We start from the raw sequence: 144,179 nt of genomic DNA, 5'->3' as shown, positions 1-144,179 counted from the left end.
GACTGATATAATGTATATGCGTATATATGAATTGACGTCATCAACATCGTCCAGGGCATAAGATCCACTTGCTTCCCCCTAGCTGCGGGGGCCCCTGCCGTTACATTAAATTTAAGAACGCCCTCCTTTTTCTCAAACTGATCTCTTTCCATGTTAGAAATATAGTACGTTTTGCAGGAAACAGATGGCGACAAATTACATTCTCAGCTTACCGTTATAAGTTACAACTAGGGTTAACAGATTCGACGGTGAGAAAGGACGAGAAAGGACGATGCTTGCGTGTAAGACGCCTTATTATGGGCCGTTTATGGGCATCTTTTTATCAGCCACCTCGTTGGGCATTTTGTCTGTTGTGGCGTGGTATTTGTATTTGTATTCATGTATATAGGGGTTCTACCTGAGTGTGCACCCTTGATGCATAGGCGGAGATAGACTTGGAAGTCTGGGGGGCATGGTCATTTTTTTTGGGGGGGGGGCACGATGATGATGATGTCAATTCATATATGCATTTATACATTAGATCAGTCAACTTCACCTTTGACGTTGGGGGGGGGGGCAATGCCCCCCACGCTCCCCCGTATCTCCACCCATGCCTTGATGACGTCATTTTTTCCAATATTCAAAACAGATGGTGCCCCTTTTCTTCCAAAAAAAGGAAACCCATCTCACGATAATAATTTTTTCCAATAAAAAAAGAACCACTATATATGTGTTACGGAAATTTGATAAATCCTGTTATTATGCATAGTCGCCAACCATTTTTGTAAGTTTGATAAATTTTGTTTTTCACATTTTCCGGTGATGTGTTATCCCCAGTTCGTATTAGTAACAATATGATAAATCGTCAATGAAATATTTAAATTTGCCGGTAATTTTGCTGAAATTTCAGTCTAGGATGATGGATTCGATCAGTGATGTTGCTTATGTCTAAAAATGTTGATAAATTATGAAAGCTAACATTACATAATGCTGATAATAATTAGGGCTGTCCGATTAATCGATTAATCGGGTCGGTTAATCGATCAATTGTTAATCGCAGTTAAAAATTTCAGTTGAAATAATCGACTCCATCAACTCGATTAAAATCTGTTTAAAAATTTGAAATTTAACTTGATTTGTTCAACGAAACCGATTGAATGTCTTAAATTATGTGCCTACATGTAGTATTTTGGATAAGTGACCATATATATAAGAGAATTTGAATCAATATTTTTATCACATTTTTTGGCATGGTGAAATGCAATTTGATTCAACGAAAGCTGGTGACTTCAGTTTCAAATTGAGTTCGAAGACTAAAATTTATTGTCTCCAATATGAACAGTAGTTTTTTCTATTCTTGGCAGCTTGAGCTCCTATCCTCACATGTACCATTTAGGCGGGGGGTATCTATGTTGGTGAAACAAACAACAGTATAATCGAAAGTAGTTTCGAAATCAGTGATTGATCTAAAATAACCGATTTTAAAAAAAAAACCAAAATCCAAGGGCAGAAGCTCCAGAATTTGACAAAATTTGTTAAGCATTTTAAATTGCTTCAAGTGAGTAGTTAGTTAATTTCTTATTTTACGTATTCCTACATTTGTTTACATCTGGTGAAGAAAATGAATAATACATATTTTTATAACATCAATTAATATTATATAGTTACGACAAAAAGTTCGATTAATCTATTAAAATATTATGATTAATCAGTTAAAAATTTTAATCGATTCCCAGCGCAAATAATAATATATACGGTTTTTTATTCTCATAACACTTAATTTCATTTATTGTATTTTAACGTGTATAAGGAACCCTTTTGCTAAAAATTGGGTCCCAAAAATAGAAGGGGTTCCTTATACACGTTAAAATACGGTAATTAAGTTTTTATGGGAAAATATGTGTGGTGTACCCATCACGTACGGAAGAAACTGATAAGTGGTTGAATTTAAGCGACATTTTTGCATGATTTCTTCCATATTTATCATACTGCATACTTACCAACTTCAATCGGGAATTACGCATAATTACCGGTAAAAGGGACGAATGTAGAAAAATGTATCAAACTTACCGAAACGATTGGTGGTTATGCATAATTTTTGCGCTTATTTAATGTTATCGTTAGGACTGGTCCGATTAATCGGGGTCTGTTAATCAATCATTTGTTAATCGTAGTTAAAAGTTTTAGTTAAATTAATCGACTCGATCAATGCGATTGAAGTTCAATTAAAATTTGAGTAAAAAGTTAGTAATTTGACTTGATTTATTTAACGAAACCGATTATAAATATCTTAAATCATTGTACCAATATATAACATTTTCGGTAAGTAGTCATATTTGAATCAATATTTTTTATATAATTTTCCGGCATTGGGAGATACAGGTCAATTAAACAAAAAATTGTGATTATTCCAGTTTCAAATTGAGTTTGATGGGAGTTTTAAAAGGCAAAACCAAAATTTATTGTCTCCACTATGAACAGTAGGTGTTCGTATTCTTGGAAGTATCAGTTCCTCTCCTCACAAGCACCATATGGGAGGAGTTTGAAGAAAAACAAGTAACAGTATGATTAAAAGTAGTTTCGAAACCACAGCGACTAACCTAAAACAATCGATAAAAAATCACAAGATCCAAATGAAGAGAAATTCCAAGTTTTAACAAAATATGTTCAGCATACGAGTGTTAAATTGCTTCAAGTGGCGGCCTTAATTTTATACTATACTTGTTTACATCTAGCGAATAGGTGCATCAAATGAATAAGTTACATTTTTATAGCATCAATTAATATTATATAGTTACGAAAAATATTCGATTAAACTTCGATTAATTGGTCGGATAATCGATTAGAAATTTTTGATTAACCAGTTAAAAATTTTAATCGATTCCCAGCCTTAGTTATCGTTTATATATATATACGGGGTGATTATAAAAAAACTATCCCGACATATGGGCCCCTAACTATCATACCATTCACAGAAACTGAATGAAATTTTGGCATAAGGTATTTTGATGTATGCGCTCAAGAATGATATGGAAAACAACAGTGTCACTCTAACAGTTACGGTTACAGTGAGAAAATTTCGAAAATATCAAATGGCAACACCAAGTTTTTAGTATGCGATCTCCATACTGAAAAACACTAAATAGCGTTGGAATGGCACCTGTAGCACGAAAATCCCCGGAGCTAGGCAAGGAAAAAGTAAAAAGGACTTTGCCGTGCACCAGAGCATTAATGTTCGTTTCATTCGTCACACCGTTTCTTCGGATGAGATCCCAGCCTGATTAGTCCTCCACAAGGTCATGTGGAAAATTTGTGAAACACAATAAAATGCTTTATTTTATGCTGCTTCTCTGTCCTTATTGGTTGTCCTCACTTTTAGCCTATCTACCGCCGGTGATTTTCATGCTACAGTTGCCGTTCGAACGCTATTTAGGGTTTTTCACAATGGAGATCACATTCCAATACAAAATACTTGGTGTTGCCATTTGATATTTTCGAAATTTTCTCACTGTAACCGTAACTGTTAGAGTGAGACTGTTGTTTTCCATATCATTCTTGAGCGCATACCTCAAAATACCTTATGCCAAAATTTCATTCAGTTTCTGTGAATGGTATGATAGTTAGGGGCCCATATGTCGGGATAGTTTTTTTATAATCACCCTGTATATATAATTTTTTTTTCCTTCAAAATTTCAGACCAGACCGAAAAAGGAGTAGGATCATGACTAGGCTGACCATATTTCCTCGAAAGAAATACTCGAAATTGGGATTCCAAATTCGGGACATGGCCAATTATCACCAAAAATGACGCCAAATATTAGAGAAATTACGTAAAAATCAAAATGGCGGGAAATAAAGCATTACTGCAAATTGTAGTGGATTTAAATGAATTCCACGAAATAAAACGTTCACCAAGACAAATGTGAGAAATTAATATTCTTATTTATAATTGTAATTATCATAATATAATTTATGAGTGGGAAAATAATTTCATTCTTTGACTTCAATAAAGAATAAAAATTCAAGTAAAGTAAACTTCGTGTAAAAAACGGGAAAAACCGGGACACTTTCTCTAAAAAGTCGGGACGGCCAAAAAAGCTGTTTTTCCGACTGTCTTTTTCATCTTATCTTGCGGAACGCTGGGCCATGGTTAGAATAGCATCTGCCCTGCTTGGAAGCAACTTAGATTCGACAGCAAATTTCGAAGACCTGAAAAGGGGGACAAAAGGACGAATTTTCTAAAACGTCGGAGGACGCTTGAAATGACATCAAAAAGGAGGACGGATGGTTACCGCAGTTACAACTGAACAGCGCATCTCTATTCAAGTCCAATTTCAACACAATAATTTGGCAGCTTGTCATGAAACGAGTTCAACAATAAAAATTCCATTAAATTTTTCAGAATAAAGCATACACATGGCAAAACAACCTATTTTAATATCTGATGAGTAGATGAGTGAAAAAACACAGTATTTCTGCTGCTGCCGCCATCTATTTATAAATAAAATAACTAAAGAATCGAATTTATTTTGTTTCATTTATATCAGTGTTTCTCAACCCATGGTCCGCAACGATGGTATAGCTGGTCCGCAAGCAGACTTGATGAAATTGATTCTTATAAAACTTGATAAAAATTCATTTTAGTTTTTTCCCATATGGGTTCAAATAAAAATTATGCCTTCATATACTTGAGTTTAACATCACACATGGTGACCAGACATCTCGTATTTGCCGGGACAATTCCGGTTTTTGCTGTTTTTCTGGCTGTCCTGACTTTTTTGCAAAAATGTCCCGGTTTTTCACGTATTTTCAACGAAGCAAACTTGACTTTTATTCTTCAAATCAACTATCAAAATTATGTAGTTATTACGCTGACCATATTTGTTCATGAAAAATACGGTAAATTGGGGTTCGAAATACAGAAAAATACGGGACAATGCCAATTATCACTAAAAATTCTTCCAAAAGTAAGCAAAGTTGCTAACTTGCTGGGAAATCCCAAAGTCGCTATTCGCAGTAAATGAAGCACCACTTCAAATCACAATGAATTAAAAAAAAACGACAAATATGTGAGATGAATATTCGTATTTGTAGTCGTAATTATCGTAATGTAATTTCTGAGTTGACAAGGTAATTTTAATCGTTGACTTGAAGAATAAAAGTGAAGTTGGCTTCGTTGAAAATACGCGAAAACCGGGGTATTTTTGCAAAAAAGTCGGAACAGCCAGAAAAAGAGAAAACCGGGGTTGTCTCGAAAAATACAGGATGTATGGTCACCCTACTAATTATCTTTCCAACTTGAATCAAGCTTGAGTCGGGACCAAAAAAAAAAAAGAGTCCCTGGTTATTTGTGGATTTGGCCTGTTTGGATTTGAACAAGCGGGATCGACTTGAAAGTCGGGGGCACGATGATTGCTGGGGACATGATGATGTCAATTCATATAATACGCAAATACATAAGATCAGTAGGTTTCATCTTGTCATAACCACACTCTCTCTCTCTCTCTCTCTCCCCCCATAGCGATACCACAAACCACACGCTTATACACAGATACATCACGAAAGCAACGTGTTTGAGTTTTTTCCCTCGCCATGCGATATGATGCATTTTTCATAGGGTGACCATACGGGTGTCCCGTATTTCCCGGGACAGTCCCGGTATTTCCTGTTTTTTTGGCCGTCCCGACTTTTTGGCAAAAGTGTCTCGGTTTTTCTCGTATTTTACACGAAGTTTACTTGAATTTTTATTCTTTATTGTAAAAATTCAAAGATTGAAATTATAAATGAAAATATTAATCTCCCACATTTGTCTTGGTGAACGATTTTTTTCGTGGAATTCATTTTTATCCATTGCAATTTGCAGTAACGCTTCATTTCCTGCCATTGTGATTTTACCGTAATTTCAACAATATTTGGCAACTTTGTATGGTTTTGGCGTCATTTTTGACGATAATTGGCAATGTCTCGTATTTTACAGTATTTGGAATACTAATTTCCCTTATTTCTCTCGAGTAAATATGGGCAGTCTAATATTTCTTGTACTGAGACACGTAATTGCCCAACATCAACACATCACCGGAGACATACAAGCCAATCAGCTCCCTTGTTGGTTGTCAGCCGATGATACTCAACCAATCAGGAGAGTTTAAAATCGATGTAGAGAGTACTGACCACGTTTTTCGAGAGAGAGTGGTCTGGGTTCATGGAGTAGCTTAGATTGGTCAAGGTAAACCTTCGATTTAGCAAAAATGGGTGAGTGACTGTAGTTATGTTTGTTGTGAGTGCCGGTTAAAGTATTAATAATTATGTTTGTTCAGTTATAACTAGTGCCTTAATCGAAGTAGTATGATTGATGTAACATGGTTATTTAGAAAACAAAATAAACCCAACGTAACGTTGTGAAAATATTGTGTGTGTATTATGACTTTGGCAAACAACATTTGATTGAATATCAAGTAATGGCACCTTCGAAGATGGGGCTGTTACCATGGCCCCCACATCCTGGAGCGGGGCCCCTAGGCTGGGATCTTTCGCGGACCCTCCGGTCAGACTTTTCACGGGCCCCTTCTATAGTTAATTTATAGCGTGAAAAAGCAAAAAATGATGAGAACTGTCCCGGATCCCAGGGCTAGAGCCCTGTCAGCCGCCCCTTTGTGGGGGCCATAGCTATGTTACATATGGCTATGGGGGAGAGGGAGAGTGCGATTATGACAACCTTTGAAGCTGGGGGGGGGGGCATTGCTCCCCTGTATCTCCGCCCATGACAACAACTCATCTTGGAAACCCCTGTGACCCACGTTTGGCTTCGACCCATAGGTTAAGAACCCCTAATTTAAAGTTTTTCCACGCATATTTACACTCTTTAAAGAAACCAATTGTTTTACTGAGTGCTAGACTTGGGTAGGTGCGATGGCACCGGGCCGTAAAAGAGTGGATTTTATTGCATTGGCTACGTATACATGGGCGGAGATACGGGGTGGGGCATTACCCCCTTCAGCGTCAAAGGTGGAGTCGACTGATCTAATGTATATATATGAATTGACATCATCATCGTGTCCCCCAGCAATAATGACCTTGCCTTTCCCCCCCCCCCAGACTTCCAAGTCAATCTCCGCCTATGTACGTATAATATTTTACGATAACGGATTTAAAAAGCCAGAACTTGAAATTTTATTGACGAAAAATATGTCGATTTGTTAACAGACACATATATGGTAGTGAATCCGCGGCCCCACATCCTTGAAGGGAGCCTTCTTTTTTGACAGGACCCCAGACTAAGATTTATAGCTTATTGTCTTTCAAAAAAATTTATAGTTTTAATTATTTTAAAAAAATAAGACCTATACCTAAGGTTCCCATAGCCCTGTCAGCCTTTCCTAATGGGGGGGGGGGCATAGTCTTAACATCACCATGAGCCCTGCGAAAAAGAATTACTTTAGACAGTTCAGATAAGGCTCCTTATCGACCTACACTATCTAGTATGCCCATGCTTTAAGACGGCCCTGCTTTCTGGAAACTCCTTGGAAAGGTTTTTTCGACTGATCAGAATTCCAAAACTTTTGTCACCCCCCCCCCCCCAATAAATTTAATAGAGCAAAAATGAGTTAATCTCTATTAACTAACTATGGGCCTAACCCCATACCACATGATCTCTCGTAATATTGAAGAGGGCCGCAAAACTATTTTCGTACCGGGCCGCTAAGTCCGGCCCTGGTTTTACTTACCCTCCATCAAAAAAGTGCTCCCCTTCCAAAAAAATACCATATTCATGTTAGATTCGTCTCTATTTTTGGTTGAAAAACAATTGTTGTTCTTTGTTGGTATATAGAGCAGTGTGTCCCAAAGGGAGCGAAGCACCGGTCCTGGGCGGGTGGGGGGGGGGGGTAGAAACTACGGAGATAACATGAGACTCTATGGGTTATCTTGAGATAGGGGTTGATGAGAAAAAAATTTCTGAAGGCGATGGAAAAAAAATTTGTGAAACTGGTACACACAGAGCAGTGGTTCTCAACCCTGCGATCCTGAGATATTCTAAGGGGGCCACGTTTGAAAATTAGGTGATAGGGGAGTCACGGAAGGTAGTTAGAGGGGCCACACAAAGATGAGAAAAAAAACGGCTGTGAAGCAATAAAGTGTTCAAGTGAAATATGGTGAGAAAAAAATGTGACTGCTTTCAGAATCCAATAGAGAGTCACATAGAACCTGAACCATCCCAATACATGGGCCCATCTGGGTATGATCCGGAGGTATAATAGAATGCCTATACGATGAGGTCTGATAATCTGGTATGGTACTATGATCTTTTTCACGCAAGTAGGCAAATATATTAACTGTTACTACCTGCTAAGTATGGAGGGTCCCAGAGCACCACTTTGTCCTAGGACTTCTGATGTTGAGACCGTCCTGCATATACTTCCCCCCCCCCAGCCCACCAGAAAGAACCTCACTGAACTCTAGCCCAGGGTGGATACGGGCCGAGGGTGATGTGTCTAGAGGGGCGATACATTGTGTAGGTTCGTTGGTTGGATAGTCCCGTATTTTTACGAAACAAAATAACTTTACACATTTAAATTCTTGGTAAGGACCGCTTCTGGTTCAGGGATCCGATCAACCTTATTTGTAAAATTTTTTTCGTTTTAACTAGTTTTGACTAAATTCAATCAATAAGTAAAAACGATCTCGTTCATGCATGAAGGGGGGGGGGCACGAGAAGAAAATATGGTTCAAAGGGGGCCATGGGCTGAAAAAGGTCAAGAACCACTGGTATAGAGGCTCCATTTCTTGTGAAAATAAGTGAAACTGCCAAGAGTACGCGTGCATGTGTCTTCATTTCTAAGTTTCGGAATCCGGCAACCCTAGGTCGCTGTACCGCAGCTGTTCCCATTTAGAGGTGCCCTGACCCCCAGGAATCCACGGCTTTTTTACTTGAGATCCACTACCTTTTTACAGAGGTTCCACGATCCAATTATAAAATTATAAAAAAAACCGCTCCAGGTAAAAAATAAGTCAAGAAACAAGCTCAGGCTGCTCAATTCGGACAGAGAGCTACGTGTAAAAAATTGCCAAAAAATATATCAGAAGCCAATTTTAAAAAACTTATAACAGAAATTTATTTAGTTGTCAAAACTCAAAGATATTGCTTGGCTGGTGCATGGAGATCCATGGCAGACACCGAGATTTCCGGGGATCCAGAAATTTCGCCTGCTCTCACCATATGGGTGACCAAGTGAGTGAGTGACAGTATGAGTGACCGAGTGAGTGAGTGAGTGACAGTATGAGTGATCAAGTGATTGGGTGAGTGACAGTATGAGTGACCAAGTGATTGGGTGAGTGACCGTATGAGTGATTATATACATGGGTGAGTGGTCGTATGAGTGAGTGACTGTATAAGTGATCAAGTGATTGTGCGATCGACTGAATGAGGGACAGTATGAATGAACAAGTGAATGCGAATGACTGTATGAGTGAGTGTGACCGTGTGAGAAAGTGAAGGTTCGTGACTGTATGGTTGAATGAATAACACCACATGAATGATTACGTGAGTGACCGTATGAGGAGGGATTTTTACTGACTGTATGGTTGAGTGAATGACCACATGAAAGATCTAGAGGCTGATTAGTATGAGTGACTCACTTGGCCACTCATACAGTCACTCATCCACGCACTTGGTAACATAACTGGTCACTTGGTCACTCACAGTGGTGTATTTACAGGGGTGCTTAGCGGGCTATAACCCAGGGTGGCAAATTCGAAGGGGCTGCAAATTGTTAATAATGAGTGGCTAAGAGAATTAGTACATAATGACAGAAGGACGGCAAAGTTTTATTTCCATGGATCCGCCGCTGCCCAGAAAGCGAGAGACTAGGTCAATGAGTGACCTAGAGAGTTTGAAAACATGTGAGTAAGCAAAAGAGTGTGAATGGCCAAAACTGTGTACAAGCATGTGAATGGCCGAAAGAGTGACCCAGAGAATGTGTGAACATGAGAGTGACTCAGAAAGTGTGTCAGCATGGGAGTGGCTGAAAGAGTATGCAAGCATATGAGTGACAGAAAGAGTATGAAAGCATGTATTGGCGTTCGTAAAGGGGGATTTTCATTCCCCAGAAGAAAATTTTTTTTGAAACCCCCTCTCTCGAGAAAATTCTGCATAAACCTATGAAAGCATGTGAGTGACCAAAAGAAAGACTTAGAGACACGGACATATTCATAGGCGTGGGGGGCTAAGCGATCCATAGCACAGAGTGGCGAATTCGAGGAATGCGTGATCAAGGAAATTAAACTAGAATGAGTGACCTTTTCGCAAAAACCAGATGGCGAAGACAACTAAAATAGAACCGCTACATGTTACGGAAATTTGATAGACCCGGTGTTATTATGCATAATCACCGCCTATTATTCATAGATGCTCTGAAGGGCGGCAAAATTCAGGTAACCTACGGGCAATAAAACAGTAAATACACCTCTGGTCACTCACCCACTTATATGGTCACGCATACAGTCATGGCAGGCGAAATGTCCGGGCCAAAATTTCCAGGGCCGAAATGTGCTGGGAACGAAAGGACTCTTATCACATGCTTATCTAACAGCACAGGGTACAGAGTCCATCGTGGGACATGTTCCGAATTTTCCTATAAGTAATAGACCTCTCGTCCCAAACATTGCAGTTATACATCCACGAGCCAAGCATGTGGAGACACGGACTACTCCGCAGAAGCCTCGGACTCCGCAGCCGGCACCCAGTACATCGGACTGGCCGGGGGTATTGGCGTGGCAGACGGATTCTAACAACATACCGGATGAGAACTCGCAGGTTACTATACCGGTGACGCAGGATACCTTCTACCACAACCATAGGCGGAGATAGACTTGGAAGTCTGGGGGGTATGGTCATTATTGCTGGGGGGGGGGGGGCAAGATGATGATTATGTCAATTCATATATACATATATACATTAGATCAGCCGACTCCACCTTTGACATTGGGGTGGGGGGGGGCGTATCTCCGCCCATGACCACAACTCGCTATCGCCATGGTCGTCGGATTAGAGCACGACCTGCTGTATCCAGGAACTGGCTACAGATACCTATGCGCAGGTATGTGACTTTAAAATCAATACAGTCATACACAAGGACTTTTGGAATGCAGAATCTCAGACAGAATCTCCTTGCAAACTACTTACATATTATGAAAAAGTGGCACAGTGGCTACCTACGGACAAGGGACTTCTACAATCTCTCTCTCTCACATCTGGGACCAGTACCGGGCTAAAAGACTTGTAGCCTGGACTGCCTACTTAAAAAATGCTAACTATGATGTATACCGCTACATTGTCGACGACAAACAGCTGTTGGTTCAAGATACTTCTCTCCAAACCGTATACAGACACTCCAATCCTGTAATGTACGTACTCTGGGATAAGGACGGTGTAGTACCGAAAGCTACAGTACAGTTCAACGAAGAAGAGGGACTCTTCTCCAGATGGCAACTCAACACTAAAACCATTCAAGTATCATCACCGTATACTGAAATCGCATTGGATCAATGACTCCAGGGGCGTCGGAAGTGTTTCGAATCTGTGGGTGCCCGTCTTGAGATTCATGTAGAAAAAATTGGATTTTTGAATCAATTCTGTGGGTGCTCGGATTCGTTCTACAAACTTCCGTGGGTGCTCGAGCACCCACAGCACCCCCGGCTCCGACACCACTGAATGACTCTCTCACAGATCTGAAGACTGGCAGCAAGCGAATCGACGATATCATAGGCACACCTGAACACTTACTTATTCCAAACGGACAAACTGAAATATTAGAGACTGATCCTGCTAAAAACGTTAAAGCAACATACATGGCGTACCCTAGGTGGTTCTTCCTACCGGACATGATATCCCCAGTCTTCCCAATCACCGATAATGACTCTAAAAAAACTAAATATACTGTGCACACAAACATATTATCATGTATCTTTCAATATTGAATTTTATTCTAAAAATGGCTTGTTTCTCTCTGATTATAAATGTACTCTCTTGCTTTCTTGAATAAAAAAATTTGCATAGTACAATGAACTCTCACATGACTCACTAATTTCATTACTGTGAAATTACATTTTTATCTCTTTCAGCAGAAGAAGACATAGCTGCTTTCCGAAGATACACTGATGCTTTGTGGAGAGAGAGAGCTTTCCATTTGGTGAGTTGTGAGGCTTCTCTGCAATACGTTCGCTTTGATGCTTTCGTTCCCTAATGTCGGGGGGCAAAGTTTCCGTAAACCGGTTTCCGGGGATCCATGACTAAAAGTATTTGGGTACTTCTGCTTTACAGCATTAAGTTTTGTGGCGCCATCTTTAGTAGAGATAAAATTAAGATGGCTAAAGCATGCGTCCTCATTTTCGAGTTTTCGAATCCGGTAGCATTAGTTACCAAATTATATTTGTTCCTTCATTTAGTAACAACTCATGTACCTCTGTCAATGACAGATGGCGCCACTAACTTGGAGAAAGCTAATCACAACAAAACTGCTATTACTATAGAATCAGTGCCGTCTTGATGCATGGGCCCACCCGGGCACAGCCCGGGGTCTCTTTTTTTTTTAAGAGTGAATTTTCTAAAACGCAGGAGGACGCTTGAAATGACACCAAAAAGGAGAACGATTTTGGTAAGCCTACCCACCACCACAATAAATTTTTCCCAACTAAAACAGAACCACTATATGTGTTACGGAAATTTGATAAATCCAGTTGTTATGCATAATAGCCGGCGATTATGCATATTCGCCAACCATTTTTGCAAGTTTAGTAAATTTTATTTTTCACATTTACCGGTGATTATGTGTAATCCCCAGCTCGTATTGGTAAATATGATAAATAGTCAATAAATTATTAAAATTTACCAGAAATTTTGCTCAAATTTCAGTCTAGGATGATGAATTCCATCAGTGATGTAGCTTATGTTTAAAAATGCTGATAAATGTGAAGAAAGCTAACTTTACAATGCTGATAACAATTTATACGTTTTTTATTCTCATAACACTTATTTTCATTTAATTTAGTTTTTATGACAAAATACGCACCCATATAGTGCACCCATCATCATGCCCCTCCCCCACAAGGGTGGGACTGGTACGGCTCCAGCCCTGTGGCCCCGGAGCAATTTTAATCAATTTTTTTTTTCTTACTACAAATTCACTTTGAAGGGGCAAGTGAAAAGTTCGTTTTAGGGGCCGTGTCAGACCGCCTAGGGGCCCTGCTACAGGATGCGGGAGCCATGCCCCTCACGTACGGAAGAAACTGATAAATGATTGAATTTAAGTGGTATTTCCGCATGATTTTTTCCATACATAAAATCATACTTCATACTCACCAACTTCAATCGGAAATTATGCATGATTACCGGTAAAAGTGACAAATGTAGAAAAATGTATCAAACTTACCGAAACGATTGGTGGCTATGTATAATAACCGGTTAATATGCATGATTACTGATTTATTGCATTTTCCATAATGTACATTGTCTATAACTACTTGACTTACCACATCCTTATTGTATCTCTTATATCTAAGAGGTCATTCAAGTATTACGTCAGCATCGATGGGGGAGGGGGGTTCCGATTTGTTGAATTTTGATGACAAGGGGAGGGGATTTAGATGACGCTTACGTCATCAACCACCCTTTGTGAAGATATGAAATATTATTAATGGCATCTTATTCGGTGCGCCAAAAACGGAAAAAAAACCTTTGGATAGTTATTGGGCACCTGAACTAACATTCTCCCTATTGATAAGTACCCTACAGAGTCACTTTAGTGATCTCTAAATGTTTCACGGATCCTTCAAGTGCTCTGAAAATGTGCCCCGGGCCACTTAAATGCTCTGGAATTGTACCACGGATCATTTAAGCGATTTGTAAATGTGCCGCTTAGTTCATTTGTACAAAATTAGGTTTGGGGGGAGGGCAGCCACATCACATAACCTTCAGGTCCACATGTGGTCTGCGGGTCAAGGTTTACCATATATGGCTTAAAGGGTGGGTCGCAATGAATTTCTTAAAGAGAAATTTTCTTACCCTTCAAATAGCATTGAAATTAACTGAAATTGATTATAATAACATATAAGGTATTTTCTTTCGAAATTTAAATTTTTTTTTAAATTTTTTTTCATCAAAAAAAATTTTTTTTTTGGTCTGGGGGGGTTGGGAAGGTGCACGAGCCCCACCCCCATGCCCCCCTCCCGCGTACGTTTCTGATCCCACCAATATGCGTTAGGAGGTAGGGGGCAGTGCTGACGAAATTTTGTTAACAAGGGGGGATCAAAAATCAAAAATGGCTAAAAATTTGCTGACGTAATACTTGAACGGCCCCAAACCTGCCTGTAGGAGCGACGTATAAACACTCATGCCAATGAAGAGATGCAGTGGATCCCGCTTATAAAGTTAGTTTAGCTGGTTTATCAAAAAAACGTCATGAAAAAACGTTGTAAGCGGTAAAACGGTTTCAACGGGAAATCTTAATGATAATTTGTTAGGGTTGGGACCACGAAAATAAGTCGTACTAAACGGGAAAACTTTGTAAGTGGGAACATTATAAGCGGGATCGACTGTATATGTTTCGGAATGAAAAAAAGAAAAGAAAATGATTCCCGAAACCTCTGAAAAGAAAGACAGAAGGACGAATTTTTTCTAAAACGTAGGAGGACGCTTGAAATGACACCAAAAAGGAGGACGGATGGTAACTCTAGCTATTACACTACTATTTTTGGTATTTTTCGGAGGGAGATTGCTCTTAAATCGCGAGTAAGTACGTCCTTGGGTTTCCTCAAAGAGTGTAAATATATGTAGGGAAAAAATCGAAGTAAACACATGTGCAGGGTCAGACTTGGTCATTCTGCGGCCCGGTGCGAGAACCGTTTTGCGGCCCTATTTAATATTTGTACTCACGCCTCTTTTCCCCGCCAACGAGAGATATGATTGGTAGTAAGTAGAGATTTACTCATTTTTGCTCTACACACATTCACCGAAAATAAATTTATGAGGCCTCATTAAAAGACTCGGAATTTGGGTCCGTCAAAGAACCAGGATGCAGGGCCGTCTTAACGCATGAGCACAGGCCGACTAGAAGATTCAGGTGGATAGAGAGCATCCCATTAAAAATATTGGGGAGACGGACGGTAGGCATTTTGGTGGTTTGACGGTCCTGCCTCAGAGCCCTATCAGTCTGGGCTGGCAAGGCTCAGGGGCAGGGTCGTCTCAAGGACATTATGGACCCCATGTAAAAAGATTTTTTTACGCCCCTACTTGGTTAAAAATGCCTGCCTGTAAATTCATTTTTAATCTCGAAAATTTTAACCAGACTGAATTTTTGCGAATTCTCTCTGCTCTTGAGGCCCCGGACGTGCCTGGGTGGGCATATTCGTTAAGAGGACACTGCTCTGGAGGCCTTAGATATTGGCCTTATTTTTTTCTAATATTTAAAACTCTAAATTTTCTTGAAAATCAATAAGGAGTCAGCTAAATGTCTGGGGCAGAGCCGTAACTAGATAGGGGGCAGGGGCAACTGCCCCGGAAAGCAAAATTAATGGGGTGGTAGTTTTAGGTGGGAACAAAGAACACGATTACAAAATTATCGAATTTTAAACTGTGGGGGGCGGCAAAATCGTAGTTACGGCCCTGGTCCGGGGTCCTGTAAAAACTCAAGGCCCCATTCAAATATGATGTGGACGAAGGGGTGGCACGGATTCACTGTGATAGGCTCACGTGTGTCTGTTATAGTAAATCGACATCTAGATCGACAGAACTTCAATTTCTTTCTTTTTTAAGCAGTTATAGCTTTAAAAGTTCAGTTTTTTTACAGCCCGTAATATTTTTCAGCCCGGTACAGTCGACCCTTTGCACATGCCTAAGTCCAGCCCTGTAATTAGGGCAGGGCTCTTTACCCATGGGTCGTGACCAGGGTCAGTTAGGGCCGGACTCAGGTAGGTACGAAATGTGCGATCGCACCGGGCCGCAAAATATTATGGGCCGTAAAACTGTATTTTACTGCATTGACTACGTACATTTTACGATAACTGCTTCAAAAAGCCAGAACTTGGAAATTCTATTGATCTATTGATGAAAAATATGCCGACTTATTAACGGACACATGATAGTGAATCCATGGCCCCACATCTTTGAACGGAGCCTTGATTTTCAACAGGATCCCCAGACCAAGATTTATAGTTGACTTCTCATATTGATTTTCAAGAAAATTTATAAATTTTGAATATTTAAAACAATATATGACCGATACCTAAGGTCTCCAGAGCCCATGCCAGCCTTTCCAAATAAAGAGGAAGGGGGTGCATGGTCTTAACAGCGCCATGAGCCCTGTGGAAAAGAGTTTATCTGAGCTCGTCACTCCATTAGACTTCAAGTGTCAGTCACACCCCGACCCGATTCAAAATCTTACTTCAATGTATTAGACATTATTCTGTTTTGCACCGTAGCCGGTCAATTTGTCGCAATCAACTTGTCGCGCTCAACTCGTCGCGCATCAATTTGTCGCAGTGCCAATTCGTCGCGGTACAAATTCGTCGCAGAGCCAATTCGTCGCGATACAAATTCGTCGCGGTACAAATTCGTCGCGATACAAATTCGTCGCGGTACAAATTCGTCGCAGAGCCAATTCGTCGCGGTACAAATTCGTCGCGGTACAAATTCGTCGCGATACAAATTCGTCGCGGTACAAATTCGTCGCAGAGCCAATTCGTCGCGGTACAAATTCGTCGCAGAGCCAATTCGTCGCGGTACAAATTCGTCGCAGTGACAATTTGTCGTGTAACCAATTCGTCGGGACGTCAATTTATCGCAGAGTCAACTCGTCACGCGATCTGTATGTAGGTTTTTTTGTCTCATACGTGAAAAAATAAACATGAAGAAAAGTTTTTTTCCATCAAGAAATGCACACAGTTTACTAAATTTTTTTTTTTGTCATTTCGAAAAAAATCATCGAAATTACATCGAAATTAAAATTACAATTGATATTAATGTTTTATTATTTAATTATTGTAAATGTTAAAAAAATCATTTTTTCTATGATAAAATTTTAAAATTCTGTAAAAAAATGTCGGTGTTTATGATATTCCCCAAATTACAGTACAGCGGAGGCTGTCTTTAAGTGTAAACTTGTATCTGTCCCATGTGGAATCGAGACTCCCACCAACATTAACCACTACAGTATCTCCACAAGAACCTGAAATAATTAATAATTTAATTTAATTAATATTTCATTTTCACCGGATAAGCCACACTTGTCGCTTTCTCTCGAGATTTGCATTACTCGTAGCGAGGGGAGTTGGGGCGCACACCGAGATGATAAATTGCGATCACATACATTTTCAAAATTTAATTTGCACCGGATAAGTTGCTCAAGTTAAAAACTCAAAAAATCCAACCAATAAAGTTCATAGGTTACATTCGAGCAAATGCAACCGATAATCTTATTGGTTGAATTTTTCAAGTTTTATAAAAGGACTTTTAGAACACTTTCATAGTGTAATGCTAGCCTTAGATATATTGTCGGTAAAAAATTCCTCAAAGATGTATTCCCTACATGGCAGATACATATTCAATAGTGAATTAGGGCCATTCAAGTATTACGTGAGCAGATTTTCAGCCATTTTTGACCCCCTCCCCCTTGTCAGCAAAAATCAGCAAAACACTGACCCCCATCCCCTCCCCCGTCAGCAAAATTTCACCAGAAGCTTAGAATATTTCATATCTTCAAAAAGGGGTGGTTGATGACGTAAGCGACCTTCAACCCCCCCCCCCCCCCCGCCATCAAAAGTCAACAAATCCGAAACTCCCTCCCCGATCCTGACGTAATACTTGAATGACCCCTTAGGCAAATTGTGCTTTGGGATGGGCATTGATCCTAATTTATCATCTTGGTGTGTTCCCGCAACACCCCTCGCTGCGAGAAATGGAGATCCCGCCAGAAAGCGGGAGTGCGGCTTATACGGTGAAAATTTAATTTTGAAAATTTATTTTATCGTAATTTATCATCTTGGTGTGTTCGCCCAACGCCACTCGCTGTGAGAAATGGAGATCCCGCCAGAAAGCGGGAGTGCGGCTTATACGGTGAAAATTTAATTTTGAAAATTTATTTTATCGTAATTTATCATCTTGGTGTGTTCGCCCAACGCCACTCGCTGCGAGAAATGGAGATCCCGCCAGAAAGCGGGAGTGCGGCTTATACGGTGAAAATTTAATTTTGAAAATTTATTTTATCGTAATTTATCATCTTGGTGTGTTCGCCCAACGCCACTCGCTGTGAGAAATGGAGATCCCGCCAGAAAGCGGGAGTGCGGCTTATACGGTGAAAATTTAATTTTGAAAATTTATTTTATCGTAATTTATCATCTTGGTGTGTTCGCCCAACGCCACTCGCTGTGAGAAATGGAGTTCCCGCCAGAAAGCGGGAGTGCGGCTTATACGGTGAAAATTTAATTTTGAAAATTTATTTTATCGTAATTTATCATCTTGGTGTGTTCGCCCAACGCCCCTCGCTGCGAGAAATGGAGATCCCGCCAGAAAGCGGGAGTGCGGCTTATACGGTGAAAATTTAATTTTGAAAATTTATTTGATCGGCGTACTGACTCTGCGACAAATTTGTACCGCGACGAACTGATTCTGCGACAAATTCGTACCGCGACGAACTGATTCTGCGACAAATTTGTACCGCGACGAACTGACTCTGCGACAAATTTGTACCGCGACGAAATGAGTCTGCGACAAATTTTCACCGCGACGAACTGACTCTGCGACAAATTTGTACCGCGACGAACTGACTCTGCGACAAATTTGTACCGCGACGAGTTTGTAGCACGACGAATTGACGCTGCGACAAATTGATTGCGACGAATTGTACGACCTAAACTATCCAGTATGCCCATGCATTAAGGCGACCCTGCTTTTTTGGTCCTATAACGCCCCCCCCCCCCATCACATTATCTCTCTTAATATTGAAGAGGGCCGCACAAAACTGTTCTCGCACTGGGCCGCTAAATGACCCACGTCCGGCCCTGCCTAATTAAATGTAACTATGAATAAGTCTCATATTGAGGGATATACTGCTGCCATCTACTTTTCGTTTTGCTGATATAAAAGACGTTTTAAATAAATACATTCTTTTAGAAGCAATTTTCTTTGCGAACTGATTAGGTGTTGTTTTAGGCTGGGATTACACTATAAAAGTTTGATAGAATTTCTTTTATAAAATTTCAAAAATGCAACCAATAAGCGTTTCGGTTACATTTGAGCAAACGTAACCGAGAAGCTTATTGGTTGAATTTTTCAAGTTTTATCCAAGAGCTTTTACAAAACTTTTATAGTGTAATGCCGGCCTTAGGCTACTTTACAGCGTGACGTCTTAACGAATAGACCCACCCGGGCATGGCCGGGGTGCCTCAAGTGCAGGGGGTCTCATTAAAATCAGATCTGGCTAAAATTTCTGAGCGTTAGTTAACATGTCACACAGATAGGGGGCTTCAGAAAAATCACTTCGGCCGGGTGGCCCCGAATGCATATAAGACCGCTCTTCCTCACATGCGTATTGGAAATCATATCTCGTAGGTTGTCGTTATTATTCTACTGAAATGCATAATTATCTCTCTTGGATTATCTTGAATAATAATTCAATTATTTATAAGGCAGGGATTACACTATAAAAGTTTTAGAAAAGTTGTTGCATAAAACTTGAAAAATGCAACCAATAAGCGTATCGGTTATATTCGAGCAAATACTATCAATGAGATTATTGGTTGTTTTGCAAAAGATCTTTTATCAAACTTTTATAGTGTAATCCCGGCCGTAGGTGGAGATAGACTTGAAAGTCGGAGGGGGGGGGGGGAGCACGATGATGTCAGTTCATGTATACCCATAAACTATACCCATAAATCAGTCGTCTCCGCCTTTGACACTGGGGGAAAGGGAGCCTACGCCGCATCTTCGCTCACTATCCCGAGCCTAAAGCATGGCCCCCACAAGAGTGGAACCGACATGGGCCCAGGACGATTGTCATAATGTTTTGTGTTTTTTCACACGATAAATTAACTATAGAGGGCCCGTGAAAAGTCTGGCCTTGGGGCCGCCAAAGATCCCATCCTATGGACCTCTGCTTCATTATGTAAAAGCCATGCATGTAAGACAGGCATAGGCGTACGCAGATTTTTCTCGAGGGGGGTTTTCAGATTTTTTTTCCTTCTGGGGGGGTTTACGTTTTTTCCTGTAAAATAACACTATAATCTTGGCTCAAGGGGAGGGGTTAGAACCCCAACACCCCCCCCCCTCCTCTTGCGTACGCCAATGAGCCAATGAAGATAGGATATTGTGACTGAGACCCCAGGCTTTCCGGGGACTCTTTTATCGCTTTCAGACACGAGCATTCATTTTTTGGAATTTTCAAAATGTTTTTGTGCATTTTTGATACTTAAAAAATGCATAAAAAACGTTAATGTCACCAAACCTTTATTTTTTTCTTTTTCAAATTTTCAATTCATTTATTTATTTTTCTGAGAAGAAATATAATTCACTTCGTTCCAATTTTTTCAGCCAAGAAGGTGCAGGGTACGTATATATTCATCTTCACATACAATTTTTTTCCAGATTTTTATTGCTACATTTTATGTAATATATCACATTTTCTAAGAGGCACTTTCTCCTGGAAGCCATCTTAAAAACCCCTTAAACTACTGCAGTCTGATGGAAGAGCTCCCAAAGTTCACCATATTTCTCTAACTCGAAACTTACACAATCTTTCAAAAGTCAGGGCTTTACTCCCTGAGGGCAAAAGAAAAAACTTTTACAGTGACAAAAAGCAACCCACACATTTGTAACACCAAGGTCTGAAAGGGTTATAATACATCAATATAGCGTGGAAAATTAATTACTGTAATACAGTATTAATAAGATACATTCCGGGACAGCAGACTTGACCCCCCATCCCTATCGAGACCCCGCTTATATAAGGTTTATTCAAGAAACCATAACACTTAAAACATAAACGGGAAAATGTTTATAATGTTTTTATAATAGTTTTTTTCAACATAGCTAAATAGATGGCAGCACTTCCGTAGAACTCGGTGTTCGTCTCTACACTCCAACATGGGGACTATTTGCTGAAGTTAAGAGAGCTAATGCCTTTACTTCAGCTCCTCACGCCACAGTGCGTGAAATAAGGAAGGCAGGGTTGTGTAGATGTTAGCATCGTGGCCCCCACAAGGACGGAGATGACAGGGCTGTAGCCCTGAGGCCCGGGACAATTCTCATCATTTTTTGCTTTTTCACGCTATAAATTAACTGTAGAAGGACCCGTGAAAAATCTGACAGGGGGCCAGTAGAAGATCCCAGACTGGGGGGGGGGGTGCTCCAGGATGTGGGGGGCCATAGTTAGCATGCTTGCCCGGTATGCAAGAAGGCCTGGGTTCGAGTCACGGCAGAGGCCAGGTGATTTTTCTTTCCGAATTCACTTCGGCATAATATCCACAGAAAATATCTGTTTCTTTGAATCTCGATGAGTATTATTGAAATTTGGGACCACGAAAATAAGTCGTACCAAGCGGGAGATGTTCTAAGTCTGAACGTTATAAGCGGGATCCACTGTATTCCGGAAAATTCATGCGAAAGATAACAGGTGAAAATTCGCGCACTAAATACTCTCGATATGATCGGAACAGTAACACTTGCAACATCTCATTGTACAATGTGTTTAATGTTTGGTAAACACGTCACACTGAGAACAGCAAGTAAAATATATTTCCAATTGTATTTATGTTTACAATTTGCGATCCCGTGATCTCGACTATTTAAAAATGTTTTACGTAAACTCACACATCAGATTTTAAAGTAAAACAGAATTCAAGCCCAAGATGATGTTCACAGATGTCCAAGAGAGTCTTATGAACAATGTTCTATTAATTTGCTTTGTTTTAATTAAAAGAAGTCATGCTGTAAAAGTCCGTTATAGCGACAATTCACAATCACCAGGAAAATCGTCGTTATAACGGACTTTTCATTAAAAGCGAATATCCATTTTTTTTTTTTTTTTGCTCTGTCAAATTGTAGAAAAGGGTTATAAAATTCTAGAAAATTGCTGCCTTATCTGCATCAAAACGTCTTTAGATCATTTCGCTCTAATATTGACGAGTGAACAGAAGTCTAGTCATGAAATTGATTTTTGGTGTCACAGCTGTTGATTATCTGAGACATTTTTGCATAGAATTTCGAATTATCAACCCTATTAAGTTAATCGACTGAACACTTAAAATTTTCAATTATTATATCACTGCTTATACAGTGAAGCTATGACAGTATGGTCTCGTCAACATTTTTCCGCTAATTATTTCGAAACGACTTTAAACTGTGAGAGTTTTCTCTTAGTCACAAAGATCGGCATAGAGACAAAGGTCAAATAAAATCATCACATATCCTAATGGCCAAAAATAGAAAAGGTAGTTTAAAAAAACTTTTCTGTATCCATTATTTGTCAGAAGTGTCGATCATGTGTCATTATAAGAGTCATCATATTTAATTCAACAAAAGAGAGAAGGAAAAACTGGTATTGTTGAGAATTTTTTGTCGTTATAGCGAATGCCTCTTGATTTTCAACTCGCTGTAACCGAATACTTTTTGTATCTTTAACATTAGCTATTTGACAATCACTCGAAAATCATCCGTTGTACCAAAATTCTCGTTATAAGACGTACTTGTTATCCACTTCACTCCAGAGATACACATATGTGGATCTCATTTTTAACGGTTTTATAAATGGGTATTAATGATTCTTTTTTCAAGATAAGACCCGATGTACACATGTATGCGTACCTAACTCCAATGGTCCTAGTAAAGATTTCGACACTAATGCATGAATGGACTGTGCGGTAAGGAAATATGGTGTACTTGGCATTACGAATATTTCGTACATTTAAGGCCTAACTGAGTGGCCTAACCGAAACATAAAGGACACGGAACAGTTTTCTGCCAAAAGCTCTTGGTTTAATTCTCAAATTGAATTACAACAATAGATATCGCAATAATTTTATTTTTGCGAGAATAAAAACTGACACACAGTATATTGAGGCTACTTGAAACCAAGTATTGCTTACCTTGAAGTTAGCTTCACGCCAAGCTCCATGTAACTGCAGGAAAACAAATTCTAGTTTTCCGTTGTTTTCAAACTTTTTATAAGTACCTAACCTTGAAAATTAGAGCTTTTTATGTGAAAATTTTAATTTCATAACTGTTAAAAGTTTAAAATACATGAAACTGATATTATAACATTACATAGCTTTATGAAATTTTCAATTTTTTATTTTCCGGTGTATATAAGACACATTTTTCTTTGAAAACTTATCTGAAAAAAATACAGGTTTCTTCTTTTACGATAGTACCAAGTATTTGAGTAAGTATCTAAAATATGTGCTAAGAAGGAGATTGCGCTTCACGGGCAGCAAATACTGTAATTCATTGAATAGGCGTGTATGAAGAATGGGGGTTGTAAGGAAGGAAAACTGTTTTTCCCCCCAGTGTCTGTTTGTATCAGATGCCTGATGCACACGAAAGGGATCTCGCACACTGCATAGAGACCAATCCATAATTGGAAATTGCTAAGATGCTATATGCAGGTCATAAGTTCAGGGTGTCCGGTTTGAATTTTTCTATTTCCGAACAGTTAATACTTAAAGAATGAGAAAAATATATAAATAGAAAACAACACCCATAAACTTGAATATAATCAGTACACTTCGACATGTGCTGCAGAGCAGCAGCACATGTCGAAGTTGCCTGGACGATACCTAATCTATAGTCGAGTTCTAGCCATGTTCTCTGCAGTATTTCCGGAGTGACTCTCTCAGTAGCAATAACATCTGTCATTCTAACATGAAGATCCTGCTGTATGTCATGGATCTTCCTGCTGAAGTCTTTAGCGTATCTCAGAATAAGGCCGGTCGTCCACTGGACGCGACAACACGCGGCAAGATAAGCGAGTGACAACAGCCGTTCACTGAAAGTGACCTTTACACGCTGCTCAGTTCACGACTGCACTCCGTGCATACGAGTGTGTGTTCGATAATTATCTTGAGTAAACGTTGGAAAACTAGAATTTTTGAGAAATTGATCCAGATCCAGATGATGTGTATTTATCAAGTCCGTACTTAATGAGACATCTAACACAAACTCGGAGAAGACGTTCGTGATGGGAAAAGGAGAAAGATACGGCAAGTCGCTTAAGATCCCGAATTTTTTGAATCTGCCGGTGGTTTGCTGCTGTCACCGCTCAGTGGAAGACGTTTCCCCACTTTTTAAGACAACTGCGTGCGACTTGTTCATCGCTTCAAGTCGCTGCTAGTGGACGACAAGCCTAACAAATCTAGTAGAGTGATATTTAGTCATCTGGGTGGCTAGACTACGGTTCTATTACATCCGTGCCCCAGTCTTGCTCGGTGGCCCATCTTGCTCGGAGATAGTATTAGAGTGTAAATTATGCATTTGAGGTGCTGAATATAGTTGCACTAGATCCAGATAAATGTTTGCTGTCACAGATGTCATCTCCCGCTCCGCTCAGCTCACCCTTTTGGGTAAAGGGCAGTAAATCACTTCTAGTGGTAGGCCTGAGCTGTTGTCGGTCTAATGAATGAATGTCACAGATGTCTGTGTTATCACCACAAAAAATTAACAATTAAAAAATAAATGAACAAAAATTGGTCCAATGACCATATAACATGAAAGCGCACACCACACATTCATTTTGTGACTCTTTTTTTTACTTCAAAAACTGCATGGGAATTTTCTGAACCCAAAATTTGGAAATTAACATTGTTGGAAGCATGAAATGTTGGTTCATCTGAAAAAATAATCCCGGAGAGGAATTCAAGTTTACAGCTGATGAGAGCTACACCTTCACAGAGCTATTTGCGCCTTTACCAGTGATGACACCATTTTTCTCCATGTTTGCTCGAAAGTAAATACTGCAACGTACATAATGACGCTTTCAAAAAATTTGTTGTTAAACTCTCAAAAAGCTGGATAGCCAAGTTTTTTTATTATCGTGACCCTACGTGACATTAATGATTTTTAATCAGTTTGAAATTATGGACAACGACAATATCCGGATACCCTGCATTACGTATAGGCTTACTCATGCTGCAACCTTGACTGGAGTAGTGGATATTCGAAATCGGACATTTTACGTCTATTATTCGCGGTTGCGAAAAATGTTTTGCTTTGTTACATAGTTTTATCATAACATCATAAAAATTAGTGAGGAAAATTAGTCAGGATATAACCCTGACCCATGGGCTGAAATACGGGGGGAGGGGGGGCAGCGTCAAAGGTGGAGTCGCCTGATCTAATGCATATGCGTATATATGAATTGACATCATCATCATCGTGTCCCCCCAGCGATAATGACCGAGCCCCCCCCCCAGACTTCCAAGTCTATCTCCGCCTATGTCCTGACCCAGCCAGAGAAGGCCATTTAGAGTCTGATATAAGAAAGAAAAAACGATTGTAGAGCAAATCACCTTTTACGATGATGTCTTCGTCAAAACCAATGACCATTTAAGCCACGATAATGGACAACAAAATCAACTAGACTGCAACTAATGAGGCTTAAAAGGAGTTTTTATCAATCTTAAGTATAACCATAACTCTTATGTGATCGTTCTTTTTAATTGTGGCAACACATATGATATAAAAATGAAAATATGATCAATATTTCGATTCTTCCCCCCCCCTCAAAAATATATCTAGGGAATAACACAAATTTTGTCAGAGCTTAAGGTAGTCGTGAGGTGTTGACAAATTTCTTATCCTTTAACATCATGAATCCTATGAAATTCCTGAGTATCTCTGTCATTCGGAGACTAGCCTCAAGTTATCTAGATCAGTGGTTCCCAAACTTTTTGAAGTGTGACCACCTTTTAACTAGAATTTTATCGGCGACTCCCCTACATGGGGTGACCATATGTTCCGATTCCGGGTCTTGATTTTTTGTTAATAAATGTGCATTAATTCCTGTAATCAATGGTGGATGAAATCAAACTATTTTTCAATATTTAGTTAGCAGAACTGTTTTATTATGAGATTTCAAACTGCCCACGTGTTTATTAGCTTTGAATCCTGCGGTCGGTGTCATCAAATACAGCCGCAAGCTAGGACAGAATGTGTGTCTTGCACATAATAATGGTGCAGAGCGAGTAACTTGATAACCAAAAATTCATGGTCACCATTACCAAGCAGGGGCCAGTGCGAAAATATTCTTGCGTTCCTCCATAAGAGGAATAATTTTTGTTTTGATGTTTATATATTATTTTGAATATTCATAACATTTTCATGGTTGTTGAACCATGCCACCCTTGCGTCATCATACAAAACTATTTTGAGAGTCCCAATATTTTCAATAAGTTCACTTTATCAAAAAAACTTCATAAACAACACACTAGCTCAATTGTTATTAGCATTATTAATTAAATACCCTGTACATATTTGATTGATATTCAGGTAAAATTTGACAAAATTGCATTTTATGATACATGTGGTAAGTAGCTGTTCAGCTCCGTTGAGGCATTTTTTACGTTGCGAAAAATAAAAATAAATTTTTCAGACATTTTCATTTTTCAGAATCTATCGCCCCTTCCCCCAGCAGGTCATGACCCGCACTTTGGGAACCACTGATCTAGACCAAAAGTTTCCAACGTTTTAGCTAGGGGATTTCAACTTTTCTTGAGTCGCGAGCACGACCTAGGATTATCATCAAACGAAGAGCACCCTTACGGTAACATTGACATACCTATGCTTGAAATCTGTATGTTTGCGATTCTTGAATGCAATTTTTACAGGGTGCCAAATTGAAGCATTGATCAAGTGCACGCAAGCACGAAATCGTTATGAGCATTGAACACTCTTAGTGCTTCAGTGAGAACAATGGTGCTTTTGAGCAACAAGTTGAAGATGGCCGGTTTAAGAGCACATGGAACCCTCTTCATGGTAACTACACTGTTCCAGGGAACCGAAACAAATAAGAATATTCAAACAATATCGATATTTTTATTGCGCCTCCAAAGAAAAACTTTACACCTTTTGAAGCTGCGGAACCCCGGAAAAGCTGTCGTGGAACTCTAGTTGGAAACCTATGATTTACTTTCAAGGAACATTCTCAACATGAAGCATACAGGGTGAATCCGACCTATTCTGCCAAACAAAAGGGGTATGATATACGAGTCCAAGTGGATCATGAAACAACCTATCAACCTTGTCCTATCTCGAACCGTTTTCCAGTTATGGTGGATAATCGATTATGGAAAAAAATGCGTGAAGTCTGAAAAAAAAAACCAGATTTGTGATGTGTCTGAGAGACCTATACTCAAACTGAGCACATATTAGGAAAGCGAAGAAAAAATCCTATAAGGTCACACCAATTTAATTGAAACATCTGGTTTTAATGGCGAGGTACAAGTGCTGAAATATTGGCAACGTTCAAAATCCAATTGTCGCCAAAATTTTTAATTGCCAATTCCGCAAACACCCTTCTAGCTAAAACCGGTCGAATTTGCCAAAAACTTGTCCATTCTACCAGCTTTCGAAAAAGCTTAGAATAAACCAAACTGGTCATTTAGTTCAGGAGGAATTCAGTCGTTTGTTAGCAATACATCACTGAAATCTACGTTCGTCGAAATAATTTTATTAGGTTTTGGCGAAAATGCAATTTTTCACTTCACCGATCTCTCAGCGCTTGTAGCTCGCCATTAAATACGGATATCCTGTAGAATAGAGGTAGTGTCACTTTATAGGATTTTTTGTGCAAAATCAAATTGTCACCAGAATATCTGTAACCGCCAATTGCGAATTTTCGTCGAATATCTACTTCTACTAACGCAGATTTCAGTGATGTATTGCAAACAAAAGACTAAATTTCTCCTAAACTAGATCACCGATATAGTTTATTGTAGGCTCTTTTTGTAAAATTTCACCGATTGTAGCTAGAAGGGTGTTTGCATAATTGGCGATTAAACATTTTGGCGACAATTCGATTTTGAACTCTTTGCCAATCTTTCAGCACTTGCAGTTTAACCATTAAAACCAGATATTCTAATGAAATCCATGTCACCTTATAGCATTTTATTTGTTCTTTCCAAATGTGTGATTAGTTTGCGTTTAGATCTTCCAAAAACTTTACAAATTCTTCTTTTTTTTTCAGACTTGACGCATTTTTTTTCCATAATCGATTATCCACCATAACTCGAAAATGGTTTGAGATAGGATTTGAGTTGGTGGGGTGTCTCATAATCCACTTGGGCTCGTCTATCAATCCCTTTCGTTTGGCAGAATAGGTCGAATTCATCCCGTATATAGAAGGATGAAAAGACTCGTTTTGCTGACGCATCTGAATTCATTTAGCAGTAGAAACGTTATTCTCAACTCTTTAATGAATTGGAAGAAAAATTCAACAGCAAATACGATGTTAATTGTGAGGACATTTGGTGACATAATAATATATATAATATATATATAATAATATAATAAACATAAATAAATGTTTATTTTGAGTGATACGATTTCACAGACATGGCATTCTACAGCTCCTCTTACCGTTGTTGTGTCACGGAATTGTAAATTCTTGAGAATTCTCGTTAAGGCCATTAAGACATTTACAATAAATGAAAAAAAGGGCAAACGATTCCGCGCTACACATGACAAAATGTCGTTCTAATGACAATTTCTGTTCGTTAGAGCATGAAGTCTGCCTCTTAGCTTCCATTTTCGTTGTCCTAAGCCTTGACCGATTCGTAGACTTTTGCCTATTTAAGAATCTGTGACTTCGGCACATATCCGACTTGTCCGAAAAACCGTTCACGCGATTCACACTCATACATAAACACACTTAAGAAACGAACTTGGTTGTACTTCCTAGATTATCTCAACTAGTAATTTTTTAACCGTTCGTTCGCATCACTTCATAACGTCATGCTTTCGAAGAGACTAACTTTCTGAAAACTTGAACAAAGCACCTTTCTTTCTGTTAAATCTTATTTGCTTTCTAAAAATAGCTAAGATATTATAAGTTAAAGAGTTGACCGCTTATATATTATACTTATTTCCATCTGCTGCAGAAGCAAAATTATACAATTGAGCTTCGATTTCGATGTGTGTTTACGATGACATATTTGTCAAAGTCCTCTTCATGTGTTTTATGCCTTCATACTGCATTATGTTGATCATTCTTGGTTGCACCATGGTCATTATTTACACACGAGGGCTAATTAGACCAGGACGTACAATTAATTGCGGATTACGAACGGCCTTTTTTTACATACCGAGAGTTTGGTGCGCTAACCCCTCGGTGTGGTAGAGATCTTTTTCTGCGGTAATGTCGCCGTTTCTGTTGTACCCCCGCGTCAGGAAAGTTTCTGACAAGGACGAACCGGGTATCGAAGTCGCGACACCGCTAAACATCCTTTGGTAATTTATGCGTGTGTCATATCGATCTGGGCTATCGTGCGCTGATGCATTAGTGGAGTAAATATATGTAGAGTTTTTGAGCACTTAATTATAAATATGCAACCGTGCCTATTACTAAAGTTGAGACGATTCTGAAAAGTTTCGATGATTGTAGGAATAGGTGCTGCTAGTGCTATTGAGACCAGAGAAATAAAGCAAAATGTGGTCTTTTAATGTTAATTGAAGTTGAATAATATCGATATTTTTTTTAGAGAGAGTTAGGCTCTTAGGCCGAGATTACACCATAAAAGTTTGATAAAAGACCTTTTACAGAACTTGAAAAAAAAACCAACCAATAAGCCTATTGGTTGATGCACTTATTGGTCGAATTTTTCAAGTTTTATAAAAGATCTTTTATCAAACTTTTATAGCTTAAACCCGGCTTTACAGTATTTTGTTGTCGCATCAGAATTGTTTCCCGTGTATCCGTAAGTAGGTACTTGGATACATAGTATCCACTTCAAATCAACAGACTAGATCTTATTCTGAATACCCACGGACACTCATATCTAAAGTCACTCGTTACAGGACTAGTGGGCTATGGTTATGGGATCCATAGACTTATGTTAAGAGTTATACTATTAAAGCATCGAGTAAATGGATGCCATTCTCCTCCCTACATCCTCGAGTAGGTTCTTAGGCTGAGATCTTTGGCAGGCCCACGGCGCAAGATTTTTCATGGGTTCCTCTAAATTTGTTCAGTATAAAAAACAAATAATAATAAGGGGCTTGAACACTGTCATCCCCCATGTGGTGCCCATCACTACCAAAGCTAGACATTTTCTCTACAGGACAAAAAATTCAATTCAAATCTGGAGTTCAAGAAACTGAGCGTTAACTATTGCAGATGACATATTTATATATATATTTCTGCGTATTTATTTTATTTCCTCCAGGAACTGCGTATTACTGTAGGAGCAGTCAATATGGTGCATTCTTCGTATAAGACAGTACACTAGGCCTATAATGCGGATTTTATATATATATATATTCAGTGAACAAAATTAAGTAAGTGGTTGTGGACTTGGACAGGATGAAAACTTGAATTTCAAGTTTTTTAACCAATTTGAGTCCAGCTACATGCTGCATCGCTTGCCGTAGAGCACCAGTGTGAACCCTGCCAAAGAGAGCTCTGTGGGATATGAATCAAAGTCATCAACGCAATTTTCTGTGTGGGTATTGATATTAACAACTGCCAATACGAAATGTTTTTTGAAGTAAGACTTCAAATTTTAAACTTTTCCTTGCAATCGGATAATACAGAGGATCCTGCTTGTAACGTTTCTTAAAAAACCATAATGTGAAAATGGTGTAAGTGGAAAATGATTTAAACAGGAAATGTCGATGAGTATTAGTAAGAGTTAGGACTACGAAAATGAGCCGTACTAATTGAGAAACCGCTCTAAGAGGGAACGTTGTAAGCGGGATACACTGTATTCGCGAACAGCGAAATACATTCAAAACGCAACTATATAAAGCCATCCCATTAACCTATTTACTAGTGAAGTTTTGAAACATACTAATAAACGCACATTTAAAATTTGCCTAATGTATGGTTAGTCACTCCATTATGCAAACAATATTTCTAGGGCAGGGAAGTGATTAAAATTTTTAACCGGGTAATCAAAATGTTTTAATCGATTATAGACTGATTAATCGAATATTTTATGTAACTAAAAATATTAAATATTGATGCTGTGAAAAAATATATTTTATTCATTTTCTCTTTCTCACGCAGCTATTTGCTAGATGCAAACAAATACAGGGTGGGCAAAAAGTCAGTAGAAACTTTAAAAATAAATAAAAACCGGAAAAATAACCGAAATAAAAAACGGTTTGCAGGGTTAGCATCGCTAGGTCACGGGAATTTTTTTAAGACAGGAAAAAAAACTTAAAAAAACAGACGATAATTGGCGCTGGTACGAGCGACTTCGGTGGAAATATGCAAATGAGACGGTTATAAGAACTTGCGCGCTCCTAATCCACAATCAGTTCACCGTTGTAAACCGCGTATGTGGACCTGCTGCACTCTGCCGTTGCTGGATTTGTGACTCGCCTCGCCTGCAATGTGTTATCACTGCCCTGTGGTGGTGGTCATGTGGAATACATACTGCCGTAATAAACGATTTGGAGGCATTCTGTTCGTTATTTGCATATCTTTTCTTTGACTTGTGTACGTTAGGACCACCTATCGGCTGTTTTTTTTTAGTTTTTTTCTGTCTTAAAAAAATTCCTGTACCCCCGCGATGCTAACCTTGCAAATCGTTTTTTATTTCGGCTATTTTTCCGGTTTTTATGAATTTTTAAAGTTTTTACGGAATTTTTGCCCACCCTGTATATGTGAATACCTTAAAAAATTAAGGCTCCCCGCTTGAAGCACTTTAATATGCTGAATATATTTATCAAATCCCCGAATTTCTTCTCTTAGATGTTGATGCTTTTTTTAAAAAAATCTTGTAATTTAGATTAGTCACTGATTTCGAAACTATTTTCGACATTTTACTATGTTTATATATTACTGTATATACAGGGTGTCCACTCTTTTTGTTATTCCCCTAATTATATTATTATCCTATTATTCTAAAACTCTTAGTCTTAGAGGTAACTTCCGATAAAAATAATCTTTAAATGCCACATATCCTTTTAGAAGCCATAAGATTTTTGAAAAGGTTACGGAATTTTTCATTTTAAAATACTGTCGCTGGGTCCGGCAAGTTATAGGCCTCTATTTAGTAAAACAAAATTCATGAGGTAAAATATAAAACCAAAAAAATTGATTCATTTTCGACTAAGATAGACCAAGTTATGAATCATTGAATTTTCTGACTTCTAGGAATTGCTTTTCTTATTCTTTCTTCATCAGAAAATGAATCACTTCGGTTACGCTGCAAAGCGAAGTATAAAAATTTATATCCATTATCGAATATAATTTTCTTGAGATTTCAATCAATGGCATAACATCAGTTGATAGGATAGGCCTACTTCTTATGAATATTCTGTCGCCCTCACTCAAACGCATCTCAATGATTCCGGCACATAATATCCGATTAAGCGAGGAATCTGATTATGCGGGGAACAATTCGACTGTAGTTTCATACCGTAGTATAGATTTTATATTGAAAAAATATATTGTATATACAATTATCATATTATCCGAACAGAATTAAATATCAAATTTCAAGTTTAAAATATTCATAATAACATACCGATATCAGCGCCAAAGGCCGCTAAAATATATAGTGTGATCAAAATAGGACGAAATGAATTCAAAGCCAATTAGCCTAATGCTGAGAGAAAAAATCAACAAAAAAGAAAAATTTAAGATTGAAATTACAAGTATAATTATCATATTATGTTTTTTTATATTTTCGGAGTTTTCGAAATCTTGGCAATTTTCTCTGTTTTTTGCCTACTCATAGGCATAGGTTGATTGATTGATGCATTTTTGGCTTTTCAGCACAAACCCATTGCAAAAGAAATTAGTCGACACCGTCGAAATTAGATTTTCTCTTTCGTTTTCTGATCAAGAGCTTCCATATCTTCCTCAATTTCATCCACATTTTTTGTAATGCCTGATACCCGAGCTTGAGAAATTCCATGCACTTTGGGGATTTTAGTTTGAGTTTTTTCTTTTTATTTTATTATCATTATTGTATTAAAAACTTTCAATATGTGTGTATAGTTTTCATAAACGGAAATTCCTTTTTTTTCTTGTAATTTTTTCTAATTTTAAAACATTGCCATAAAGTCATGGCGTTTGTGCAAATTCTTTTTTCATTTGAAAGTTAGCACCCTATATGGGCTAAATAAAAAACAAAATAAAATAATTAAATGTACTGAAGATAACTGACATTACAGGGTACCAATTCTGGATTTTTCATACATTTTAAATGTTCACATATTTTATTTAATTTCTGAATACTTCATTCAATAAAAAATATTATGTACATAGTGGTTGTTATGTATTTACAGTTGTGTGAATTCTCCAATATTCGATTAAGCTGGGAAAAGTTTTAGAAATTATCACATTAAGGGGGAAATTTTATCGAATATTAATTTGAAACACTTATTTTATTCGGAAGTTAAACTACTTCTAAGACCAACGGTATAGGAACCAGCAGTTGGATAACGGTAAGAGTTGACCACTGTATAGGAGTACAGTAGCCTATAGAATATTCTGTATACAGCGGATCCCGCTGATATTATTTTCCAAAAAACCGTTATGGAAAATGTTGTAAGTGGGTAAACGGGTAATCTTGATGAGTGTTAGTCAGTGCCGTCTTAACGCATTGGCCCACCTGGACCCGGCCCGGGGGCTTCAAGCGAAGAGGGGACTCACAAAAATGAGAACCGATTGAAATTTTCTCGAGAATTTGCCATGCAGGGGTTCGGAAAAATCATTTGGCCTGGGGACCCACGATGCTCTTAAGACGGCCCTAGTGTTAGTAAAAGTTGGGAGAGACCTCGAAAAAAGAAGTCGTACTAAGCAGGAAAATGTTCCAAAAGGTAACGTTGCAAGCAGAATCTACCGTAGTAGACCTATATAAAAATAATGAAAATAAGCATACGCATATGTTCAATGTTTATGATTATAAGATGTAATATATAGCCATGTGCCACATTTCTTAGTTATGCGTGTCCGGACGAGGGGTAAGTAGACCCTATATATTTGATAAAAGATCAAATGGCATACGCTGGGGCGATATTGTGTCTAAGGACATATTAACCTCTAAAGCAATAGCTATTTCGAAAGAGAAAAAAAAAAGATTTTCTCTCAGATTTTCAGTAGGCCTAATCAAGACCTTAACTGTACAACTCTTACTGATGAATGGGCTAGATGTTTCAATTATAAAATGAGAAATAACTATTTACTTTAAGAGCACTATTATTTTATCAGTTTGTCAGTTTGAAATTGAACATTATCTTAAAACGATCAGAATTCGAGGAATCACATTTTTCCGACAAAACAAATGTATGAAACAGAAGAGAAGAGCACCATTACTTCCGTACCCCACCTAATATTTCAGCTGACGTTGAACTTCACGTACAAAAGAAAAAAAGAAAGAAAAGAAAATGCAGTTTATCAGAAGAGAAACTCGGAAAAAAAATAGCCTACTAGTTGCAGCAATATGTCCGGCATCAACACCACCAAAAATATTCTACGAGTATCGTTCGGCCGTGACTTGCTTTAAGAATACACCTTGAGCTTCAAGGCGAATTCCTTGGTTCTCAAAAGAAAACAAAAAAGTGCCCGAAGTAAGAAGGAGACACCAAGTATGGACCACTTCATCAAAAATGACCACAAAACGCTTCGGTTTCGTTGTCTTGATGAAATGAAAGAAAAAAAAAAGAGGATTAGTGTCAGAGCGTAGCATTGACCTAAAACGCGCGTTCAAATTCAGATTAGCTAAGCTGTTCCTCAAGATTAGTCACGCATGCGTGGACGAAATCAGCAAAGCGGTAATACCGTTTGCGAATTTTGAAAACTGACACCCACTGAATAAGAATAGAAAGGTGAATACGATGAGGTAATATCTTAGAATGGGATTTAGTTCTTTAGAGGAAGTTAAGGCTTTGTAAAGATGTTTTTTTTCTTTCTCTTTCCCTCGTAAGGTTTTTCATGCTTTTGGAACACGATAATAGTATGATTTAAGAAGGGTGTTTTGAGTATATTAAACAGTTGACTTTGTTGTGTCTATACTTGAGCGACTTTATCTTGAAACACGAAACACACAACGAACATATAATGTTGCAAAACTCATGCAAACACGAAAAACCGTTATAGAAAGAACTACGGTTTGTAAAATCATTTTTCGGCTTGTTTAAAAAATAATAAATATAAAAAGGATAGAAAATTTTGTTGCGTCCAAGATTCATACAAATAAAGAAGATACAATGTAAGAATTAAAGTTTGTTGTTCTGAAGAAATATTTTTTACTTCGAAAATATAATATTTTTTTACTTTTTTATGAATCGTAATAACGCCCACAGTAGCTTCTTATATTATATCACTAAGTTTCTGAATTGATTTTAATTGTAAAATGGATTGAAAAAAAATATCTTTTAGTTGAATCAATGCAATGGTATAGTTTGGTTTCTTTAAATTTCGTGCATTTGAAATTGAAATTTTGTAACTTATCGACACAATTTCTAGAACTAATTTTCTTAGAAATTAGATAAGATATTAGGTTTCTAAGCTTAAGAAGTCAATATGTATTGAAGCTATTTCTATGCAAAATTTTCATCAATTAAAAAAAAAACAATGGGAGAGCAGTGGTTCTCAAAGTATGCGTTGTAGTTCCCTGGCATCATTAACCTTTGTTAGGAGCGTCGCGAGGAATTGGTGTATTGATGTGTGCCCGTTCAGTGCTTTGAAAGGATTTTTGCCCATACTATTCTGGGGAGCCGCGTATAAAAGATGAAAATGCCAAGGGAGCCGGGGATGGAAAATTTTTGAGGAACGCTGGGTTAGGAGGTAGCAAATGACATATTTGAGAAATGTGGAATGTGGGACAAGGAAAATTCCCGTGTGATTTTCCAATCCAATATTATATAATATATTTTCACCTGAACATGCTTTAAATATGTTCTGAATCGAGACATAAGCCCCAATCTCGGTCATCTCAAGAAGGGCCGTAACTAGGATTTTTGCCGCCCCACAACTTTAAAATTCGGTAATTTTGTAACGGTGTTCTTTGTTCGCACCTAAAACTGCCGCCCGGGCTGTTGCCCCCCTCCCCACCCCCTCTAGTTCCGGCCCTGACCTCAACTCACGAGATCTTGTAAGTTACCCGGATTCATATTAATGTCGCATTTCGTTATCTTTAAAATGCGAAAAATAACCGATATCTAATCAAGAATATCCTCACTTTCTTAAAACACAAACCACGAGCAAATAAAGAATTACTCGCGTTTATAGAGAGTTTCATTCTCTTGGGTTTCTTTCTCTCCCTCCTTCCGTAAGATTTCTCAGAAACACGTGCGCCAAGCTTCCCAAGAAAAGAAACAAACATAAACCGAGCCGTCGATCAAAACTAGTTGCCGCCTATTTTTTTTGTAAAACGGGCACCGATAGGGTGGCGCTCACGAAAGAAAACCGAAATCTCCGCCCACAGAGTAGCGTTTCACCCAATGAGACACCCGCGTGCTGGCAGTTCCTTCGAAACCGCCCGGATCATCAGCTGACGAGCGCGAATCTTTAGTAATAGGCGCGTCAGTGCCAGAAGGGCAACCGATCTGCGAGCACAACTGCTACCTTTTCTGTTGCTTGATTTTTTTTCCTTCAGTTTATGTTTGTTGCCGGATCTTCATGTAATCTTCAAAGAGTGGCTTTAAAATCTACCTCATGCTCGGATACTCATCGACAACATGAAACAAATCAAGCCTCGAAGTTTCCGCTTCCGACGCCGGTACATCTCTCCTCTATCATCAGTGGAGGAGTGACTTTTTGGGGAACTCTCGATCATCATGTTCTGAGACCAATTGTGTCGCACTGTGAATACTCATATACCTCATTAACTGTTCCTAAAGATATTTTAGAGAGAGAAAAAATAAAGAAGGATAAAATCTAAGGATATATAAACCCAGGAAAAATAACGGAAACCAAAGAATTACATTAATAACGTGCCTTAAACGTGCAGATCTGCAGGCAAAAGAGAAAAGAAAAAGTCATGACTCTGAGCTCTCTGAAGTGGATGTGTATATCAAGTGTATTAACGGAGAAAGAATTAAAATAATCGAGGATATTACGTGGTCAAGTAAATGTTTTTGAGCTCGACAAAAAAAGGAGAAAGAAAAAAAAGGGACAATTTGTCGCGCCTGTTATTATCTGAAGTCCAAAGTTTTCATGTGAAACGTGAAAAAAAAGGTGAGAGAGATAAAATTGTTTACCGAAGAACTCCACTACGCGTCCCAACTTCACCGTACTCTTTCTTTTCTTCTCAGAGGGAAGAACTCAACTGCTGCATCCAGGAGGTTCAAGGAAGAAAAAAAAAAGTTGCGGAAAAAAGAGTACCATAGCGTTCCGGCCCGTAATCTTGTAAGGGGGGAAAGTCAGGGCTCAGCAGGAGGATCTTAGGGACCCCCCCATTCATTTCACTCACCCCTCGACGTCTTGCGCCTCTTATGATCCCAAAGAGGAGGAGGGTTAAGCACCAGAACCGTTAAGTAAAGCGCCCTGGTCTGTATTCATTTCAGACTTGTGGTTCCGAACCTCAACAGCACCCTTCGCTGGCGAAGAATATCTTGGATGTTATATGTGAGTGAGTTCACGAGCGGATCTTCAAAGAGAGAACCCATTCGATTTTTATAACAACACTCAAACAAGTGCCAACAAGAACTGCTCAATTTCTGCGGTGATAGGAAAGAAAAAAAAAAATAACAATTTCATCGATAGCTTAAAAGGAACTGCGGGGCAGACGGTTAAAGAAAACACCTGGTACCAGCAACGATTCATCAACGCGGAAAGATTACAAGACTAAAAGACTTTGCCTCGGGGCTATATAATATACGCCGGCAAGAGAATCGAATTCTGGAGCCCAACCAGCTATGTCGTGTCCAGTGAAGGGACTCTGAAGTCGGACTTGATTCTGATCCGGAACAGCGAGGACACTGTTCAATTTGGTGTGACACACAGCAGGTGTTTCCTATTCTTTTTTGTTCTTTTTTGCCTATACCCAGAATGCTTTGGTAGCCGCCATAGTTTGATAGTTTTACTTCGCTCAATTATTATGTATTCATGTACCGTGCACGTTTTGGACTAACCAAAAACTCGATGAAATGTCTAGCAGAAGAAAACAAGAAAAACCTCAGCCGAGGAAGAACCTAGTCAAAGGTAAGAGTCCTTTAAAGTTCTCTCTCATATCTCTATTGCAGCGTTTCTCAACCTTTCTAAACCCAAGGACCACTAAATTTTCTGAAATAATTCGATGGACCATTAATTCACATTACTATTTTGTGGGCCTTCGACATGGCCCCACACGGGTGGGGCTGACAGGACTGAAACCCCGGGGCTCTTATATTCTAATTCTTATCTTCTTTTTTTTTTTGTTTTTCACACTGTGAGTTCACTATTGGGGGGGCAATGAAAAATCTGATCAGAGACCCGCCAAAAATTGTAGTCTAGGAGCCCTGCTGCAGTATAGGGGAAATAGCTTTCAAAGTAGGATGAGTGACGGGAACCAGGGCTGTTTTAAGAGCATCATGGGCCCCCGGGCCAAGTGATTTTTCTGAGGCCCTACTTTTCAAATTTACGTGTTCACTCGAAAATTTCAACCAGATCTCATTTTTGTGAAGCTCCCTCTTCTCTTAAGACTCTCAGGCCGTGTCCGGGTGGACCCATGCGGACGGCACTGATGGGAACCCGAGTGTATCTGGTTCTTCAAGCTCAGTTAAAAGGGTTTTTTTTTTTTAATCGAACCTACAGTGGGTAAACATCATCCAATTGAATAATTTTCATTCAGTTTCAATAAATTTTCAAGTCTGCTTGCGCGGACCATCTGTCCCATCTCCACGGACCAATTCTTGTCCGCGGACCATAGGTTGAGAAACGCTGATCTATTGCATGACAAATTTTCTCTGAAGGCCCTAAAAGCAACCGGCTCTTGGTCAATCGGACTCCGAGCTAATACTATACTTATTAAGACTTCAAAGAATGGCCTTTGTGTGTGTTTAACCAGTGAGTGTTTATGCTAATGAATCTCGCGGCATTGATCAGCGAGAACCATCATCCATTCTTGCAGGTGCCAGCATCGATTTCGCAAAGCAGTTAAAAATCAATTTTAATGTTTCAGTCAAAAAAATGGACGTTCGAAATACCGAAGAAGCCATTATACACGAGCCACGTGGATTAAATAAGCCGTTGTATAATTTACAAAATAAATTCCGAAACTGAAAAGAAACAACGAAATATATTGGATTGACGGTGGCTGAAATCTTCAATAATTACAATGAAGGATTATGATATTGATAGAGAGAAAAATTGAAAATATATATACAAGACCGGACTCTTGAGCAGGTGCAAAGAATACAGCCGAACCAGGTCGCCAAATGAAAAAAAAATGTTGACAACGTGATCATTTTTACCGTGGCTGCTTCAAAAAAGCTACATTGATTTCCTAGTGAATTTATTACGGGAATATATTTTTAGTTCGATTATCGGGCCTTTAGATTGGAATCTGTTCATTAGTGAGGGTCATGCATATAGATTAGTGTTTGTCAACCACCGGGCCGCAGCCCGATACCCAGAGCCATCTTAAGGGAATCATGGGCCCACGGGCAAAATTATTTTCATTGTCCTTACCTGGCTAGAAATGCCTATTTACATGCTTTTACTCTTATGAAATAGTACTAGATCTCGTTTTCACGCCCCCCCCCCAGCTCTCAAGACCCCCGGGTGGGCCCATGCGTTAAGACGGCACTGACGGTACCGGCCCTGACATCAGTTAAACCGGGCCGTGAGTGATCTCACTGTCTAATTTTTCTCCATTTGTTGCTCATTTGTCGTATGCATGCATGACTAGGCCTTCCGATCACTAAAAAGAAATCAACCGGGCCGCGGGCTTCCAACAGTTGAGAACCACTGATATAGATATTGCGAAGGGCCGCAAAATGTATAAGCTCGGTCTAGAACGTATAGAAAATATAGAAAGTTTTTACGAGTAAGTATGGCGTTAAAAAAATAAAATTTATGGCCTTAACCTTTTTTTTGGGAACATCGGTCTTATTAATCAGAAACAAATATTTTTTGTTCATGAAAGCACTTGATTTTTTTTCCTAAAGGTGTGAGATTCCAAAATTAATTTACAAAACAAAAATTTTGTTCATTTCAACACATGCAATACCATGAATTTATTTTTTTTCAAGTCATCTATTTTTAAGGATGAATAAAATTCAATATTTTTGTTTTTAATGTTAATGTTCTTTCTACGGACATAGCCAAATTCAGAAAACATGGAAAGAAAATTTTTTTTCCATGGATTTTTTGATTGATACAGTATATCTAAACCAAGGTGTTTCTCAAAGTGTTCTTCGCGGCTCCTAGCGGCGTCACCAACCTTTGTCAGGGGCGTCGCCGCAAACTAGAGATATTGATTCGTATGCCTATTTATGCTTTGAAGTGGTTCTTTTATAAGGTAAAATATCGAATCAAACTATTCTGGGGAGCCGCAGACGAACCATGAATTGGGCAAGGGAGCCGCGGATGACAAAAGTTCGAGATCCACTGGTCTAAACTGAAGGATCAGAAGGGGAAATGAAAGAATAAAATTATAAAAATCCATATAAATCTGAGAATGCGACCGTTAAAAGGTTAAAAATACCTGTCCGTCAGACCCGTAACTAGGCTGGGTCAACCGGGGCACCCCCAAAAAAAAACATTTATTTTGCACAAAAATTATAACCCTTTCAAGGGGCTCCAAGAAAAAGTCTGCCCTTGGCCCCGAGAGGACACTCCACGGCCCGGCTGTCCATCCTTCGAATAATAGCATAACAAAAGCATTTCGGAACTTCGATTTCATCGTAAAATCATGCGTGCATCATTTATATATGCATAATTGAATCTAATTATGAATATGCAATATTTTTATTATACAAACTAATTAAAAAAATATAGATTTCATTAAAATATAAATGGTAATATCTTTGTTTTACCGAATAAATTACGCAAGAGGAAATCAATGGATATCTCCAATTTGTCGTCTGCAAGTTCATCCTATTATTACCTGATAATCGCTCAATTATCGTCTGACAAGTTAGTTAATAATTAAGTTATGCAATGCATTTTTTCCTCTGTGTGGGAGTTTTATCACATACGTTACCCATAATTCCACGCGAGTACCCATCCGTGACGTGTTTTGCGTCATCAATTACGTCATCACGTAGAGAGAGAAGAGAATCTCTCTCTCACCCACCTCTCCTACAACTATTAATGTGCTTATAATGGAAGAAAATTACGAGATGATAATACACAGTATTGGGTCGTCCCGAATTTTTCGGCGCGTTTTTCTTGTGTAAGTTTTTTGAAGCGAGTATAAAAAAAAAAGGTTCAAGACTTTTTCTCTCTATTTTTCGGGCGTTTCGAAAATTCCGCCCTTGTAGAATTTAGCTGGTGCGGAGGCACAAAAAAAAAAGTTTTTCATGTGGCTTTTGTGAATGATGTGATTTGTGTGATCGGTATGTTGTATGTGATAAAATATCACAGCCCCTAGCTTTTGGAATCCGTCTTAGGTCATTGAAGAAAAATTGGGCTTGAAAAAAAATCGCCTCTTTTTTCGCTGCGTTTCATAAGCATCCATCCAACACATGAAAGATTTCTCCGACTAATTTCACAAATAATGTTTAGAATTTTTGCTGAATTTCGAGTGGTTAGTTTCTGGTATCAACAGGTCATCCGATCCGATCCTCCTCTTCTAGACCAGCGTTCCTTTACCGGGGTTCCTCTAGACATCACTAAGGGTTACGCGAGAAATGATCGTGGAAAGCTGTGCAAATAAAAATAAGTCAATCATAGTAAATGAATAGCAGTACAAATGCAGTAGTTATAATGATGATGTAGATTACATCAGTAGTCACCAATCGGTAATCTGTCCGTGAGAAAATTTAGCTGGTTCGAGGAGAAATTTTGACATTACGGTATTTGTAATTTTTATGTTTTAAGCACTCTTTCATTGTATCTTGATTCTTTTTCGTGTCACCAACACAGGATAGACCAGGGGTTCTTGGCCTTTTGTGTTCCACCAACCCTTTAAAACTAATAAAACTAAGCCCAGGGATCCCCCTTTGCCAGTAAGATGAAGGCCGCGGACACCATTACAGAATAATATTCAGCATATAATGTAAAAACGATAAGTTAAATGTTTTGTCATCCGAGCTCACTGACCTCTTTAAAACCTCTCTGGGACCCGTGATTAAGAATCACTGGGAAAGACGAAAACATCAATCACATTGAATTTCATAATGGAGCTTTTATGTTCATTATTTTACCGGTATTTTTTAATCGCGTTTGTATTTCGTGGACGTTAGTGAATTGGAAGTTAGTGGTCCTAGAACATGGACATTGTTTGAAGAATTCCTTAGAATATATGCGTATTGTGTGTGCATCAAAGAGGATCTTCACCTAAAATATGAAAATTATTTCAATCGTTCTAAACGCAAAAAGTTTAGAAACGCTGTTCCAAACTGTTATAATGAAAATAACACCAAGTGCCTAAAAATTCAACTTTTGATCATCCATAGCAAACAGGCATATAAATATTCAATATACACACACCATTCGCAACCGAAACTAGTCTGGCCATATCAATGGACATTCAACTTCCCCGTATTCCCAAGAAATATTCAACATGCTAAAAAGACACAACAACAGCTGAAGCACATTTGATTATAAACGAGAACTCTCGTCTGTGAACTCTCGGGACGGCTCGATAATTCAACACAAAAAACGCAAGACATATCGAAAAACCGACCATTCAAGAAGAATTAGATACTCGAGTCTATTTTATCTACTTGTAATATGTCACGTAAGAGGTTAAAAAAAAATTTTTTTTTTTTTTTTTTCGATTTTCGTTTCGTTTTATTTCCCAGGATCAAGAGAATAATTATTCCCTTCTCATTTCTCAAAGGAGAGAAGATCCTTTCCTTAGTGTTAAAAGGCGGTTTCTTAAAAAAAAGAAAGAAAGAAAGGAAGAAAAGAAGAGAAATCAGGAGGATATGCGTAATCTTTTCAGCGCCATACCGTCATGGCCGGGCCTCCTGTTCTCGTAATCGAACCCGCGGTCTCTCGCACCCCAACACGACACACACTCTCCTTCTCATCAGCAGGAAACGTCTAAGAAAAAAAATAAAAACTTCTTTCCCCTCAAAAAAAAAAAAAAAAAGTCTCATACGCGTAAAAAAATAGCCGTGTCTACTTGGACCAGTTTGGAGGAACCAGTGCCAGCTGTGTCCGGCAACCCCAAAAAAGACCCCAAAAAGCCAGATGGCCAAAGACCCTGCTGTTGCTTCTGCAGCTACTACTAGGGGCCCCCTATCTTCAAAAAAAGGACGACGACGGGATCAAAAAAGTAAAAAAAAAAAAAAAAAAAACATGAAGGGAGAGCAAAAAGCAGGCCTCCTCCTCTCTCTTGTGGGAAAAAAGCAGGCACTAGACTCTTCGCAGAAAGATCCCAAGAAGTAGGAGAGGTTCAGGGGGGTCATTTAGAGGTCATGGGAGAAAACGGACCGGGCAAGAGGAAGGGGGGTTGCCCCCGTTTGAAACGCGGGTCGAGTCTGGGTTTTTCGGGGTCTGTTACTAGAATACAAAAAAAAAAAATGAAAAAAATGCCATTTTTTGGCGAGGGATTTGTCACTGCGGGTATGCAGTTGTTGTCGTTTTTTTTCTTTTTACCTTTGGCCTCGCACCCCCCTCTGTATAGTTTCGCCCTTACATTAGTTTGGTATTATGTAATGGAAGTGACCCTCCCTCCTTGGGAACGGGAATCACTCTTTGCCGTCGAGAGGGACCCACGAGTTGGGAAAAAAGACTATTTTTATCTTGTGGTTGGATATAATGTGTGGTCTGTCTCTCTTTCTCTCTTTTGATGCCCTCGTTCGTCGAGAGTGTTGTTCAACCTTTAGGAGAGTGTGGGCCACTTCATTCATTCTAAAAAATGTCGCCGGTCACTTAATTAAGTGAACTGTTAATGTTACGCGGAGCACTTGAGATATCTGAAACTGTGCCGTGGGTCGCTTTAGTGGCCTTTGAATGTGCCGCCACTGGTTACTTTAGTGGCTTTTGAATGTGCCACGGGCTGTTGAGTGATCTATAAATGCGCCACGGGTCATTTAAGGGATCTGCGAATGTGCCACGGGACACCTAAGTGACCTGGAACTATGCTGCGAGTGATTTAGGTGATTTGGAAATGTGCCGCAGGCCAGGGCGGTCTTAAGAACATCATGGGCCACCGGACTAAGTGATTTTTCTGCGGCCCTTACCTGGCAAATTCTCGAAAATTTCAACCGGTTCTAGTTTTTGTGAGTCTCCCTTCTCCTAAGGCCCCCGGGCTCATGCGTTAAGACGGCACTGCGGCAGGTCACTCGAATGATTTAGGAATATATCGCGAGCCGCAAGAGTGATGTGGAACTGCACCGGGGATCGGTTAAGTGATCTGGAAATGTACTGCTGAATTTTCATTTTTACAAAATTAGGTTTGAGATCGTTGCCGCATCAGATCAGTGTCGTCTCAATGCCCGGTGGCCTCACAAAAATGAGATCTGGTTGAAATTTTCGAGAATTTGCCTGGTAAATGGCCCGAGAAAAATCACTTGGCCCGGGGGGGGGGGGGGGATCATGATGCTCTTAAAACCGCCCTACATCAGAACACTCTCCGGGCCACATTTGGCCCGCGGGCCATCGGTTGAGCATGTAGTCTTTACGTGTTCATTTTCGTTATGGCCGAAAGATTTATTGTCGCGCTGACACAATGCGTTCGTTGATGGTTGGTTGTTGGAGTAAAATTATGTTTGGGTAATTAATATCGCCGTCCGTGTTTGATCCGGATGGACAATTAGAGTTGATAAGTCGTGGCCTATCCTTTCTAATGAAAGGGAAAGCATTAAATGTGAGAAAAAAATTCAGTCGCGGTGATGACGGAAAGTGAAGTTAGGAAAAAAAATAAAGCTCGTAAATTTTTTTTTTTTTTTATCCCAAGTGAGAAAAGATGGGAAAAGTTTTGTTTTTGGCGCCTTTGGCGAATATTTATGTTTTGACTACTGAAGCGAGTCGATGCCGATCTTTGTTTTGTTGATAGTAACTTTTTTTTTTTTTTCCGGCTCTTCATTGAGAGTGATGAGAAGACAAGAACTCAGAAATTCGCCCATGTTATATAATTTTTTTTTTTCGATCTTTATCTGACTGGACAAGGATAGTTAAAAACAAATACAGGGTGTCCGAATCGAATGGTTCTTAATTTCAAACAGCGATTAAGAATCATTAACGTCACGTAAGGATGAAGATATAAGAAAAATTTGGCGCTGCCGAACTCTGCGAGTTAAAGGACAAATTTTCTGCAAGCGTCATCACCGAGGCCCGGATGTTGTTGTCCTAAAAAGATCTCGGAAAATGCCAGCAAAATAATAAAACAAAGTAAAACCCGGTTATGTTCGAATTGCGAAAGAAAAAGTTTTGACAGCATCAAAATCATATTATATATACATTTTTTTACCCGCTCTCTCGCGTTTAGATTTCAATAAAAATGAGAATTTTTCTAATAAACGAGTCATAATTCACGAATTGGTTAGGAACACTGGCGTTATGGGGCTGACAGGGCTCTGGGTTGGGGGCCTCGGATGATTCTTATAATTTTTTTTTTTCCAAAGGCCCGTGAAGAATCTGGCCTGGTGGCCCTGTTGCTAGATGTTGGTACCGTGGCAGTACTGGGGGAAATAGGGTTTTTTTGCAGTAAAACACGAAAAATTAAACCCCCCACCTCGAGAAAATCCTGCATATGCCTATGGCTAAGAAGACGGGGAAAAAAAAGTATATTTTATTTCATTTTCAAAGAAACTCAGGCATATTTTTGCATAAGTGCTCAATGCAATCAGTATTCATATATTTTTTTCAATCTTTTCCATCGTGAAAAAATTTAAAAAGTAAAAAAAAAATATCGTAAAAATGTCAAAAAATGCCGTATCAGTGAAAAAAAAAAATCAGAAAAATGTAAATGTCATTATAATATCTGGGCCCTGGTCGTTCATTTCCACTTACGGCCAGAGATTCTTGAGCTTATTTTTTTTTCTTCAATTCGAGCACAGCAACTCGAGTCTGTCGCCATGGGCAATTTATTACCTAGTGAATTGTGCCGGAAGTGTAAGTGTGTGTACCCAACAGTCTGATTGCGTATCTAGTGTTGTGTATGATTTTTCAGTGCTGCCATATATATTTCAGCAGTGAAGTGTAATGTCGGAATACTTGTACTATTTGTAGGACTGTTGCTCTCTGTGGCGAGACTTTTTAAAGGGGAGATCGGCTCGCATTTGCGCCTCGAAGTTGGGAACCACAGTAAACCAACTTCAGCCGACCACCACTGTGGCTACAGTAGGGCTCGAACACGGGTCCTCGCGATGCGAGTCCGTCACTATGACCACTCGACCACCACTAGGGATTCTTGAGCTGTGAGTCACGACCCAAACTTGATTCGCTAGGACTTCCAAGATGGGTCGTACAAATCCACTTACAGCCATGGGTTCTTGACCTATGGGTTACGTCCCAAACTTTATCCGTAGGGGCTTCCGAGATGGATTTTTAAAATTTACTTGTAGTTAGGGATTCTCTTAAGCTATGTGTGTGTGTGTGTGTGTGGTGTGTGGTCACACACACACGACCAAATCTTGGGTAGCAGGGGTTTCCTAGAGATTTCGTACAAATCCACTTACAGCCAGGGCTTGTTATGGGTCACGACCCAAGCTTGATTCGCAGGGACTTCCTAGATCAGCCGTACAGACCCACTTACAGTCCTGTGACAAACTCAACTATTGCGTCACTGGTTTCACTAATTTCGAAAAACAAGCAGTTCCATGGGTTGTGAAGCTGATCTTGTTACTGATTTTGGGTCGCGACTGGAAAAGGTTGAGAATCCCCTTTGTATATATTCCAATTGTCATTTTTCTGGATTATCAATCAATAGAGGAAGCGTTCTTCCGGAATGTTAACGCTTGCTATGGAAGGACTGGGAAAAAATTATATAACTTTTTTTTCGTTTAACAAAAATGAAATTTTATGACTTATCATTATATCCGAGAGTTTTATGTGGGATACTTCTTGCGAGGGTTTTCTATTCGGTATTGAATGGCCCAAAAAACCGGGGGGGGGGGAGAAGGAAAAGAAAGAATGGGTGAATATATAAAAAAACGTTTTGAACCATCGTGGGTCTCTTGATGCTTCTTCCCACTCAAGGCCACATTTAAAGGCCCCCCATCCCTTAATATGTGCCTCTTGCATTGGAAAACCTCTGAGAGTTTTCTTTTTTAGATGGTAAAAAAGTATCCAAGCCCTGTACCAGCTGGAGAAGATGAATCACCATCGGACGGAACGGGGACGGGGCAAGGCTGCGGGTACACACACAAGGATCGGACAGTTGCTGGTTTTTTTTTCTTTTTTTAATATTATTATTATTTCTTTGCTTACCCCCATCTGTTTTTTTTCTGCATGTCGATCCTTTTTGAGTTGCGGCCTACCCGCTCTGACGTAACTGAAGAGAGCTGCCGGAGTTATAGCCACCGTATATGTATGTAATGTTAGTTGCTCTTGTGTTCTTGGAAGAAGAAAGAGTGGTTGGTCTCTTAGCCTTGAACTCCGGGTGAAGGGGAAAAGGAAGCTCTGGTCCGTAGCTGATGTTGCCGACAGCAGCTCTTGCCTCCTTGTTTCTCTTTTTCTTGCCCACCCTGCGGACAGTTAGTTAGTTGCACGTGAACCACATTGCTTTGGCTAACTTTGGCCTCGCTGCCGTCTAGTCGTCGTCGTTGCTCATCTACAAATAATCACTCCATTATCAAATTGACCAGCATCTCAATTTACGTTTCTAACCGCGCAAGAAAACCCTTCAATAAGAAATATTCTTGTTATGTACAGTTGTAGAATCTAAAATTGTACCCACCGATGAAATATCGTGAGAGCAAGTATTTATGTACATAATAGTGATCTCTCACTTATGCGTCGGTGCAAGGGATCAAGAAAAAAAGACGCATAAGTGAGAAAGGCGTATAAAAGTAAATAACATTATTATGCTATATCTTTGACCGGGAGTGTAGAAAATCGTCTTATAACTGAGAGAAACGTGAGAAACCGGGATTACGCTATAAAATTTTGATAAAAGGTCTTTTACAAAACTTGAAAAAACAACCAATAACCCTGTTGGTTACCTTCGAGCGAATGCAACCAATGCTCTTATTATTTGCATTTTTCAAGTTTTATATAAGAACTTTCATAAAACTTTTATAGTGTAATACCGGCCTAAATAAGAGGGTGTATAAGTGACAGATCACTGTATATATGTAGAAACATACTTGGCTTCAATGAGAAATGATGTCCCTACATTTCAATGCATTTGCCCACGTGTCACTCTTAACCTGATGAAGCAATCTGGTGTCTTTGCTGTTTATGACAGCCATCTTCAACCTGTTGCTCGCGAGCACGATCATGCTCCCTGAAGCACCAAGAGAGCTCAATGCTCATTCCCGATTTCGTGCTCACGAGCACTTGACCAAAGCTTGAATTATATGCCCCCCTGTAAAAATTGCATTCAATAAGTACGATTATGCAGATTTGAGGCATACGTATGTAAACATTATCGTAACGTTGCTCTCTGATGATAAGTATGTGCAGTGATCGCTTCTCGAGAAAGGTTGAAGACCCCTTTTTTACGATGACGGTAATGTTCATCTTCAGCTCTTCCAGTGTGAGGATTATTTTGTATACAGTCTGCATGTTCTCGCAAAAAGTCGTTCGGACAGATAAGATTTGAAAATGTTAGTAGCCACAGCCCCGAAGATGATTCTGTTTTCAAAAAATTCCTTCAGCGTTACCATTGTAAAATTCGCGGTCACACTGTTCGTCCTCTTCCAGTAAGACTATGGCTGCCTGACAATATCTTGTTTGTGTATCTACAATTGTGTCACAAACAGAGGACCGATTATTTGTCACCTGGACATTGTACAATAGATGATTTCTTCCGCAGGATGCAGAAGCGACTTTTTTTCTATTTTCAAGAACAAATACAAAAATACACTTATATTTACACAAGACAAGAACAAAAACGCGTAGACAAAATGGAACACATGTATCACCTTATTAGGCCCCAAGGGACATGACGTCTCTTGACAAAAAGATGTGAGGGTTTTTAATAGTTCTGTGTTCGGAAATTTTAGCTATACAGATGTATTCATTAAGGTGAAACCATGCTTCATTTATGAAAACACATGATATAAAATACATACGTACAGCTGTCGGTTTATCATTACAAACAAAAAATATGACTTCAGTTAGATATTCGTGAATGGGGGGAGTTTATCAAATTTTTAACTGAACGAATTCACACGAATACTTTCGTCGGAATATGGTATACGTTTCTGTAGCTTATTGAAGTCCCAACAATCATTTACGTGGGTTTTGAACAAAAGCAACACGAAGAGTTTCCCACTAGTGGAGTCATAGTTATGTATCTTGTGTGTGTGTGTTCACACAGAACGCCAACGAAGGCAAAACATCATTCTACTAAATAAAAAATCTGTTGTTTCAAATTATATTTTTGCAATCAGTTGAACACGTCCAAAGAAACACGAATCTGGTTCTAAATGAATGAAAAAAATAAGTTCTATTGATTTTTTTTTAAATTAGTTTGTTAAGGGTAAAAACATTTTTATATAAAATGTGAGAGCATCATCTTCCCTTGGATTGATGGTAAATGTGCGAATGATGGCCAGGGCAATTTCACGATTTCATGTTCGTTTATTAAGAGTGACGGCAGCCTGTTGATGTGTGTATACGAAATGATTGATTATATTCAGTGTAAGTACTGGTTTCAACTTCATACATGATTTATTACCGTAACCTTTTTTTTTTTCCTAGATATAACTTGGTCACGCTTGCTTTCTCCGGTCCATCTTCCGAATTACACTATTGAGAAAGATAAAAAAAAAAATAGAGGAACCGTAAACCTTTTTTTATAGTGCGATCGGCGCCAAATCTGGCAAATTGACCGCTGTTTGCAATAATAATATTAAAAAGAAGAACTTCCTAACCCCCATTGGCCCTTGCTCTTGCAGGGTCACGTTACTGAGGAGAAAAGAAATAGTAGTGAATAAATTGAAAATAAAAAAAGAGAAAGGATGGGCAAAAAATATGTCCGCTGTGGTTTATTAAAGAGGGAGGGAGAGGGATGGGTGGTGATGGCCAGCAGGTCAGGTCCAGCCTGTCAGATCCCCACCACACCACTCGTTTCAAGCAGGACAATTGTTGTTCGGCGTTTCTTTTTTTTCTTTCTCCGTTAATGCCTTCTTTTGGATTCTCGTCCGTCTCAGCCAAACTTCGTCATCATGAGTTTCTCGACAGTAGGTTTGAATAGAGGCGATTGCAGCAACACAATCACGTGACCGGTTGGTTATTATAAAGATATGTTGTGGTCACCGGTCGGAGGCGGCTATTTCGCAGAAAAGCGGATTCGCAGTAACTATTCTTGGTAATGATGTCACGGGCTGCTTAATAAAATAGTTTTTTTTTTATTTATTTCTCACGTCTTTTAATTTTTTCCCCTTGCCGTCAAGGTGACAAGTTCGATGGATTTTCGCAATATTTATGTTTCGTATAAACGTAAATTTGCATGTAAAATTACTTGGTTTAAAATCACATTTTTCCGATGAGAATTCACTGCCGTCGCAAGAGCTTGTGAATTCGAAACCTTCGTTTCTTCTCGTTGATTGTTTCCTCCTCTCTCACAGTTTTTCAGGAACCCTTTCAAACTGTATTCACAAGAGTGTGAAAATGTATAGGCGTTTTTCTTTTTCGCCAGAAGAATAAATCGCGTACGCCACTGGGTGCGTGCGAGTGTCCATTAAGTCGTAAAAGCAGGTTGGCAAACCTACTTCACAGCTTACATCTCAATTTCAGAGCCGGACTCTGCCCTTTATGACAATGGAGATCATTCGACGAAAGCGAGATAAGGCGGACTCGCATGTCGATGTGCGTTTTCGTTTGTTGGGCGGTCATCGCGCGTGTACCGGCATCTATGCCTAAACCAGGAGGCACCAGGTGTGCGCGTGACGATAAACGAGATTACAAAACGTGTAGGTGTGGGTGAGGATTTCATCCAAGAGTAATCTTCCGTTTAGAATCAACATACTAAAACAGCGAGACAGAGAGAGAGAGAAAGTCTAAGAGCAGGGGTTTTTTTTTGTTGTTCTTGTTTTATAATATATATATATATATATTTTCTTACTAACACTTCCCAGGTAGACTATAATTTTTAATTTAATTTGAAGATACAATGGCGTTAGAGCCGATGGTGCTAAGCAGCAATGACGTGTGAAAAACAAATTTGCTAAGGTGTTTTGCCCAGCTTGGGGACGATCACCTCCCTGCCAATTGATTCCGAAATAAAATATACTAGTACATAAACACTGAAACACTGAGCCTCTACGGGTCTAAAACGCTTTCCGAAGACCCAACTGTTAACGAATAACATGAGTGACGTGTAGCAATATATATAGTATTCAAATTTCCTAGTAAATTCGTAATTATATTCAAATAGGTGATGACTTAGTCCACGTGTACCGTATTCGGTTTATGAATGAAAGAGTTGAGCTCAACTCCATTCTCCATTATAACGGTGTTGTTGAAAGTAACGTTATCTTTCACTGACAGGATAGACTACCATTCATTTAATTTCTCAACGCATATTACTGCTAGTACCACCACACTTTACGGAAGGGACAGGCATGAGCGAATCCTAATTTATTTTATCCATTTATTTATTTTTTATCATAGGTAAAGCAGTGAGTGAGCTTTAGCATGAGATTTGTTTTTTATTTTTTTGGCTTCCGTCGTTCACCAAGCAGGTTTTCAAGCAGCAAGAAGCGAGTCGTTCTTTGTCTGTCTACGCAGTCGTTCAGCCGTAAAACAGTTTCCAAGTAAATGTACCGGAATTAAAAAAATCACCCAAACAACGACCTTGGCTTACATTTCCGAATTGCCGTTTAGCATTCGAACTCCATTCAAGAGGTGTGTTGGACACAGTCAGAGGGTCAAGGTTTGAGCTAGCCTATCGTTTTGCATTCAGTATGAAGTTTTCTTTTCTTCTCTCATTAATCACGGTAATGTACGTCCCGCTTAGTTTTGTGACTTAATTTGTCAGTTGACTTTTTCTCCACTCAAAATTTTGGGTGAAATGCAAATGTCATTTCATTAGCACATAAGTCGATCACGCTTATAATATTCCCACTTATAACGTTTTCCCACTTGGTAAAACTCACTTCCACTGGTCTCTAAGTAATTCTCATTAAGATTTCCCGTTTAGGGCGTTTTCCCGCTTACAACGGTTTTTCATAACGGTTTACTATACATACATACATATTAATACAACGTGATTTACCGAAGCAAAAAATCATATTATTCTCAATTCATTCGCAAAAAAACTTTCACCAGAGCTTCATAAAAAAAACTTTCAACAGAGCTTCATAAAAAAAACTTTCAACAGAGCTTTTTAAACAAAAACTTTTTTTCACCAGAGCTTCAAAAACAACTTTTAGTAACTAGAAAATAACTTTTAGACTAGTAAAATTTTAAAATAAATTATAATATATACTGCATACGTATATAAAGTAGAACCTTGTTTATACTACGTTCTCAAGAGGCCGCGTCAAAACTTCCTATAAATTCGCAACTCACATAATTGAGACTCCTTTGAAAAAATTCTCTCCCCCGCCCCCAACAGCCATATAAAATAACCTTGAAAATGTTCAAATATATTCAATGCGTTTGATTGCATCTTGCGTTTTTACTGTGTACAGCGTATATGCTCAACCTGTTGCCCTTGGAGTCATCTAATGTGGCCGCAATCTCAAACCTAATTTTGTAAAAATAAACTAGGCGGCACATTTCCAGATCACGTAAGTGGCCCACAGCGCAGTCACAGATCACAGTGTCCCGCGGCTCATTTTCAGATCACTTAGGGCCGTATTCACCGACATGGTTTAAACTGTAGTCACAATCTTTGGATAAGAGATCAACATAGATTGGTTAAAAACCTGAATTTAACCAATCCGTTTCGTTCTCTTATCAAAAAATTGTGACTATAGTTTAAACCATGTCGGTGAATACCGCCCTAAAGGTGACTCGCGGTATAGATCACTTGAGTGACCCGCGGACTATTTAAAAATCACCACGGCACAGCTCCACAGCTCTAAAGGGATTCGTGACACATTTAAACATCATTTAGCGATCCGCGGCACATTCCCAGCACATTTACAAATCACTTAAGCGATCCGCCGCGCTGTTTCAGATCCCTTAAGTAAGTGGCCTGCGACACATTTCACGTGTGTGAAGTGGCCCGCACTCTCCTAAAGGTGGAACACCCTTGGTCTGCAGAAATTTGCACGCATTTGATGGATATAAATGGCATTTTTTAAAAAGATTTTGAGTTCGAGTCGAAGTGAAATCGTCGAATAATTGAGGTTTTACTTCGAATAAATGAATTATTTTAACATCAAAATGTATAAGAACCAATTGCGACCGAAGCCAAACGTCGTATTAATGTGGAAGTCGTATAACTGAGCGACGTATAAACGAGATTCCACTGTATCATGAACGTTTTTATAAAGCAGTTACAAATAGCAGCCATGTATTATGATTGCTAAAATATAGTGATATGAATATATTTCATTTCATGAATTTATTTAATAGTTTCTCGCAGAAATTTTGAAAATTTCAAGCGAAATGTTGTTGGTAATATGGTGTTTTGACCTTTGGGTGAGCATTAGCGCTTCTGAAATGCGTGCGCCCCGACAGAGTGGCGCATTCTGTTCATAGATAATGAGTCTTTTCATTGCACACCCTCCTTCCAACCAACGGTAATGCGAACACAGAATGCGGAATAAAAGAAAGTCGTTCTCATTCGTGCAACCGAGGGTGGCGGGGAATGGACGAATAACAAATGTTTCCGTTGGTGACGTCTTCCGTCTCAGTCGCCTCAGCGGTCAATTATTAAACACGCAGTTTGATATTTCAGCTGCTGCAGGTGCAGTTGACCACAGCTATGTAAAGCGCGATTCCACATTTTGGGTATCCTACCTACCTTGCTCGCGTTTCTAGCTCTGTGTGTCTCCCTCTTTCTCTTTCTGAGTACATACGTTTATGTTATAGTTGCAAAGCTGACTGACTGTCCGCATGGATGCTTCTGGGATGAGGAAAATGTCGTTTCATGCAGAAAATGCTCATTTATCAGCTCTGTGCAATCATTAGTATGACATATTATGAATCTCTACGTTATAACTCCTCTTCCTGCCTGCATTAAATTGAAAAGCAAATTTTCAGGGATAAGGCTAGAAGCTAGATCAGAGGTCTTCAACCTTTTTCCAGTCGCGAGCACTGGCTGTACCCATCATCAAAAGAAGAGCACCCTTACGGCAAGTTTAACATAGAAATGCATCAAATGATGATGATTTCAATCCTTGAATACAATGCCTCCAAGGTGTTTAATTGGAACGTTGATCAAGTGCTGTCCGAAATCGGGCATGAGCATCGAGCACTCTAGGTACTTCAGGGAGCACCGTGGTGCTCGCGAGTAACGGGTTGAAGATGCTTAAGCTAGATGAACGTTTCTAAGTTTCATCACTATCATTTCAATTTTTCCTTAAACACCCCACATTTTTAATCTTCCTCGTAAAACAAAAATTCTTAATTTCATTAACATTCTATTAATTTTTACCGTAACTATTTCTGGAAGCATGTTTGGGAATATTAAATCTTGGAATTTTTTTTTCCCAGCATTTGAATATCAAATGATAATTTGATTGAAATGTCGTTAATATTTTTGAGAAAATTTACCGGCCAATTTACCAATTAAAAGTTTGATAAAATCCCTCTTATAAAACTTAAAAATCCAACCAATAAAGCTCATAGGTTACATTCGACCAAATGCAACCGGTGATCTTATATATTGGTTGAATTTTTCGAGTTTTATCAAAGAGGTTTTACAAAACTTTTATAGTGTATAATCCCGGCCTTATATATCTTTTCAACAGAGAACTAAAAAAAAAAGAAAATGTATCGACATGTGTGTGGTGAGAGTTCTTTGATGTAAGCTTCTAAAACCACGGATATCGATACTTTTTTATATACTCAAAAATCGGGAACCGAAATTTTATACTCCATAATAACAATTAGTTATAAAATTTTGAGTTGTGGAAATTATATTAATACGCTTTCCAAAAAAAATTTTACTTTCAACCCCAGAGATATCAATTTTTTTTACGTTTTCAATAAGCTTAGAATTTCAAATACCTTGAGGCAACCTCGCCACCACTAGAAATTGCGGTGACGTGCAGAGTGGGAATCACGGCTCTATTAATTTGTTTCTATATTTTCCAACCAAACAATAAATTGGTACGCAGTTTGGAAATTATTGCTTTGTGCCACAAAAAGAGAGCCACACAATTTCGTGTTTTTTTCTTTTCAGCTTTTTTGTTCTCGTGAATAACATCTATTTCAAGGCCTCCACATTTGTGCGAGCCTTAGAAAAGGATTTTGGTGGGCCCCCTTTATACTCTAATGCAGTAATTTTTTAGGAAATTTATTTAGGAAGTTTTGTCCCCGTTTGCCCTGAGCCTTGTCAGAATCCCCTTTTGTGGATGCAATGATGGTATTCAAGTTATTCAACGGCATAGTTAGTTTTGAGAGAAATTATAATCATTTCAGTGTAAAACTTTTTGTTTTTATATCAAAATTTGTAAAAATTAAAAGCCAAGTTTTAGTTGGCTACTCGTTTCTCAGAATTAGTAACAAGTTTGATTTCATGAATGCAATGGATGTTTAAAAGTCTCGTAATTCGTGAATAAGAGATCAAGTTGAGTGTCACCTCATTTTGCCATCATGCATGGTACTAACATTACCGGAATAATTCCCGTTACAGAGAATCCGTTCTCTGGGAAGCCAGCTGGACAAAATTCTGCTTGAAGACACTCAGGTATCGGGGTCGCAGAGCGTCGGTTTCATCCTTGTTTTCTTTTTTTCTCTCTCTCTTGCGCATAGTTTTTTTTTTTTTTTTTGTTTTCATCTTGGGCGCAGTAATGTGTGTGTGTGTTGCCCGCACCTTCTACGGCCAACTGATATCAGGTTGGGCATGGCGCCAACGGATCTTTAGTGTATCGCTCCTGAGGTCTGTTCACACATGACGTCAAGTAGTGTTCATGATGTCGCAATGTCTTCTCCTGCTTGCTCTGTAGAAATCGTGTGGCTGGGCTTTTTTACTCGGTTAAAAAAAATCCGCAAAACGACGATTTTCGGGATACTTATTATATTCTCAATTCTTGGTAAAAAAAACTTGATTTTGTTCGGAATGTAGCATTATCGAAATCCTCTACCATGTCATTAGGCAGTTGACCGAGCATCGAAATATTAGTTCACCTCTCATTAGAGCGTGAGGTTTGCGCAAAACGTCACTTTGATTCTTCTCGAATCGTTTTTTTTGGTTTAGTATTCGGCAAAAAAATATAATTTCAAACTTGAAGATTCTTAATTACCTGTTCAAAAATTACTTGAAAGCATGCCGTTTTCAAATTGAAATAACAAATGCTAAAATACGAGAGAATTCGAGTTTTCACCACTCTCTTCTAATTCAACTTTGACATTTTTCGCTGTTAGAACCTTTACAGATGTCACATTTCGTTCATGAGGCTATGGAATATTCTCTCACCAGTTATAAATGCGTTCACAGACAATATAGAAAACTTCGGTAATAGATATTTATATCCGGAGAAGATAGCTGAGAGAATCGAATCAGGAGTTTACAAGAAACCGGGGCTGTTGAGAAGTTGCCAAATATTGTATCACTGGAAATTGCATGAACAGCTGAGAATTCTATTTCATAAGTTTTCATAATCAGGGGACGTAGCGAGTAAAATTTTATCCCATAAGATTAATATTAAATACAAAATTATCAGAAACTCGTTTAATTTCCGTTCTCTTCAAAGCAGTAGTGGCTAGTTCTAATGAAATACAAGTAGAGTATTGGGATAATTATTGTGTTTCAAAAACAGAACACAGCCGAATAAATTTCCGGATCTGATAGAAAGGGAATCCATAAAATCAGAACTAAAACAAAAAAAAAACCCATCTAAAAACAGACAATGAAAAAAAAATGCACGCACAGCAGTGGCGTTTGTTTTTTAACAGTCAGTCACTCACTTCGCTCGTCCACAGATGTTATGTGTAAGTGTGATCAAGGGCGTTTAGCGGGCTTCTCGCTTCGTGAAGCTTTTGAAGCCTTAGCGAAAAAGAACATTGTGGTCATCATCGTTGCGGCATATCCGGACTATCGTATGTCGTGACGTAACGGGAGGAGCAGCTGTGGGTCTGTGACCCCCACAGTGGTCAGCCTCCCACGTAGGGCTCCTCGTTCAATTTAAAACAGTAACACAGAGAGAAAGAGAGGCCCACGGCAGGAAATTACGTCACCGCTGCGCCGGGGATTGGATGAATACATACATGGATCACATTTGGCAACGGCGCTATTGTTTTAATGGCTGTCACGTGAAATCCTCGCTTCATCGCCAAATTCAATACTCATTTCACATACTCTGTTGAAAAGTTTAAAATAAAAAAAATGGTAGTTATATATATATATACACCGTAACACATGTGAAGACTTTAACGATCAGAATCACATCATTCATTGTTCGTTTATCGTATGAAATATGTTTGTTGCTAATTACCAAACACTCATCTCTATTTCGAATTATATTCATAGAAAAGGTTCAAAAAGAAAAAAAACAATAACCAGATCGCCAAACGTAGACTTCTACAGAATTTTCTCAGAATTAGCAAAAACGTTCTAATTGTATGTAAGGGTTACGTCCAGCAACTGGAAATGGGCATAAAAGTCGAAAAAAACTTCGAAATAAATAAACAAAAAAATAAAAATAAAAATAAAAATTGATCTGAAAGTCTTCCATTTGGTTGCTATTGTATTTAATAAAATTTCTTATCATATCTGAGTTACCCGCTCTACCTTTTAGAGAGGCCCCAAACGTTGCAACTGATAAATTATATCACTGAGATTACTCATTTTTTCTCTTGTAGTAATATTCAGAGTTATGTCTCGAGAAAAGAACAGAAAAGCATTGCAAAATATAAGTACACGTTAAATGAAAAAAAAAGATACTATAATTTTTTTATAGTGAAAACAATTGAGCATTATGGAACTCCTTTATCCCATAATGTTACTTGCAATTGTCAATCTCTTTAGACTTCTTTATAAATTGAGATCGAAACCGCATCAATGATTAAAAAAAATTCCCTGCCTCAAATTATTCGCTTGTGAAAAAAAAAAACTGTGATATCAATATAATAGGTAACTCGAGGTACTGTAATTGTCAAAGATGTATGTAATTGCAAACTTGATTCTGTCTGTTATAATATCCATTCATTGTGCATACAATACTTAAACTACTGCAAAAGCCAAAGGATACGTAAATAATTAGTTTCACCGGTGAATATTCTAACATTTAGATATACTCCTAGGGCCTGCGATTTGCCTAGAAAACCAAGGGTTCATCCATCTTCAGGCTTTTACAATAATATGTAGGCCCACTGTATAATATTGATCGCAAGGGTATGAGTACAGAGAGCCACCAGTTTTCTAATCTTTATCACTAAATTAGAGACTTTCCGTTCATTGAAGAGTTATTTCTGGAAACCCATTCTCATCTATCAATTCCTAAAAAGATAGACTATGATTCTTCTCTCTTTCGATGTTTCTAAGGCAATCATGTATATTAGCGTTGGAAACGGAAATGAGACGACGGACGGCCAGCCAACCTGTTGCGAAGTTGGGGTAGAGGTGTGCGGAAGTGGCTATGCACGCGTGGTGGTGCCAAAGGAACGTGTGGATCTTTTTTTTTTGCCAAGGGGGGTTTTTTTTGTTCCTTTTCGGACGTTAAAATGCCCGAATGAAAACCGGCCCGTTAACCGCAGGTGATTTTGAGTAAGGGTGCCGCCTTCCAGAGAAATCGGCTAAAATTCATTGCGTAAGTGCTACTACCATGACCTTGGCGTGGTGCAGTTTGGCGAAACTAGGGTCAGCATGACCTTGGCTATCTTTCACGCCACTGGCCACACTCCCACGAAACCGCTTTCACTGGCATGGAACAACCACTACGGACGGACAGACAGACACTCCTTTCAGCTATCTTTACCTCTACATCAGTGAAACGAAATCGGGGGATGGATGATGTTCAGAGATCTGGCAAGGAGGAAAAATGCATCACGACTATTTTTTTGTCGTCTAAGGGCGGCGCAGGCGAATATTTTTTCTTCCTTTCCGTTCTGGGGCCCCCCTTCTTCCTTCCTGGGAGGACAATTCACGTTTCTGATGCTGGAGACCTCAACATCGATTCGCAGAAAATTCCTCTGAGTTAAATCACATGTTGTTTCATTGTAATCCGCTTATAATAAATCCGTAAAACTCTGCACAGAATTTTAAAGACAAATATCAAATGCCCAATTATATATACAACCAACTCTGAATTAGAGTTATTGGAATAAGAAAAGAGAGAGAGAGAAGAGGGGGTAGAGAAACACAAGAATAACCCTGAAGATATTATTATTATTTTGTTATTTTTAAAGCCATCCTTTCCACAAATAGTGTATTTCCCGAAAACTCAAACTATCATCAGCATTAAATTAGATTGCATACACGTATTGAAAAGGACTATTAAATTGTAGGTTAAATGAAAATTGAATATCACTAGCTGTTATTCATAAGGTTTTGACATTCATCCCGTTAGCCTTGGAAGCAGAGCTAAATAATTCGATGGAAGTAATGAGTTTTGAATGCCACTATTCTCGTGAAGAAAGGATGAAACCGCCCCCCCCCCCACCACGATTAGGGGTTAAAAGCGGACGAGACATATGCGGACATGTCGGAAATCGGGACATATGCGGACATTTTATGTTTACCAATAATCAAACGTTACTGGCGAGTAATTCTGGCGATTTTTAAGGTACGTTCTCTGGTCGCGATCGGGTCAAAATCGGACATTTTATGTTAACCGATAATTTAACACTTATTGGCGAATGATTCTGGCGATTTTTCGAGCTACATTTTCTAAATGTGTTGAATGAGGGGGGGGGGGGGAGAATAAGTTCCTGGAAAGTTTGAAGAAGAATCAATATATGTCGGCTGCCGACCCCATGGGAGATTGTACTATGAAGAAGAATGAATTGACTGAGAGCTGGGAGGATGATTAGAGTCAATTGTCGCCTTGTTTTCTTCTGAGAAACGTCGTTTGCCGTCCGTACCTCCAAATACGACTCTTAGCCAGCCCATGGATAAAAAAGTAATTTTAAAACTTTGAGAAGGTTTGAATCAAAGGACTTTTAAGAAGGTGTTTTGCAATAATCTCTGCCTCAGAATTAACAATCGCTGACTTCTGCAAACATAATTTAATACACTACATTCCCCGTAATTTTTATTCATGAAGCTTTGCAAAAAGTGACTTACACAGGGACGCCATTATCAGACACGGGGCCATCTCAAAAATTTCGAGGCATCAAAAATGTTTAGGACACCCTTAGCCCCGATTTTATATATTTTGTGGGGGGGGGGGGGGGGGAGATCATCAGCTATTATTTCAGAATATGTAGGAATGCTGAGAAATATCCTAACAAAAAATTTTAAATACGCAATAAAATGTAAATAAAAAAAATTAATGATAATTCAGTACTTAAAGGTAGTTTCAAAGTAATGAGAGGAAACAATATTCCAGAAACTGATGAAAATTTCAGAATTGAGGAATTAAAAATAACTAAAAATGGATCCAACACCAATGAAAATTCAGAATTAATTAGAAAAATAATAGAATTGATTTTTTTTAGAATGAACGGAAGAAAAAATTCTAGAATTGATGAAAATTCGGAATTAATGCAAGAAATAATTTAAGAATTGATGGAAGCCTCCAATAAGTTACCGTGAGTGCGGGGCCCGGTGCGACCGCACCTTCCGCACACCTCTAAGGGTGGCTCTAGACTTACAGAACCATAAATTCCGTTTGGGACGCATTATAGCCAGATTGCTTTTCAGGCAGAAATTTCGAGTGCTTTGACACGTACACTGCTCAACACTAATTTTATTGCCAAATAATTTTTAGTGATTTCAGGGTAATTTTGAGTGCTGATTCTGTGTGTGAATCTGGCATTATTTTTTTTCAAACGCTGTAATTTTTAACATAAAGTGAAAACTAAATTTCAGTAGTACTACATAAGCAGCACACAAATCGCATTTAAATCTGCGAGCAGTTTACATCACTAGAAAGCTTGAACCAATGGAATAAATCAATTTAATTATGAAAAGTAATCAATTTAATTATGAAAAGTAATCAATTTAATTATGAAAAGTAATCAATTTAATTATGAAAAGTAATCAATTTAATTATGAAAAGTAATCAATTTAATTATGAAAAGTAATCAATTTAATTATGAAAAGTAATCAATTTAATTATGAAAAGTAATCAATTTAATTATGAAAAGTAATCAATTTAATCATGAAAAGTAATACATTTAATCGGAAGATAAGTCAATACATAAATCGGAAGATAAGTCAATACATAAATCGGAAGATAAGTCAATACTTAGGGCCGGACTTGGGGCAAGTGTGAAGGTTGGCCGCAACCGGGGCGTTAAATGTTAGGGGCCGCAAAAACGTGATGAAAGAAAATACTTTGATTGCATTTTAATTTAAAAACTTCGTTTTCAACAAAGCGAATGCATTTAAACCTCGCTACAACGATACTCAATATAACGATAAATTACTCTATAACGATATTTTTTCAAGCCTTGTTTGAAAATGCCTATATCTAATGTTAAATTGCTACCTCTCGACATAACGATATATAATCCCTACATAATCTACAACGACATTTTTTCTTGGTCTGCAGAGTCGTTGTATCGAGGTTTCGCTGTAGCTTAAAATTTTGTCTAAAACCTTTAAAATTCAGACATCGAACCCTATTCCTCTTGCCTAGGGTTTTCACAGAACCCCTTCCTCCAAGTCAAGTAAAGGATGGAGGTGGATCTAGTGCTCCGGACGATGGGTTACTAAATTATTCTTTTAAAATTTAAAAAATTACACAAGGCATACATAATGCATACTTGCCCGGCCGAAAGAGTATGAAGTTGAGGTCCTGGGTAGGTAATCGGTTCAATGGCCCGACAGCTCTCCAACCTTTAAATATCTGGGAGCAGCGTGCAATATCCTTCAAATTTATTTTCGAATGATTTTTTTATACGACCATGAAATAGTAGTTTGATGTTCATTCTACCTATGTAAACCTGGCGTGCTCCAGGGTGTTCATGGTTACTCAGGGATTAGGAAACTCCGTTTTCGAGGGCCACAAAATGCTTAAGCCCGTCCTTGATAATAAAATAATGCGTATTTGTAAATCAATAAATGCACATCTTTAAAAACACTCCACTCAATTATCAGATTTCAATATGCAGGCAATGCACGTCACACGAAACTTGTGGTACATTTATGTTCAGAATAAAAGTAAAACAATATATGTATGTATAATATACATTATACATATCGTGTATACATTTATATATCGTATAATATATGGAATGGAAATAATAGAATATATTTAGGATATCAGAATAGATCAATGCAGTAATGATATGCTCTATAATGTTGCATTTTGTCCACTAAAATGAACACAAAATGATATTAAATTAATTCAAGGAGAAGTACTTGCATGATTTTCTGTTATGGGTTTTGAATGTCTTTCATAGGAGGCTTCGGTAGAGTAATCAGCCATCATACGCGAAGCTCGAGCTTGCCTTGATACTTCTGTTCCATTACTTTCATATCTTGATGAAACCGCCTCTCTCGTCATTAAAATGACTCAGATTGTCTGTGAAATTGGACCAAGTAACTAAGAAGAAAATGCGCCTTTGTGCTCATATTAACAGTATTTTTCGAACGTTTGAAAATTTTTAAATTCAAATTGCAAATTAATCGTATTTTACTGCAATTCTTCATCGTTCTCTGCTTTGTCAAAAAATGCTCAACAACCGATACGAAACATGATCAAATTGAAGATCGACCGGATTGGACGGATATTGATTAATATCTGTCAAAAATGCTGAAAATTTCGAATCTTTAAGAAATTTATGAATTTGTGAACCATCAAAAATCCCTGCTCACAGCTTTTCATTGTTCAGTCCAGGAAACGTTTTACAAATTAATTGGAAGCACTCGCCACTTTATTTATTGAGCACCTTTATCGAATTGCTTCACTAAGCCGAGTTTTATATGAAGTGTTGGGAGATGTATTTTGTTTATGAACCGCTGGCTCTCTAAAAATATTTTCTTTGTTGTCCCAGTAAGAGGTTCATCAGCTCAAGATCATGACAAATAACGAATGTCTGATGATGTGATATACGTAAATTTTGCGCATAAAATTTCGAAATTTCGCAAAAATAAATTTTTCTAAATCGAAGATTTTGCATTTATTCGCAAAAATGAACAAAAAAAACGATACATTTTTCCTTCAGGTTCCATTTTGAAGCGAAGTAATAAAGTACTTAATTAAAAGCTAATATTTCAGTAGTCTCTCTCCATATCTCCTTCAATGGTACTTCCCTCTGTGAGTAGTAACGGCGTTGCAGGTACATAATACAGTCGACTCTCGGTTTACGAAGTTAATTCGTTCCTGAGGTAGGTTGACAAACCGAAACACATTTGCTCATAGGAATTAATGTAAAAATAGATTCATTCGTTTCTAAGACCCCGAAGATTCCTACAGTGTCAATTTTTACTTTTTCACGCTCAAGTGAATAACTCGAAACCTATAATAATCATACTGACACTAAAAACACTTTTTTCCAGAGAAAATCCAGACTTTACGAGAAAACGGGCATATATGCTATACATGGGCAGAGCTGTACCCATGTCTAGTCTGATTAATTTCATCTATTAATCTCAGTGTCAAAGCTCTCGAAATTTCTGCCTGCAAAGCAATCTGGCTACCTTGCGTTCCAAACCGAATTCATTTTATAAGTCACTTGCTGCCAAACTTCATCAATAAGTTCTTTGAGCAATGTGGGACATTAAAATGATGTTTCTAGAAATCAGATAGTAGTAATTATATATGTGTCAGAGGTTATTGCAAAACGTGTTTCGAAAATTTCTTTGATGAAAACCGTCCCAAAATTTGAAATGACATGCTGATCTATGAGCTGAATAAAAGGAGTCGAATTCGGAGGAATGCATTTGAAAAAATCTAAATGCGGCCGTAGACACTTCAATTTCTCCATTATCATTTCGAATTTAGTCAAATATTTTCCTGCTTGCGTGTTCGTAAACCGAATCAATTTTTGTTGTTGGTAAACCGAATTTTACGCAAACCGAGACGTTCGTAAACCGAAGGTTGACAGTGTCAGCATTCTTGCTATTAGCGGGAGTACGAAGACTTTGAATAACTGCCTTTGCAAAGTAGGTAGTAGAATTTCATGTGCATGGCCATCAACAGAAGTATTTTAGATGACTACTGAAAGTAGTATGATTCTATTTATCAATGACTTCATACCATGCTTCTTTCCAAAGTACAAAATTTGGGTGCAAAGTTGATGTAAGTGTTGTCACGGCGTCAGATAGGCCCAGCATAAAACCACTGTATATGCTGCAGAGGTTAATTTGTTGCGTCGAATATCGTGTAAAAAATAAATGTATTTAAACTCTTCTGCTGCTGTCAAACTTTTTTCTGTCTTTTCGAAAAAAAATGGCTCTGACTTTTGCGTTCAGGAGAAAATTAACTTGATGCGCAAAACGTGCGCAAATGGATATATAGTTTGGTCCTTCTATAAATAGTCAATAACGTCCATAATTTTCGGACAGAACTCAGAAACGGAAGGCAACTGAACTCTTAATTCACGAGTTAGAATTCAAAAGCATTTTTCTCAGCAAAATCACGACCTATTTTCGCTTAAAATTGTAAATCTTCGAAATTTTGAGGAAAAGTTATAAAAATCAAAATTTTCGTATTTATTCATCTACATCGGCTAATTTCACTTTTATCGCATTTATTCCGTAAATATGAAAATTACGCTTCCTTAATGATATGAATGCAATAATATTGAGAATAAGTTAGGAAAATAAATAAAAAAAAAACCACAAAAGTAAAAATTTGCCGCAAAAAATAGTGATTACAGACTGCATTGGAATGTTGAGAATATATACTATCTCAAAACTAATCATTTCGTCAAAACCAACACCAGTTTTGGAATCAGCAGCCCACTAAAACCATTGAAGTTTCTTTGGTAAACCGATTTTTGTTTTGAGCAGTGTTATAGAGGATATTTCAACACTTCTAACGAAATTGAACATTCCCTGTGTCTGCCCCAGTCTGGCTGTCTCTCTCTGAGGGAATTCGCGCGTTTTTAGTTTATTCAAAGTTCTTTATGACTTTTTTTCAAAAACGCTATAGGCGGGATCCGAATTGGACAAAAACCGAGACTGTCATGTAAAACCAACAGATCTATCCACCCTATTTTGTAGGTTAACTATCATTCTCCTTCGACGAAGAAAAAGTTTACCCCCCCCCCCCCCCGCACTCATGAGAAAATCTTCCGTACACTTCTGAATGGAATTCACTGCACACACAATGTACTTTCAGTTCCCGTTTGAACTAGACTGGGACAGAAGGAGTCTTCTCCTGAACTGGGGTCTTCGGTGTACCTATACTGATTAGCTAAAATTTTTCACAAGCATCTTTATAGTTAATTTACTGTGCAAACAAAAAATATAGCATTCATATATCTGCAAACCATGTCAGTCTCCCTTATAAAGATTTCATGGGTCTTCGCAGTCCTAATCTGTAACGAATTAAGTTATTGAATTAATAACAAAGCAGGGGAGATTGTCTCTGACTAGGCAGGTCCAAAGAAGAGAAACTAGAAAAATTATTGTTTTAATGTAATTATTATACAGTATGTCATCAAATGGAAGTAAGTTCCTTATAGCCGTTAACTGTTCATGTTTCAAATGCCGCTACACAAGTAGAACGCGGATGGGGCTCCAGCTTTGTGACTCCAGGATAAACGTAGTATTTTCTTAACATTTTTTATTATATTTACCTTTAAATCAATGTAGCCCCCCCCCCTCTCTAGAGTCGTTTTCTATCGTTTTTCGGTAATCCGAGTCAGTGCTGTGGGTTCTGAGCACCCATGGTAATTTTTGGCATGCATCCGACACCTGCAGAATCGATCAGAAAGCAAATTTATTTGTTTAAAACAAAGATGAGTACCTATTGGTTCGAAACACTTCCGAAACTCCTGATCTTAGTCCTTGGTAATTTGAGGTAGTCTCGGTGCCATTCACCCCCAGATTTTCGACCAGTGACCCCAGTAATTTTTCTCGAACGGTTGAATATAAGCAAAGGGTGTCCGGCCTCCTCCTCCGGTCCATACTCCTCTGGAGCATTTGAAATAAATTTCTTAGTAAATGTAGTTATTCGTGCTCTTTACCCATTTTCGGACAAGTGTAACTAATGATGGTTCATCAATAAGAGCTGCAATGTGGATCAAGTTATCAAGCATAATCAAGAACAATAAAAAAATCCTGGACCACAAAACGGGTAAGTTTATTTAAACGTGGGACGTATAGTATAACTAAAATTCAATGTCAATCATTTGAATTTACAAATAATTTTATTTTCAATTAAAAACACCAATTTTATTTATGATTGTGTTGAATTTTAAGAAAATACATATTCGGCCGCCGAGTATTCGGTTATTCGCTCAAATCACTATTCGTCCCATCCTTAATAAGACAGTAATAGAATTTCAATTCTGAATCAATTAAGCATGAAGATCGCATGTATCTACTTGATATCTATCATTTCGATTCATTATGCTCAACTCGAAGATTTTTTAATAGACCACCTATTATATGCAAATGCATAAATATTAAATAATACAGTGGATCCCGCTTATAACGTTTTCCAAAAAACTGTCATGGAAAACGTTGTAAGCGAGAACCGCTTTAACTAGGAAATCCCTATGAGAATTACAGTCGATCCTGCTTATATAGTTTTCCTGCTTAGTACGACTTATTCTGGAGTTTCCAACTCACTAATTCGCTCTAAGATTTTCCTTAAAGCATTTCCCCGCCTACAATGTTTTTGTGACAGGTTTTTTGAAAAAAATGTTATAAGCGGGATCCACTGTACTTAGAGTTGAAACCACAGAAATAAGTCGTACTAAGCGGGAACGTTAAAAACGGGATTGACTGTAATCGGATTAAGTGTGTGTGTGCATAGTTTTAGATCACTTCATTAGAATAAAATCTTTTTCTAATGTTTCTGTCGAACTAGTTCACATGTTTTCTATATTATCATATTTCTATCCACGTGAGGCATCTGTGAGTTGCCGTGATTTTTATTGATTAAATTTAGTTCAGTTGATGTAGTTATTTTTCTTTTCCCACGATATATCTTGCACGTACGATCAATCCATATCGTTTATGTATATGATCGTATAAGTGCTCATTAATTTATGTATGATTTTACTAATTTTCCCTCTTATGAAACAATCAACTTCCTTTGGTTTGACAATGCTGTAGTCCATGCACTGTGCTGATAATACTCAGGCGAGATTAGTTGTAGATACCCTTCCTAGGATAGAAATCCCTCGGGATAAGGACTTATGATCACCTCCGCGCCGAGCCCGGTAATAATAATAACAATAGTTCTCCTGAAGCTATATATTATTATAGTGTTGGTTATGTCGGAGTTTTTTTTTTACGTGTAGCAATCCATCACTTGTCAGTGGTTCAAAGAGGACGGTTTTTTTTTAACTTGTTCTGGCGACTGGTAGACGACTCACGTCTTTCATTGTTCAAATTTCATCAAAAGTTTCTCTGCATGTCTTTATAATGTCCATCAAAGAGAAAATCGCCACTTAGCAGCTTGGTGGAAAAATTAGGGATAAACCGCCAACATCGCCGGCTCGGCAAAATTTGTCCGATTTTGACCCGGCTTCTTGTTGTATCCATTTTGTCGCCATTTAACAGGTTGGAGAGACAAATGGGAGATACAGCGCCAACATCGAGGGCGCGGCAAAATTTGTCCGATTTTGACCCTATTTCCATGTTGTCCGCATATGTCCCGTCCGATTTTGACTCGCTACCCCCACCACCACCTTCAAGCGGATTGAATTTTTAATTAGATTCTCGTTCCTCATAAATTTCCAGAGTAATTTCGATAAATTTTCAGAAACCTTAGATGATCGTTAGAAAAAATAGCAAATTTCCTTTCTGTAGAAACTTTTACCTTCACGCCATTCAGAGGGAGTTTGCAATTTAATTTTCTCTATCTCTCCCTTTTTGTGCCTTGAGACAAAGCGTTTGACATCGTTATGTTCCAACAAACAATATTGCTCCACTGTCAGTTCTTCTAAAATATTTTTTTTTTTTCTTAACACACACAACGTTTAGGTTCTCATGACAAGGCAAAGCGCTTATTTTTTATTTAGTAGGCATTGTGCGTGGTTGACAGGTGGCCTTGTGGGTCAATTTCAGCCTCTACTGTTGAGTGACCAGCAGCGGTCCTAAAAGAGAAAACGGATGGTATAGGAACGAGAGAGAAAATGTCAGTCCAAGTTTTAGTGGCTATGTTTTTGGCCTTGAGGCTAGCTAGATAGGGTTGCTCCTTTCTTGGCTTGGATGAGGTCACATCGAGCATATAATATTCTACAGTGCGGAAGATGAGAAGTTTTGGTGAGTGTGACCTTGTACCTTTTTTTCAACCCTTTGTCGCCATTTTTTTATGCGGGAAAATGAAAGCACAAACCGATCTGCAATCCTCTTTACATTACTATTACAAATACAACGCCACAACAGGCAAAATGCCCAACGAGGTGGCTGAGAAAAAAATGCCCATAACAAATATGGATGTCATATATTTCAAAAATGCAGCAACCCGATTAAAAACACAATCACAAAAATTATAAACAATATATACACATGATACAATGCCCATAAAGAATATTATGGTTGTCTTATAAAAACCTGGGTTGGTGTAAAAACCTATAATATGGTTGTCTTCAAAAATATGGTTGTAAGTGTATGAAAACCATCTCGTGATGACATCAATTTAATGCATAAGGATCTTCGTAGTATGTTAATACTGTGATTTTAGTAGCTTACACAGCCAATATATTCTTGATAGGCTACTGGGTAATGAAATGAAATGATTTCTTACTTTCGACCATGTGTTTGAAGTTCCACTTTTTCGATCGTTACATAAATAGCTATCCTTATTAAAGCATATTCTTACTGTAAGATCGATATGCCCCCGAAATAATTTATTCATCTTCTGCGTCCAGCAGCTCTGACAGTTTTTCTCCCTATAAGATATGCAAGCACGTCACCCATATTGAAAAAAAAATTTCTTCCTGGGTATCATGTGAAAACTGACAAAAAATACAGTATTATTGAAAAACAACTTTGTGTAATCAGTCAAGGTATTCATGAATAAATTGGAAAGTTTATTACATATTTTCAACAACCGATTCTATGTTTTATGTACATTAAAATATTTTAAATTAAAGCCATAAAATAAAAATTTTCCATACAATTGGACTAAAGCCGGGATTATTACACTATAGAAATTTGGTAAAAGATCTTTTACAAAACTTGGAAAAAAAATCAACCAATACGCCTACTGGTTACATTCGCTCGAATGATACGCTCATTGGTTGAATTTTTCAATTTCTATAAAAGAACTTTCATAATATTTTTATAACTTAATGCCGGCCTTATGCTAATAGAAGTTAAAGAAAAACGATGTCAACTTTTTTTCAGAGAAAAGTCATAGCATTGCATTCATTGTATAAGCAGTCCTTGATTTTAAAATTTTTGTTCTATATGTTTACAGTACATTAGCCACCTCGTTGGGCAATTTGCCTGTTGTGGCGTTGTATTTGTATTTCCATTTAATTTCAATATGCACTTCCATTGTGTTTGGCGTTAGCAAAGCGAAAAACTGCCGCCGTGGAAGTTAATTAATCGCCAAACGTGGAATTAGAAATTCGCGTAACAAGTGAATTATAAAAAAATAAGAAATAAAAGGCTAGCCGTGGTTATAATGGTACTATCCATTGCCAGTGAAAGGATTGAAGGTTAGAAATGGGTTTGAATACGTTTATTGGAAGGGTCGGAGGTGAGTGGGATAAAGCAGCAGTAGCAACACATGCTGAGGGCAAACTACTGTAATTCATCAGTCACGTCGTGGAATTAAGATGCTTCCGAAAGAAAGTAGATCGCCCTCACCACGTACGCCGGCTGAATTTAATTTTTTTAATTCTCAAATTAAGACTATTCTCGATAGAATTATGATCTTCGTAACATGCGGAAATTATTAGGAGTGAGAAAAAAAAAGGAAAAATCTACGCGGAAATAGTTTAATCTCGGAAAGAAATAAAAAAAAATTTATTAGCATTCACACCCATGTATTCCGAGTCTAAGCTGTGAAGCTGATAATGACCAGTTCTATGTTTCTTCATGCTGACAGTTTCAGCCGTTTTAGTGTATTAGAGAATAAATTTGTAAATGAATTGCTTCAAATTGGAAGACTATTCATTTCCGTAATATATATATATTTAGATTTTTTTTAATCTTTATTTTTTAAGAAATGTGGTTTCCGATATAGTTCCGTTTCTATCCGTAAAAGAGTTTTGGAGCACATATTTTGGAGTTTAGAGTTTCAGATTCGAATTTGTTTTTTGAGGTGAATTTGAAAATATTTCTCCCGTACGATGAAAAAGGAATATGAAAAATACAATGGATCCCGCTTGTAAAGTTTTTAAAAAATGGCGATGAAAAACGTTGTAAGTGCGAAAACTCTTTAAAAGGGAAATATTAAGGAGAATCAGTTTTTGTTGGACCACGAAAATAAGTCGTACGAAGCGGGGGAAAACACTTAGTGGGAACGTTATAACCGGAATCGACTTCAGTACGCTCACTTCTATTACTCGTGTATCGCTTTGTCCATTGTTACCAAAAGCATCATTTAACAAAGCAGCATTAATCTATTCGTTTTGAATGACTAAAAAAAAACTAAATAAAGAAAAATAAAAATCTTGGCTTTTTTTCCGTTTGTTCAACAATTAACCTATGATTTTTATTATAGAATAGAATCGATAATTCATTGATTTTCTTTAGATCTATGTGCCTTTATTTTTTCCGCCCTCACCCTCCAAATCATGCACGTTCGAATTATTTTAGTGAGCTTCGTCATACATATCCATGCACTGTGTAATGTATCTCTCAGTACACTTATAAATCTTATAATATCAATGAGCTACAACTTTTCTCCGATTCTTGTAAATTAAGATGTGCAATAATTTCTCGTCTTGAAACAGCAGAATGTGGTGCCGTCCATTGTTGGGCTATCATACTGAGATATAACTAACTCTTTCAGCTTCGTCGCGAGCCAAACAATCTTACCGGAAAATGACTGGGCGAGACAGTAGCATCCTATGTACAATCATAGATTTAACCCTTTAAGCGGTTTTTAAATTTTTCCTGATAAGTATTATAAGTGCCACATTGGAAATAAAAGCGGGCTAAGAACCCGAGATATTTCGGGGTGACCGAAATAAAGCAGATCAAGTTTGACGGGATTGCCGCTGTAAGGGTAAAGTTTTCATCCCTCTCAGGATTTTGCCACACAACTCCATCAACATCCGTCTTAATTTCTCAGTAAAAACTCGCAAGTTTTCGAAAGAGAACACGAGTTTCGTTATTATTACTTAAACATAGGAAGTAAACGACAAAAGCAACATTTCTTTAAAGAGTAAAATGTTTCAAATATCACAACTTGAATCTGAGGCTTGATATTTTTGTGGAAACTTCATAAATTTCGAAAATGATTACCCGCATTTCACGTTTACTATTTTCTAGAGGTATTTAACCTACCTATGTTTTTAGAAACGATTAGGCACACACACAGAAAGGGAATACATTTACATATATTTTTATTTATTTCTTAGAGGTGATTGAAAATTACTTCCAGCCATAGGCGTACGCAGAATTTTCTCGAGGGGGATGTTCAGATTTTTTTTCCTTCTGAGGGGGGGTTTACTTTTTTCCCCTGCAAAATAACACTATAATCTTGGTTCAAGGGGGGTTAGAACCCCAAAAACCCCCTTGCGTACGCCAATGCTTCCAGCCACCACCTAATTTGTTAATTCATTATCACTGACCGACATAAACTTATTTCTGTATAGGTCTACTGCATGGTATTGATCTGAATTTTCTCGAAAGGTGAAAATAGGGTACAAAAATAACGGTTCTAAAATACCAGACCAAAATACACTGAAACCTCGATATAACCATATTCTGCGAGCTTAGAAAAAATATCGCTGTAGAGGAATTATCGTTATATCGAGAGGCAACATTATCATCACTTACCACCAAATTTATGCTGTTGTTGGTATCTTTTCTAAATCTGCGTTGTTATTACCATTAGAAAACGTGCTCCAAAGTATTTATTCGTCACGAAAAACTGTAATTAATTAGTTGATTAATGAAATTCATTCAGATGCATTGCTACTGTGAAGAAGTTTACGGTATTGCACTTTTGTGTCTTACTAAGTGGCAATACTAACAGCTTTATCAACATTTTCGATGATCATGTGATGCAAAACACGCTTTTTGGACAATGAAAACAGGTGATGAAGTTGAAATTAAATTCAAGACGATTTTAAACGAAATATAAAAAAATATGGTTTTAGCGGTTTAAAAATCTGTTTAAAAATATCGTTATGGAGGAATTAATCGTAGAAAAGGATATGGTTGAAATTAGAGGTGTTTAATTAACATTAGACTATAGGCAATTCCAAACAGGATTTGAAGAAATATCGTTGTAGAGGGATTTATCGTTCTATCGAGTACCGTTGTAGCGTGATTTCACTGTTTATTCCATCAGTGTAGCAGCATATGTGTTAATACTCTTTCCTTCAGGGTAAATAGATGTTCAGGAAAATACGGAAACTTCATTTTTATCCTATGGCAGCAGCACTTACCAGTGTCGCATCCCGTCCCAATGTATTTTTTTACCCCTGGGGTTATTGAGGGTAGTTCATTATCATCCCGCACCCAAACTCCGACAACGCTGGTGTCCGATTCCACATATCTACCGACCCCTCCAATTTTTTTTCCAGGGTAAAGAGCGAGGGGAGTAGAGTGAAGCAGTGAGGAATAGGCGAAGACGTCCCCGACCAGAAGCCCCCTAGGGGTGCCTGGACGGGGTCATTACCCTTCCTTGACCCACCGTATCCCCTCCCCGTGATGGTAAGTCCAATGACCCCGTTGTGGTCATTTTCGGGTCAGGCACCTGTTTCTGCGACAACACACGGCCAGTCCAGCATTCCGACAGTCTCGGGCCGGAGGGGGTCAGCAGACGTGACAGGCCTTCGGGGGCTCCGGTTTCGACGTTGAGGGGAGGGTCGACCGTTGTGGCTGCAAAAAGAGAAGAAAAGAAACCGTCCACACATCCCAGCAAGTACCATATACTCTTTCTTCCTCCGCTATTAATGGACTTGGCAAACAACACTTCCTATCGGAATCTTTTTTGAGCCATGATACCCAACGTGGGGGCCCACGCCCCACGGGAGGTGGGAGGTAGTTGTGATTTTTAAGAGGGCAAATTTGATTTTTACTAGGAGCAATCAGGATTTATGAAAATTCACATTTGATAAAAAATAATTTCTCAGAATTACAATAAAAGCTTTATATTCAATGAAAAAACAATTTCAGAATGAATGAAAATTAATATTTGATGGATGGGAATAAATGATTACGAAATAATTTAAAAATCAATGAAGAATAAATTCCGAATTATTGAAGTTCATATCCGATGAAAAAAATAATTCACAAATTAATGAAAATTCATATTTAATGACGGAACGATTTAAGTATCAATGAAAACTCATATTTGATGAGGTAACAATTTAAATACCAATGAAAACTCATATTTTTGATAAGGTAACAATTTAATCATCAATGAAAACTCAGATTTGATGAGATAATTTAATAATCAATGGAAATTCGTAATTAATGAAAAAATAACTTAATTAATGAAAATGCATTTTAATAAGAAAATAATTGCAGCATTAATGAAAATTCATAGTTCATGAAAAAATTATCTCAGAATAAATAAGGTTACCCAACAATGTAGGGTTCCCAATTTGACTCGGAGTGCTGGGCCTCATTGGGTTCAATCGTTGAGATGCCACTGTGTGAATTGTGATACTACAGTTGACTTGCTGGCCATTGGGCTTCATGGAAATTCTTTTTTGGTCTGCATTGTCTCCAAGGTTGGAAACTCCTGCTTTAACCCAAAAGACTATTTGGACTTCCTTTACGAGGATAGGGCTTCCCTTGTTCGAGTAATAAGAACTATATTTCACGGAAAGGAAACAAGGATGTAAGCAGGACCTAATTTATTTTTATGGGAGCACACAAGATAATTTGAGGTTTAAAGGGAGCACCGAGAATATCTCCAAGAAAAAATTTTGAGTTTTTTACTTTCAAAAAGCGTTTCGCACACAGAATGGTGTGTTAATTAGAAATAAATTAAATAATTTATTTCTAATCTATTTCAGTTAAATTATTTTTTGTTGAAAGGCTCATGTGCCGTTTGAAGGGAGGGACATTAGGATTTTACAAGATGCTTAGGTGGGCATTTCGAAAAAAGGTTGGGAACTGCTTTGTAGAGGCTATGGGTGCGGGTTCATCTTTTCAAGAAATTGCGTATATAAGGCCTAGAGTAGCCACTGTATTGCTGAGGATAAAAAGATGCTTGACAAATAAAAACATGGAACTTTATTACATAATGCAGTTATAAATTTCATGTGTATTTTTTTAAGTCTAATAATATTCAAAGTACAGCGATTGATTGGTTTACTACTTACCGTATTTATACGGTATCATATTCACATCCATTGTTATCCCTTTCATTATCACAACACCAGACACCTTAATTTTTTTTTTTTTTACATTACCACAAACTATTTAACGTTATCCGACACACAACACATTTAAAACATTTTTTTTTTGTTTTGAAGTTTCCTGTAAGAGTAACAATTAATAAATTAGCTGATGAACAATGATAAGAGTAAACAGCCTTTGAATCTGGAAATATTTTTAATTCAATGAGACTACACGGAGAAAATTTTCTGTTTACGTGAAATTCAATCAAATACCTCAGAATGTTTGAGGTGACTATATTCAACTGATCATGTTTTTTTTTTTTGGTTTTTTTTCAATTATTTAAAAAAAAAATCAAGAAGCACCAACAGTCTCTCAAAATTTAATCTGAAATTATCTCTTAAATGGGTTTTCAAAAAAATTTTATGTTCTCATAATTAACTATCTCTCTCTCTCTCTCTGAGGCGTATCCGTCAATGATATTGTCTATCGTTAGTCTATACTCTATAATATATCAAAGTTTCCCAAACTTTTTTCTACTTTCTACTGCCACCCTTCTTCAGACATTGTTTTTTCTCGATGCGTTTCAACTTGAGACATTCCATAGGATCATATATAATATCCTACCTTCTACCGCCGCCCTGGATCATTCCATCACCCACTTTGGGTAACACTGGTCAATATCGTTTAACAAATAATGATTTTTTTTTTTAAATTCTAGTTTTTGATGCATCATCCAAATCACTCTAGTGTAGCAACAAGTATCACCATTTCTGAAGGGCAATTCTCTATTCCGGAATGTCTGAATTACCAATTTCTCTCAGGATTGAGTAAAAGAAGAGTAACAGTTCCCCCAGATCCTTGAGGCGATAGAGCGTTGAATCCCCAGCATGACCATTTGAGGGTCAACCACCTGCCACTATAGCCAAATACAGTACTCCCTTCGACTAAAAAAACTTGTGGAGGGGTTCAGGTGCAATGAAAAATAGGGTATCTGTTCCCCTCTCTAAAGTGTAGTGAACTCCACTGGACACAACAAATCTGCCCCAAAGGAAGGACAAACGAAAGGTCAGCAACACCGAACAACAACAACATACAAAAAAATACATTCTATAAAGGTTCAATTTCATCATTGTGTGTCCATTCTCATGTACTCTAGAAGGGAATATGCTTTTGTATTACTGTGTACTTGATTTACATAAAATGCATTTTGAAGCAAGTGACAGTATACCGATACCGGAATTTAGATAGATTGAATTTGGGTACACATACTTGCATACCAATAGAAAAATTTGTTTTCTCAATGACCATAATAAATTTAAAAATTTAATTGTTAATGTGCATTGTGATATCCGATATGCTATGACTTTTGGATATGCCAATGTACAAACATTTCTTAAATATTTTGAAAAAAGAGAGAGCTCACACACACACAATGATTTAAAAATATCAAGTGTTCAGAATGCAATGAACCTGTAAGATATAAATTACAATTATCCTGAGGTATCTCGAATATTATTTAAACGGATTTTTCGGGAAAGCATGCTTTGTTGCTTTGTTATGAAAACATGATAAGCTTCGATGCCTTTTAATATTCCTATTGCAGGTTCATATCGACTGATTAATATCCGAGACAAACAGAAGATGGTTTAGTCACAACAATGAGGCTCAGATGAGAGCGCATGGATAGGAGGATACAAAAATCGCTGCATGCAATAAAGATGGGTAAATTTGGTTATGCATATGGAGGGTGTAGTATCCTGAATGGGCGTATGTATGGAAATTGTTTGAAAAATCAAATCTGCTTCTAGTTCCACACACAATATTTCGTAACCTTGGTGATCGCAGTTTCAAACTACGAACGAATATTCTTCTATTCCTTTTCAATAGATGCTTCTGGAAATACCTTTGGAGCTATTGTGTATCAGTTTGGACACTTCCGCATTCAAATTCGGAAAATTCATGAAATTCATGTAGCAACAAGGGATTATATACTCTTGCACGAGTGTATATGACCGGCTTTGTGAGAGGAAAAGCTTTTGCCGTTCGAAAGACAACTCCAGTATTGAAGAGGAAAAATCCAGAGAGAGATGTTGGAGGATGGATGGATGGATGGAGCTTTGCAGGCAGAAAGAGCGCGCGCGCTGTATTCAAATGAGAGAAGCGCATTCTCTGGGTCCGAGGTAGGCAAATTAAGAGGAGAGTGGATAGGAGAGAAAGAGAGAGAGATGGTGGATGGGCAGTAGTGTTACTACAAGAGAGAAGATGACGGGAGAAAGAAGGTTGTGTTTCGGCAATCGATGAGTGCTAGGAATGCAGCCTAGTACTGGAGGGGTCGATAGATATGAGGCCAGAAAGGGTGGAGGCCATTAAAAATGGAGGCTCGGCACTGAGTGGGCGAGGCACATTTACATGGATAGGTCCCGTCTGAAGGGAGGGTCGGCAGTGGTCGCAGCGGCCATGATGCTGATGCAGTCCGAACATTTGCTGGGCATCCATCGACGACGAGGACGACCAACCATTCATTGATCTGCAGCTGTTTTCTAATTGCCATCCTCGTCTTTTTCCTCTGCCGTGATCAGAAATGGCGGACACAGGACCAGTTGAGTTAAGCGTGCAATGGACTTGACACACCATGACAACACTCACAGAATTTGAGGCTATTTTGGGAACGGTTTTCACTTTACTAGCCCAGAATGTCGTCAAATTTCTGTCAATCAAAATTCTGTTGTCATATATACATCAATAAAATATTTCGTTGTGCATATACGTGCTATTCCTACTTTGAACGTTGTAACGTTGTATAAATTAAAGTTCATGACCTCACGTAACTTCAGTAATGTGGCTTTACTCTGAAAACAGTCGCAAACTGACTCTTTCAGTAGGAAACTGATTATATATATACAAATACAACACCACAACAGGCAAAATGCCCAGCGAGGTGGCTGAGAAAAAGATGCTCATAACAAATATGGATGTCAGATATTTCAAAAAACAGCAACTCAATTAAAAATGCAATTACAAACAATATATATATACAGGATAAATTTTATACAATGCCCATAGAGGATACTTATGGTTGTCTTATTTTAAGTATGGATAGCTTCTCGATTTACCCCAACATGTTTATCGTATTTCTTTTTAAACGTGTCAATTGGGTTACAATTTACTACCTCCGGGGGTAAGCTATTCCGTTTATTGACAACCCTATTAGAGAAAAATTCCCTGCGACACCATAAACTTGCATTGTCCCTTACCAATCGATACTGGTGTCCCCTTGTAAAAGCAGTCGATTGGCGGTGTACTAAAAGTTCATGGTCCATTCTATCCATCCCATTGAAAATTTTGAACACTTCGATCATATCTCCGCAATACTCGCATAAAGATCTTTCGATAGTAATTTCTGAATACTAGGCCCTACACGATCGGGAAAATTCGTGTATTACTGCTTTCTGTAAAAAAAGAGGTAGCTTAATTTTCATATGACCTAAGAGTTATATATAAAAACAGAATTTCTTTCTCGTGCTTCAAGTTTTAGCCGTAAAAAAGTGAAAAAAATGACCAGGAAAAGATTTGATGCAACTTGATTACTTGAAATTCACCAGTTCTTTTCCGTTTTCTAAAATTATATGCAAATTATTGAATATCTCAATAACATATAAGGTAGAGATGAATATATTTCTTGAAACAATATGACTGAAAAAAATTAAATGCATCGTTATGGGCTTTATTAAAGGACTCGAACTTCTAAGAACTGCTGAAGAAAAGTACAGTCAAATCCCATTATAGCGCCCACTATTTAGCGTCAAAATCTTTCAGTGAACAAATCTTCCGTATATAGGAATTACACACGTAAATTTGTGATTCGATGTAACGCCGATATAGCGCAAGAAATCTGTGAGACAAATGGTGGTGTTACATCTGGGTTCGATTGTATTATATAAATTTCAATATTAACCTGAGCAGCATGTACGTTTTGTGTAATATTTTTATTACATTGAAAAATATTTTTTTTTATATATTCGTGTTTGTATTTCGTTTTACCTTAAGCCGGGATTACACTATAAAAGTTTGATAAAAAATCTTTTACAAAGCTTGAAAAAAAAAAACAACCAATGAGCCTATTAGTTAATGTAACCGATACGCTTATTGGATGAATACTTCAAGTTTTATAAATGAACTTTTTTTAAAACTTTTGAAGTGTAATCCTGGACTTACACAGAAATTATGGACTAACTTTTTACAGATCATAGTTGTAGGTAAAAGAGTTTCGCTCCATTTTTAACGGTTTTAAATGGTTTTAATGATTCTTTTTTCAAGTTAAGATCTGAGGTACACACAGGGCCGTAGCCAGAAATTTCGTTTTGACGGGGACCACTTGCATTTCGGGGGGAGACCCCCAAGTTACCCCCCTCTCTTGCTACGGCCTTGGGTACATATATGCGTACCTAAATTTTTTCTCGTTTTAAAGGACGTTTTGACGTACAAATTTCACTGTTTCATATACTGCATTATTTCGTGTTATGTAATTTTTTTTTGCCACCAATTGTTAAAGACCAGCGGTCACAACAATAAATTTTATTGGTTGATTGATTTTGACATAGGATAAACCCAAATTAATCAAAACGAAAAATTTTTTAACAGCCAGTTTTGACTCAGGTTTGAAGAGGTTATAACGTGTCAGAATAAGTTGTTACATATAGTACGATTTCTCAACTCTATCGCGCTGCAAAAATATTTTTGATGCTATGCGAGTTTCTTATTTAGAATTCAGCAGATAAACTGATCTTTGAACAGTTTGCATTAACAAAGCTTTTTTTTGCGCACGTGAGTGTGAGAGATATTCCAAGAAGGGTGTTTGGGAGATGGTGGGTCTTCTCATCTGACAATAGTTGCGTAAAAAACGTTGATTCAGAACAGAAGTAGTAATAGTAAAGTGTGTAACTGGTGGATCGTTGGTGGGGAGAAAAATGTGCGAGGTGGAAAAGGAAGAAAACTACGAAGAAACAGGCGAACTATAGCACATTCCCATGCGGTGGGAAATAAACTGACGTAACAATGGTTTTTTTTTCTAAGGGATGTTCTTTCAGGTGGCTTGTGAACACATCTGCTTCCGGCTGCATCTGCTCCGGACCGCCGGAAGTTCCGACGGTCCCTTTCCATGTGCCCACGAGGGCCCACTTTTGTCCGGTTCTCCCTGTTAAATTTTTTATTATTATATCATCTTTATTATACGGGGAGGTCGCTGGCCCCTCCGATCTATATTTATGAACAAAATGAATCGTTTTGCAAAGTTATCATCATCGTATCGAATCATTATTTCGATTCGCCTCGAGCTTGGCACCTCACCTTTTCTGGATGTTTGTATTACATAGAATCACGTCTTTCTGAAAAAATATATAAGAAATTAGATTTTTATAAAACAAGACAAAACAACACGCACATACATTTGAATAGGAAGTAATAGATTTTTCACAAGTATTTCTAAATTTTCAATACTATTCAAAAATAATTTTTTTATGAATACACTGTTACGAGAGAGAGAATACGCTTCGGATAAGAAAAATTTCAATTATGGATAAATATTGCTGTAGATTTGTCAGTGTGGTCAAATATAAGGCAGGGCTGGACAGGTTGCAAAAGACTAGGCACCAGAAAAATTTTTAGGTGCCAAAAAAATTTTTGCCTTAAGAAAAAGGTCCAAAATAATTATTCTTTTGACTTATTCATGGCGTTTTGACTCTCTTTCATGTCGGCAGATATGTTGCTATAAATTCCAAACATTTTGTGCTGCTCTCAGCTTGCAATTTAGCAACTACACAAAGAAAATTTTAGGCGCCAATACCAATATTCTAGTCGCCATGACGACCTGGTGCCTGGGATTTGTCCAGCTCTGATATTAGAGCTTCAATGTCACTAAAGAGTTGTATAATACGTTGTAGAAAAAAATATATTTGCTCGTTTCTCATTTATGTAGTTTTACATAAACAGATTTAACTCGCAAATTATTTGTATTATTTCTTTGGTTACATGACCTCTACTACAACCTCTCAGCCCACACGTTTCTTTAAATATGCGCGTGCAAAAATTATTTTGGCTGTTCGGGAGGGGGGGGGGGGGTAAGTTTACTCTATTATTATTTTTGTGTCGGTAAGAGTTGTTAGTTAGATATTTTTTGAGACTTCTTAATAGTTTTTGAATTTGGAAACGAGGAATTAATTCTCTACCCCGATTCTCACTTTTTTAATGAAACACTTTTTTTCACCACTTCTTTAGAAATAGACACGCATTTTTGAATAGATAACGTTCGCGAAAAATTACGAACCCTCGCATTAATCCCAATGGCTTTATTTTTTAACTCACGAACGAGTACAAAAGCATCGGCGTGTTATACGCTAGAAGGACTTACTGTATTCTCAGCTTTTGTTCGCACAGAACCAGATTCTTCATATTATAGTATAAATATATATCTGTGTATATGGTGGCCATTTCCTGGCTAGGCAACCATCGCAACCAAAACCCCCACCCCTGTTTCAGCAATAGCCATTATTGGTTGCTTCCCTTTTTGGCCAAGTACTTTTTATCGTCAGGAGCAGGAAGTGGAGCTTTTTGGGAGTCCTTCCCGTTGTAAGGCAGTCAGTCTGATATAAGTGACCCACAGGCCGATGCTACCCCTTTTCCTATTTACAGCATATATCCATTCCTTCTCTTCATCTCCCAACCATCCTATTTTTTTCTCGTACCCCTCTTCTCTCTGACAGCGCATACTACAACAACAGATTCTGGTCCCTAACTGCGACCTCAATTATTGTGTTAGGAGAAAGAATAGCATATTGAAAGATGAGGAGGAAGCTATATGAAAAAAAAAATATATATATATAGAGGGTGTCCTGTAAGTCCCAATTCAGCCTCTTTAACTTATCAACCATTCGTCGTAGAGTTTTGGTTTTAGTTTAAAAAATTCTCAAAATGTGTTCAAGAACAACTCTGTACTAGTTTCGAGAGTGAAAATACAATGTGTCATGTATTTAAAAAAAATCTAAATTTTTACATGGTCTCCCGTCCTTTAATTTCCAATTAGAAAATGTTGTTACTCTGTCTCTTCTGAGTCCAACAAAAACACTTCAATGTTTTTAACTGCAACATTCGCTGAGATATTTGAGTTCAAAAATCTGAGTAAAGTTGGGGGGGGGGCAGCATAAACTAACAGACAATGCTTCTTTCCCTCATTTATGCTGTTATTTCCCAACTTTTCTCTGTTTTATGAACTCAAATATTTAAGTGAGTATTGCAGTTAAAAACGTGGGAGTTTTTTTTTTTTTTTTTTTGTTGGGCTCAGAAGAAACAGAGCAACAACTTTCTAATTGGAAGTTAAAGAAGGGGTCCATGTAAAAATTTCGATTTTTTTTTTGTATCATTACACACTGCATTTTCACTCTCAAAACTGTAACAGGGAGATTTCTTTACACATTTTGAGCATTTCTTAAATTCGAACCATCAATCTACGATGAACGGTTGATATTATCTCATCAACCGTTCATCAATTCAGGAGGAATTAAACTTACAGGGGACACCCTGCGTATGTGTTTATAACGAATTTCATTGAGTTTTGTGTCGTGCACTGACTACTAAATATTGTTCTCGTATTTGTCTTTCACTTTCGGTATTACTTGGAAATCATTTTCGTGGCGAGATTTGATCATAAATCAATTCAGTTGAATGATAATCATTCTTAAATTCAGACTACGTACAGACTTCATATCCTGATACTTACGTGCCCGCGCACTAATGAAAACAACTGAGAACGGTATGGCACGTTCTCCGTCAGCCAGAGTCGTAAAATTTTAATTCACGGAGTATAGAGGACCGGGTTTTCAACATTGTGTTCATACTTGCATACAAGAGGGACGAGAACGTGCCCACATTCGAATAAGAATAGTATTGCACATTAAGTTTTTTTTCTTTCTCCCGAGGATAAGAAAGAAAAAGATGTTAGGTGTTTCTCGCTCGTTTGTGTTTTTTATTTCAGTTTTACATAATTTGAAGTCTGCACATGGGAGGAGAGTTGGTGAACAAACAATCGTTTGGTTGGCGCAAAGCCACTTAATCTGCGGTTTAAGGCAACGACATGAACGAATGGTAGGTCGAACTGGTATTTACAATTCTGGCTCTGCTAGCTGATATGAGTCGAGGAGAAGAAGAAGAAAGTGAAAAAGACAGCGGTGGCACAGCTACGACAGCAAAATAAAAAAAAAATAAAGCTCGAGTTGCCTTTAAGAAACAGAAAACAGAGAGTAAAAAAAATTTGGCAGACAGCAGAAGTAGCTGGACATATTTTGGTCTTCTCTCCCGGCTCGCTACATCAAGAGAAGGGAGCAACTAAAATTAGTTGGTCCAAGCCGTCCGTTTGCACGACCTTAAACAGGTAGAGGCTCCCAAGGGTGGCCCCAACTGCCTTTTTTTTTTTCATTCCGCTTCTTTTTCTGTGTTTCTCCGTGTTGGTAACGTATACCCTAGGGCCTATTTATAAATACTTTCCTATGTCCCTTGAAGCTGTCCTTCTTTGAACGGAGGCTTCAAGTGGGCGCAGGAAGTTGCTGGGACTCACCTCCCGTCTGTCTCTCGTTTAGATTTTCTGTGAGCCAACATATTCCGAATGAAAACCAATACAGGGGGAAAACTTTTCCCGTTTCATTGAAATCACCAAAAACGGGGTTGGGTGCATATGACCGTAATCAGATGGAAAAATTTGTTAATAACAAGTTTCGTCATTTCTCCTTAAAGTCAACATGCTTTTCTCTGATTGCAAAGAGAACAAACATTTGGTTTGGTTTTGAATGCAGAAAGATTCTAAAAAATGAATTAGTAGTCCTATTCTATAAAAGCTAATGCGCATAGTTGTGATTCATACTTTCACAAAATTTTGTATATTATTATTAATATCGAAAGGAAGAAAGTGAAAATATATGAAATCTCGAACAACACCTATTTCATACTACAGTAGGACCTACCAAATCCGGACACTTTGACCGAATTTTTTTTTCTCAGCAGCAGAATTTTGATGTTTTTTCTTTTTTTTAAACAAATTCTGTTTCGACCTTTTCTAATACATCGGAGCTTTTGTTTCTTTTTCGTTTCACTTATTGGTGGTGTCCACTGGATTTTCGGGTTTCTGGAAAACAATGATGGCAACTGGGTGTCTCAATGGATGTGATTACCTAGTCAGAAAGTCAGTTTTAATTATCTGTCCACGCTGTACAGTTAACCTTTGTGTTTTAGAGAACTCTTGTCCAGAGCTCTATTTTTTTCTTTTCTGTGAATGATCTAAGTGAATTTCCGAACATGCTGGAAACGTCAAGTGATGTGGCGGGCACAAGCTGGAAGCGGAAACATCATGCTTTATGTATACGTGAGAAAGTTGAGAACTTTTGAAAAAGCTAGAACACGGAACACTACTATGAATATTATGTGGAAAATATATTTTAGAAAATCCCGAGAGCCCTTCAGAAACAAAACAAAAATAGATTTTCGGATCCGAACGACTACAAAAAAAAATGCTTAAAGAATAAGATTTTTTCCGTGAATAACTAGTAACGATGTGTAAATTAGTGATTATGTTTAAATTATCTGTTACCACACACATATATATATATATACAGTATATCGTTTTATTTATTTATTTCAAGGGAAAACACGAATCAATAAAATGCTCTAAGAGGCATATTATTGCTTTAAATATGAAAATTTCGGAAATAAAAAAAGTGGATCCATAATCCGGAATCAACTAGGTCCCGAGGAGTCTATTTGAGAGGTCCTGCTGAACATGTTAATGAATATTGATTCAAAAAATTGTTGCAGAAATTCCATCTGATTACGTCACTTCCCTTAAATGACACACCGAGGACATACTTTGCTGCCATGCAGATAAGGCCAGCGCCCACAGATTAGTGGTGATTTTATTCATACTCGCTCCACCTTGAATTTCAAACCAGAGCTGTTGAACCAAAAGTTGGTCTTCCAATTTCTTATCTACTTGGAGGTGACTGCTGACCATTCCTCGAAAGCTTTATCAGGAACTTCGATGCATTTTATCTACAGTCACGAACTGAAGGTGAAAATCGGAACTCTCGAAGCTTAATGGGTGCAAAATAAAATTTAGTTCGTATTTTATTTCATAAACACATCTCGTATGAATTGTAAAAAATAAAATAGAGACGAGGAAATGAACTATTGTTTCGAGCAAGGTTCGATCATCATAACAATACGATTTTATCTAAGAGATAAGAGCTCTTAACCGGGTAAAACCTACTGATATTAGAAAAAATCCACGATAAAATTCAAACATTTACGTATGTTAATGGTAAAACATCGATTATGACCATGCGGATGGCGTTAATCGACTGCAGTTTAGTAGTTTGTATAAAGGTCAAGTACTGTAATTTTATATATTTTATGAAAATATGTTTAGCCGATTCTCGTGAAAAATGGGATGTCTGAATGTGCTGAATTGGCAACTGCCACGGTGCTTTGCTGCCCTACTACAACTGTCGACGTGTCGTAAGATGTTCCAAGTCAGCTTTTTGCTGTCCAATGTCGGCCCATCAGACGACGAAAATAAAAGAAGAAAAACATTAACTACACATTTTCTCTTCTCTTTTTTTTCTACACACACACACACACACACACACACACACACACACAACACGACTGTGTGTGTGTGTGTGTGAGTGAGTGAGAAGGCATACAGACAGAGAGAGCCCGCAATGAGAAGGGAAGAGCAGTAGTATAAATAGCTTGGGGCTGGAGGTAGTATACCTACTAACTCTTGGCACTACCTCTTAAGGTCATGCTTAGCGGACTTCGGTCTCAGCTTGGACCTCTAATTTTAGAGCTTAGTCCTCTCCTCTTCCATGGGGAAGAAAGAGAAAGAGAGAGAAACAGCGGGGCCGTGGCAACAGTCTCTAGAAATATGTCCACCGTGTACATTTGAACGGCTGTTAGCGGGCAAGGTCTTTTTATCATTATTATTCGTATTTTTTTATCATTCCCAACCCCTGTTGGTCTTATTATTTAGCCACCCTGCTGGATCCGCCTGGTGGAGCAGGAAACTGGCTGAATAGTTTATTCAGTGAACTGTCTAGAGATGGGGACGTCGGTTAGAAAATGGCGGAAGATGAGTTTTTTTCCATGAAAAGCTAACAGCTAGAAAAAAAAAATCATGACTGCACTATACTGACTGGCAGGACAGCATATAAAAAAAAATCTGCCGCTCTCACATTTGTCATCAATTTTTCATCGTGCGAGCTATTTTTACAACGGAAGAGACGGCTAAGAACTTAGTTGAAGCTATGTGTAAATCTAAGTGGGGGAAAATTCATTTCGCTTCGTTTTTTGAGATCAAAATATGAATTTTCTCTTCCGTTCGTAGCCTTTAATAGTTGAGCCATGCGGCTCGTGATCGAACATTACCGAACCTCCTTAATTACTCCTTAACAAAAGTCAAGTGAGGGAAATCTTTCTATAACAATAGACACTGAACGACAAGTTTTCGTTAGCGTCAATTGTTATTACAGTGAAACCTCGATATAACGATACTCTGCGGACCAAGAATAAATATCGTTATAGTGGGATTATCGTTATATCAGTCATACCGCCAAATTTATGATGTTGTTGGCATCTCTTTTGAATTGGTATTGCTAGTACCACCATAAAATGCATTTATAAGTATTTATTCGCAGCAAAAAATTGTAATTAGTTAGTCCAGTAATAAAATTCAGTTAGTTGTTTCACTCTGTAAAGTTCTTTATCGCACGACGCTATCGGGCACTGCACAGAAAATAGCTTCACGCAACTTCATTAACAATTTCAGAGAATAGATAGTGCAAAATACCGATATTGTTAAACACCCTCGAAAGAACAAAAAACTGGAAAGGAATTTGAAAATGTTTTGAAGGTGATTTTTTTTTTTTGAGTGAAGTATAAAAAATATCGCTATAGCAGTTTCGAAATATCCTCAAAAATATCGTTATAGAGAGATTTACCGCAGAAAAGGATATCGTTGTATCGAGAGGAGTTTAACATCAGGCCATTTAGTTTCCCAAACTTTTTGTTCCATCGCCCCTTCTTCAGAAATTTTTTTTCTCTCATCGCCCCCTGACTCAAGTAAACCCATAGGATCCTATGTTATACTCTTAGCTACTATCGCCCCTAGACCATTCCATCGCCCACCAATGGGTGATATTGCCCACTTTGGGAAACAGTGCATTAAACTATAGGCAATTCCAAACAAGATTGATAAATATCGTTTTAGAGGGATTTATCGTTATATCGAGTATCGTTGCTGCGAGGAGTCGCTGTAATTAGATATAACTTGTTACAAGTCTTGTTTAAGATAAACGTAAATATTGACAGGTCTGTAGCACAGGCATTCTTCGTCGGCATTTATTTATACTGTAGTAGTAGCAGCGTGTCCGAAATTGTTTACTCATATATCGAAATTGTGGGATGGGGGACCATGACCCCTTCGGTATCTGTTGTTGTTGACATCCAAGAACGGTTCTCCTCTGTATTCTTTTGTGCTGGTCAGTCGGTCGCTTGTGTGTTTCCCCTCTCCTCTCCCTCCCTCCCCACCTGTAATGTCGAATTTTTTTAGGCTTACTTTAGGAATTCGTGGTCAGCAGATCGTAAACACGGTCCCCTACTGTATTGAATAGATATTGTATGGGTTTCCTTTACAGGGTTACCAAAAATTCGGTAACGTCAACCTTGGCTTCAACAAAATAAGAACAAGGTTTCAAAAATTTTCCAAATTATTTGTGTTGCTCATTTTTAGTTATGGAGCGAGCGGCATTAGAATTTCGAAATCCTGTTAAGAACGCAAATTCAAGTTGTGTCCTGAAACATTAAAAAAATTTATGTCATCTAAGCTAGGAATTGGTTTTTCGTTAATTAAGTTATGCGGGCGGCTCATTTCTTCTAGTTTGTTCATTAACAACAATGGAAAATGATAAATTGTCGAATAACATATTTCAAATGATCATAATGCTTGCAGTGCATTAGAAAATAATTTTTCAAATACTTATTTCATTTTGATAATAATAGTATTAAACTCAGTTCTATTGTGACTTGAAGTTGAATTTTTGAAATTCATTAATAAAGCATCGAACGAGTTGGTACAGTAGGGTCTTGAAAATCCGAGCCTCGAAAGTTCGAGTTTTCGAATAATCCGAGAGGCACTAAAAATTTTCGAATTTCCTTCTTCAGATCTTCAGAGAGACTCTCTTTCTCTCTCTTTTGTTTTCTCCAAGATCCACACTTCTTTATTTTTTCCCCGTACGTACGTATTGTACAGTAATTTTCAGTTCAAAGGGACAGCCCATGGCCCCTACATCCTGGAGCAGGGCTCGTATGCTGTCAGACCAGATACGACCCGGGCTTTATCTGTTCCAGGATGTAAGCCCTTTACCCGTGTGGGAGGGCTCCTAGGCTGTCAGACCAGACACGACCCAGGCTCTGTCCCTCCCGGGATATAAGCTTTTTACCAGTGTGGGATTTCAGCAGGGATTCAAACTGATACGATAGGGCTCCTAGGCTGGGACCTTTGGTGGGCCCCCAGACCAGACTTTTCACGGGACCCTTTATAGTGAATTGATGGCGTGAAAAAACAAAAAAATGATGAGAATCATCCCGGGCCGCGGGCTGGAGCTCTGTCAGCCCAACCCAACCCCCCCCCCCCCGTGGGGACCATGAGGCAGCCCCCAGCCCTATAACTTGTAACTTTATATCAGACTCCCTGAAATGGACGTAGACCATTTTAACTTTCGGGGTTAAAGATTCTCATTGAGAAAGAGAAGCAAGCCTGACCACTTTTTTCGTAATAGTGGATAATAAAATAGTCCAAAGATGACATCCCTCTCCGCTACACATACGAAGGTTTTATTAGGTTCGATTCCCCGCAAAGGCAGTTGAAGTTTCTCTCTTCCCAAAAATTCCTCTTCGCGCAACAGCCAGTTGGTGAAAACCTTCGAATAAAATTGTCCCCCTATTTTTTTTTAAACATATCGCATGGCATCTATATCTTACGGGGAGTTAAGATATTAGAATCAAAAATTCTAATATTTCAAGAATAAAAAATACAGTAAATGTGCTAGCACTGTTTTTTTTGTTTTTTTTTTTTTTTGTCTTTTTTAAACTAAAGCCAACATTTAAAGCATGTATTGTTTTTCGGATAATTCGAGTTTTTCGATAATCCGAACTGGCCTCAGTTCCAACCACCTAGGATTAAAGATTACTGCATTTTCTAATCACATAGTCAGCTTTGAGACAGATTTCTTCAATATTTCTGCTATCAATGCCGCTCAACAATATGCGATTCACGATTTGCACATTTATATTACAAGAAACAATTCATTCATATAAGTGTGAGTACAGTAATATATATTTTTTCATTCACAATTTTAACACGGTATCTTACTATTTCAACGATGTACGCCATCGTCTAGATGAAGGGCCAATATTGGAATCCCGGTAAGAAACCCAGAAATCTGGAACCAAGTAAACAGTCTGTGTAGGGAAAAGAAAAAAGTAGTGAATTGGGGGGAAGAACTCATTTGTAAGGGTCAGTGGGAGAAAAGCAACACGTGGGGGAACAGTTGCCCACTTGTATTCCGTGTGGTGACCTCGGAGTTTCGGAGCCCATAGACGTGGTCATTGAACTTGTCCCCCCCCCCCCCAAATCATAAAGAACTGACCCTTGACCTCGTTATAGGGTTTTTCATGTCTGGGATGTCTGGACCCTTCGCCTCCTTCGAGTCTTGGCTTCCACAGAACGGACCTGCTTGCTTGTTCAAGCTAGGTTCAACTTCTGCACTCCGCCTCCCCCTATCTGATCTCTTTCTAGACTCTCATACGCGTACCATGTGGGAGGTCAGTAGCCCCATGTCAGAGAGACCCCCATTTTGACGCTGTCGTGACACAAGCTGCTGTATTACAGTATGTGACAAAGTACAGATAAACAGCGGCATTACTTGTTACCAGCGTCTACGTTGATTAATTTATAGCGAGTTCGTGATTTTCGCATACACGCATGAACAATACACAGAGTTTGAGAATGTCAAACAAGAATAACTGAATGACTACGATATACTATATCAATAGCTTGCGATTGATATACATATAATCAATCAATCATAAAAAGAAACAAATCAACGGATTTTATATTTTTGTATCATTTATACAAATAAATAAAATAATTCATTTGTACGAATAATCAGTGACATTGCGCGATCCAGTTTTAAAAATATTTCCTCAAGCAAATTTTTTTTTTATCTTTATAATTTATAGTGAATGTTATTGGGTCTGGGATGCGTTATCAAAAAGCGTCCACAGTCATATTTGTTTCTTAATCAGGCGTGAACCCAGTCACCTTTCTAACTTTGTTACATCTACCTTTGTGCCACAAATTATTAAAATAATGTGACATTCCTAGCATTTATGAAGTAATGCGGAAAAATAGACAAATAGCTTTCTAAGTTCTGTGGTTAAGTCAAATCAGTAAGAAATTCCACCGGTTTCTAAAAAGCGACTTCAACTCGCTCAAAGAAATTAATATATAAACCGAACTATATTTATTCATTCATCATTTTCAATGTGTTACAATACTTCGATAATACAACCTATGTTAGTATTGTTTTTTTTTTTTTTTATTGCACAAAAAATCAAGTTTTTACCGTTCCCGCAGCGTAAACACATATTTTGCAAAACCAAAACCGATGGAAAAGCTGCAGGAATAACCGAGTTGTTTTCAATTTATTCTTTCTCTTGAATGCCCTAGACTTCATAACTCACTCCATCAACCATCTCATAAATTGTCATGTTTTGAGCTTTTCCTAGTTGAAGCTAGGAGATGGTTTCGCTATTATTTTTTATTTATTCAATATTGTTGTTGTTGTTGTTGTGTGCGGTTTTTTTTTTTTTTTGAAAGCCTCTTGTTTTTCCCCCATCTATACAGTTAGATATAAGTTCCCTTTATTTTTTCCCCCGTTTTCTTATTTATTAGTGGAGTTTCGGACGAATTTCCGAAGGTGGAGATCACAGATAATATTACCGCCTATTGGCCTCGCGTGCCATTGACACAGTATTATGTTTGTTGTTAAATTGCTGCCTGTGAGCAAAGAAATCACGCGTAAAAAATTACGGCCAGTGGAAAATGAAAACTGGGTCAAGTACCTCGTTTAATACATACACAGACACGCGCGAAGAAAAAAAGACGTCTCTTTTACCACAAATAAAGCTCGATTCTAAAACTCATGGAAGCGCCATCTAGCGCTTCATTTACGAGACAATAACTTCCATTTTTTTCTCTGCTTAAGACAGGTCTCCAACGTATGGCTCGCGGGCCACGTTTGGTCTTCGGAGCTTCTTCTCGAGGCCCGCCGATCATTTTCAGAAATGGTTGAAAAAAATTTAAAAACGATTAATTAAATTAATGATTTTGGAATTAATGAAAGAAATAATACTAGAATAAATGAAAGAAATAATACTAGAATAAATGAAAGAAATAATACTAGAATAAATGAAAGAAATAATTTTCTGGAATAAATGAAATAATTTTCTGGAATAAATGAAATAATTTTCTGGAATAAATGAAATAATTTTCTGGAATAAATGAAAGAATTATTCCAGAATTGATAAAAATTCAGAATTAATGAAAAAAATAATTCCAGGATTTGAAGAACTTTGGAATATTTGAAACAAAGGATTTTAGTTAGTGAAAAAAATAACATGAAATAACAATAATGAGAGAAATAATTTCGTAACAACTGATAGAAATAATTTCGTAACAACTGATAGAAATTATTCCACAATGAATAAAGAAGTAATTGCATAATAATTGAAAGAAATTATTTCAAGATACATTGAGAAGCTACAGTAGGCTACCTGTCTATCAATATACATACTTATTTTCGAAAATCGTAGTGCCAAATTTGTATACCACGAGGCCTCCGGGCCATGCCAGGGGGGGATCCATTCTTGAAGACAGCCTTGATCAACCCACGTAATGTGATCAGCAGCTTATATCCAGAAAAACGATTTTATGCAGTCCGCTTAGCAGCAAATTCTTTGGAAGTGAATAAGATGTGCTTGAGGTTTTTGCAATTATCTAGATCCAAACAGACTGCAGCAATGTTTCTACACTCATGTCCATAAATTAAGGATAATTCAGAATCACACGGAAATCGAAATCTAAAGTAAAAATTTCACCTGTAGAATTATCACACACATCTGCAAGAATGATATGCAAATTTCAGGAAGCCACCAGATGATGCCGATAGTAGGTCACAATGACGAGAGTGTAAGAGGGGGGTATATAAGGAATGGTGGCAAAGAAGTAAAATTATTCACAAGAGTTCTGTAAGGCGCTCAGTGCCATAAGCGAATAGTTATGACACAGAGGACGCATGTGGATGATTTTTTACGTGGTAGAATTATCGGCCGCCTGGAATGTGGGCGTACTCAGATGGAAGTATCCGAGGAACTTGGAATTGCCCAAAGTGTCATCTCTAGGCTTTGGCAACGATTCCAAGATAACGGAAATGTCAGTAGACGTTACAGTACAGGTCGCCCCCGAGTTACAACGCCGAATGAAGACCGGTATTTGGCAGTAACTGCCAAAAGAAGCAGACGGAGCACAGCATCCGACCTGTCTCGTCAGCTATCTGCAGCCACAGGTACCACAGTTTCAAGGCAAACCGTGTACAGACGTTTGGGAGATATTGGTCTCTATGCTCGCAGACCTGTCAGATGTTTTCCGCTCACGGCAACTCACTGTCGGCAGTAATTAGCCTGGAGTAGAGAACATGCAATATGGACATCGTCACAGTGGGCTTGTGTGATGTTTTCCGACGAGTCCAGGTTTAGCTTGCAGTCTGATTCACGTCGGACTTTCATATGGAGAACGCCAGGTACCCGTTACCACCAAAACAACATCATTGAACGACACCGTTACGGTGGTGCAGCATTGCTCGTTTGGGGTGGGATTATACTGGGTTCCAGAACAGATCTGCATGTTCAAACCGGAACCATGAAAGCCCAAATTTATCGGGACATCATTCTGGAACAACATTTACGTTTGTTTAGGGGTGCCATGGGCGCAGAATTTGTGTTTATGGATGACAACGCCCGTCCTCACCGAGCAAACATCGTAAACGAATGCCTTGAATCTGAGGATATAACCCGTATGGAATGGCCAGCATTCTCACCTGACTTGAATCCGATAGAGCATGTGTGGGACATGCTTGGCCGACGAGTTGCAGCCCGTCAACCACCTCCTACATGTGTACCGGAACTTCGGAGAGCATCGCTTGTTGAGTGGAGTGATCTTCCCCAAGATCAGATCGATAATTTGATACTCAGCATGCCTAGGCGTTGTACGGACTGTATTTCATCGCATGGGAGACATACAATGCATTAACCATCATACCAACCATGTAATAGTAAGTTTTTGTAAAGGCGATATTTTTTACAATTGCTCCAGGGAGCAAAAATCGTAGTTTTTATAAATGGTATCATACATACACCATCGTTTTTGTTCTTTATCTTTTGTTTAATAAATGGGCTTTATGAATAAGTAACGTTTGTTTTGTTTCTGAACCTTTATTTGCCGGAGCTGGCATTATCCTTAATTTATGGACATGAGTGTAGAATGTATAATGGACTGCAGTCCATTCAATATATGCTGGAAAGTGAGTGGCGGGAGATCTATAAAAAGATAGAACGGATGATGATCTAGTTGATTAAATATGCTCGATCGAGTTCAAGTGTAGAGAATTGAAGAACCAGAAAAGTAGTCTGCTTGGAAATCCTGGTCATATTCTTTCTACAATTTTCAGATATTTCAGGGCCACGTGGTATGTCGTATAACCTTTCTGGAAGAGATCCCATGCGCTCCAATAATAAAGATTCATTGCTGTATCCTAAATGATCTCCGAGAATGAATTCATAATCATAACGGTTGAAAGTGGTTTCCAGAAGTATCATAGTACTCAGACAATGCCACTAATAATGTTACAATCACCATCTTATATTTTTCCAGCAACGGTTACAGAGTCTCGTTCTCGGAGATCTTTACCCGTATACGACAGCAACCATCCTTTCCAGTAGCATAACAATGCGGATCATCCAATAGAGGGAACCATTTTTCCAATAAGAAGACGTCCAATTTTGATACCGCCTTGTCAATTGAAGTCATTTGTTCGACTTCGTTTGCCATGGATTCAGTTACTATGCATCTGCTGTGGATCACCATACACAGCGGGCGGAGTTTGCTACGTTGGAATTTTGAACTAAAGTTTGTTGGCTCACTGGTTCATTTGGACAGTTGATTGAACAGATCGATTATTCTGTAGTCGTTTATGCGTCGATTATGCGTCGGCTGAGAAGGTGCATGAGGGTCAACCGACGCATCAACAGCCGCTGGGCTTTACTTCTCTTAACCACAACCACAGTGGTACCCATTTGTCTAGTTACGGTACAGTTAAAACGACACAAAGAACTGAACAATTCTTGAATCGGCCAGTTTCAGACATATGCTGTCTACACATAGATGCTTTGTTGGAAAACCGACAGTCTTCCCTTTTTTTCAAATCTAATAAATAATGTTTTTAGCTTGTGATAGGACAGTAACGAGTGTTATATTTTTGGAATGCTTACATCTCACATTATATTTACACCGAGCCAGCGCTCGAGACTCTTGCCTTATTTCATTAACTACACGCAATTGTTGTCAAAAATAGGAGGTTTTGTCTGATGGCTGTCAGACCGAATACAACTCCAACTCAATAATGGGAAGTCGGTGTAATTTAAGAATTGCGTTCGTTTAGTTTGTGTTATTAGGCGAGAGTGTCTAAAAAAATTGTCGATTTTACTTTTTTTAAAATCAAATATAGGCTACGTATTTTAGCGTGCATAAGAAACTCCGGATTTTTTGGGTTTAAAATTTGGAAAAACTTGAAAAGAGATATACAGTAATACTATCCATGTATAAGAAACCCCTCCTATTTTTGGGACCAATTCTTGGCAGAAAGGGGTATACACTTTTAAAATGCAGTACAAGTGGTTGAAGAGAATATATAGTATATAAGAGAAACGGCTTTCAGTTTGAACTGATACTTAATTTGTTTATCACCATTTGGCGAAAAGTGATTAAGAATTATTAAGAGCATATCTGGTAACAATGGACCCAGTCGTCGCAGCGACTAATCGTGAAAAAAAAAACCCATTTGTTTGGTCATGATCATCTATATGAGATGAGAGATGATTTTTTTCTCGGTTTCCCAGGGTAGTAATCCTCTCGGCTTTCTCCCGCCTTCAATGGTTTGATTGGCAGCCGAAGAGAAGTAAGAGAACTCACTATTGGACAGTGAAATCCAACCCACCCCCTGATTACTGACCCCAAAGATAGCCAATGACCTCCAATATGCGTGGAAGGGAATCTTCATAGAAGTTTCTGCGACGACGAAGGGGAGGTCCTTGGTCAGTAAACTGACCACTGAAGTTTCCCGAAAATCGATAGAGATGCTGGACAACCGGCCTCTCTTTGACAAGTGAACATATCTATATAGTTCTTGAGTCTGGTGTTATCTGGCCAACAGTTACCATTGGCTCAGCTGGGTAGCTGCTGATACCCGTTTATGTAATCATTATAAAATCATCAGATTCACCCTACCTTTTGAAATAAAAAAATAGTAATTAATCAAAATATGAAAAAATTAAAAAAAATAGTAGGACTTTGAGCTATTTAGATACCTGATGTATTGGAAATTTATAAGATTTGTGAAAGAATAAATAACCGATAGGTCACCTGATTCATCTTATAACTGAGGTACAGCGACTTTAAAGCGTAGTCAAGCGACTTTAAAATGAAAATATTAGGTGCAGCCGACTAAATATATACTTGAAGTATATTAATATACTAAAACATACTTGTGCTCGGACACGTGCTAAACCTGTCTAGACTAGTTATTATATTCGTAAATAGACGCTTTTTTGTGATTTATTAGCATTTTGTTTAGTTTCTTTGGAATATTAGTGAAACATGGTGAGAGAAAATAAAATGATTATTTTTGGCCGTTTTAATCAGGGGGAGTGTTAGGGCGTTAATAAAGAATCGGCAAAATTCTCGGACACTCCTTATGCTAGTAGGCTATGTATATTAGACGAGAGGAATCTTAAAAATTTTAATTAACCTCAATTTCATTAATTATAATTTTTATCTAGGACGGCGAATTGAAAACGAGTAGCTAATCAAAATAAATAAACTTATAATTTGGAAAAAGTATACATAATCAAGCAATCAGTTAATAACTCTGATCAAACCATATAACTTTTGAAGAGTTCGCAGTAGCCTACAGAAGCCAACTGGGAACTTGAAAAACCCTCTATAATATTCACCAGTTAGTAATTTTTTCTACATCGGAACACGTGGATTACCCAATTTTGCAATACGAATATCCATTTTATGAATTTCAGACCTTGCACTGGCTTATACAGTTTATATTTTTTGTTTAATATATAAACTGGTGTAGTGTGTTGCACGAAATCTGTATCCCAATCAAAGAATTATACCAAATGTAGTAGCTAATGAATTCAATAGGAATGTAAGAAAATTTATATATAAATTTTATATAGATAAAAATCGCTGTATAGAGCGCTTTGTAATAGGATCTGAATTGTAGGTCTCGGTCTAATAGGATCTAGCAGTGAAAGTAAATCATAAAATAAAATAATGTGATCTAACAGTGACATACGTATTAGATGATGCTGTGTTTCGATAGATTTCTGTTCCAAGGAACCTCTCTGAGCTCTTTTACTATTCTTCAAAAAAAAAAAATTTCCATTTCTCCTTCACCAGTTAATTTTTACTGTCATTTACCGTTAAAAAACCTGAAATATATCTTATTTTATTATTGAATATAATTGTGAAAATTTTGAAGCTCCTGCCACTCAAACGAATCTTTCCTGGTGCGTCCACTGACAAGATAAGTTAGTTCTGAAACGTTTTTACCCGGATGAAATACCAAAACAGCCTAAAGTATTCTTCCCAGAAAGGAATTATAACCAATCATTTTTTTATGGAGTTTTCCAATTTATACCTAAAATAAAAGCTTTAAATATCAATGGCGATAACTCGGAATGTTGAGGTAAGTGATTCATTGCTTTGTTTTTGGTTCCCTTTTAAACCATAAGAAAGACGCTGGCTGCACAGTTAGCCCGGTGCTCTTTTTGCTGCTCCAGCGTAAGCCCCATGAGGGAGGCAGGCTTATATAAGGGAGGTAAGTCGAAGGTGAAATTTTTCAGTTTCTGCCAGCTCGGTCTACATTTCTCCTTTCTCTCGACTCCCATTATACTTATATAAAATTCAGAGACATAAATATTCTACCTGAAACTAGGCGAAAAATAGATAAATTAATTTTTTTTATGAGACATTAAATAAAAAAAACAAACGTATACGATTTAGGAAAATTTGGTGGTACTTAAACTATGATTTAGATGTCTATATTCGCAATGCAGATCCTGTTCAAAATTTAACAATTGTTTCACCCAAACTCCCGGAACCTGATTGTGACGAATAAAACGATCTAACAAATATTGGAAATATACATTTATTAGCGGCTTCGATTGCCTTTTTCGAATTGGATGCCACGTATTTGGAAGCTCATTCCTGATTACGGTGTTAACCACGTTGCCTTGGCCACAGTCGGGTTTCTGACTTCGTAATTTCCAAAATCCCAAAACTAGTGTTTGTGGGGTTTTTGCAGAGAAAAAAATTGAAAATTTCCTGTTTTAAATTCCCGTTTTTTTATGAAATAGTTTTAGATTTGAGTAAAATACAGTAGCCTACATCCTATAATCGACCTACATCAAGATGGAACTATTTTGTGCTCTGAAATGTTTCACAATGCAGCAGATTAAAAATTTCAACAAATTGTTTCTTTCGAAAAAATACAAAGTTGCAATCTTCAGTTTATCAGTCGAAACAAAAAGTAAGTTTGACGCTAAACCGAGAACCCGTTTTCTAAAGAAAATAAATTATATGTTATATGCGATTTAGTTTTATCGATTTGTTTTTAACGGTGAGATGATTTTGTGAAGCACTGTATTCTTTACGAAATTGTGTTTTGTTAATCGATGCAAGATATACAGCACCTGTATATCCTATACTTTTGGATTTGATGTATCACTTGGTTTTTGAAAATAAAACGATTCGTTTCGCACTAATCACATTGTTTTTATTTTATACCTGTGTTTGACAAATGAAAGAAGGAACAAATAAAAAACGCGATTTTTTTAAAATTATTACAATTGCCAACTTATTTTTCTATAAGATTAAGGCTAACCGTTACGTACTTTAGGTGTAGCATACATTCTTATTGTGCATACTTTCTTATTATGCATACTTTCTTATTATGCATACATTACACTAATTTTATTGATACATCTGCTTTTCTTAAAATGTTCATCGTTAGTTCTTCACTTTTCGTACTACTATAGGCCTACATAAAATTGAAAAAAAAAGATTTTTTTTACTATGTGTATGCAGCGTCGTCCAAAAACTGCTCTTTTGGGTACTGTGTGTTTACGACCTTTCTTTTATCTTTTATCAGTTATGCCCTTTATGTTTCGTATCACTTTTTATTTCTAGCTTGCAGGTAAATGAATAAGCTTTTTATAAGCATTATCTTTTTACTGGACATTGGACTATGTGTCTTCGGGGCTTATATTCTCGGCGTCAGTTGATCATTGCCGACGTTTATAAATAGCAGAAGAAAGAGAATTGGACCTCCTTGTGAGCTTTCAGTGTCTTTTTCTTGCCAAAAGGGATGACCAACTTTTCCGTTGTGACAAGTGACCATCATATATATATCTTGAATTGTCATATTTCCCTTGGGTTGTAAAATATATTCCCTAGTTTGAAGAGGGCTCTTAAAGGGGAGTACCGCCTCCAACTAAACTGTCCATTGTCCATCTTTTGCTCGAACATTGTTGGCCTAAACGGTCACTTAACTTTTGCAATAGAGGGCATGTTCTATTACTGGACCACCTGTGCAGCTAAAAGGCAATTTTTCACACAAAGGGAGAATGTTTTGTATCGCGCGCGGAGTAGGTATTTTCCATGTTCCTTCAATCCTGCTACCACCGGCCCTTCGGGGTATGCATCCAGATTGCTTCTTGCTCTTTCAGGAGGTGAAGCAGGTTCAAGAGAATTTGTTCAGTAGTGTTTGATAAGACTAGAAGTAGTTGTGGTGTGTCTCACTAGCTTTTCATGCTCGTGTCTCAAACACGTTTTTTTCCTCAATGTGATTTTTTCAATGTGATTGAAATCGCAACGGTATACGTGCACTTTAGTCAGGATTAGGATTTCAATCTGATTTAATAGAACTCTCCGATGTATTTAAATTGAAAATCCGAACTTTGCCATGGCACTGAGGAGTCCGCATTATCTTGATCACAGGCAGGACTTCACCCAAAGAAAAAGTTTTAATATTCCTCCAATTCACCGCTGGAGCACTTTGCCAATGAATCCACCAAGGATATCATATTTTCCGGCTGGTTTTCAACAAAGTAAGAACACTTATTTTTTTTTCCAATTTGACAATTTTTTTTAATTGTGTATTGATGGGTTGTTTTTTAATAAGTTCGATTGAGCATTTCAGGGCTGAATAATGTGTATTGTAATGCAGCCTACTGCGTAGTTTTCGGAATTCTAACGATAAGCTTAATCACGTAACTATTAAGCAGCTATATTTCCCCCCCCCCCATTTCGAAGGGTGAAGGGATCGGACGTAAGAGATCCTCGCATACTAGGCAACGCAGGCGAGCCTAGCCTGATCCCCGGCCACTGGACAGCGAAGTGCGCCGAATTCATCCTTTGAATGCTCCTTCTACATCACACGGGGCACCAAGATTCGCGCTTGCCCGGCTGACAAAGTACCTAGTTGCGGCCCCGGGTCCCCCTCCAATAATTAATAAACATACAATGTAACGCACCACTCCCTCTTCTACATAAGGGCTCAAGTCCCTTATATACGTGACATCTGGAAACTTTTAGCCCCCTCAATGTTTTCTTCATATTAGTGCCTCTGCTCGCACTACCCGTGGTCTTGTCTTATAAAGCACGCGAAAAAAAAAATTGCTAACAAACCGAAAAAAGTTTGTGTACTTATATGCTAGGGCAGTAGCCTCCTACCTTACGGGCTTCGAAAATACCTCCCGTTCCCGGACAGACGTAAGTGACTTTGTGCCAATTTGCATGGTGAATCATGAACAAAAAATGTATACAAAATGTTTGTGATAATGAACAAAAAAATTCGCTTTTTTTCACTACTTTCATGTTTTTCCACCTAAATGGCGCATCACGTAGTCCTAGTCCCAGGAGTACGCGTACCACAGGTTCAAACCACTGTTTTAAAGTGTTTAGGTGTGAATGTATTCAATTTAAAGCATTTTTTCTTACAAACGTACAGCAACTCGCTACAGAGCCGAACTTGGGCAGGTGCGAAGGGTGCGCAAAATTTTTGGTTCCGCAAAAAGGGATACAAATATTTTGATTATATTTTGACTTCAACTTTTTTAATGAAGCCGTACTCTAATTAAGATTCAGTTCAAGATAGAGAACCTCCAACATTCAGACATTGAACCATCTTCCTAGGGTTTTGACAGACCCTGAAGCCAAGAAGGGTGGTGCTGGCGGTCCAAGTGTCCTGGGCGCTAGACCAGAGGGGGCGCTAAATTCTTCTTCTAACCACTTATTAAAAATTGCATGAAGGAAGCGTAATGCGTTCTTACTCAGCTGAAAGAGCATCCAGTTGAGGCCCTGGGTAGTAATCGGTTTTCTGTTACTGGCAGCCTTAACTTTTAAGTGCCTGGAGGCACACTTGCAATTTTCTCGCTGGACAGTGGACACTATTGTCAATATTTATTGCTGAATGGCTTTTCTGTGACCATCAAATAGTAGTTTGATAGTCATTCTCGGTAGCCAATTTTGACCCTGCCAGGCACCAGGGTACCCATGGACACTGGGATATTGGGAAACCCCTGTCCAAAGTGTTGCAAAGCTTTTTTTTTTTTTTTTTTTTGCCCCGGGCCGAAAAATGCTCAAGTCCGTCCCTGACTCGCTTTGAAAGGAAATATGGATTTTTTGCATAATCATATGAAAATTTTCAGTTTCAATCATGTTTCTCTAATCTTACGAAAATTTAATTCGCCTCGATCGTACCAGTGATAAAATAATAATTCCTTTTGTTAACTCGATCGGAAGCGGCTCCTGATAAAGCTGCTAAAATCGTATGATGCCATGAAAGAAACCATAACTGTGAGACTGATTTATTAAGAACGGCGCTTACATTGAAGCTCTCTTGATTCTGTACGGTCTTGTAGTACCATCATTTTTTATTGCTATTTTTTTCCGTACGTGTAATTGTTGATGATTCAATTTGGGAATCATGAATGAGACGAAGAGGCGAGTGAATATTGTCGCCAAATTACGTAGCTCGCCAAGTAACATATGAACCTCTTTCATAAAGTGACATAACTCCAAAGTGGCCGAGCTAGTCATTGGCGATGCCGAGTCGCATCCAAAAAAGCCAAAGGGTCAAAGCTCGGCTCAACCCGCGCGAGTGACTGAGTATGGAGAAAAATAAAATAAAATTCTCTCGTATAGAGCGGAATTTGAAGCAATGTTTTTATTTAATATTTTCGTTTTGATGTATGGACATTGACGTTGGTGCAGATGTCCGTCCGTTGACACGATGACAGGTAAATATAATTAATTAAATGTATAAATTAATTAATTTAAATTTCTCAAAAAAAGAAAATTAAGATTAATAACACCATGGAAATTTCATGCGAAATTGTGATCGCTGGAATATTTTGCATGTGTTGCATTCATTTAATTATTTTGAACGATTCGTATTCACTATAGCAATGTGATCTTTTTTTTCCCCTTAGTTTTAGGAAACAACGTCTGCCTGATTACATATCTAATCAATCACGCGTCAGTAATTTAGTTGCTTATGAATTCCGACTGTATATTTTTCTATTAACTTTGATAACTTCATGGTTTATACTTCTTGAATTTTTCAATGATTAATCAGTGATCGTATTATGTATTATAGTAATTTCCATAGCGTGTTTCATCACCTTTTGAATTAAAATCGGTCTATGTTCATTTTTAATATGTACATGGTAAAACGTGCATCAAAATATAATCAAATAGGATATTCTCAAAAAACATTGTGTACTCGGATGTGAAATTATAATATAGGAGATCCCGCTTATAAGGAAAAACGTTGTAAGCGGGAAAACGCTTTAAACGGGAAATCTCGATGAGTATTGGTGAACATTGAGACCAGGAAAATAAGTCTTACTAAGCGAGAAAACATTCGTAAGTGAGAACGTTATATGCGAGATCCATTGTAATAACAACCAATAACATCTACCATACGCTATATAATCTGTAGGTATTCCGATTTTAGTTCCTTTTAACTTGCAATTTAAAGGAATTTCCTTGAATTAAGACTATTGTACTTTATTTCACGAGACGGGATACACATAAACAAGTATTAGTTTAAAAGTATGTAGGCTACAGTATTAAAAATGAAAACTGATAGAAGCTTACTGTTAATTTCACGCGATGATCGGTTTTGTTTTCGATTTAAAATCTTGATTAATGTTTCTGATACGATCTGGCTGTATCATCTTCTTATTTGTCCCCCCCCCCTTACCATGCGCACAATCCAAAACTTTCTCTCTCTCTCATTGTTATGAAGCGGTGTGTTTAAATCTTTTGATGTCCAGAATTTGTAATCCTTCGTTATTCGGAGAATCGCATAGCAAGTGATTCGCAAAATATTCTGCACATGCAGTCATTTTGTTTTCTTGGCCGTAGGCCTACTGCATATATAACTCTCTCCTTATTATACGATTAAGTTCAAATCACCTAAGTAAAATTTTATACTTTTCCCACTCATATTTTTCCCCATTGACCAATCAAATCGCCAATCAGTTATTTGACGGGTCATTTGACGTCCTGTTACACAGTATGTCGATTGCACGGGATTTTGGAGAAGGACTCATAAATATTTGATTCACGCATCTCAGGGTAAACTTTTACTTGTTGAGGACCCTACCAAACCAGGGATGGTTGTGACCCTGTAACTTCAACTGCATTAACCTACAGGACCCTAGGTGAGTTTTTGAATAGAATGACTTCTCTGACCAAAGGCATGGATTAAACGTGGTACAGTGAAACAAACCTCTTGAAACCATGCCACGATATACCGTAGAATCTGATATAAAGTGGGCACTATCTTGTAATCTTCGTAATTTCATGTGCACTCGTTATTTCATAATCAAGTTATAACACGGAGTACAACGAGGTTCCACTATATTGCTAACTTTAAATTTTTTTTCTGTCTTGTTAACAATTACCGGAAGGGAAATTTCTTTTAATACTCTCCTTTTTTAATTGGAAATGTTGGGAAATAGAAATCTTTTTATAAAGAAAATATTTAGCATGCTTTCTTTAGCATCTTGTAATGTAAGGAAAAATATTGGTCAATGGAAATCGTAGAGGGAAGGGCAGTTGTTTCCTTTAAAAATGTTTCCTAAACTAATTGGTGCCGCCTAGCAGTTCAGTGGAGCTAGCTTCTGACTGTGCAGGTCTGGGTTCGAATCCCGGTTCGGGCATAGATGTCTACTAACACACTAACAAATTCCCTGGGCAGATCGTAAAGATCTCGTGGGAATATGTGATGATCACGTTATTTTATTATTTACTTTTTTGTTCATCGCCCCCTCTCCTGAGTGATCCCACAGAACAGTATTTCTCAACCGCCGGGTCGCGGCCCAGTACCGGGCCCTGACATCATTAAAACCGGCCGCGGGTGATTGGTCGTTTAATTTTCCCCCAATCATTCACTGTTAACCATGTGTTTGACCGGGCCTTCTACTTACAAAAATAAATGAAACCGGGCCGCGGGCTTCCATACCATAGAACAGATTTTCTCAACCTTATTTTGACTCGCGGAGCACTTTTTATAATAATTTCTATGACGGAGCCCCGTAGGCTTTTTTTTTCTAATTTTTTTGATTTGATTTAGTTTCCTCGAATGGCCGTGGAGCCCCTGAGAGGTGCACACGGAGCACCGGTTGAGAATCGCTGCCATAGAATAATATATTATATCCGTAACTATTACCCCTCCCCCGATACGTTCCATCAGCCCCCGGGTGGGGGGACAGACAATATTGCTCACTTTAGGAAACACTGCTTTGAATAATCGCTAATTAAATACACTGTCGAAAAATATATTCGTATAACAGGGGCGAAGCACCGCTACTGGAAACAAAAATATACTTTGTCGCTCATGACTTACATCCATTATGGTGCCCCCTCCTCGCCGATTTCTTATGACCGAAAGATGAATGTCTTCCTCCCACACAAGGCATCGCCAGATTTCCCTACATAGTGGAGTTTCCTTTGTAAGACGACACATTCCACTCCTCTCTATAATTTCTGGCGTAATAATTTTTATATTTTCATAGGTAAAGCTCAGCTATCTGGTTTTGCTAGCACAGTGTTGGACCTCCCAAATCCGGACACCTCGGTGATTCCCGATTATGTGGATTCACTTTTGTTTCCCAGGTTTTCATATTTAAAGCAATGATATACCTCTTTGAACACTTTGATTCGCATTTTCCTTTGAAAAAAATTAATAAAGCAATATATATATATATATATATATATATATATATATATATATATATGCGTATAGTAACAAATAATTTAATTAAAACCGTAATTTCCAATTTACATTCCTCTTTACTAATTATCCATAGAAAAAATCCTTACTCTTTGAAAACATTTATAGCCATTGCCTCGGATCAAAAAATATTTTTTTTTGTATTTATTTTGAAAATCGTAGACGGTAGATTTTCAGATTCCATATTCTTCAAACAATATTCGTACTGGTGTTCCACGTTCTAGCGCTTTTTTTTTCAAAAGTTTTTTTTTCACATATACATAAAATGTCATGTTTCTGTTTGCCGTTTGTACCTGCTACATCCATTTGACGTTTTTGGTGTTTGGAAATTCATTTAGCAATCACAGAAAAAAAATGGAGCACTGGACAAGAGTCCTAAAAACCAAAGTTACTTACACAGCGTGAGAAATGAAATGAATGTTTTTTTTCTTTTGATCAATGCTTACTTTCTGACTAATCACATTCATTAAGACACAGTTGCCTTCGTTGTTTCTCATGAGCCCAAAAATCGCAGTTGACACCAACAATAAGTGATACAAAAAAGAAATAAAATGGTCGAGATGTATTAGAAAAGGCGGAAACACACACAGAATTTAGGTAAAGAAAAAACATCAGAAGTCCCTGGTCTGGGGGGGGGGGGGAATTCGGCCAAAGTGCCGGGATTACTGATCCTTCCGGATTATGGGTGTCCGGGTTTGGGAAGTCCAACTGTACAAGGAAATTTCAATTGATATACACTGTATATAAATATAATTTGCTTTCCTATTACCGCGAGTGCGCCCCCTCCCCAAACTAAGGGCCCGATGCGGCCACACCTGTCGCTTACCCCCTAAGGGTGGCTCTGTCGAATAAGCATAACATGTAAAAGTGTGGTATGATATGCACATACTAGATTGAAATTAAAATTGCGTTTGGAAATTTTTGTGCCATTAGTTACATATATAATACGAGTCTTTTTTTACCCCGACCATCTTACTCCCAAAACTGGCAACAGTTGGAAAAAAAATCTAAAAAATATAGTATATTGTTGTTTTGGCTTTTTTTTCTTTTTGAAAAAATGCCACTCTCTCACAGCTACGAGACCCTAACGTTAGTCATACCAGACCACGACACGATCATTTTAAATTTATCGTTTTATTTTCCCCATTCATTACCCAATTTCTCATCCTAGGAACATTTTATCGTCTAAGGGTGTGACATAGTGCATACTGGTTTCCGATTCTGCGAGTCGGCACCGTTACCAATTGGTTGGAAACCCAAATTTAAAGTTTTTAAACCTAGGGGCCATTCAAGTAGGATCAGAGGCATCCGCAGGAGGAAGAACATAAGGGGGGGGGGGCTCGGGTTACCCACCAGACTATATAAAAATTTATTTTTGATGAAATTTTTTTTTTCATCAAATATCATAAAATATCAAAAGAAAATACTCTTGTGTGTGTGGTGTTATAGTCACCTTATATTAATTTCAATACTATTTGAAGGGTAATAACTCAAAAATTCTCTTAGGAATTGATTGTGCTCCACTCTCTTAGCCTTTTGTGCCCCCTTCAAAGGTCGAACATGGTACTCCCCTGATTGGGATTGCTCTTGGGAAATATACATAGTGAATCCGACCACCATTGTCTGACACTCGGTAGTGAACTTTCCTATGAATGCACAGGGATAATTTTTCACGTGATAACAAACTGAATAGTGAACACACTATATTTTAGCTTGTGTTTTAAGTTTTGAGCATTAATTGAGTGGTATAGATTGCCGTTGCTATGTTGCGAATTACAGCGCATAGAGCTCTCGTCTTCATCACAGGGCCATCTTAATAACATCATGGGTCCCCAGGCCAAGTGATTCTCGAAATATTTCAACCAGATTTCATTTTTATGAGCCCCCCCCCCCTCTTGAGGTCCCGGACCATGCCTGGGTGGAGCCATGCCTTAAGACGACACTGCTTCATCATGGTTTCTCTAAATTCCAAGATCATTCCATCAGTCAGTTTTCAAGATGGTTACGCTACGTAAAAACAACCATTTGAGTAATTCCTTCCTATATAGCAGTGTTTCCCAAAGTGGGCAATATCGCTCCTTGGGGGCGATGGAATTGTCCAGAGGGCAATTGAAGCTACGAGTATAGCTTAGGATCCCATGGGTTTGCTTGAGTTGGGAGGTGATGGAACAAAGTTTGGGAAACTGCTATATATAGCTATATAGATGCAATCATTGCGGATGGTGTCTGGTCTTAACTATAGTGAAAGGCGGCTAACACCACGCATGGTCAAGTTTTTCAGGGAATAGTAAATAAATACACACACAAAGATGTCATTAATATTTCATAAAGGGTGGTTGATGACGTGCATCATTCAAACCCCCTCTCCCCCTTGTCATCTAAAGTCAGCAAATCCGAAAGCCTCTCCCCCCCCCCATCGATGCTGGTGTAATATTTGAATGGCCCCCATCCCTAACGGTGCCTTTTTCGCAGAATACGAAACCAACGTGCACTATGTTCGCACACTTATAAATGGTTTGCTGGCAGTATTTTGTACCAAGGAAACAGTTATTTTCCGGATATTATGCTGATATTATTTACAGGTGAACTCGGAAAGATAAGTCATCACGTCTCCACCGGGACTCGAACCCAGGTCCTCTTGCATACCGGGCAAGCATGCTACCATCTACACCACTGGAGACATGAACCTGCCTTCCTTATTGCACGCACTGTGGCGTGAGGGGCTGAAGTATTTTGTATCCTAAAATGTCCAAATCGTTAAGCGGGATGTATTCACTGGTTTCATATCTTTTACTAGCAGATAATTTCTTGGGACCGCGCTATCCACTTATAAAAGAAATTCACTTGACCGCGGTTTTCCAAAGATTAAGGAATAAGAACTACACACACATTGCGGAAGGTCATTCTCCTAGTATAAAGTAGACTACAGGCAACGCATCAAAAATCAGAATCGCATCTTTTTGAAAGGTTGTTCGATCGCCATCACGAAGAAAACATTAGTGGGGGGGGGGGGGACTAAAATGGCCAGTCGTCCTGAACATAGAGGATTTGAAGAGTTATTCAAGAGGAGCGACCAGTTGAATTGTATATTTACGAGTTATTTGGGAAAGCTTAACCCTCCTTCCCAAAGATTAACGGTATGGGGGGGGGGGCCTCAAAATACCCTGAGCTCCCAGATTCCTGCACCTACGGATTCATTTGAATGAAAATAAATAACGAATGAAACAAAATGCGGTCTAAAGACGCCAAGCATGATAAATTTCCATTGAAATTCCAAATTCTGGCATTGGAGTTGAGTCACTACTTTTACATTTCATCTACTTGCTTTTTTAATTGCCTTGTTTGACTCGGTGGGCATTCAACTGAATATTTCTTATAAGTTGTTCAATTTGCTTTTAAAACTTAATGCTTCGACATTAGTCAAAAACCAAAGACATTCCTAGTACGCATTCAATTTAATTACTGTTATATACGGGGTGTCCTGTAAGTGCAGTGTTTCGCAAAGTGGGCAATATCGCCCCCTGGGGGCGATGCAAAAGTCCAGGGGGGGCGATAGAAGCTTTGAATTTAGTATAGGATCCTATGGGTTGCCTTGAGTTGGGGGGGGGGGTGATAACAATGAAAAAAATTTTGAAGAATTGGCGATGGAACAAAAAGTTTGGGGAAACTGTGTGTAAGTGGCCATTTATCTCATCAACCGTCCGTCATAGAGGTATTATTCGAATTTAAAAAATGATCAACAGGCTATCAAAAATAGTATACCGGGCAAGTATGAGTATACCAAAAATAGTATACCGGGCTCCCTGTATTGAGAGTGAAAACACAGTGTGTAACAAAATAAAAAATATAAATTTTTATACGGTCCCCCTGCGCTCTAACTACCAGTTAGAAAATTGTTGCCCCGTCTCTTCTGATGTTAACAAAAAAAATTCCATGTTTCTAAATGCAATATTCACAGAGATGTTCGAATTCGAAAAACGGAGGAAATTTGGGAAAGAACAGCGTTAAATGCGGATAAAACGTTTTTTCCGCATTTGAGTTGATGAGATGAAGGCCGTGCTAGCACTTACAGGACACCTGTATAACTAACTTTAGTAATTTGTCTTGATTGTATAATATTTTTACACGATTCATTCACGTACGCCACTACGCATAAAACAAGACTCGCTTTATTGTGATCATAAATATTATCTAAAATACAGTAAAACCTCGATAAATTGTCACCTCATGTTATCGAAAATTATGACGACTTAAACGGAGTGACGATTTAAGCGAAGTGTCGACAGTTTCAATGCGTAATATTATGAAAAAATCATATAAATTTAAAGTAACATAACATTTATTAAAATATGAATTAAAATTACAATATCAATAAAATTTATAGATTGCAAAAGAAAAAATTGAAGTTTTTACCTTTTTAGAGCTCTTATTACTTAACTTATTGTGTTAAAATATACTCTGGTAGTTTGGTTTATACTAGTAATTTTTAATGTAGACTAATCAGAGCAACTGCTAGATTAGTTAGCTTTTCTTTTCACAACAGAACTCTACTGCACATCAATTTTACATACACATGAAATTTAATCTTAGTGTCTTAATTCCTTATCAGTAGTTCATGATACAACTACAAGGTAATCTTGGTAAAATTCATCAAGATAATCTTTCACATGCTAACTACAAGGCAATTTCGAACACAGGGTCCACTTTGAGGGACGTGTGGGGAGCCCGAGGTAGAGAAAACACATTAGAAGAGCTCAACTTTGGAAAAAAATGTCTGGTTTTTCAACAAATATAATTTGTTCAAATTTGAAGTTCTAAATTAGTGAAGCCCATGCAAAAAATCAGATCTAGCTCGAACAGTCCGTAATGTTTCAAAAACTTCAGTCGGCAAATGAACTTCCCCAGCTTAACTTTTGTTACTCGAACTGTTCCGTTTTGGAACATACGGCTTTTATGGTGACTTTTGAGCATATGGCAATGTTGTTAACAAGATATTTTTTTAAAGAAAGCCACATAAAAATTATCTGTTCCTTTATCTCAAACTTTTTCATGGTGACGAGTTAATCGAAATTAGGGACGAGTAAACGAGGGTTTAATAACACTGTTGTCTATGAAAGCTGTACAGGCCTGAAGAAAAACGACGACTTAACGAGGTTTTACTGTATATAACAATTACTTGAGTACATTTTTTGATCAGCTATTATTATTTATACTACTATTTTTTAATGCTACAATAATATTAAAAAATTTTCAACCAAATCTATACATATAGTTTATGAAAAATTGACATTAAAATAAATATTTTAGTGCTTTAATATGATACCAAGATAACCATTCGCCCTGGAAGGTGAAATCATGTAGGTCGTAATCATATAGGCCTACCCTTTATAGTTGATCCAGAATGACTATATAAGGTACATCTTTTTATAATCTAGATTCAAATTTATGTACTAACCACTCGGCTTGAAAAGTTGCTGTATTACTTTATTTTTCATAATGTTGGTCGTTTGGACCAACTTGAAAATACAAGGACAACGTTTGTGCTGGATCGTGAAGGTGATCACGGTTTGGCTCTCGCTTCTCGATTAATTTTCATGTTTAGATGATAAGATACGGAAAGGACGTTACCTAGACATAAATGAGCCTCCATTTAATTGCCGAAACAGTTAAAATTATAGCCTCCCTTTCCTCTACAGGGTCCAGGAAGCGAACTTTGTTGGAACCATCTAGTTGGCCGACGCTCTGGTTCGCATACGATCGCAAAATGAACATAACCCCCGAAGCCTATACCCGTGGTCAGCAGGAGACCTTTGGCGTATAGCCCCGGCGGGGGATTCGCTTCGTGACTCTTGACGGCTAACGATCAATTACAAGCAAGGCATGAGGGTGGTCGGTGATGCCGCAATTAAGGGGAAAATAAAAAGAAAAAACAAAACGCACGAAGGAATAAGAGCGGTCGGTGATCATCGTGGACGTTCTGCAATATCCAGAGCATCGTGCACACGCTGAGGCCACGAGAATAAGTTCAGAATATTATTCCGAAGAGTTTATGACCTGCGGGCACTATCTAGTCCATCAGCGAGCGAGCCCTAATGACAAAATACTCCTGATATCGTGCGGTGAGGTTCGCATTCGTGGGGTGCCATTGCGAATGCTGGAAAATCATTAGCCCCAAAAATAAAATAAAGAAGACAGATAAACAGAGAAATTCTCTACTGCAATTCATTCTTGCTGTCGTATATAAACGACTATGTAAGGGATTTTAATGAAATCCTAAGAATAAAATACACATTAAAAGCAAAAATCAATGAATTTTGTAGGGAAAATGTTTAGAACTTCTCATGAGATCATATTAAATTTTTTTCACATCACGATTCCGTTGCAGATGAAATATTACAAATTAGTAATTTCGGATTCACAAATACCATAACAAAATCACCAAAGTATAGCACTGAATTAAAGAACATGCATATTAGATGCGCCCGTCATTCTCGAGTAATCAAAAATGCTTACAATGACCATTGGTCATTTTCAACGATGTTATTAGTTGTAGGATGTTGTATGTGCATTCACACATAAAACTTATTCAGGGGTGGGTCTCAATGAGGTTTTAATATGCGGTTACGTTTTCATTATTTTACTATGTTGCTTGACTTATTTAAACCGAAAACTTCTTTTTGGTCATTTGGATTAATTTCCTAAGTCCAACTGTTTTTTAAATGGAAATTGCTATACGCTTTTGAAATTGCAAAAAGCAAGCAAGGAAGAAAACCCGAGTAGAGAGAGAGCAGGACAACCAGTCCACTGACCTTTTTTGGATATGGTCCAAGGTGTCCTTATATTATCCATCTACTAGTCATTCCGTCGGACCTCCCACCGTGCCCTGGAAAGATGCACCGGCAGAGCGTATTATGACCCCGTATGCAGATGAGGGCCAGGTCAAACCTTGTTAATTCCACTTCCTACGGGTCACTTTTTAGGCGCGCTACCAAATGAGCAATCGGGCGTTCCTCATACGAGCCTCCCACAGAGTATATATACGAAGAAGCTATGTTTCTACCGAAGACGCTCATTGGCACCCCCCATAGCAGCCATTTTCACAACATCACGACGAACTCTCCATTTCAAATTCACGATGGAAATGTTGTGCAGCTGAGAGAATTTCGTGGCGAGTGATTGCTAAAATAAAAAATCGTACAAGGGCGCCAAGTTGTTTGTGAAAGATTATTTTATATCCAGTAGCGGGAATGATATATACGCATAATTAACGTTAAAGCACAATTCAGCTGCCCCGTGCAGAGTGATGATTTCAAAAATCCCACCGTACCTTTTCATTTAGGACAGAAATAGATGATTTCAAAATACGAATCTCTGTTATTGAATCGATGTGGGTGCATTAATAGGAAACCAAAAAAAGTAATCAAATCAGTAAATTTGTTATTTTCAAAAATGAAAGACTTGTTTCCGATCACTTGTAAAAAGTGTCGTTAATCTTTCCCAGGGACGCAACTAGATGCTTGGTCACCCGGGGTAAGCGCGCATTTTTACGCCCCCTTGTAAATTTGGAGGAGAGGTTTCAGAATGAAATTTGTGCTAATGTAGTATTCCAAGATGGCAATGAACTGGAGCCCCTAGGCTGGGATCTTCGTTGAGCTCTCAGGTCAGACTTTTCAAGGGCACCCTATATAGTGATTTTATAGCGTGAAAAACAAAGTTATGAGAATCATCCCGGGCCCCAGGACCATGGCCCCCCCACAAGGGCGGGGCTCTAGCCTATTCTCATCATTTTTTACTTTTCCACGCTATAAATTAACTATAAGGCCGTTCGTGCCCGCAACAGATCTTAGCCTAGGGGCCCTGCTCCAGGTTGTGGGGGCCATGCCCAGGACTGGAGCCGCCAGCCCTACCCTTGTGGAGGCCATGACAGAAACATTTTCTTTTTCGTTTTATCAAATGCAGTTTTTTTAGAGTTTTGTCACTATTAGTCTATATTTCAATGATATGTTCGTTGGAAGTTCTTTTATTTCGTACATATTATTGAAACAATTTTTAGCTTCCCTCCCTCTCTTAAAACTAATTTTAAAAGTTGAAAAAGGGAACAATCATTTATGTTAGGACGTTATAATTTGTATGAATCTGTTTTCACACCGTCAATGTAAGGAAAAACTTTGCATTATAACGACAGAATTTTTATTTATTCATATTTTGGCGGTCAATTTAGTCAAAGAAGTTTTCTTCTGAAAAGTTGAATGTTGGTGAGTTCAAAGATGAATTTGACTCTTTGTATGACTGGCACCCCGTCTTTTATTATGACCTGTCTTATATGGGCGTCATATTCTGAACGGTCTCCTTGAAAAGAGATCTCGCAGGCGTATTGCCACCCTTCGGTGGATTTCATTCTGACCAGCCCAATCTTTTTCTCTCGTAACTGGAGAAAAAATAAAGAAAAGAGTCACGGACTTGATGTGTCGCCGTGGGCGTTCTTGGACAAGATTTGTTCGTTTTCGCTTTCACCTGAAACTTGTTTATGCAGTTTACCTAAGGTGGGGACCTTCACTCATTTCTACTGTTGTGGAAGTTCAAGGGGTTCATTTTTCGCCACGGCTTTGATGGGTGTGCGTGGGGGTATGATGTGGCGGAAATTAAAATGATGCATTTTGTAAGAGCTTCACGGCTTTTATACTTGCTTAATGCGACTTTTCAAATAGCCCTTCTATTTACACACAAATATTCTTACGCTTGAGTTTCTTTTCCGTTATTTCTAATAGTTTCTGCTTCCAGTCGCTTTAAACAATTCTGGCGGTCAGTTTAAACAATTTTCTCAGTCCCGGAAGCGACTGAAGACTCATTCACCTTTCTTCTCAACCCATTTAAGAATTCATTTTTATCCATTTTGAATATATTTGCTGTGAAATAGATTGCATTGGACAATCATTTTCAACGGTCAACCAGTGTGTCCGCGCGTAATTCTCGCGGAAGTTCAACCGGGGCAACAACACTTATTGTGCATCAACTAAATTATAAATTTTACATACCCTGACCTTCTTCAAGGTAAATACAAAAAGGTTCAGACTTCATGTATATTGACTTAATATATCTTTCAAACGAAGTGCTGAAACAAATTCACATATTTAGGTGATTTCGGAAGTCAAGGGTTAGAAACAAATTTCATCGATTTTTTTTGAGTTCAGCTTGACTTTTTCGCTGCTATTTTCAATTATTACAGCAAAATGAAATATAAAATCCCTGAATGACATTTGAAAGATTTTGCATATAGTAATGAAATACTACAATATAGGTTCTGTTAATGTACAGAAACCCTACCACATTATTTATTGTCATGTGGGATTCTAGAATGAAAGACATACGATCAAAATCTTTGTTGGTTTTCAGTAGGGATGAGTGAGCGATTGAAATGAATGCCCATTTAACATCCACTATTACCTGTGTCCAAGAGGTTTGAAAATTTCTCACTTATTCTGATAACCAGTCTACCAAAATGTCTTTTTTTTATGTTTTGAAAGGTAAATTGAAAAATAGGTTGCAACTATGCTAGCAAAAAAAGAAGAGTCTAGAATTTTAAATCTTAACATTTGAAGAACATATTTGCACTTTAGAAAAGTCATTTGCTAATCAATCGATATATATATATAGCCCGGACATCATTATATGTATAGGGTGGGCAAAAAAGTCCGTGTAGAAACTTTAAAAATTCATAAAAACCTGAAAAATAACCGAAATAAAAAACGGTTTGCATCGCTAGGTCACAGGAATTTTTTAAGACGGAAAAAAATAACAAAAAAAAAAACAGCCGATAAATGACACTGGTACGAGCACTTCGGTTTAAATATGCAAATGAAACGATTATAAGAACTTGCGCTCCTGATTCACAATTAGTTCACCGTTGTAAACCGTGTATGTAAACAAGGATGCTGAGTGCGAAGGATAAAGCTTTGTTGGTGAAGTTGTTTTACGTGAACCAGGAATCAGCGACCATTGCCTTGCGTAAATTCCGAGTTCAGAAGAATGTGAGAGCTGGAAAAGGGCCTGTAACGGCGATACAGGCCTCATAAAGCTTGTTTAGCGGTTTGAGGAAACTGGAACGCTGGAGGATCATGTGAGAGCCAGACGACCATGTTTAAGGAAGGCGCGTTCGCCGCGTGTTGCAGCCGAAATGGAAGCGTTAGCGTCTGAATCAGCTGCAGGGACCAGCAGGGCTCGTGAAGCTGCCAGACGCTTGGGCTTACCACCATCTTCGATACGCAATATTCTTCGTGGAATCATTGATCTATACCCATACATATTGCAGTCGTGCCATGATCTTTTACCAGCGGATACCGTACAGAGGGAAGCATTTGCGAGGTGGACTTTCTCCAAAATCGAACAGAATCCCATCTGCGTCTTTAACATGTTGTGGACAGATGAAGCTCATTTTTCGCTCCATGGCAACGTTAATACCCATAACTGTCGCCATTGGCGTACGCAAAGGGGGAGGGGGTCTAACCTTCCCTCAAACCGAGATTATAGTGTTATTTTGCAGGGAAAAACAACCCCCCTTCTTGAGAAGAAAAAGAAATTGAACCCCCCTTGAGAAAATTCTGCGTACGCCTATGACTGCCATATCTGGGCGACGTCTAATCCACGTGAGTACACGCAGAAACCATTGCATTCCCCAAAAGTGACAGTGTGGTGTGGGTTCACATTTTCGTTCATCATAGGACCCTTCTTTGAAACGCAGTGCCCAGTAAATGGGTGGAAAACGATTACGGTGAATGCGTAGCGTTATTTAACGCTTCTGGTGAGAAGGTCGTGGCATGTTTGCGTGAAAGAGATGCGCTTTCTACCGTCACGTTTATGCAAGATGGAGCAACTAGTCACACTGCTACTCCTGTCAAGGCATTCCTTATACAGACGTTCGGGGAAGACAAAATCTTTAGCAGGCGTTGCAGATTCCCATGGCCTCCTGTCTCCAGATTTGACACCGGCAGACTTCTGGTTATGGGGATATTTGAAATCCCGGATGTATCGATCCGGTCCATCCAATCTGTCGGAACTGAAAGATGCGATCCACCGAGAGGTGTCATGTATATATCCGGACCCGCTGCACTCTGCCGTTGCTGGATTTGTGACTCGTCTGTAATGTGTTATCCCCTGTGGTGGTGGTCATGTGGAACACATACTGCCGTAATAAACGATTTTTGGAGGCATTCTGTTCGTTATTTGCGTATCTTTTCTTTGACTTATGTACGTCAGCGCCACCTATTAGCTGTTTTTTTTTCCTGTCTTAAAAAAAATTCCGTGATGCTAACCCTGCAAACCATTTTTTATTTCGGTTATTTATCCGGTTTTATGAATTTTTAAAGTTATATATACTATAATGATGTCCGGGCTAAAGGTATCCAAAAATAATGGCTTATACTGATAGAACCATACATGTTTAGTTATAAAGGTGCTCGATAGGGTATTGCTCCAAGTTTTCTGTCTAGGTTGCGCATGCTCACTACCGACAAATGCTTTGACTCTTTTCGCTGCAGTCGCGCTGACTGCCATTCAACCTGTAGATATCGCAACGTGATCAATACGTGCGTTGACAAGCTGAATTTGAATCACTGATGTGTGTGAAACGCCGTTGCGAACTGAGTGAACTATGGAGCCTCTTACGATTTAAAACAGTGTATCTCTGCCGCAGTTGACTGAATAACACCTTCCAAATGCCACTAAGCACGCAAAAGCTTGAATACCATTTGAATACCTGCACTAATAGTGCTCAAATTAGTGCTTATTAACCTGCAAATAAACTTGATGTTTCCCTCTTTTATGCAACTAAAATTTACAACTAGTTATGTGTGGTTCTCTTACTATAAGCCATTACTTTTGAATACCTCTTACCCAAACAGCCTGTATCTTTATGTATTAGTGCCCTTAAATCTGCATTTCTACAGATTAAGTGCTTCGAACTATATTCCGTTGTTTATTGTAGGCAAATCATTTGTTGTTTACGGATTCTATGTAACAAGTGTCATTGCCTACTGCTTTCCATCGATGTTCGTGAATGCTTTTAGCAATCTATTTGCTAAAAGAACTATGTGCATTATTCAAATGCTTTGAATAAATCTATATACATGCATTTGATGCTCATAATTTTTTTTCGATCCTTTCTACAGGGGAGACAGATTTGGCGCAGGATATCCTGACATGCGGCGTATGCGAAAGAGATTTCCCGCTGAGCGAGATCGTCCGTTTCATTCAGCACAAGGTGAATACTTGTAACAAAGAGAACAACAGCCTAAATAAGCTGTTTTGCGTGCCTCCGGAAGATAGTGACAGTGACGACGAGCCTGACATCTCTTCCTCAACCACTTTGAAAACGCCAAACCAGTTCTCAAAAAGTTATTCTTCGAGAGGTGGGTTTACATTAGTTTTTAAATATCATATTTACATATAAAAAAATTTTCAATCTACAATAACGAATGGAAAATTTCAATGGCTTATCATGTGAAGAACTTTCGTTCTTCAAAATAGAAGTTTAATCAATAATCGCATTTGAAAAAGTTCACGATATTTCTAACAACGACAGCCAAATCAACACCAATATCCCTCCTTTGCGTAGCAATGCAATAGGAAGAGTAAGCAGTTTCCAAAAAGTAGCATTTAGCAAACTACGGCAACCTATAATATGTAAGATAGGGTGGGGTGGTCTGGATATATTTTAGTGTTGAAGGAATTCACAAATTTAATTAATCTCACGAAATTCAAGTGCATCAAGTGTTACTAGTACATCACCATTGAAAGCGAAGAAAATATTTAAAAATAATTAAAAACGTGTATGTACTACTTATATCAAGTAAACAATCATATCAATGGTATCATTGTTATGGTCTGTTTCATCGTAAACGTAAGTTCAATTTTGTCTACTTGAGGCCATCCCATAAAAGAGAAATACAGGCCAGATAGAGAGGAAAAATTTCTGTGGAAATTTTTTATTTCTCTCTTCCTGTTTGGAACCAAGGTGATATTTCTCTTTATGACAGTGATTGATGGATGTGGGCTGCCTGTGATCTTTTCTACGCCAGGCCCTTTCCCCTCACACTGATGGTTCCATCTCCTTCACCATGGAAAAAAAAGAGAAAGGCTGTTCAGCTGGAGCGAGATAGATGTTCTCCGTTTATTCGGTATTTAAAATCTCTTTAAATTTCAACTTTCGCTGATCGCAGTCGAATGACTCGCTGGTGATTGAACGTAAAAGATGCGATTTTTCTCTTTGATATATTGCTGCTGATTCATAGATTTTTGTTTAAAAAAAACTCCATAGAATGTAGAATATCAATCCTAAAAAAAGTGATACAAATGCATTCTTTGCACTGGGTTTTAAGAAATGGAGTGGTGGTACCCCCCCCCCCCTTGAATATTAGGGGGTATAGATATCTATTAAATATTATAAATATTTTGGTAAATATTGGGGGGGGGGGGGGGCTCGAGCCCACATGGGCCTTTTACAAGTTTACACAGATATATATATATATATATACACATTGTTTCACACCATACATCTGTAACTGCTAACAAATACAAATAAAAATTCCACGACAAAAAAATTCCCGTAAAAAATATGGATGTCGAATATATATCTAAACTATAGGGAAAGAAAAAGACAGAGCAGAATGGAAAAATTTAGAGGAGACCTTCATCCAGCAGTGGATTGAAAATGGTTGTTGTTGATGATATCAAAAATACAGCAATCCAATAAGAGCAATAAAAACAAATACTTATAACAATGTAATTCTAACGATATGTAGCCTGCTCTACGAATATTGTTTTATACCAAATATATATATATATACCTCTTTGGAGTAGCCTTACTGTTACCAGAAACAGCGAAACTTAAAAACAATATAGCGCTATTAATTTCTTTTCCCTTTGCGAAACAGTGTCTATATATAAAATAAAAACATGAACTTGAAATAGTTAAAAATACAATTCAAAATCCACTTTTTTAAATCCCTTTTTCTCTAATAATTTTATGAACGTTATACAAAACTATATTATCTATGCTATATAAAAATAAGTAAAGTATAATTAAGTATATTGTAGACATCTAATTCCTTAAGAGGTTTTATATTCATTTATTGTAGAATGTTTGTGTGCGTGTGTGAAATATACAATTGAGTACGAAAGACTAGGTTGTATGGGTGGTCATATACTCATTTTTTTCCTATAAAGACCTTGGAACTACCGTGACGGGAACGTTGATCCATTAATAAACTTCGGCAGTGAGTCAACTGTTCGCTTAGGTCCTGGGGTTCGGAAGGAAGGAGCCAGAAATAAAAAAAATAAAATGTGTGGGTCAGTCTCGCTTACTATCCACCTGCTAAATGCGAAGTCCCAACTGACTGTCCGTTTTCGTCTGCTCCCCCGATGTCCCGAAAATCTCCAAGAATGATAGATTGCACATTCTTCGCTCTTTTGCCACCAACGGATCTATTCAACAATTCAATATCGCACATGTCCAAACCCTACGTAGAGAAGACGGTTGGTTCATGGGGATGGTGATGGGAGAAGTAAAAAAAAAATCTAATTTTACAGAACTGAGATCAGATCGGAAACTCCCTCGGAAATGAAAACAGAAAGAGCAAAAGAGAGAGCACGAAAAGTACTATTTTTCCTCAATCTGATCGTTTTGGTGATTTAGAAAGGACAGGCCAAGAGGCAGGAAAAAAAAGTGTGGACTGGAAATAAAGACAGTGATTGATTTGATGGGGGTTAGCAGTGAAACTTTTTTTTGTTCATCTTTATGATTTTTGATCGGAGTTGACCCTAGTTCTTCTAGAATTCAGTTTCTGGGGACCTTGCTGGACACATATATCGCACTTTGGTTTTTTTTTCTTTTCTCTCAATGGAAACAAAAATTTATCGACTTAAAATTCTGCATATATCACAGGAATATAAAATACCAATTGATTTCATGAATGTAGTCGTCTTTGTAAATTTAAAAATATTTCACATTGTTGACAATGTTTTTTCCAAGTACTCTATCACTTTTCCAGTCTCAATAAATTCCATAACACTTTGGTGCCTGATATCATTGATTAATGAAAATGTTTATTTTATGATCTTTTTCTTCTCACCGTAAACTGATATCATTCATACCGAAGTTGAGTTTTACTAACAACCTGCGTTATTTTGGAACATTATTTCAAAATACAGTGAAACCTCGCTATAACGATACTCGATACAACGATAAATCCAATGATATAATCCTAGAAAGACACACTTCCAATTTGAAAAAGCATCCAAATAACGTGTGGACCTCAGATACGTCGTTTATATTGGAAGGGGTTGTGTAGTTATTAAAATAAAAAAAAATTAACATTTTATAGCCACCCCCTGTCCTCAAAAATCAAATTAGAAAGTTGTTGCCCTGTCTCTACTGAGACCAACAAAAATGTTTCACGTTTCAAAGTGCAATATTCGCTGAAATATTCGAATTCAAAAATCGGAGAACAGTTGGAAAAAAACAACCAGCACGTACAGAAAACGCTTTTTTTCCTCATTTGTTTTTCCTAACTTTTCTCCGATTTTTGAGGTCAAATATTTTAGCGAATATTGCACTTAGAAACGTGGACCTTTTTTCGGAGGGACAAGGGGGGCAACAACGTTTTAATTGGGGTTTTGAGTACAGGGTGTTCCTATAAAAAGTTTTTATTTTTATTTTAATAACTATAAAACCCCTTGCAATATGGATGAAGTGTCTGAGGTCAACACGGTACTTTTTCCAATTGGAATTATGTTTCTAGGATCAACGGTTCGCCAGTAATTGGCGGTGCCAGCTGTTAGCTATGCACCTCGTATATATAGGGGTGAATCTGACTTATTCTGCCAAACGAAAGGGGAGTGATAGACGAGTCCAAGTGGATCATGAAACACCCCACCAATCCTGTCCTATTTCAAACCGTTTTCGAGTTATGGTGGATAATCGATTATGGGAAAAAATGCATCGTCTGAAAAAACAAGAATTTGTAAAGTTTCTGAAAGACCTATACGCAAACTAAGCACACGTTTGGAAAGAATAGAAAAAATACTATAAGAGGTGACATCAATTTCATCGAAATATCTGGTTTTAATGGCAAGCTACAAGTGCTGAAAGTTTGGCAAAGTAAAAAATCAAATTGTCGCTAAAATTATTAATTGCCAATTCCGCAAACACCCTTCTAGCCACATTCGGTCAAATTTTCCAAAAGCTTGTCCATTCCGCCAGCTTCTGAGAGAAAGAGCTTACAATAAACCAAACCGTATCGTTTTTTTCTGGTTCAGGAGAAATTTAATCGTTTTTTTGCAATACATCACTGAAATCTGCTTTTGTCGAGGTAGATATTCGACGAAAATTCGGAATTGGCGGTTACAGATTTTGCCGACAATTTAATTCTGCACAAAAAATCCTATAAGGTGACACTACCTCTATTCTACAGGATATCCGTATTTAATGGCGAGCTACAAGTGCTGAGAAATTGGTGAAGTGAAAAATTGAATTTTCGCCAAAACATACTAAAATTATTTCTACGAACGCAGATTTCTGTGATGTATTGCTAACAAACGACCGAATTCCTCCTGAACTAGATGACCAATTTGACTCTTTCGAAAGCTGGTGGAATGGACAAGTTTTTGGTAAATTTTACCGGTTGTAGCTAGAAGGGTGTTTGCGGAATTGGCAATTAAAAATTTTGACCACAATTCGATTTTGAACTTTGCCAATATTTCAGCACTTGTAGCTCGCCATTAAAGCCAGATATTTCAATTAAATTGGTGTGACCTTATAGGATTTTCTTCGCTTTCCAAATATGTGCTTAGTTTGCATCTTAGAAACTTCACAAATCCAGTTTTTTTCAGACTTTACGCATTTTTTCCCCATAATCCACTATAAATCGAAAACTATTCCGGATAGGACAGGGTTGGTAGGTTGTTTCATGATCCACTGGGGCTCGTCTATCACCCCCATTCGGTGTATCAGAATAGGTCAGATCGGATTCACCCTGTATATTGTGCTAATGTTTTATTGCTGGTAAAGGGGGTAAAACAGATTTTGTCAGCATCAACTAAAAAAAGGAATCTTCAACCCGTGGCTCGCGAGCACCACTGTGCTCCTTGAAATACCCAGTGCTCGATGCTCGTGCCTAATTTCGTGCTCGCGAGCTCTCTTGATCAACGTTCCAAATTAAACACCCAATACAAATTTCATGCAAGGATTGAAATGATCCTGATTTCATGCATTTGCATGTCAAACTTATCGTAAGGGTGCTCTTGTTTTGATGATGGGTACAAAGGCAGTGCTCGCGACTGGAAAAAAGTTGAAGACCTCTGAACTAAAGAGTGGAGACTTCACTTTGAAGATTTGTGGCCAGTTCATCTCGAATTGGTGTTCGTGCAATTGTAGGGACTGAAATGAGAAAAGTGATAAAGAAATTTCATCCCATTGTAAAAAAAAATGAATTTACTGACGCAGATTATATAGAGTGTATAAAAAAAGGACATTAAAAAAATTACCCGCTTAAAAAAATATCTAGCAAACTTTATACTGCTAGTGGTGTAGGTTTATCAAAGTTTCTATAAATTTCTGCCATATGTTTATTTGTAAAAGCATATGCATATTATTGTGGTTGAAGGGAACATGCTATTATATATACGCATTTTATAAAGGGTATCCATAAAGAACCCCATTTCAAAGCTGCCGATAATTAGAAAATTGTGAAATTTTGTAGGTGACTTAATAAAGGGATGGTAATTCTTTCAACGGAAAAAAAAAGGTTCCAAATATCACCATCAGAGGGCTTTTCCATTAATAAATTACACATTTATCCACACTTTTCACCTGAACAATTTTTATTTCAGCAAAACATGTTCCTTCACATGATGGCCATCATTTTCAGCTACCATCTGCAATCGCAAGATGGCATGTTTCACAATTGAGCGAAGAGTGATTGGACATGTTGAACACGTGTTTGTGTGTGTGCCGTGAAAAGCTGTCTCTAAGATCAGGCAAAGTTCGTGGGTTGTCACGACTTACCAGATGTTTCAAATGTCCCCAAAGCAAAAAATCGCATGTATTGAGGTCTGGGGATCGGGGAGGCCACATATTATTTAAGCGCCAGCTCATGAAACGTTCTTCTGTAAACTTTATTTGAGAATATTCTTAACAAACCTGAAATTTGTTGGAGAATCTACAGGTTTTCAAAGTAATATTTCCTCTGGTGGCGATATTTGGAACTAATTTTGTGTTTCGTTGAAAGAAATTCACATCCTTTTTATTAAGTCATACACAAAATTTCACAATTTTCTGACGACTGGTTTCCGCTGTATGCAGCTTTGAAATAGGGTTCTTCAGTTATGGATACCCTGTAATTGAGCATCCGTTCAAGTACCTGAAGTGTGCTGAATATGTACAGAATACAACATCTTATATAGTTAACATTATAAAAACACATCTTCAAATGTGGTTTTCTCGGAACAGATTTTGGTCAAAATATGAAATGTGGCTCGCAAGATATAACTTAAAATCTATTCATTAAATATTCATTACATTTGATAGCTACATGCTCATGTATACAAAAAAAAATGATCTTTTAAAACACTGATACATCAACTGTACATTTTATAGCGCTTCGGATTTATGAAAGTAGTTGATTTTTTTAAAGTGAATTTTCATTTTTTAGAATTTATACATCAACCGAAAGTTCATATTTTGATACGAAAGAGGATCGAGTTGTGGAATGAAACATAAGAAACAAAATGACTCACATTTTTGGAGTGTATTCTTTACATCAGTGGTTCTCAACCTTTTTGAAAGTCCACGGCCCGGTTGATTTCTTTTTTGCGAGTGGAAGGTCTGGTCATACCCATTTACTTCCCTTTAGTCGTGTGTAAAAAAATGAAACGGTTAACCACTCACGGCCCTGTTTGACTGTCAGGGCCCGGTGGTTGAGAAACACTGCTTTACATGTTTCGAAAAAATGTTGCACGCCGCAGAATAAATTGAAAGCAAAATTTTATTGCCGATCATAACCTTGAATTAAGTATTGATAAAAAAATTACTTGACACACACACACATGCACAAACATTTTTTTATTATGTTTATTTTTAAAAAATGGTATATTTTTGTAAAAATTGATCATGTAGCATAAAAATTTCAATTTTTTTTCATTCACTGGAACGGGAAATTTTTGCACATTTTTCGAAGTTAAAAGCATAAGTCCCCTTGTTATTCTGCATAGTACAGAAAAGTGTTGTGCAGTAAACTGCTTAACAGGATGAAACAGCTAACTGAATTTTATTCATCAACTAATTCTGTTTTTTTTTTTTTTTTTTTGTGAATAAGTACTCATAGATGTATTTTATGGGGTACTAACAACGCCAATTCAGAATAGATGCCATAAATTTGGCAGCGCCTGATCCTCCCGATGTAACCGATAACCTCTCTACAACATTTTTTCTTGACATGATTTTCCTCTCTCAACATGATATCGTTTATCAAGATAAGTATCAACGATATTTTATCTTGGCTTCAGAGTATCGTTATATCGAGTTTTTGCTGTACCGTATACATATGCCCCTGTACAGGCTGTCCCAAATTGTTTGCACAGCGGATATCTCTGTAACCGTTGACTTTACAAACATACTTTCAATTACAAGAAGTTTAGAAATGACGTGCAGTTACTTAAAATCTTAAAATTTATTTTAGGGATCATACAAATAAGAAAATGAAGGAATTAACTTTTTATACGCTCTCCGTGTGCTCAAAAACCCAGTTAGAAAGTTATTTCCCTGTCTCTCATGGTACCAAAAAAAATACACGTTTTAAGTGCAATATTCACTGATATATTCGAATTCGAAAAGCGGAGGAAAGTTGGAAAGAAAGCGTTAAATGCGGGTAAAACGGTTTATAAAAATTTGCAAACTTTTATACCCGAAATAATTACATATTCATATTTCTTACTCAGAGTTTTGATTCTAACCATCTGTAGGATAAAATCAGTAGAAAAATGTTGAGTTTTTTAAAATGGGATCAACATTATGAAAGATTAGGCTATTCAATATACATTATATTGTAATTGTCCATAAAGTAGTTATGATTATTAATTATTCTTGTGTTGATTGTGAAACAATATTGGCTCTTGTTTTTATCTCGAATATACTTTAGTAAATATGCGTTTAAATTTCCAATTTAAAAATTTTGAGATTACATGTGTGCTAATTTGAAGTAATTTTTAATGTATGTGGATTTTATTTACAGAGCCTTGCAGTTACATATGTGCGACGTGTAAACAGTATCACAAGTCAGCGTCGAGCTTGCTTCAGCACGTTCAGCATGACCATGGCCTGTATATATATATGGATGAAGATGATGAGAATGGTCACCGCGCGCGCGCAGTTTCTGATCAAACAGAAAAAAGCACGGAACAGAGCTCACCTTCCTTTTCAGGTCTTCGCGTGCCTCTTCTGGAGCGACAACTTGGAACCACCACGCCTCCTATATTTCCTCGTTCATCTAGTCAAGAGCTACGTATGGATCTTCTGATGCCGCCCGCTTCAGGCAACCACATTGTGCCGGCCATTCAGTCATCTCCACCTCCTTTAATCGAAATGCGTCGTCCAGATGCATCTTCTCATGCACCTTCAATGCTTAGCTGTGATACACAACCACAGCTCGACTTCTATTCAAAACGACTCAGGGAGCTTGCTGGAGCCACTAGCCCTAACGCATTGATTTCTTCTCATGCCAAACTTTTGCAGCCCAGTTTTAACGCTGCCGTCACTGATAAGCCAAATTCCCATCATAATAGTTCAGAAGAAAAAGTCAGTACCACTCCTCCGCAACTGCTTCAGTCATCAGCATCATCTACTACCAGTGAAACGAACCAGCCCTCGTCCCCCAAATCTAATTCAAAAGCGTGTGAATTTTGTGGGAAATCCTTTCGTTTTATGAGTAATTTGGTGGTTCATCGGAGGTCACATACAGGAGAAAAGCCATTTAAATGTCACATTTGTGATCATGCTTGTACGCAAGCTAGTAAATTGAAAAGGCACATGAAAACACATAAGCGTAAAAAGAAATTTCCTTCAATCGGAGATAAACCACTAGCTTTGGATACCAGGAATGGTGTGGAAAATTGTGAAAGTGCCGAAGAAAAGAAGCCAAACAATAATCAGGTTAATGGTGAATACATATCAGACGAACATGAGTCAAATCGAGACAATGGAGAAAGTCGAAATATGGATGGTGACGATGATGACCCCGAAGACGAGGAAATAGATGTGGAAGATGACGATGAAGACGAAGATGATGAAGGGGATAATGGTATGGATTTGAAGAAGTCACGAGAATTGATGGTTGCGGAAGATTTATCTAAGAAACCAATGAGAAATGGTGTGTCAGAAAATAATGTAACCTGTCTTAAGATTGAAAGAAAGGACAATAACGCGATGCGGCATTCACTTCTGAGTGAAGTGATGGAAAAAATAGGTTTGGCTAGCATACAGCAGTACAGCGAGGCTTACAAGCAAGCTCTTAAAGAAAGTTCTATCGTTGTGAAGCAAGAGCGCTATTCCGATGGAAGTGCTTCGAACGACTGTTTACATAATATAGAAAGACCAGCGAGAGAAGGTACAAGAAGTGCTGGGCAATCTCCTTTAAACTTCAACAGCGCCATGGTTCTCAGTGCCTTTGAACAGTCCATGGGACATAAGCGAATTAAGATCGAGGACGAGAAATGGGGAGATAAGAATGAAAATACCAATATGTATACTGGAATGTGGATTGTGCCCTCTTACAAAGACCTGTACAGTGCTGACGGTAACGATCGTCGCAAGTCGAAAACAGAAAGTGCCTTAAACTGCGTAAGCCCGAGTGGAAGCGGAAGATCATCCAGCCCTAGGCCTGGTCCCAGCTTGAGTAACCCCCAGGGTACAATCGCCAATAGCCTCCTGAAGCCCAAAGAACAGCGAAGGAATGATACTTGTGAATATTGCGGGAAAGTATTTAAAAACTGCAGTAATTTGACTGTGCATCGAAGGTCCCATACTGGAGAAAAACCTTATAAGTGCGAGCTGTGCAGCTACGCATGTGCACAGAGTTCCAAACTGACGAGACATATGAAAACACACGGCCGATTGGGAAAAGACGTGTACCGTTGCCGTTTCTGCGACATGCCTTTCTCAGTGCCCAGCACGCTAGAGAAACACATGCGCAAATGCGTCGTCAGCCAAACAGTCGGCTCCTCGTTCATACTCTCGGATCAGCATGACCACCGCGCCATAAAATACGAAGTGCTTTCGGAACGGGAATCTGACTCTAAATAAACAAGATGCTCATTCCGAAAGGTCAGAAGTCAGACTTCATAAGCTCATCAAACCAGTTAACGAGCCATCAATTTTGTTTTTTTGTTTAACCAAAATACTGATTGTGTTTTTCTGCTTTAGGGTAATTATTATTATTACTTTAGCTAGCTTGATTGTGTTACTTGCTCCATAAGCATCTGGATGTCTTTCTAATTGTAGTTTCTGTTTTCTTAAGTACGTTGTTTGTGTTTTCTTTTGCTAAAATGTATAAAGCCTCTGTCCACACTTGTGAAAAAGATACATATATAGCGTGAATTTACATTGTTAAACAGGTAGAGGAAATCCCTCCTCACGTTGGTCTTTGAAAGTTGTTTGAGTGTTATTCATTTGAATTTATAATTCTTCTATTTCACAAGAGAAAAATTTTAATTGGAAACATGAATTTTTGCACTGGAATGCTTCTTTTTATATGTATAAAGAATATATGCATCTTCTTCACGAATTGGTACATTATTTTGTTTCTTTTGTGTTCTATGTTTTTGTGAGGAAACTTATCACATGCTCTTGGACTGATTTACTCATCAAAGTGCCAGTATTTATGGTATATTTCTTTGTGCCAGTATTTCACATAGGCCCATGTTGAAGCCTATAAATGTTTATTTCTGTAATTTTTACAACTTTTGGTATTACTTGAAGTTTTACTGCACTGTGGAATGGTTATTGGTATTGGTTCTTTTTTTTCCCCAAATTAAGAGTTCAGTGTGTTCTTATAGATTTTTATTTAAATTAATCCTCAAGTTGTGAAAAATCAATGAATTTCTATTATCAAATTTTGTCATGTCATAAATGTGTGTCAAAAAGTCAATCGCCTGCATTTGATTCACAAGCTGATTTTAGGCAAAGGTTAAATTGTTTATATTGTTGATGTGCAGAAAAGTATAATTGGTTTCTTTTGAGAACATGGTTGTTGATAAATCTTTTCTTAAGATTGTTCATTATTATATGTATGTGAGTGTAAGTGTTATATGTATGAACTCCATCATTTAACATGAAATTCAAGCTCCTAGTCGGTATTGATTCAAAAAGTCAGTTACTCAAATTCTCTATATGCTGTTTTCAAAACATAAGCAGGGAATATCCTACAAATTAAATTAGTTATTTTTTCTATATTTCATTTTTATTTTGAATCGATCAGTGTGCTAGTTTATGGATTTATGATCAATTTTCAAAAACATTTTTATTAGTATTTTGTCTGTATTGAGTTTTTTTAAGAGTGGGTAACTGAATTGAAGCAATTAATTGCATAAGAAAAACTGTCATATTCTTGCCAGTAGTTGTCACTGAAACAAACTGAATTCCCCCTATCGAAAAAAAAATGTTCTATTGTGAATAAGATTGAGCTTCAAAATGAGCTTGAATTTTATTGTTGATTGATGTATGGAAATTAGAAGACTGAATCTTTTTTTCTTTGTAATCTAGAAGAGCTTTGATGTGAACACACTACAGCAATTGATTACCTCTGGGTGCTATTTGTGCCACTGCAAAGTAAATGATTTATTGTTAATGATCGTAACCAGCTTGTATCAAAAGTCTGTTATGTACTGATGTTACTTTTTGATTCATGTTTTCTATGAGTGTTTTTTAAAATGAGTATTGTGGGAGTTGTATAATGTCTTCTGTAGTCTTGTAGCTCCTGAACTCTTGTAGGTTTTAATGTATTCTAGAAACTCTGGTAATAACTTTTTTTAAATCCCAAATTACCATGTCAAAGTTTTGATGTTCATGTATACACAATGTTATTTTTCCATGAAATGTGAGAAAGACTGACACCTCATGATAAGTGCCCCTGTTAAGATATACCTCAATGAACTTTTCTACACTGTCAGTTTAATCATCGTCTTTGACCGCGATGTAAAACTCTGGTCCAAATCATGATTGCCTGTACTTTCTCAATTTTTTTCTCCTTTTTGTAGTTTGGTGTTGATCAAGTCAACAGATTTTGTCGTTCTTGGGCATCCATGCGATTTTGTGGTAATAGAATTAATGCTATTACATTTGATAAATGACCACAACTATATCTTTTAACAAGGTAATTTTAAGACATTATCGTGTCTTTTCTATACATTTCATCGCACATAAAAAGAAATTCGGGTCAATGAATAGGTTCTGGTGAGCAGCAGCAGATTTTGCGTCAATATTTTTAATATGGTTTTATTTTTGCAGTACATAGTCTGCTCAAAAAACTTATGCATTCATTCTGTAATTTCCTTTTACACTTAAACAACTGATATCAGTCAGTATGGAAAACTTTTGCCAAATTAGTTCGTTAATTGAAATTATCGAACGTGAATCGTGATTTTGGCAGCCTGAAAAATCTTACTTGTGATATCCTATTATTCTATCAATATTAAAAACCACATCTGTTGCTGAAACCCGAATAATGATTTCGTAATCACCCACTCTCTGAACAATAGTTCAAATCTGGATCTTTCGTCAAAGCCCATATACGCTGTATTATACCAGAATAAAGGCAAATATTCTAATTTATTCCATCTATAGTAAAAGATATTCAATTACTTTAAGCAAAAAAATATCAATGTTAATATCATTTTGAAAGTGCCTGTTTCCACTTGCCGCAAATCATTTGTCATTTGATTAGCATTAGTTACAAAATTAACCACTGTAGGCCTATCCCTCTTTTTTACCAGTTGATTTTATGCCTTGATCAATCCGATTTGTGATGATTTTTTTTACAAATTCAGACTTCAATGTCCATTTGTGCTCCAATCAGCTAATTTTGCATATTCTATGATTAACAAAAAAAAGCTATTGCATTTTTCTTAATTTTTAGCAACGCATTAACCATTCATATCTCGCTCTAGTGGTTTTCATATCGACAAAGCAATTCTAATTTTTGCAGAGACGATCATCGTCAAATGAACTGGGACCGCGAGGAAATACTATGTGTTTTCCCGGTGTACTTTGGTAATTTTTCAAAGAAATGAAAAATACATTAATTTTCAGGTGTGCATTTATAGTGACAAAAAATAAAGCCAAATACCTCATGACACCTCATTTTTAAATCGATAAATGGTTAAAAAGAAATTCTCAGAATGAGGTTCAAAGTTGATAATTAACTTTTGAGATAATTCGTCGTTTTATATACACTTGCATCTACCCACTTGAGTATTTGAAAGAATATTTTTTTAATTATTGAGACTGTTGAGCTGCTCAAAGAAGGTTAAACGTGGAATAAAAAAAAAACCATCTCAATTACCTCACTTCTTACGGGTAGGCAAGTCTAAAGAATGAAATTCGAACATTATTGGAAAGGAAAAATAATTTCCTTTTGAAAATATGTAATGACTGAAAAAAACTTCTATCATGTGAAATACTTTCGAAGAATATCTCGTGTATTGTATGTGTACCCATCACCTCAGAATGAAATAATATATATATATATACTTATACATATGTAAAATAATAACGATGCATACATACTCTTTTTATATCTGTCATTGTTTTGAATTATACCTCCGTACGTTACAAATTGTGCCAACCATTATGAATTCGAATGTTTTGAAGTTGTTGATGGTCAATAAATAGTAAGTATTATAGAAAAATTATTGCGCATGTGTGTGCATCATGAATAATGAATTTTTTTTTTTTTTTCCTTTTGTAAGAAATGTCTTCCCAAGCACCTAAGCAGTATTATTAGGATGGCTTATGTGCAGGTTGAAGCTGTGTTAATGCTATGAACTTAAACAAGTGATGCTTCTCAATATAAAAATCAAACATTCAAACTTTTGCAATATCGTAATGTATATTTGCCAGCGATTTTTTGATGCAAGAGAAACTTGATAACATGCTGAAATTAAGTGTGGGAAAATGTTCTTGTGCTTCACGTCCGGCAGTAGGCTTACATGTCCCGAAGCGTTTTCTAAAATTTATTTTTGTCCCTCAGCAATGCTCAATTCTGCAACACATCTCTATTTTTTAATTATTTAATTTATTAAATAGCATTCATCCATCTTCCATTTCCAAGAAGATTCCATTTAAACAGATGAGAGATCGATTTTCTGAAATTCAACTATTTGCAACAATATTTTTTTTGATAAAAACTAAGAAGTAAATGTATCGATATTGCTAATCGTTTCTTAAAAATACTGTATACATACGTATTGATTTATATATTGCAGAATATTGGCTTAACTCAGCTTCACCTCGTATAACAAGTCGTCTAATAATTTTTATAGGTATTTCTTATTCTGTAATTGTAAAAAAAAAAAAAGATATTACACGCGTTATTTTTATCATTATATTATTTTTGAGAAATGCATGGGGTTTATCTTTTCTTATTATATGCTAACGAATTTGAGTGTAAATAAGAAAGTACACTGAATCGGTGGAGTAATGTGAATGTGCGATCTTTTTTCTTTCTTTTCAAATTTTGTTGACCCATTCGCTATAGCCAAAAAAACCATGCCATTCACAAGGCCTACTTCAGCCGGTGACTTCACGATAGTAGGTATTTGTGTGTATGGGAATCGTACAAAGATTTTTACCTCCAAGGTACAGATTGGTTACATATTTTGCTTTACTTTCATTTTGTTCATTATTCAGTTATTCTTGTATTTTCATAAAAGCCTACATTTTTTTCTTTTTTAAAAAAGCGCTGTTGTTCGTGATTTGTTTCTTTTTCTAACTAGGAAAGTATCCACGACCTAATGTTAATGAAATCTGTGTCAGTGAAACTGGTTTTATGGTCCAGTGCCTTTAGATAGAATTATGATAAAACGACAATCACGACAAATGTAACAAAATTACATCGCATATTTGCCGTTATCTCTGATAACAATCGTGAACATTTTTCATGTTGATGAAAAATCCACTGAAATCATCAGTTATGTATGATTACTCAAGATAACGATTAAAATCGCTCAACTCAGTATGATTGTTTTATACGGTAATGCTAATGCTCAATCTGCATAAACATAGTATTTATATTATTTTTACCTTTCTAATAATTCTAATGAAACAATTCCAGCACAAGATATTTAAGAAAAGAAAACATACTTCGTATTTATGTTGAGATATTTTAGTTTTTAAAGTTTTGCACGAACACGGCGCTTAAAGGCTACATTATCGTCATTTGTTTATCAAGAGGTTTTTGATTGTTTATTTCCAGTTTTATTTTTCTTTCACGTAATTGTTTTATTTGTATTTCTTTGTATTTTTTTTTTTTTTTTTTTTTGTGTTTGATTGTGCTTGATATTGTGTAACCTTATAGCTTTTACTATATTGATCTTGCATTTTGTCTAGTTTGTTTTTGTGTAGTTCTTTTTTGCCAGTATTAGTTTTGATTTTTTTCTCTCCATTTCAATCTGGAAGAAAATGTATATTAGTATGTTGTGAAAACAGATTTTATTTATGAATGAAATTTATGAATTAAATGCTTGTCAAACAATAATTCTCTCGTCCGATTCATTTTTCTCACAATTACTTTTCAAGTAATTCTTCCAGGGAACTCGAGTATGGAGTGTGTATATCTCTGAGTAAAACAATATTACGAGGACTGTTCAATAAAGAATGACCGATTTTTTTTTTATTGAAATTGTGTCGCAACTACCCGAACGAAAATTATATATTTCAATACACCTATATATCTTCGGCCTCTATTATACAATAAATGGAAGCACGATACAGTCATTCTAAGTGGAAATCACTCTTTTCGACTCCAACCAAATTAGATAGTATTCACACTGAGCGCTTTGATTTGAAATCAATTTTTTTTTCTTTCTTCAGTAAAACAAAAAAATGATCAAGAAGTTTACGACGATGGTGCTCCGTGCGTCTTTTTCGATTATTTTAAAGTATTTTTCAGAAGGGGAAAAATCAACTGTAAAAAGGATTGATCCGTTCTTCCTTCGCCTGTTACAGAAGCTATGATTAGCACGTTTGTCTAACAGCTCGATAACTGTTTTATCTTTTGAACATTTTAGTAGGTAGTGATTTCACGTGTATAATACGTAAAGTGTAATACAGTAATCACTGGCATAAGCAGTCCCCCCCCCCCTCGTCAAGATTCTAGGTTTTTTGCAGTGAAAGAACACCCCGCCAAGAAAATCCTGAGTACGCCTATGACCATTAAAACCCCAAACTTATGCGATAGTTAGAACCAACGATAACCGCGTTAGTAGAACTAAAATTTTCCTTATAAATATTAGTTAAGCCCGAAATTTAGTAGAAAAAACACCCGGCTTTTGGTTAAAATTGCAACCAAAATTGCAGCTATTGCTGCATAACGTTTTTAATGACAAAAAGTTATCTCGATACCGTGATTTTATATTTAACTTTATGGCTGCAATATGGTCATCTAACCCTTTCCACGGTTTCATAAGGAGAGAAATTTGAGAGAACTATACATATTTTTTCAAATTTTGAAGGGGAAAAAATGCTTACCGTATCGTGACTGCGGTTTGATGGGTTGCTATAATTAACGTGGACATAATTATTACGGAAAAATACGTCAACCTGGTGACGCCCCCTAATCATGTCTTCTGTTATCGGACTTTAGCCAGAAGTCTCCGGCCACTTCACGAACTGGCTGGACAAAGCCCGAAATTTGGACATTGGCTGGGTTAATTTACAACGAAATTGACCAATTCGCGAACTGGTCAATTTCGTGCTTTGGCTGTAACATATACGTATATACTATACGCATATTCTTATACTACCCCAAAGGGAAGAAAAAAGGTATATTCCTTCATGACAGTAGGTATTTGTGTATGGGAATCGTATAAAGATTTTTATTTCCAAGGTACAGCTGATTGCAGGGCAGGACCGTCATTTCAACTTGTTCCAGAAGTATCCACGGCCTAATGTTAATGAAATCTCTGTCAGAGTGACGTCTCTCCACACACACGCACAGTCTGTCTTTTTCCTTTCCTTCTGTTGTCAAAATTTGGACAAAAAGTGACTTCGCCCACTGGCAGTGGATCTGATAGGTTCGGGAAGGGGGGAATGGAAAACATGTTCGTAGGAGAAGAAAACTTACAACGTATAATGTATCTAGGCTCGTCTTTTAAGAGGTTTTAACCCTTACAGCGGCAATCCCGAGATATCTCGTCGAACCTGATCTGCTTTCGGTCACCCTGAAATATCTCGGGTTTTTAACATGCTTTTATTTCCAATGTCGCAGTTGTAATGCGAATCAAGAAAATTTTAAAAACCGCTTGAAGAGTTAAGGAGGCGAGATATCACGTATTTGCCACTGATGAGAGAGTACGTCGAAGAAGTTCATTTTCCTAAAATCTGAGCCAACGAGTATCGTGTAAGCTTTGAACAGAAGCGCCAACACGAAGAAAACACGGGATGGGGAAGGGGTGCTCAGATTGCCAGACGTTGGTGGTCGTATTTTACATTTTATATTCATGATTATTGGGGGACTCGATTCCCTCACAAAAGTTATTGGTGGGGCTAAGTCCACGTTCTGGTGCCTCTGGCTCTAAATATTCGGATAACACATTGGTCCATCGAAAAAAAAATGATGCTTGTGTTTGGAGGCAAGAAAACAACTTACTTCATGGGTCAAAATTAATTGAGAGTTGCAGACCAGGTGCGTTATCAGTAATAATCATAACATTGAACGAATTTCTTTTAGACTGGCAATAGTGTTTTATTTCGGGTATGAAACTGTGACCAATCTGCGAGTTCACGTACGTTGGGCTATCCTTCTTATCAAGCGTCTTCGTCATGGCAATGTTCGACTTCATGTGGTCAATGTTCTTATACAGTTTTTGGTCAAAAATAACGTCGAATATGCTGTGCCGTCTTAAAGCGTGGGCACGACCCGGGATGGGGGGGGCTCAAAAGAAGAGGGAGGGGCCTCACAAAAATGATATCTGGTTGAAATTTTCAAGAATTTGCCTGGTTGAATCTTAGAAAAATCACTTGGCCCGAGGGCCCATGATGCTCTTGACGACGGCCTTGCGCTGCGCATATGTACCTCATGTACCATACAGTTCTGATCTGGCCCGATGAGTTGTTCATTTTGTTTTCGATATTAAAGTCGTAACTATAAGAGAAAGACGTTTACCGGATTCTAACTCTACACTCCGACTCTCTCTCCAGTCTCATTATTTATTGAGCTGCCTACGTAAATAAATATGCATCTGAACCGTATCAACTAAAATATCGCTAGTGGATGTATTTTCCTTTCGAGTATGACTTATAATTACAATTACAATTAGTTCATGACTGGCATCCGATCAATGGTATTTTAATTCAAACTAAATGATTACGTGAATGTAATCTTCTTTGCCAACCATTTTTGTTTGTTCGTCATGCAATTTAGGCTTTTTGATCAACGATGAAAAGAAAACGCGAAAATACAACGTGTTTCTAATCTCCCAACGCTAATGTAACACGACGTATATCATCTCCAGTAAGTGTTTTTGACGCGTCATCTTCCATAGTTTACGATATTCCTGATTGAAAACAGATCTTAAGTTTTAGTTTAATTGTTTATTTAGTATTTATATATATATATAACATTATCAGTTTGTATTATTTAAACAAGACAGAGGTGAACATCCTTTCGGTATTTAACACGAAATGAATTGAGTGCGTATTAATACGTTGAACTAAAAAATCGTGATGAAAGATTTAAAGTAATCTCTTATAGGAGAAATAATATTGCAATCACATGAAGAGATGTCAGAGTTTTTTAATCCTTTCCTAAAACATTTTTTTACAAATACAAATACAACGCCACAACAGGCAAATTGCCCAACGAGGTGGCTGACTTAAGAACATCATGGATCCCCGAGTCCCTACCAACTACTGCTACACCACACATGCACCCCCCCCCCCCGCGGAACCCCCCAACGAATCGGTACATGTGGGAATGTGCGTGTACGTGTAGTGCAACCTGACGTAAAGTTTGTTTCTGTGTAATGCTTGTTATGTGTAGTACTGTCATCTGTCCCCAGTTTTACTAACTATGAGTGAAGTGTTATGGTTGAATGATTTACCGTTGTAGGACTGTTGCTCTCTGTGGCGAGACTTTTTAACGGGAAGATCGGCTCGCATTTGCGCCTTGAAGTTGGGAACCACAGAAAAGCAACTTCAGCCGACCAAATGTTATTATTTTAGTTTCTCCGATCCTCGAGTAGAGATCACAGGACAGTCTTATCAAGTAGGGCCTACAGTGAACCCTCGGTTTGCGTACAATTCGGTTTTTCGAAAAACAAATATTAATTGACTTTACGAACTTTTCTTGGTTTACGAACACGCAAGCAGGAAAAAATTCGAAGAAACAATAAAGAGACTATTAAATTTACGGCGACATATAGCAATTTTTTTTAAAGCTCTTTTCTCCAAATACGACTCTTATTCATCTCATAGATCAGCAGGTCATTTCGAAGTTTGAAAACGTTTACATCAAGTGTGTGTTCAACCTTTTCGAGATTGCGGGCCACTTCATTGGTTTGAAAACGTGTCGCAGACACCTTAAGCGATCTTTAAATGTGCCGCGGGTCACTAAAATGCTCTGGAATTGTGCCGTGGGTCACTCAAGTGATCTATAAATACTGTATATGTAGTTCGGATCACTTGAGTAATCTAGAAATGTGCCGTAGGCCGCTTGACGCCGCTTACTCGCAGGTAACTAAAGTGATCTGTATATGTGTCGTTTAGTTCATTTTTAAAAACTAGGCTTGAGATCCCAGGCCAAAAGACTCCAAGGACCCCATTTGGGCTGTGGGTTGAGCATGCATCAAAGAAATTTTTCAGAGTTGTTTTTTTAATAATCTTTGGCGCAGAGTTAATACTCACTGACTTCTGGAAACATTTTAATACCATACATTGCTCATAGTGCTTATTTTTAAAGCTTGGCAGCAAGTGACTTACAGAACCGTGAATTCTGTTTGAAAAGCATTGTTTCCAGATCGTTTTGCAAACAAAAATTTTGAGGACTTTGACACTGAAATTAATGAGACTAGACATAGGTCCGGACAGTACCGTAATTAGCCATTCCAGTGCCCTGTGAGGGTGCACCTATTGCACCTGCCTAGTTACGGCACTGGGTCTGGATCTGCCTCGGTATAGGATTTTTCCCGTTATCCCGTAAAGTTGGGAACGGCTCTCCCTGGAAGAAAGTGTTTTCAGTGTCAGTATGCGTAAAGCAGTGTTGTAAAAATTGACACTAGAAATCTTCAGAGTTCCAGGGAAGAATTAATTAATTTTACATTGATTCCTATAGGAAAAATTATTTAAGTTTACGAACAGACTTCGGGAACGAGTTAAATTCGTAAACCGGGGGTTGATTGTACTTGTATGTACACATGTCTGCATCATTTATCTTCGTGGTATATTGACACATGATGCGTCATATAGTTCTGAAAATTAAAGAATTCCGCTGCACAGGAGAGGGATCTGGAAAAATAATGATTTTTTTTTTCTCGACCATTCGTTGATCAAAGAGGAGCGGTTAACGAAAATGGAAAAAATACACACACGCAGAAAAAAAAATTCAATTAACTGCACTTGAAAACAAACATCCATGTACAGTCATTTAATTTCCCTTGGGAGCCAACGCTCTGTAAAAAATAAAATGAAAGTTCCCTCTTACTTTTTGATCCCAAAATCTTCCCCCAACGCACACATCATTGCTATAATCTTAGGCCAAAGTCAACATCGTGGGCCTGCAAAGATTTTATATAAGACCATTACTCGTCTCTTGCAGCTCTACTTCTCATAATTTCACAAATTTCGGCCATGTTTCAATGTGAGCATTCACTTTAAAAATTTTATGAGTGGACCACGACAAAAACTAAATGATTTTCCTTTGGCATGAGAAAAGCATTGCGTCTTTTATAATTGGATTTTTTGCCAAAAGTTGCTCTGTTGCTTTCGTTTTTAAACTTTTCGCTATACGTATACAAGCTGTCCCAAGTTGTTTAAATTCTTTGCAAACCAGATATCTCTGCAACCGTTGACTTTAGGAACATATTTTCAATTCAAGATATACAGAAAAACTGGCTAATTTTGTAGAGATACTGATTTTTGGAAAAATTTCATCTCTGTCCCTACCGAGACTCGAACCCAGGTCCCTCGAATGCCGTCCCTCGAGTTCCAGTAGGGCCAGAGATTAAATTTTTCCAAAAATTAGTTTCTTTACAAAATTAGCCAGTTTTTCTGTATATCTTGTATTAACAAGTGGAGAGTGTAGGCTAAATCTTTCTCTAAAAATACTTTCAATTACAAAAAGTTTTCAAATGACGTGTAAAACTCGAAAAATGACTCGAAATATCTCGATTTTTTCAAGAGGTCGTATACATAAAAAGAATAGAACTGAATTTTCATGTAAATCCTGTGTGCTAAAACTTTCAATTAGTGAAATGTAAACGCGGCTTTGAAAAGTCATTTACAAAAAATTGCATATTTTTAAATGGAATATTGGCGGATATTAACGAAGATATTTGATTTTGAAGTTTTTACCATTTGTTTGCTAATGATTGAGGTTGTAGTTCACAAATTGGAAAACTTAAATTAAATTCAAAGTCGTAAAAATTCTGTAATAGTTGAAATATTTGTCAAAAAAATGTGTAATTGCTATTTATTGTGAATAAAAAAATAAAATGTTTGAGTTCCTTCTATGTGTACAATCCGTAAAAATGGCAACTTTTGAGCCAATGAAAGCTTGGCAACACAGTGATAACTTTCCAAAAAAACATGGTGATTTTTTATATTTAATATCTCGATAAATAGTGCATTTGAAAATATAAAATATTTTGCAAATTATTTTTTGGAGAAGGATCTACATTTCAATAATTGGAACTTTTAGCACACGGGGACTATATAAAAAGTCATTTCTTTAATTTTTTTATGCATGCGACCCTTAAAAAAATTGCGATTTTTAGTAACTGCACTGAAAATTTTTGGTGAATGAAAGTATGTTCCTAATGTTAAAACGGTTACAGATATATCTGCTGTGCGCAAACAATTTGAGACACCCTGTATAGCCACTCCCCCGATTCAAGTTCCATAAGTTGAATTGCTTTTTAAGTCAAAAATTCGAATTTTGAAGAGAATACTGTAGTTCATTAAGACGAAAACTGGGATATCCACTTTACACTTTAGGATGTCCTTCTCACAACCATTAGGGATTTTCAAATAGTGCGCTGCTGCACTTTAGGGTGCCACAAGATCGGCCGGATAGATGTGCTGAAAGACATCTTTTGAAAATAGCATTACTGTGTATCGAAAATACCAATTAAAACATTAATGTGTGCACACAATTTTGGCCACCGAACATTTTGCTTTAAGAAATATGCGGCACGGGACCCCTCAAGTCCTTACAATTAACATTCGTTTCATTTTTATGAAAGCTTAACATGAATATGTTTACATTGGAAGAATGCAGGTGTCGGGGGATATGATCGAAGTATTCAAAATTTTCAACAGGATGAATAGGATGAACCATGAATTATTAATATGCTGTAAATCGACTACTTTGGCAAGGGGACACCAATATTGATTAGTAAGGGACAATTCTCTAGGTTGTGGTGTCGCAGGGAATTTTCTCTAATAGGGTTGTTAATAAATGGAATTGCTAACCCCTTGGGGGGAGGGGGTAAATTCTAATACAATTGACAGGTTTAAAAAGAAATAAAATAAAAATGTTGGGGTGAATCGAGAAGCTATCCATACTTAGAATAAGACAACCATAAATATTTTTTATGGGCATTGTATTATATTTTATCATGTACATATAGTCTTTAGTTTTTATAATTGCATTTTTAATTGGGGGTTGCTGTATTTTAGAAATATATGATTTCCATATTTGTTATGCACATCTTTTTCTCAGCTACCTCGTTGGGCATTTTGCCTGTTGTGACCTTGTATTTGTATTTTTATATACACTGCTCAAAACAATTAGGGGAGCAAGCAAAAAAGTGAAGAAAACCGTGCGAGACAGCCACGTATTGGCATACAATGGATAGTACACGCGTATCAATGCGCAATACAGAAAAAAGACGTAAAAAATTTTTGAATTAAGCTTTAATTCTTTGAAAATATGGAAAGAACATGAAAAGATGATTTAGGGCAACAATTTGGTTACATGTAAACGATAAAAAAAAGTACTGTTTAGACATGATGCATGAGTTTTAATAGGGCGTGTGGTCTCCTCGAACAGCTAAGACTGCTGCACACCTGTTTGCCATGGATGCGATGAGGTTATCGATCAGACTTTGGGGAATACTGTTCCACTCCTCAAGAAGTGCAATCTGCAAGTCTCGGACAGTAACAGGCGGTCTTGGTCGCGCAGCAATGCGTCGTCCAAGGTGACGAAGCTCAGGAGAGCACGCTGGCCATTCCATACGCTGTATTGTTTCAGCTTCAAGCATGTTCTCCACCAGACGAGCTCTATGCGGTCGGGCATTATCATCCTGGAAAACAAAGGAATCTCCAATGGCTCCAGCGTAAGGGATGACATGAGGTCGCAGTATCTCGTCTGCATACCTTCGGGCCGTCAAAGTGCCATTCCGAATGATATGCAGGTCCATACGTCCGCCTATGCTGATTCCACCCCATACCATCCAACCAGCTCGTCTGTATTGTGACCTTTCACGAACGAATGCGGGGTTATTTCGAGTGCCCCTGTCCCTCCATACCAGAACACGTCATTCCAGACTGAATCGGGACTCGTCTGTAAACAGCACTTGGCTCCAATCATGTTGCTCCCAATCTCGATGTTCAGCAGCCCATCTTCTTCGGGCCGCACGGTGGCGTGGGGTCAACGGAATGCAGACCATTGGCCTACGTGCATCGAGCCCTCCCTCATGAAGCCGATTACGTACTGTTTGGCTGGACACCCTTCGTCCTGTTGCCAAGAGCAACCGTCTTTGCAGCTGCGTAGCATTCTCTGCTCTGTTTCGACGGGCTGTTAACCGTATATACCGGTCATCAGTTGCTGTAGTGGCGCGTGGCCGACCTTTCCCTGGTCGACGTCTAACATTTCCTGTTTCTTGGAATCGATTCCACAGCCTTGCAACAACACTTCTGGCGACTCCAACAGCGTCCGCGACACTACGTTGTGTTTGCCCGGATTCCAGTCTGCCTATAACACGCCATGCCATGGATTCCGGTAAATCACGTTGTTGAGACATCCTCAAGTCACCTTGTCTCAAAAAAAAAAAATACTGCGCAATCGAATTTCACAGTTACGGCAGTAAAACAGACGTTTCTGCAACATCCCGATTTCTGCCCTTATCTCCTTTTTCTGGTTTTTGACGTCATGAACTTTGATTTGCATATGAAGTTTTCTTCTTCCGTTTCCTGCTAGGCTTTAAATTATGGATGATTCATTTTATGTTACTTATCTTTGCGTAATTTTGTTAAAACCATGTGCTCCCCTAATTGTTTTGAGCAGTGTATATGACAGATGTGTCGGACCATATCAAGATGTTTATATAATGGAAATTGTTTAATATTGAAATCTTGAATGTTGTCATTAGATTTTCATATGTTTTATTTCAAGCAGAAAAACAAAAAAAAAACTTGGGCGCCCCTCCCCCTTTCCTTTCCCGAGGAACATTTACTCACACTTCACGGAACACAATTTGATTGAGGAACACCGGCTTGTTCATTGAAATTTATATTTGCTTAAGCCGGGACTACACTATAAAAGTTTGATCGAAAATAAAGTACAATAATGAGTACAAAAAAGTAAAATAAATAAGTACAAAAACAATTTACTTGCAGCATGATTATAATACGGCCTGCGCAGCACATTTCAATGTCAGAAAGTAGACGAAGAGAAAATGATTACAGGAGATTTTGTGCTTATTCTTGTACTTTATTTTGTACACCACACGCTGTGTTGTAATCATGCAGTCAAATAAATGTTTTTCTACGTATTATTGGCCTTTTTGTCCCTCTCGACGTCACACCCTTCTTAAGTATTTTTGCGATTTCCACCGACTAAACGGGGTTGGCGATATCATATTCCATCGCAATTTTTTCCCCTTGATGTCTAATATCACTCCTTTGAGTTTGTCGCCACTCTTCAAGGCCCTGTATATATATATATATACTGTATATACATGTATATTTCATATATCTTGTCATCATCATATTTCCTGTTGAAGGTGTCTATCGTGAGCATGCCCCCCCCCTACACACACACATGGGTCAGGCTGACAGAGCTCCAACCCTAGGGTCCGGGGCAATTACTATTTTTTTTTTCATGCTATAAATTTACTATAAAAAATCCACATACTAGACGAGGCCCCCCAGGCTTGTATCTTTGGTGGGCCCTGGATTAGACTTTTCACGGGCATTTCTACATTGAATTTATAGCGTGAAAAAACAAGAAATTATGAGGATGGTCCCCGAGCCCCAGGGATAGAGCCCTGTCAGCATAGCCCTTGTGGGGGACCATGATAGACGAGCCCCTGGAAAGTCTAGCTAGGGTGCCCAACAAACACCCCAGCCTAGGGGACCTGCTCCAAGATGGGGGGATGATCCCATGATCGTGAGGGAATTTACGACATCGGAAGGTAAGCTATTCCATGCATTTACAACCTATTAAAAACTTTCTGTGACACAAAAACCTGGACTTGCCCCCAATTAACCGAAACTAGTGTCCCCGAGTCGAAGCATTTGAATGACGCGTAACAATAATTTATGGTTCATCATATCGATCCCATTGGAAATCTTAAATACTTCGATCATATCTCCCCGACGCATAGTGTGTTATTTTGACCATCTATGGGGGACAAAAATATTTTCTCAATTTTAAATTGATCGAGATCGATTTTTGTGTCCTATCTCTTGTATCATTCATGAATAAATAAATGTATATATGCTCAGTAATATTTCGTTTATCCCACAAATTACGGTGACATTGCAATAAACGTTATGAAATGCAGCATGCATTAAGAAAATGCAAATTTAAGAAATGCAACATGTGGATTGGCTCCTTAAAATTCAACCATTACGCTGTTACGTGAAGATAAACATATAATACAAGTTAGATTGAGTGTTCATTCTACCATATCTCGTGAAGAAAATTACAAATAATTGTAAAAAAATACATGCAAACAAATAAACTAATAGTAAAAAAATGCTAATAAAAATGATGGGAAAAAAGCCTACTCTGTTCGATGAATCTGGATTTGATTAGGATTCATCTGAATAGAGTTTACGCTAAAACTCTTTTGCTTGTTGGCGTAAGAGTTTAGACCTGTGATACACATGCTACTAAATAGCACGAAAGCATGTGCACTTTCGAGCATATGTAACCAATGAGATTATTAGCTACATTCATACAAACGTTGTTCTATTGTTCTATTACTTTGGTCTCCACCCTCGAAATTAACAATATCCCTCTCCTCCTAACCAGATCAAGGCCCGTGTTATCCCTCTCCAAAATAATTTTTTCGCCAGGGCCATCTTAAGAGCATCATGGGGCCCCGGGCCAAGTGATTTTTCTGAGGCCCTACCTGGCGAATTCTCAAAATTTGAACCGGTTCTCATTTTCTCATTTTTGTGAGGACCCCTCTTTTCTTGAGGCTCCCGGGCCGTGCCCGGGTGTGCCCATGTGTTAAGACGGCACTGGCTACGGCCCTGGCAAATACAAATTATCAATGCACGATTTTTTTCATGACAGAGAACTTTTAAAATCAAGTAATAAATTAAATTTATCATTTTCAAACAAAAAAAATAACTTTTTAAAATGTGACAAGACAGCCGAAAAATTTGGAAGAAAAATCACTCTATCCTTAGAAGAGAAA

The 144,179-nt window shown here is 37.8% G+C and overlaps 1 protein-coding gene and 1 non-coding gene across 3 annotated transcripts; one reads left to right on the top strand and one right to left on the bottom strand.

Annotated features, from left to right (window-relative positions):
• The first annotated feature begins 36,697 nt into the window (after positions 1–36,697).
• LOC149065759 (BCL11 transcription factor A-like) lies at positions 36,698–132,847 on the top strand. Of its 2 annotated transcripts, none has more exons than XM_089253441.1 (3): positions 36,698–38,333; positions 117,215–117,454; positions 125,333–132,847. In XM_089253441.1, exons 1-3 carry the CDS (start codon positions 38,279–38,281, stop codon positions 127,396–127,398), a joined length of 2,361 nt encoding a protein of 786 aa, XP_089109567.1. In that variant the 5' UTR covers positions 36,698–38,278; the 3' UTR covers positions 127,399–132,847. The 2 variants fall into 2 exon arrangements, with proteins under 2 accessions (XP_089109567.1, XP_089109568.1); XM_089253442.1 differs by lacking the exon at positions 36,698–38,333 and adding an exon at positions 101,903–102,045.
• Positions 107,658–107,731, bottom strand: TRNAT-GGU (transfer RNA threonine (anticodon GGU)). Its single transcript has one exon. It is a non-coding gene; the product is annotated as a tRNA-Thr (tRNA).
• Positions 132,848–144,179: the final 11,332 nt, after the last annotated feature.

The sequence above is a fragment of the Pholcus phalangioides genome, unplaced genomic scaffold (genome assembly GCF_987345545.1).
Source record: "Pholcus phalangioides strain wild (caught in Gottingen) unplaced genomic scaffold, Ppha-v1.0 ptg000039l_1, whole genome shotgun sequence".
In the NCBI taxonomy this organism is placed as follows: Eukaryota; Metazoa; Arthropoda; class Arachnida; order Araneae; family Pholcidae; genus Pholcus; species Pholcus phalangioides.
This window is presented reverse-complemented; position numbering and strand designations above follow the sequence as displayed.

What these genes read in the sequence shown, in the direction of transcription:
- LOC149065759 (XM_089253441.1), top strand. Translation starts at nt 38,279, where the DNA reads ATGTCTAGCAGAAGAAAACAAGAAAAACCTCAGCCGAGGAAGAACCTA. An exon ending in GAGGAAGAACCTAGTCAAAG is followed by an intron (nt 38,334 to 117,214) that starts GTAAGAGTCCTT and finishes TCCTTTCTACAG; the next exon opens with GGGAGACAGATTTGGCGCAG. An exon ending in AAAAAGTTATTCTTCGAGAG is followed by an intron (nt 117,455 to 125,332) that starts GTGGGTTTACAT and finishes TTTTATTTACAG; the next exon opens with AGCCTTGCAGTTACATATGT.